This window comes from Mobula birostris, chromosome 3, assembly GCF_030028105.1.
Source record: "Mobula birostris isolate sMobBir1 chromosome 3, sMobBir1.hap1, whole genome shotgun sequence".
Lineage (NCBI taxonomy): Eukaryota > Metazoa > Chordata > Chondrichthyes > Myliobatiformes > Myliobatidae > Mobula > Mobula birostris.
In genome coordinates this window covers 59,833,332-59,977,510 of record NC_092372.1, presented here as the reverse complement: position 1 = coordinate 59,977,510, position 144,179 = coordinate 59,833,332, and the positions used below count along the sequence as shown (strand labels likewise).

General features: G+C 41.3%; 1 protein-coding gene across 2 annotated transcripts; it reads left to right on the top strand.

Moving 5' to 3' along the window:
• The first annotated feature begins 56,197 nt into the window (after positions 1 to 56,197).
• kita (KIT proto-oncogene, receptor tyrosine kinase a) lies at positions 56,198 to 134,220 on the top strand. Of its 2 annotated transcripts, XM_072252698.1 has the most exons (21): positions 56,198 to 56,321; positions 90,994 to 91,233; positions 93,573 to 93,863; positions 97,484 to 97,620; positions 100,490 to 100,652; positions 103,496 to 103,682; positions 104,510 to 104,625; positions 108,999 to 109,113; positions 110,455 to 110,642; positions 111,317 to 111,423; positions 111,516 to 111,642; positions 111,947 to 112,051; positions 112,135 to 112,245; positions 113,299 to 113,452; positions 116,560 to 116,648; positions 117,913 to 118,040; positions 118,163 to 118,285; positions 119,854 to 119,965; positions 120,050 to 120,149; positions 125,815 to 125,920; positions 131,506 to 134,220. In XM_072252698.1, the coding sequence occupies exons 1-21, from the start codon at positions 56,276 to 56,278 to the stop codon at positions 131,662 to 131,664; spliced, it is 2,904 nt and encodes a 967-aa protein (XP_072108799.1). In that variant the 5' UTR covers positions 56,198 to 56,275; the 3' UTR covers positions 131,665 to 134,220. The 2 variants fall into 2 exon arrangements, with proteins under 2 accessions (XP_072108799.1, XP_072108800.1); XM_072252699.1 differs by lacking the exons at positions 119,854 to 119,965; positions 131,506 to 134,220 and having other exon boundaries at positions 125,815 to 125,900.
• The last annotated feature ends 9,959 nt before the right edge of the window (positions 134,221 to 144,179 follow it).

Below are 144,179 nucleotides of genomic sequence, written 5' to 3'. Positions count from 1 at the left end.
CTCTACTAGTACACCACTGTGCCATCGTTTTGGGATAAACAACCCCCCCACCCCCCACCACCCCCCCCCCGACCTTCTGCTGACTCTGCTTTGTCACAGTTTTGGATTACTCACTGGTTAAATAGAGATTTCCAATTTAGCCAACTCTTGAGAAGATGAAATCATTGCCTCTGGAAAGCATCATAGGCTGTTTCCTTGCTCTGACTATTTATCTCTCTCATTGCTTCTTGAGAGGCTAAACCAGACTCCAAGACAACTTGAAGTTGTACTTGATGCTAAGATTAACTTCTGACAACATTAAAGATCAAAAGTAATCAGAGCTGCTGCGGACACCCTATTTACCTATTCCTTTTACACTTGACTATTCAAATATTCTCCTGGTCAATTAACCATGTTCCACCCTGCATAAACGAGTTAATCTTCGTGTTGTGGCTTGCATCAAATCCTTTGAATTTTCAATCCTGTACTCACTGATCTGCATTGGCTTCTGATTTGCTAACAAAATTCTCATCCTATCCAGTTATCAATTCTCTCTGTTAGTCTCTGCTGTTGGAGTCGCCTTCAGTCATATAAGCTTCCCAGATATCTACAAAGCTCCATCTTAGTTTGTTAATTTTTATTCATCTAGAATTAATGGTTATTCTCTCACTTTCCTCCCTAACCCACCATTGAATGTAAATCACTACTCTCTTAAAAAAAACCTTTTATCCCTAAGTTTTATGTGGCTAAGTGCCAAATTTCATTTCCTAATACCTCTGTGAAGCAGCTTGAAATAATTTACTACACTAAAAGTGCCAGCAAGGCTTTTTACAAATAGTAGAATATTGGTGTTCAAGTTCAAAGTTCAAAATAAATTTATTATCAAAGTACTTATATGGTAATACAAGGGAACACAAACCTATCCTCATACAGCGATCAGAAATGGAGATAGTGAGCAACTTCAAGTTCCTGGATGTCAATATCTCTGAGGACCCAACCTGGATGCAACATATTGATGCAGCTATAAAAAAGGCATGACAGTGGCTATATTTCATTAGAAGTTTGAGGAGATTTAGTTTGTCAGCCAAAACACTTGAAAACTTCTACAAATGTACTGTGGAGAGCATTCTGATTGGCTGCATCACCATCTGGTAAGGGTGGGTGAGGAGCTACTGTACAAGATCGAGGTAAGTTGAAGAAACTTGTAAAATTAGTCAGCTCCATCATGGGTACTAGCCTCCATAGTATCCAAGACATCATCAAGGAGCAGTGATTTAGAAAGGTGGCATCCATCATTAAGGACCCTCATCACCCAGGGCATGTCCTCTTCTCATTGTTACCAACGGGAAGGAGGGAAGGAGGTACAGAAGCCTGAAGGCACACACTCAGCAATTCAGGAACAGCTTTTTCCCTCTGCCACCTGATTTCTAAAAGGACAATGAATCCATGAACACCACCTCACTACTTTTTATTATTCCTGTTTTTTCCCACTACTTATTTTTAATATAACTATTTAGTAGATAGATATAGATACTTATTGTAATTCGGTAATTTTTTTCGCTATATTTATTTATCAAGTATTTCATTGTACCACTGCTGTAAAGTTAACCAATTTCACGACCAGTGCCGGTGATATTAAACCTGATTCTATTCCGATGTCACCATCTGCAACTTGGAGATTCATTTTCTTGCAGGCGTACTCAAGATATGCAGAATAAAATAATAACCCTTATAGAACCAAAGACTGCACCACTTGGGCGTTCAACCAGGGTGCAAAAGACAATAAACTGTGTAAATACAAAAAAATAAATAAAAATAATAAATAAAGAGTTCGAAGTTCAAAGTAAAATTTATTACCAGAGTACATATATGTCACCACATACAACTCTGAGATTCTTTATCTGCGGGTATGCTTAGCAAATTTATAGTGCAGCAACTGTAAACAATGGACAACAAACTGTGCAAATGTAGATATAAATAAATAGCAATAAATAATGAGCATGAAATAACAAGATAAAATAGTCCTTAAATGAATGTAGTTATCCCCTTTTGTTCAAGAGCCTGATGGTTGAGGGGCAGTAACTGTTCTTGAACCTGGTGGTGTGAGTTCTGAGGCTCTTGTACCTTCTACCTGATGGCAGCAGCGAGAAACGGCCAAAGCCTGGGTGGTGAGGATCTCTGATGATGGTTGCTGCTTCTCTACGGCAACGTTTTATGTACATGTGCTCAATGTACTGGGCCGAATCCACAATCTTTTGTAGGATTTTCCACTCAAAGCCATTGGTGTTCCCACACCAGGCCGTAATGCAGCCAGTCAGCACACTTTCCACCACACATCTAGAGAAGTTTGCCAAAGTTTTTGCTGACCTGCTGAATCTCCGCAGACACCTGAAGAAGTAGAGACGCTGTCGTGCTTTCTTTCTGATTATATTTATATGATGGGTCCAGGACAGGTCCTCTGAGATAGTGACATCCAGGACTTTAGAGTTACTGACCCTCTCTACCTATGATCCTCCGATGATTACTGGCTCATGGACCTCTGGTTTCCCTCTCCTGAAATCTACATCAGTTCCTTGGTCTTATTAACATTGAGAGAGAGGTTGTTGTTATTACACCACTCAACCAAATTTTCAATCTCCCTCCTGTATGCTCATTCACCAGCCCGCAACAAGATCATGAAGTGAAGAGTTTGAAAGCACGTCCATAGGTTGCAGGAACACTTCAATGATGGGGCAAATGAAGTTGTGTGAAGTTATCCTTTGAACCTGGTGGTATGAGTCCTAAGGCTCCTGTATCTTCTTCCTGATGGCAGTAGTGAAAAGAGAATGGAACTTGGGTGGTGAGGTTTGCTGTGATAATGCTCTGTATAGATGTGCTCATTGGTGGGGAGGGCTTTACCCATGATGGACTGAGCTGTATCCATTGCTTTTTGTCAAATTTTTCCATACCAGGCTGTGATGCTCTCCAATACACATCTGTACAAGTGTGTCAGTTTTTGATGTCATGCTGAATTTTATGGTTTGTAACCCCAGAAATTAATTGAATGAAAAACATAGGAGCCCAGGAAAACATGTCTACTTAGTTGTACTTCCCTTTTCTTGCTCACATACAACGTGGAGATGTAATGACATATGCCATTTATGTAATTCTTACATATAAGCCTTAATGAATTATGTAAACAAGGAATAGTTAATCAATTATTTTACAATATTGCTGGAATATTAAATACAGGACAGTCCTCCCTACCTGGCTATTAACTTCAACTTAATATAGAATGCATCTCAACTCAAATATGTATTGCATTGCTCACTAGTCATCTTAAATATACCACAAGACCATAAGGCATAGAAGCAGAATTAGGCCACTTGGCCCATCGAGTCTGCTCCGCCATTTCATCATGGCTGATCCATTTTTCCTCTCAGCCCCAATCTCCGCCTTCTCCCCATATCCCTTCATCTCCTGACCAAGCAAGAATCAATCAACCTCTGCCTTAGATATAAATACAGACTTGGCCTCCACAGCTGCCTGTGGCAATGAATTTCACAGAATCACCATTCTCTGGCTAGAGAAATTCCTTCTCATCTCTATTCTAAAAAGACGCCCCTCAATTCTGAGGCTGTGTCCTCCGGTCTCAGATTCTCCTACCATAAGAAACATTCTCTCCACATCCACACTATCAAGGCCTTTTGGTATTTGATAGATTTCAATGAGGCTACCCCTCATTCTTCTGAATTCCAGTGAATACAGGCCCAGAGCCGACAAACACTCTTCATATGACAAGCCATTCAATCATGGAATCATTTTCATGAACCTCCTTTGAACCCTCTCCAGTTTCAGCACATCCTTTCTTAGATAAGGGGCCCAAAACTGCTATAAAATTCCAAGGGAGGCCTCACCAGAGCTTTATAAATCCGCAACATTACACCCTTGCTTTTATATTCTAGTCCTCTTGAAATGAATACTAACATTGCATTTGCCTTCCCCACTACAGACTCACCTTGCAAATTAACCTTTAGGAAATCTTGCACAAGGACTCCCTAGTCCCTTTGCGCTCCAGATTTTTAAATTTTCTCTCCATTTAGAAAATAGCCTATGCTATTATTTCTTCCACCAAAGTGCATGACCGTATTCTTCCCAACACTACATTTCATCTGCCACTTCTTTGTCATTTTCTGAATCTGTCTACGTCTTTCTGTAGCTTCTCTACATGCTCAGAACTACCTGCCTGTCCAACTACCTTTGTATCATCTGCAAAATTAGCAACAAAGTCATCAATTCCATCATCCATACCATTGACATATAATGTAAACAGAATCGATCCCAACACAGACCCCTGTGAAACACTACTGCTTACCAGCAGCGTAGCAGAAAAGGCTCCCTTTATTCCCAGTCTTTGCCTCCTGCCTGTCAGCCACTGCTTTTATCCATGCTAGAATCTTCTCTGAAATATGATGGGCTCATAGCTTATTAAACAGCCTCATGTGTGGCACCTTGTCAAAGGCCTTCTGAAAATCCAAATACACAACATCAACCAATTCTCCTTTGTCTATCCTGCTTGTTATTTCTTCAAAGAATTCCAACAGATTTGTCTGGCAAGATTTTTCCTTAAGGAAACTTCGCTCTCTACAGCTTATTTTATCATGTGCCTCCCTGTACCATGAAACCATATACTAAACAATTAACTCAAACATCTTCCTAACTACTGAGGTCAGACTAACTGGCCTATAATTTCCTTTCTTCTGCCTTTCTCCTCTCTTGAAGAGTGGGGTGACATTAGCAATTTTCCAATCTTTTGGAATCATTCCAGAATCTAGTGATTCTTGAAAGATCAGTATTAGTTCCTCCACAATCTCTTCAGCCACCTCTTTCAGATTCTTGGGGTGTACACCATCTGGTCCTGCTTCAGACCATTCAGATTCCCAAGAACCTTCTCTCTAGTTATCGTAACTTCACACACTTCATGACCCCTGACAACTGGAACTTACATCATACTGCTAGTGTCTTCCACAGTGAAGACTGATGCAAAATACTTATTCAGTTTTCCCGCCACTTCCTTGATTTCATTACTACCTCTCCAGCATAATTTCCCAGCTGTCCAATATCCACTCATGCCTCGCTTTTACACTTTATGTATCTGGAGAATTTTTTAATCGTATTGGCTAGCTTACTTTCGTATTCCATCTTTACTTTTTTAATGTGCTTTTTAGTTACCTTCTGTTGCTAATTGAACATTTCCCAATCCTCTAACTTCCCATTAATCTTTGCTCTATTATATGCCCTCCCTTTGGCTTTTATGTTGACTTTGACTTCTCTTGTTAGCCAAGGCTGCGTCATCTTGTTATTAGGATACTTCTAATCAGCTCTGGCCACCTCCTCTCTCATGACTCTGTAATTCCCCTTTTTCCACTGTAATATTGATACGTCCGACTTTAGTTTCTCCTTCTGAAAATTCAGGGTGAATTAGATCATATTATGGTCACTTTCCCCTCAGCATTCTTTTACCTTAGGCTCTCTAATCAATTCCGGTTCATTGCACAACACCCAGTCCAGCATAGCTGATCCCTAGTGGGCCCAATCATGAGCTGCTCTAAAAAGCCATTTCATAGGCATTTTAAGAAATTCCCCTTTTTGGAATCCAACACCAACCTGATTTTGCCAACCTACCTGCAAACTATTGTAACATTGCCCTTTTGGCATCTATTTTCTATCTTCCATCATAATTTGTAGACCACATCCTTACTGCTGTTTGAGGGGTATGTATACAACTCCCATCAGGGTTTTTTTACCCTTGCAGCTCCTTTGCTCTATCCACAATGATTCAACACCTTCTGAACCTGTGTCACCTCTTTCTAATGATTTGATTTCATCTTTTACCAACAGAGCAACACCACCCCCTCTGCCTTCCTCCCTGTACTTTTGATACAATGTGTATCCTTGGACATTAAGCTCCCAGCTATAATCTTCTTTCAGCCATGATTCAGCGATAACATCATACATGCCAATCCGTTACTATGCCTCAAGTTCATCTACCTTATTCTGTGTACTATGTACATTCAAATATAACACCCTCAATCCTGTATTCATCCTTTTCCATTTTGTCCATCTTTTACATTGCAACTCATTGTGTTGACTGCAATGTTGCCCTGTCAACAGCCTCTCCTTGCTTGGAGTCTCACTATGCATTGCCTTTGTCTGTAAGCCAACTACCTCATCTTTAGCACTAGCACCCCAGTTCCCATCCCCCTGCCAAATTAGTTTAAACCCACCAGAACAACTCTAGAGAACCTGTCCACAAGTATATTAGACCCCCTTGGATTCAGGTCATGTCTTCCCTAGAAGAGATCCCAATGATCCATAAATCTGAACCCCTGCCCCCTGCACCAATTCTTCAGCCATGCATTCACCTGCCAATTCATCCTATACTTACCCTCACTGGCACATGGCACAGGCAGCAATTCAGATATTACTACCCTGGAAGTCCTGTTTCTCAGCTTTCAACCTAGCTCCCTAAAATCTCTGTTCAGGATCTTCTCGCCTTGTCGAACTATGTCATTGGTGCCAGTATGCACCAAGACTTCTGGCTGCTCACACTTGCCCAGGTATCCCAGTACCTGGCACCAGGGAGGCAACATACATTCTGAATGTCTCTATTGCACCCGCAGAACCTTGTCAGAAACTTGGCTCCCCACTGTTAGGTTGTTCCTTCAATAATATCTAAAGATATAGACTTATGTTTGAGGGGAAGGGCCACAGGTGTACTCTGCACTGGCTGTTCATTTCCCCTCCTTCTCCTGACAGTCACCCATTTACCTGTCTCCTGCAGCTTAGGGGTGACTACCTCCCTGTAGCTCCTATGTACCACCTCCTCATTCTCCCATATGAGTCAAAGGTCATCAGGCTGCAGCTCCAGTTCCTCAACACATTCTCTCAGGAGCTGAAATTTGGTGCATCTGGTGCAGTTGTGTTTATCTGGGAGACTGGAGGCCTCCTGTACTTCCCACATCCCACACAGAGTACAAAACACTGTCCCTGGACGCATTCTCACTAACCTACAGTGCCCTAACAGATGCAGAATGAACAAATAAGGACAGAGAGAGAGAGAGAGAGAGAGCAACTTGCAAGGCAATTTACCTCGCCCAAACCTGATCTCACCTAAGCCCGATGAGCCAAAGCCACTCTAAACACTGGCACACTCACAAGAATTGTCACACTGCTTGCACTTGATTTATTCTTAATGGCGCTTTCTAATGAATCCTTCTTGCTGATTGGTCACTCCTCAACTGAGAGCAACTGCCCTTGAAATCTCGATTGCCCTCCTGATTAAAAGGTAGCTCTCTTTATGCAGCCTAACGTGGATTGTCTAATTCAATTACTATCTCGACATCCACAGCATAGTAAATTTAAAAATTGTCCCATTCAGGCTTAAAGGTTTAATCACTGTGGAGTATTTCTTATGCTTTTGAGATAATGTATTTCCTGACAAGAGGGGTGTGGAGGGGAGGGGGGGAGGGGGGGTCACTCTGCTTGGCAGGTGAGACTTGTGGCTGTGGAACAATCTCAGGTTCTGAGGCTTCCTCAGTGGTGCTTGTGGGAGTTGACTCTGGGTCTGCAGGAAGTGGTTCTGACAGCTCTGGACACCTTTCATCTGGATGTGCTGGTATCCCGAACGATGTATGGCAAGCTGCTCAATCTGCTGATTTATTCCATGCCATCAGACGAAACCTCGAGCCAACGCATCATTTTGACTACATCTAGATGACCAGCACGTGGCTCCTCCAACACTTTAGCTCTCAGCTTCGATGATAAAACAACTCTTACTCCCCACATAAGGCAACCCTGGTCAAAGGGAAGTTTATCCAAGCACCTGTAAAACGGGGGAACTGGAGGTTCTACTGCACATTCTAGCTGGTTTGGGTTGCCAAGTAGACCTGAGACAGTGTGCTTTCCCTTTCGATCGCCTTTGCCATAATAGGGAGACCCTTGATTTGCATTAGGGCGAATACATCAGGTCTTCCGTAAATTTTTGAGGTATTTCATTTTCACTTATGAAACACGAGTGTTCTGTATTCAACAATGGTTTCAGTTCCTGCTTTACATTCATGATATCAGCAAGGCTCATTTCAGTAGTTTGGTTGGAACAGACAACCTTCTAAGCAATCTGTATGCTCTACCTTCTATTGCACTCAGTAACACTGGCATTACTTTTCAGTAGCTCTTTCCATAAGACCATAAGATTACAAGACAAAGGAGCAGAATTAGGCCATTCAGCCCATTGAGTCTGCTCCGCCATTCCATCATGGCTGATCCCGGATCCCACTGAACCCCATACACCTGCCTTCTCACCATATCCTTTGATGCCCTGTCTGATTAGGGAACGATCAACTTCCACCTTAAATATACCCACAGTCTTTACCTCCACCTCAGTCTGTGGCAAGGTAGAGCATTCCACAGATCAATCACTCTCTGGCTAAAAAAATTCCTCTTTACCCTTGTCCCAAAGGGTCGCCCCTTAATTTTGATGCTGTGCCATCTAGATCTGGATACCCCCACCATAGGAAATATCCTCTCCACATCCAGCCTATCTGGTCCTTTCAACATTCGGTAGGTTTCAATGAGATCTCCATGCAGTCGCCTAAACTCCAGTGACTACAGGCCCAAAGCTCCGAAATGCTCGTCATATGTTAACCACTTCATTCCTAGAATCATCCTTGTGAACTTCCTCTGGACTCTCTCAAATGACAACACATACTTTCTGAGATATGGGGCCCAATACTGTTGGCCGCACTGCAAGTGCAGCCTGACTAGTGTCTTATAAAGGCTCAGCATTATTTCCTTGTTTTTTGTATATATTCTATTCCCCTTGAAATAAATGCCAACATTACATTTGTCTTCTTTACCACATACTCAACTTGTAAATTAATCTTCTGAGAGTCTCACACAAGGACTCTTAAGTCCCTCTGCACCTCTAATGTTTGAACCTTCTCACCATTTAGATAATAGACCACACTATTGTTTCTTTGACCAAAATGAATTATCACACATTTCCCAACACTCTATTCCTTCTGCCACTTTTTTTTCCATTCTTCCAATTTGTCTCAGTGCTGCTGCAATCACATTGCTTTCTCTGCACTACCTACCCCTCCACCTATCTTCATATCATCCGCAAACCTTGCCACAAAGCCATCAATTCCACTATCTAAATCATTGACAAGCAATGTGAAAAGTAGTGGTCTCAATACTGACCCCTGAGGAACACCACTAGTCACTGATAGCCAACTAAAATAGGCGCCTTTTATTCCCACTTGCTAACTCCTGCCTGAAAGCCATTCCTCCAGCCAAGACAGTATCTTTCCTGTAATGCCATCGGATTTTATCTTGTTAAGCAGCCTCACGTATGACACCTTTTCAAACGTCCTCTGAAAATCCAAGTGAATGATATTCACTGCCCCTCCTTTGTCCACCCTGCTTGTTACTCGAAGAACTTCCTCGAAGAACTCTAACAGATTTAAGACCATAAGATGTAGGAGCAGATTTAGGCCATTCAGCCCATCGAGCTGCTCTGCCATTCCATCACGGCCGATCCTGGATCCCACTCAACCCCATACACCAGTCTTCTCACTATATCTTTAGGTGCCCTTGCAGATCAGGAAACAATCAACTTCCATCTTAAATATACGCATGGACTTGGCCTCCAATGCTGTCTGTTGCAGAGCATTCCACAGATTTGCTACTATCTGGCTAAAAAAATTCCTCCTTACTTCTGTGCTAAAGGGTTGCCCCTCAATTTTGATGCAGTGCCCCCTTGGTCTGGATACCCCTACCATAGAAAACATACTCCACATCCACCTTATCTAGTCCTTTCAACATTTCATAGGTTTCAGTGAGATCCCCATGCATTCTTCTAAATTCCAATGAGTACAGACCCAAAGCTGCGAAATGCTCCTCATACACTAACCCCTTCATTCCCAGAATCATCCTTGTGAACCTCCTCTGGACTCTGTCTAATGACAATACATCCTTTCTATGATATGATGCCCCAAGCTGTTGACAATACTCTAAGTGTGGCCTAACTAGAATCTTATGAAGACTCAGCATGATCTTCTTGCTTTTATATTCTATTCCCCTTGAAATAAATGCCAACATTGTACATCAGGCAAGATTTCCCTTTACAGAAACCATGCTGACTTTGACTTTAAAGAGTGGAGTGATATTTGCAATCTTCCAGTCCTCTGGAACCATGCCAGTTTCAAGTGATTCTTGAAAGATTCATGACTAATGCATCTGTTATCTCTTCAGCAACCTCTCTTAGGACTGGTATGTAGTCCAGATGACTTACCCACCTTAAGACCTTTGAGTTTGCTTAGCACTCTTTCATTAGCTTCAAGATACTGTTCAATTCATTCAGTATACATTATTCAGTTATCTGTTGTGCAATCAAATGCTTTTATATTTCTGATGTAGCCAGCCATTTCTGCTTCTTTTTAAAAAGAATTATTATTACAATTTAGTATGCACTGTTTATGATCCTGTGAATTTTGTTTGTTTTCTGTATTTTTAAAAAAAACTTGACCATCTCTATCCTCTTCTGAAGAAACATGTGCTGTGCTCTTTTTTTTTAAACTCGAATGTCACTCTCCCTTTTCAAAGAAAAAACACCAGAAACCAATTGAAGGAAAAACACAGGAGCTCAGGAAAGTTTGTCTACCTGGTTTTATTTTACTTTCCTTTTAATGAGGCGCCCGTATATGACATAGTGGCATAATGATGAATGCCATTCACACACTTCTTATGAATAATCCATAATGAATTATGTAACAAATAAAGAAAGTGTAATCAAACAATATATTTACAATAGTACTCAAATATTATGGAAATATTAAATGCACTACATTGGGAGATGGATGTGTGCCTGAAGAGTTGATGCAGGGGCAAGGATACAGATTTTTGGATCATTGCAATCTCTTCTGGAGCAGAGTTGATCTGTACAAGATGGATGGGTTGCATCTGGACTGGAGGGGACCAAATCCCTGCTAAGCAGATTTGCTCATGCTACAAGAATGTGTTTCAACTAGGATCCCTAGCATCAGGGAGGCAACAAAAGGATGAAAAGTGATGCAGAAATCACTGACAAGAAGTTCAGTAGGCACCACAGCTAAGAGACTTACAGGGAGCGAGGAAAGCCTATTGGATTGAATTGTATTTATTTCAATGCAAGAGGTCTGGCTGTTCTACCCACATTAATCATCTTTGTCAGCTATTCAAAAACTCAGTCAAGTTTGTAAGGTATGTTCTCTACAGCGCAAAGCTTGCTTATTATACCTAATAAGTCTGTGCTTTTCCAGATGCTAAAAAACACACAAATCTGTGGCTAAAAAGGATGCAAGGTTCGCTGTCAACTCTTTATACATCTCCTATCTTGCTTCTCCCAATAACTTGGGATAGCTTCCAAAAGGCCCTGAGGACTTATCCACCTTAAAGTTTTCCAAGAGAGACCCCTCCTCCTTCATGAAATCAATATGAACTAGAATATTAGCTTGTCCTTCCCTGGTCTCATTATCCTCCATAACTTAGTCCTTGGTGAATACAGATGTAAAGTAAATGTTTACTATCTTCTCATTTCTTCTGGCTCCAGGCATAAATTCCTTCTTTGTCAAGTGATCCTACCTCTCTCTAGCTATCCTTCTTTTTAAAGTATGTATACAATGCTTTGGGACTCTCTTAATCCTACTCTCTCAGACATCTCATGGTCCCACTTAGCTCTTCCGATTTCCTGTCCTTAACCTGGGGTTTGACATTGGACTATGCTTTGAAATGCGATTTGATTTTGGGGCAGATTTTAATCTTTCATTTGGGTTTGATATTGGGGTGGGTATCTTTGATCTGTGGTTGAATGTTGGGATGGATTTTACCCCTTGAACTGGTTCACAGTCAGGAAAGGCTGGGGTTATGAGCTGGCATGATTCACTCCTGATGGAAGAACCTTTTTAGTGGGAGGTCTGAATGGACATGTTGTCAATTTGGAAGGAAGAGATGAAGGATGGGAACAGGGGAAGCACTTCTGCTTTTGCTCACCCAAACAAAGTGTTGGGAAGTCAGTTATAAAACATTGTCTTCCATGAAAACGCCAGGTATATGAAGCCCAGCTGGCAAGAGTTAAACCCAAAGGTATGCCCAGTTTCATTATAATGTTTGTGCTGTCAATGCACTTCCTGGAATGGATGGATGGATCCCTTTCAACCAGAAGTGGGCAGAGATGGTTCAAGTGTAACAGTTTTAAACCGTAAGTATTTGAGGATCAGGTTTACTATTACTGACATATGCCATGAAATTTGTTGTTTGTGTCAGCGGCATAGTGCAAGACCGAGAACGTTACTGTAAATTACAATAAAAAATACACAGTGTGAATGATGAGTACCGATACCAGATCCTAACCCAATTATCGCTGGACGTCAAAGTCAAAACTGAGTTTATTGGCATACATGCATGTACATGTAAGCACAGGTGCATTGAAAAACTTACTCACAGCAGCGTCACACGCAAATAGCATTATATACATGACATTCACAAGAAAAGCATAACAACATTAATTGTACAAGATTACGCTAGGAAGAACACAATTAGAACAAAAAAAAAAGCAAAGTCAGTTGTAGTGCCAAGTGATCAAAGTCTTGCCATACTGAGGTAGTGATTAGAGTTGTATCAGTTGGTTGAATTACCAAATGGTTCGAGGGAAGTTCCCGTTCTTGCACCTGAGGTGTGGGGCTTCAATCTTCTGTACCTCATGCCCAATAGCAGCCCTTTACCTTTTTCACCAATCATCTGCCAGTCTCTTATTTAGTCTCCTGTCCCCCATCCACCCACCTTCTCCTCATCTGGTTTCACCTATCACCTGCCAGCTTGTACTCCTTGCCCCCTCTGCATCTTCTTCTTCCGACTTCTTTCACCTTTCTTTCCAGTCCTGATGAATGGGTCCTGGCCCAAAATGTTGATTGTTTATTCCTCTCCATAGGTGCTACCTGACCTATTGATTTCCTCCAGCATCTTGTGAGTGTTACTCAGGTAGGATGCTAACATTTTAATAATGTAAAACTGGAACACACCCAGATTTAACTATCTGTCCCAACTCCTCTTAATTTTAACCAAGGTCATGTGCTGTGACAGCCAGTCTTACCTGCAGCAGCATCACAGGCACATAGCATCATATACAAAACATTCACAAGGAAAACATAACAACATTAATTATACAAGATTATGCTAAGAAAAACACAATCTATGAACTGTGACCAATCATTCCCAGCACAACAATCACTGTAAACCCATTCCCTTACAGAATAATATGTTTCCGCTGAACAAAAAATTAAACAATTCAAAGTCAAATGCCAAGATACAGAAACAATAGCTTCCCCCAGGGTGTCTTCAGCTGAAGCCCATTAAAAATATCCCATGGCATTAATAGAAGAATACATATTACACTAAGGTACCTGTAAAATGAAATAATATTGATTCTTTGCATCTGTTAGGTTCTAGTTACAAAGACAGTGCAACAAAGATATCTAGTTGTGTGTATGATAGTGTGTTAACAGTATGGGGTCTGGGACTGAATAAAATGTAATCCTATACAATATGAAAAAGGCAAGAGAATAACAAATTGCTGCAAGTAGAATAAACTTACTTGTCTTCAAGAACTGTTACTTCCCATTAGGCTCAGATTGTTTTAAACTCAGAGGAGATAATCGCTTCAAAATGATGACACCTCCAAGGGCCCAAATTTCATTCCTGAGTGAGACTGAAGGAGTTAATACAAGGCCATCTTGTGAATTTACCAACACCAGCAGGATTATTTAAAAATGTTTGGTTCTGGTGTGCGGCAGTAGATTCTTGGTGGTATATATTTTTAAAAAGTAATTGCCAGATTAGATTAAAGAACACTTTCAATGTCAGCAATTGTAAACTTGGACAGCTGCTCCAGATTCTCTTCCAGCTCTTTGTATAGACCATTTGGTCTTAAAAGTTGAGTAGACAATGCTAGAAGTTGGAATCAGTAAGCAAAGATAAGGTAGATTTCATGGAAATAGAAACGGCCTTTGGCTCACCAAGTCCATACTGAGTATTCAACAACCACTTCTTTATACTAGTAATCCTACTCATTCCATTAACCCTACTCATTCCATTAATCCTACTCATTCCATTAATCCTACTCATTCCATTAACTTTCCCAGATTCTACCATCTAACTACACAGGTGACAATTTACAGTGGCCAATAAACTTGTGCAGAATGAAGAATAAGGCAGATGAACTTGTAGCACAGTTACAGATAGGCTTATATGACATTTTGGGTGTTACTGAATCATGGCTGGAAGACGATTATAGCTGGGAACTTAATGTCCAAGGATACACATTGTTTTGAAAGAACAGGCAGGTAAGCAGAGGGGGTGGAGTAGCTCTGTTAGTAAAGATTTGAAATCAAATCATTAGAAAGATGTGACATAGGATTAAAAGGTATAGATTTGTTAAGGGTAGAACTAAGAAAAATGGCAAAGATGTGGTCTACAAATTACAACAAGAGATAAAAAATCACGTCAACAGGGAAATTCTAAGATAGTCATGGAGGATTTCAATATGCAGGTAGATTGGGAAAATCAGGATTGGTACAATTCGGGGAGCAATTGAGAAAGCACAGGATAGACATAACCCAACAGGAGGAACTTGTAGAATGCCGATGAGATGGCTTTTTAGAGCAACTCATGGTAGAGCCCACAAGGGGATCAGCTATTCTGGATTTGGTGTTGTGCAATGAACTGGAATTGATTAGAGAGCTTAAGGTAAAGGAAACCTTAGGGGACAGTGATCACAATATGTTAGAATTCACCCTGCAATTTGAGAAAGAGAAGCTAAAGTCAGATGTAACAGTATTCTTCTCCTTCTTGGGCCCTTAGCTCCCAGTGGAGCATAAGCCATCAACGAGTTCCTGTATCCATCGTCCTCCGTTCTGAGCCACTTTCTCAAGGGTGGACCAGGAGTGTCACCATCATCTAATTTTGGCCTTGACACCTCTCCTCCATGTGTTCTTTGGGCATTTCTTTTCCCTCTTTCCATGGAGACTCCATTTTAATTCCTTTCAGGTGATGTTGTTGGTTGGCTTCCTCAAGGGTGGCCAATCCACCTCCATTTCGGTTTGTGTATTTGTATCTCTATGGATTCCAGGTTGGTGTTTTTCCACAATGGCTGGTTAATTACTTTGTACAAAAGAGTTGTTGGTTCTGCAGGATCCTGATGACATTCCCTGCGCAGCATCACGTGATCACTCAGTGATGAGCCTCTTCCCATAAAGTTGATGGTATGGTTGGAGTTCATCAATGTTTCTGTAATCCATTGTGTCCACTGTATAAGGGATTGGTCTATACAGTACATGTATCAGTATTACAGTAGAGTAAAGGGAATTATAGAGGCCTGAGAGAGGAGTTGGCCAAAATTGATTGAAAAGACACACCAGCAAGGATGATGGCAGAGCAGCAATTGCTGGAGTTTTGGGGAGCAATTGAGAAGGCACAGGATAGATACATCCCAAGGAAGTAGAAGTATTCTAAAGGAAGGATGACCCAATCATGGCTGGCAAGAGAAGTCAAAGCCATGATAAAAGCCAAAGAGAGGGAATATAATAGTGCAAAAAATAGTGGGAAGCTTTTAAAAACCAACAGAAGGCAACTAACAAAGTCATAAAGAAGGAAAAGATGGAATACGAAGGTAAGCTGGCCAATAATATTTAAAAAGGATACCAGAAGTTTCTTCAGATTTATGAAGTGTAAAAGACAGACAAGAATGGATATCAGACAACTGGAAAATGATGCTGAAGAGGTAGTATTGAAGGACAAGGAAATAGTTCATTCACTATGGAAAATATAAGCAGTATGCCAGAAGTTCAAGAGGGTCAAGGGGCAGAAATGAGTGAAATTGCTATTACTAGGGAGAAGATGCTTGGGAAACTGAAAGGTGTGAAGGTAGATGAATCACCTGGACCAGATAATCTACACACCAGATTTCTGAAAGTGGTAACTGAAGAGATTGTGGAGATACTAGTAATGATCTTTGAAGAATTAATGAATTCTGGCATGGTTCTAGAGGACGGGAGAATTGTAAATGTCACTGAACTCTTCAAGAAAGAAGGAAGATAGAAGAAAGAAAATTATAGGCCAGTTAGCCTGAACTCTGTGTTGGAATCGATTATTAACGATGTGGTTTTGGGATTTTTGGAGGCACATGATAAAATAGGCTGTCATCAGTATGGTTTCCTTCAGGAGAAATCTTGTCTGACAAAATTTGTTGGAATTCTTTGAAGAAATTACAAGCAGAATAGACAAAAGAAAATTGGATGATGTTGTGTATTTGGATTTTCAGAAGGCCTTTGACAAGGTGCCATACATGAGGCTGCTTAGCAAATTAAGAGCCCATGGTATTACAGGAAAGGACCTAGCATGGATAGAGTTTTGGCTGATAGGCAAAGAGTGGGAATAAAAGGAGCGTTTCCTAGTTGGCTGCTGGTGACTAGTGATGTTCCACAGGGGTCTGTCAATGATTTGGATGATGGAATTGATGGCTTTGTGGCCAAGTTCGTGGACAATATGAAGATAGGTGTAGGGCAGATAGTTTTGAGGAAACAGAGAGGCTACAGAAAGACTTAGACAGATTTGGAGAATGTGCAAAGAAGTAGCAGATGGAACACAGAGTCGAGAAATATATGGTCATGCACATTGGTAGAAGAAATAATAGCGTAGACTAGTTCCTAAATGGAAAAAAAATTCAAAAACCTGAGGTGCAAACGGACTTGGGAATCGTGCAGGATTCACTAAAGGTTAATTTTCAGGTTGAGTCAGTGGTGAGGAAGGCAAATGCAATGTTAGCATTCAATTCGTGAGGACCAGAATGTAAAAGCAAGGATGTAATGTTGAGGCTTTATAAGGCACTGGTGAAGCCTCACTTTTAGTATTGTCAGCAGATTTAGGCCCCTTGTGCGCAGACCTTGGAGAATGTCCAAAGGTGGTTCATGAAAATGATTCCAGGTTGTAAGGCTTATCATATGAGGGATATTTGATGGCTCTGGATATGTACTTGCTGGATTTTAGAAGAATAAAGGGAGGGATCTCATTGAATCATATTGAGTTGAAAGGCCTGAATGCGGAGAAGATGTTTCTGATAGTGGGACAGTCTAAGACCGGAGCACACAACCTTAGAATAGAGGGATGACCATTTAGAATGGAGGTGAGGAGGAATTCCTTCAGGCAGAGAGCGGTGAATCTGTGGAATTCATTGCTACAGGAGGCTGAAGAGGCCAAGTAATTTGGTGTATTTAAGGAAGAGGTTAACAGATTCTTGATTAGTCAGGGCATGAAGGCATGTGGGGAGACGGAGAAGGCAGATTGGGGCTGAGAAGGAAATGAATGAATCAGGATTAAATGGTGAAGCATACATGATGGGTCAAGTGGCCTAATTCTGCTCCTATACCTTATGGTCTATGGTCTACCAATCAACACGTCTTTGGAACATGGGAGGTAACCTGAAGGATGGGAGAATGTGAAAGCTCTAGAGGGAGAAAGTACAAACTTCACACAAATAGTACTGGAGATGATGATTGAACCCGGATTAGTGAAGCTGTGAGGCAGCAGCTCCACTAACAGTGCCACACTGCTCTCTGAAGATCATACAAATTCTTATATGTGCATCATGCACTGAGAGAATCTTCATTTCATGTTTTCATCTCTATTTGAGATCTTCCTGCTTCCGAGATAAAGTTTGTTTCTTTCTAACTCAAGTGGCGGGGGGGCAGCTATTATTCCGGTGAAGCTCTCTGCTGGACCTATTTTCCATTCAGGTAGATGTCAATGTTATATCTGTTACGGTTTAGTTAGACATTTGGTTATGAGTGCGTGTCTTCAGTACTATACCGAGGATGATCTCTGGCTCCATCAGTTTTCTGTATCCAGTACTGTTGGTTATTTCTTGATATTTGGAGTGCAACTGGTTTCTTTGTTGAATGTGATCTGAGGAGAAAGCTGATAATGAGTTTCACTTGGGACTACTGCCTGAACGTGGTTGAGACTGCTTCAGCCCCATTTTTAATGCCCATTTGCTGCGTCTGAAGATAAGGTTACCCTTGGACTCCCTTCTTCTTGTTAACTGTTTCATTGTGCCCCACCGTTCACAACTTTGTTGATTAGTCCATTGTGTAGCTTTCCCTTGCCATTTTGGATTCAAATACCCCTATATTGACTGGCACCTCATTTTACACCCAACATGCCTTTCTGTGTTCCTCATTGATCCAGGGTTAAACCTTGAGTATGATGTTAGTGACACAGCGGGGAAGACACCAGTCACCACATTATACAATAGATTCTTGTGGTGTGCTGTACATTTCTGCAGTTCTGCAGTCAAAGAACACTGAGGCTGTCTACAAGAAGGGTCAGAGCCGTCTCGATTTCCTGAGGAGACTGAGGTCCTTTAACATCTGCCGGACGATGCTGAGGATGTTCTATGAGTCTGTGGTGGCCAGTGCTATCATGTTTGCTGTTGTGTGCTGGGGCAGCAGGCTGAGGGTAGCAGACACCAACAGAATCAACAAACTCATTCGTAAGGCCAGTGATGTTGTGGGGATGGAACTGGACTCTCTGATGGTGGTGTCTGAAAAGAGGATGCTGTCCAAGTTGCATGTCATCTTGGTCAATGTCTCCCATCCACTACATAATGTACTGGTTGGGCACAGGAGTACATTCAGCCAGAGACTTATTCCACCGAGATGCAACACAGAACGTCATAGGAAGTCATTCCTGCCTGTGGCCATCAAACTTTACAACTCCTCCCTTGGAGGGTCAGACACCCTGAGCCAATAGGCTGGTCCTGGACATTTCACAATTTCCTGGCATAATTTACATATTACTATTTAACTATTTATGGTTTTATTACTATTTATTATTTATGGTGCAACTGTAATGAAAACCAATTTCCCCCAGGATCAATAAAGTATGACTATGACTATGACTACAAAATCATAGTTACAGTTTGAAAGTGTCAGTTCTGTTGAAACTTTTCCCAACTAACACAATTTAGTGATCTCATTTACTAATGATGTCATGGACAGTTGCATTTGAAACAAGTAGGCTATTTCAGATGAACAGTCAACCTTCAGATTAGTTTGATCACAAGGTGCTGCGGACACCCAGCTAGCAGCTAGAGTATGTTCTTCAGGTCTCCACATATTCTGTGAATATTGGTCCCAATGATGACTGACACCAAATACCCCATTTAGAATATGTTTTGGCCCTTGATACTTCCAGTATTTCATCTGTAGATTATTGCAACATAAAGCAGCACTGACTCATAAGCAGAGGGAAGATGGTAGATGGTGATCAGGAAGAGGTGTCCTTGATCACATTTGTCATCATGAGATCTCATGGAGTGTGAGGAAAACTTTACGATGGTGACTGGACTGGGAGCAAAGTTGCTTTATCCAGATTTAGAGCCCAGATTGATGGGTTTTTATCACTTTTTCTGTTTTAGTGTAGCAATTATGATAGCAGTAAGAAGCTTGTTTAGTCGGTGTCGAATTGAACCATTGCAATAAATCATGCCCAGTGGGAATATTTTACTGTGTTAGTTTTAGTTTATTCTGAAATAACTACCACTATGTAATTTTAATAATGTGCTGTTTCAAGGGCTACAGGCTTATTCTGTGACTGCAGATGTTATGCTGTCCAAGAAGGTTCTGAGTTTGATCCTTGGATTTATTTACCCATATTGGGGTGTGTGGTGAAAACCCAGTAAAATTGTCAATGTTGAAAATCTGAAATAAATTCAGAAAATATCAGAAAAACTCAGCTACTCAAAGAAACTTGGATTCACTTTCCCGTGTTACCCGATCTGCTGAGCTTTTACAAAAATTTCTGTTTTTAGTTAAGGTGGCGTCTTGTTGGTCAGGCTGAGACTGACCCTGTTCCTCTGTGTTGGGCAAAATGCAGGAATGTTCCCTGTTAAGATTTAATAGTTGACTTTGGACGGGTTAAATCAGGATTATATTAACAACAATAAATCAGTGAGTCAATATTTACTCTGCAGGTGAATGAATGAAAAATCACCACTTGGAGACTACCTGAGGGCAACAACCATTGTTCATTCATCATCCCGAAAAGGAGAAAATGTGGGAAAATAAAGTTCAATATAAATTGGAATTCTGGCTGCTTAGGGAAGTGTTGTGATAGTTCTACCTTTTCAAAGCTTTAGCCAAATGACAGGAAATTAAAGAAAAGCTTACTTAGGCTTTATTGAGGCCCACAGATTTGTGATTTCTCCATTGCGTAGCTGAGAGGACATCATGCTATCTAGAGTAAGTTTAGGGGGTCCTTTTGTATATAATAACCTCCCTGCATATTAATAATTCTAGACAATTAATCTTTTTGAACTGATATTTATAGACTAATCCTTTTGAAACATGATATCACTACTTTGTTTAAGACAGCCAAGTAAGTTGAACATTTGAATTTATTGCATGAAATCCACAATTGGCTTCTGTGTACTGTGTAGTAAAATGGAAAACAGTATTTTTGAGTAAGTGCGAATTATTTGCATATTTTTTCCGGGAAATGGAAATAACAAGAAACATTATCGATTTAAACATAGACCTTAAAGTTACACAAGCATGCTTCATGCTCATCATTACAGATATGAATTACTTAATTATACGTTTTCATAGTCATAGTCATAGTCATACTTTATTGATCCCGGGGGAAATTGGTTTTCGTTACAGTTGCACCATAAATAATTAAATAGTAATAAAACCATAAATAGTTAAATAGTAATATGTAAATTATGCCAGGAAGTAAGTCCAGGACCAGCCTATTGGCTCAGGGTGTCTGACCCTCCAAGGGAGGAGTTGTAAAATTTGATGGCCACAGGCAGGAATGACTTCCTATGACGTTCTGTGTTGCATCTCAGTGGAATGAGTCTCTGGCTGAATGTACTCCTGTGCCCAACCAGTACATAATGTAGTGGATGAGAGACATTGTCCAAGATGGCATGCAACTTAGACAGCATCCTCTTTTCAGACACCACCGTCAGAGAGTCCAGTTCCATCCCCACAACATCACTGGCCTTACGAATGAGTTTGTTGATTCTGTTGGTGTCTTTGGAGCTATTTCTCTGTTTTTTTTCAGTTGGTGCATTGATGTAACCTTTATTTGCATTATGGTAACATGCTTCCCCCTTTGTTTTGCAAAATATGACATCTCATTCAAAAATATTTTTATTTGCATACAGAAAGCAACTCTGAAGGTGAAAAGCACATAATACCATAAGACCATAAGACAGAGGAGCTGAATTAGGCCATTCAGCCTATCAAGTCTTCTCCGCCATTTGAGCATGGCTGATTTATGTTCATAGAATTAGGATGAAAATTTACCTCAGAAAATCATGGATCAACCTCCCCCCACTCACTCTGCTTTCCACAGGGATCACTCCCTCTGTGATTCCCTTGTCCATTCGTCCCTCCCCACTAATCTCCCTTTCGGCACTTACCCCAGCAAGTGGCCAAAGTGCCACACCAGCCCACTCCCTTTCTCCATCACCTCCGTTCAGGGCCCCTCACAGTCCTTCCAGGTGAGGCAATACTTCACCTGTGAATCTGCTGGGTTTGTCTAATGTGTCCAGTGCTCCCAATGCAGCCTCCTCTACATTGGTGAGACCCACCATACACTGGGGGACCGCTCCGTCGAGCATGTCCACTCTATCCACCAAAAGCTGAACTTCCTGTGGCCAAACAGTTTAATTACAATTCCAATCCCGTTTCAACATGTTGGTCCATGACCGCCTCTTGTGCCAAGATGAGACCACCCTCAGGGTGGAAGATCATCGCCTTATATTCCGCCTAGGTAACTTCCTTCAACCTGATGGCAAAAATATTGATTTCTCCTGCCAGTAAAAAGAATGTTTCTCTCCCCCTTTCCTCTCTTCTATTCCTCATTCTGAACTCTTTCCCTTTCTCACTTGCCTCTCACCTCCCTCTGAGTCCCATCCCCCTTCCCTTTCTCCCATGGTCCATTCGCCACACTATCAGATTCCTTCATCTTCAGCCCTTTACCTTCCTGCCCACCTGGCTTCACCTATCACCTTCTGGCTGTCCTCCTCCCCTGCCCCCCCCCCAGCTCACTTTTAGGCAGCATCTTTCCCCTTCTTTTCTAGTCCTGAAGAAGGGTCTTAGGCCAAAGTGTCGATTGTTTATTCATCTGCATTGATGCTGCCTAATCTGCTAAGTTCATCCAGTAATTTAGTGAGTCAGATATAGTTATTGGCAGAACTGTACTGTGGAACAAAATGCAAACGTTTACTGAAGGTACAGACTCTCAACCCCATTCTCCCTGTAACCTTTGATGCCCTTACTATAATACCCCTCTCTTTCTACTAAACTCCAGAATTACAGGCCCAGAGCCATCAAATATTCCTTCCATGTGAGCAGCAGATGTGATAAAGACTCTACAGAGAGTAAACTCCCATGAGGTGGCCAGGTGAGTTAACTTCCCAGGCCGAGTACTCAGGGAGTGTGCACACCAACGTATGGACATCTTCAACACTTCACTCATCTAGGCTGTTGTCCCCACATGCTTCAAATTAGCCGGCTTCATCCCTGTACTAAAGAACTCTTCACCTTCAGAACCAAATGACTACCGCCCAGTGGCACTGATGCCAATCATTATGAAGTGCTTTGTACGGTTGCCAATGGTACATATTAAAAATTCTATTTCTGCCATATTGGACACTCGCCAATATGCTTACTGCCAGAAATACTCTACGACAGATGGCGTAGCAGCTGTCAGCAGCCCTGACACACCTAGAAATCAAGGGCACTTCTACTGTTTCTTGATTTCGGATTGGCATTCAACACTAAGTGATTACCATCAACAGATCACTTGCAATACCAGAGGAAACAACACACTGGACCACTGCTACACCACCATCAAGAATACCTACCGTGCTATTCCATGCCCTCACTTCGGGAAGTCTGATCACCTGGCTGTACTTCTACTCCCTGAGTATAGGCAGAGACTGGAGACTGCAGCACCAGCAGTGAGGACCAAGAAGGTTTAGACAAAGGAAGCACAGGAGCACCTACAGGACTGCTTTGAATCGGTGGACTGGAATGCACTCAGGGATTCATCTTTGAATTTGGATGAGCATGCTGCATTTGTTACTGACTTCATTAAAACCTGTGTGGATGAGTGTGTGCCTACAAAGACTCACTGTACAATCCCAAACCAAAAGCCGTGGATGAACCAGGAGATACATCATCTGCTGAAGGCTAGATCTGCGGCATTCAAGTCTGGCAACCCAGGCCTGCACCAGAAAACCAGGTATGATTTGAGGAGGACTATTTCACGGGGAAGAGACAATTTTGAATGAGGCTGGAGGCGATATCAGATGCACGGCAACTCTGGCAGGGTCTGCAAGACATTACTTCCTACAAAGTAAAACCCAAAAGCATGAATGGAAGTGATGCTTCACTACCAGATGAACTCAACGCCTTCTATGTACGTTTTGAAAGGGAGAACACAACTACAGCTGTGAAGATCCCTGCTGCACCTGATGACCCTGTGATCTCTGCTTCAGAGGCCGATGTTAGGCTGTCTTTAAAGAGAGTGAACCCTCGCAAGGCAGAAGGTCCCGATGGATTACCTGGTAAGGCTCTGAAAACCTGTGCCGAAAAACTAACCAAGTATTCAAGGACATTTTCAACCTCTCACTGCTATGGGCAGAAGTTCCCACTTGCTTCAAAAAGTCAACAATTATACCAGTGCCAAAGAAGAATAATGTGGGCTGCCTTAATGACTATCACCCGGTAGCACTCACATTGACAGTGATGAAATGCTTTGAGAGGTTGGTAAAGACTAGACTGAACTCCTGCCTCAGCAAGGACCTGGACCCATTGCAATTTGTCGATTGCCACAATAGGTCAACGGCAGATGCAATCTTAATGGCTCTCCACATGGCTTTAGACCACCTAGACAACACAAACACCTACATCAGGATGCTGTTCATTGACTATAGCTCACCATTTAATACCATCATTCCCACAATCCTGATTGAGAAGTTGCAGAACCTGGGCCTCTGTACTTCCTTCTGCAATTGGATCCTTGGCTTTCGAACCCGAAGACCACAATCTGTGCGGATTGGTCATAACATATTCTCCTCCCTGACGATCAACATTGGCGCACCTCAGGGGTGTGTGCTTAGCCCACTGCTCTACTCTCTGTATACACATGACTGTGTGGCTAAGCATAGCTCAAACACCATCGACAAATTTGCTGACGATACAACCACTGTTGGTAGAATCTCAGGTGGTGATGAGAGGGTGTACAGGAGTGAGATATGTCAACTAGTGGAATGGTGCCACAGCCAACAACCTGGCATTCAACGTCAGTAAGATGAAAGAGCTGGTTGTGGACTTCAGGAAGGGTAAGATGAAGGAGAACATACCAATCCTCATAGGGGGATCAGAAGTGGAGAGAGTGAGTAGCTTCAAGTTCCTGGGTGTAAAGACCTCTGAGGATCTAACCTGGTCCCAACATATCGACGTAGTCATAAAGAAGGCAAGACAGTGGCTATACTTTATTAGGAGTTTGAAGAGATTTGGCATGTCAACAAATACACTCAAAAACTTCTATAGTTGTACTGTGGAGAGCATTCTGACAGGCTGCATCACTGTCTGGTATGGAGGGGCTACTGCACAGGACCGAAAGAAGCTGCAGAAAGTTGTAAATCTACTCAGCTCCATCTTGGGCACTAGCCTACAAAGCACCCAGGACATCTTCAGAGAGCGGTGTCTCAGAAAGGCAACACCCAGGGCATGCCCTTTTCTCACTGTTACCATCAGGTAGGAGATACAGAAGCCTGAAGGCACACACTCAGCGATTCAGGAACAGCTTCTTCCTCTCTGCTATCCGATTCCTAAATGGACTTTGAAGTTTTGGACACTATCTCACTTTTTTTAATATATAGTATTTCTGTTTTTGCACATTTTAAAAATCCATTCAATATACAGTACATAGATTTACTTGTTTAATTATTATGTTTTATTTTATTATTTTTGTTATTATTTTTCTGTCTCTACTAGATTATGTATTGCATTGAACTGCTGCTGCTATGTTAACAAATTTCATGTCACATGCCGGTGATAATAAACCTGATTCTGATTCTATTGTCCCACAGACCTTGATCAACAAACTCCTACTCCTTGATTTAAATACAACATTGTGCAACTAGGTATTGGACTTCCTAACCAACAGACTTCAAATAGTCAGGATAGACAACCACTCCTCCCTCCCCATCACCCACAACGTGGATGAGCCCAGGGCTATGTGAGTGCATGGCCAAACACCCCTGTGATCACATGGTCAAGTTCCCAAATGGCACAACAGTGGTGGGGCTCATCACCAGCAACAATGAGATGGCCTAGAGAGGAGGCCGAAGAGCTCAGGCCTGGTGCCCAGCAAATAACCTCTTCCTCAATGTCAACAAGACAAAGGAGATGGTTATTGACTTCAGGAGAACTTTTACCACTCACACCTCTCTTTACATTGGCGGCACAGCAGTGGAAACTGTGAGCAGCTTCAAGCTCCTGGGAGTGCACATCTCCAATAAACTCTCATGGTCCCAGAACACATTTTGCACAATCAGGAAAGCTCACCAATGCCTCTACTTTCTGAGGAGGCTGAAGAGAGCTGGAGTCTGCACATCAATACTCACATCGTTCTACAGGTGCGCAGTAGCGAGCATCCTGACAAACTGCATCAGTGCATGGTATGGAAGCTGCACTGTGCCAGATAGGAAGGCTCTACAATGGGAAGTCTAAACTGCCAAACACATCACCAGCACTAGCATACCTGCCAGCAAAGAGATAATGTCTATATAGACAGGTGCCAGAAAAGGGCCAGTAACATCATGAAGGATCCCACGTATGCTGCTCATGGGCAGTTTGTCCCACTCCCATTAGGGAGGAGGCTAAATAGCATTCATGCCAGGGCCACCAGGCTCAGAAACAGTTGCTTTCCTGAAGCAGTAAGACTGATCAATGCCTCCAGCCACTAACCTCTGCTCTGCAACCCCAACCACACCCACTTTGTCATTTTCTGACAGTCACCTTATGTACAAGCACTCCTGTGCCAAGAGTCACTTTGTGAACATTCAGTCAATCTTTGTAAATAAGCTATCTTATGTATTTATATTTATTGTGTTTTTATTATTATTGTGTTCTTTACCTTATTGTGTTTTCTTCATGCTGTGCTGGAGTCAGAGTAACACTTTATTTCGTTCTCCTTTACACTTGTGCACAAGGAATGACATTAAACAATCTTGAATCTTGAATCCTGAGAAATGATGTGTCGACAGAAATTGGTGAGGGCAAAGGGGACTTGTCAAATTTCTTTAGTCTCCTGAGGAAGGCAAAGTACTGGTGAGCTTTCTTGGCTTTTTCACATTTGTATCTTTATGAGAGGAGAATTGCTCTCAGTTTCAAATCTTTCTTGGGCCACATTAAGCAACACTTTTGATTCTGCTTTACAGTCCAAATCAAATGTGGAAGATAATGAGCCAAGATAAAAAGCTAACTATTAATTTCTCCCAACACACATCAAAGTTGCTGGTGAACGCAGCAGGCCAAGCAGCATCTCTAGGAAGAGGTACAGTCGACATTTCAGGCCGAGACCCTTCGTCAGGACTAACTGAAGGAAGAGTGACTAAGGGATTTGAAAGTGGGAGGGGGAGGGCGAGATCCAAAATGATAGGAGAAGACAGGAGGGGGAGGGATGGAGCCAAGAGCTGGACAGGTGATTGGCAAAAGGAATATGAGAGGATCATGGGACAGGAGACCCAGGGAGAAGGAAAAGGGGGAGGGGGGAACCCAGAGGATGGGCAAGGGGTATAGTCAGAGGGACAGAGGGAGAAAAAGGAGAGTGAGAGAAAGAATGTATGTATATAAATAAACAACGGATGGGGTACGAGCGGGAGGTGGAGCATTAGCGGAAGTTAGAGAAGTCAATGTTCATGCCATCAGGTTGGAGGCTACCCAGATGGAATATAAGGTGTTGTTCCTCCAACCTGAGTGTGGCTTCATCTTTACAGTAGAGGAGGCCGTGGATAGACATGTCAGAATGGGAATGGGATGTGGAATTAAAATGTGTGGCCACTGGGAGATCCTGCTTTCTCTGGCGGACAGAGCGTAGGTGTTCAGCAAATTGGTCTCCCAGTCTGTTTAATTTCTCCCACCTTCCAATGCATGAAAATATATTTGCTACTTCTTGCTTTCTGCTGGCTAGTTGTTACTTTTGTAAATGTAATATTTTCTTTTTCTATGGACAAAGATAAAAGGACTCCAAAAACAAAGGGCTGAAAGGGGAATTAATTTGAAATGCAAAATAATATTACTTTTGAATACTGGCTTACTTAACGTTCAACTTGAAATGATGGTGTCATAATTTTGGCTAGTGTTATGATTTAAGGAATAAAGGACTTAAGTAAGTAGATATAGTGAATTTGTGCACTTTTGGCACAGAGATCGATGTACCTGCATGATGTTCCTTTTATTAAAATTACTGAATGGAAATATGTCCCTGAGTCAGAATCGGATCTGTTATCACTGACTTAGGTAATAAAGTAGTTCATGGATTCATGCCTCATTCAATAATCTGATGGCAGCAGGGAAGAAATTGTTTCTGAATCACTGATTGTAGGTCTTCGACTCCAGTACCTCCTCCTTAATGGAAGTAATGAGAAAAGGACATGTCCCAGATGGATGCTATTTTCTTAAGGCACCGTCCTTTGAAGATACTCCAGCAGTGAGGAGCGTTGTGCTCGTGATAGAGCTGACCGATTCTGCCGCCCTCTGCAGCCTCTTGTGATCCTGTGCATTGGATCATCTGTATCAATTTGTGACGCAAATAGTGAGAAATTTGAAAGCGTCTTTGATGCTATTCCAAATTTCCTCAAAATGCTAAGGAAGCAGAACTTCTTTGCATGCTTCTTTATGACTGCCCAGAATTGATCCTTTGAGAAGCCGAAGCCCAGGAACGTGAAAATGCTCACTTGTTCCACCACCGACACCTCAATGAAGACTGGTGTGAGTTCTTCTGACTTCCCACTTCTGAAATCACAATCATGTCATTGATCCTGCTGGTGATGAGTGCGAGCTTGATGTTATGTCACTTAACCAGCTGATCTTTCTCACTCCTGTACACCTCCTCTTTACCCTCTGAGATTCTATCAACAACAGTAGTGCCATTGATGATCGTACAGATGACATTTGAGCTGAGCTTAGCCACGTAGTCATGAATGTAGAGAGAACAGAGTAGTGGGTCGAGGTGCTTTGGTGTTCATTGTTAATGATGAGGAGATGATGTTACTGATCTGCACTGACTGTGGTCTCTTGATGAGGAAATCAAGAATCCAGCTTCAGGGGGAGGTATTCAAACCCAAGTTTGAATGCTTGTTGATTAGTACTGTGGGGATGACAACGAGCTGAAATCTATAAAATCAATAAACAGCAGCCTCTTATGTTTTACAGATATATAGGTGTGATGAGAGATTTAGGCAAGGATTATTAGGACTCTAGTGCTGGAGCATCCGAGACTGGAATCTGGACACGGTACGGGACTGAAATGAGGACAGGGTTCTAATCTAGATACTAGACAAGAATCCAAATTAGAGCTGACAAGTGAGTACCAAGCCTGATTTCAGGTGCTCTTTAAATATTAAAATCTTGGCTCCAAAACATGGCTGTCAATTAGCAGGTGTGGGGGGGGGGGGGAAGCGAGCATGAATCTCTAAAGGGGCCGTGCCAGCTTTCCATATTCCAGAGAGTCAGCACATCTAAGCTCCAGAGGCCGGCGCAGTTTGGTGCTTATTGTAACAGGACCCCTCCCCTATGGCCCACTCCTGATGGTCCTGGCTGCCAATGATGGTACAATGATAGTAGTCATTGATAAGAGCTGGATCCAAGATGTCCCCTTTCAGAATCCAGCCCTGTTCCTCGCATCCAAATCCTTCCCAGACCACAAGGAACTGCAGAATACCCTGAACAGTTTGTGAATCCAGAATTCTTTTTGTGGTGAAGACTTGTTCCCCATCAGCAAACCTGGGTGGTTCCAGGGCTGATGGTGGTGGGGATAAAGGACTGGTACTTACAGGTTTTAATTTGGAAATATGGGAAGTGGGATTGATCTTCAGGGTCTCGGGGAGCTGCACCATGTAAGCCACTGGGAGAACATTGAAAGGTCCAATGAACTTGGCTGCCAGTTTCCTAGACTCCACGCAGAGAGGCAAGTCCTGAGTAGACAGCCAGACCTGTTGCCCAGGCTGCAAAGCTGGCCTTCATTTCAGCCTTCTGCACAGAGACCAACAAAATTTCCCTTATTCCATATTTCAATATTCCAAAATTTCCATATTTTCTTTCCAGTGTCGTACAGCAGGAACCCTAACCTTGGCCTCCTATTCAGAAAAGAGTGGTGGAGAGTAACTGAATTGGCATTCGAATGGGACATCCCATGCACAGAATGCAGTAAAGTGTTGTGGGCGATCTCTGCCCACATCAAATGGCTGCACCACTCGTCTGTTTTATTCTGAGGCAGGCAACTCCATATACTGGTTCACCCGCTCCATCTGGCCATTGGACAGCTGGTGAAACCCAGAGGAACGACTCACTGTGGCCTTGATCAGCATACAGAATGCCTTCCAAAACACGACCTGAATTGAGGACCACAATCCGATACAATGTCCACTGGAAATCTGTCGATCCTGAAGACGTGGTGCAGGACCACTTCGGCTGTTTCCACTGCTGATGGTAATTTGTCCAATGCAATGAATTTATAGGCTTCTGGGAAGCAATCTATAATTACCATGATGCCAGTCTTCCCCTTGGAAGGTGGAAGATCCGTGACAAAATCCACGGAGATGTGCGCCCATGGTTTGTCCGGAACAAGTAGAGGGAGAAAGAGCCATTGAAATTGGATGAGGGGCTCCATGTTACAGGCACACACCTTGAATGTCCACACATGTTGTCAGACTTCTTTAGCCTTTCTAAGCCATCAGTATCTTCTCTCAATAAACTGAGGTCCCTGGCAACCCTTGGGTTTGTGGACATTCTAGATGTGTGTCTCCATTGAAGTACCTTAGACTTGATAGAACTTGGGATGAACTGATGACCCAGAGGAAAGTTCTTGGGAATCTTTCCTTGCGCCTGGGTCTTGTGAACAATTGCGTTGATTCCCCGATGAGTGGGTGCTATCATCTTGGCTTGGGGGAAAATGGTGGTAGGCTGCGCCTCTCAGGTTCATTGAACTGACGAGTCAAAGCATTTGTTTTTGGATTCTTTGATGCCAGTCAATAGGTCAGAACAAAGTTGAACCGGTTAAAGAGAAGAAACCACCTGGCCTGTCTGGAATTCAGTTTTTTGGTCTCCTGAAAATAAGCCAGGTTTTTGAGGTCTGTCCAGATGATAAAGGGGTTCTTGCACCCTCAAGCATGTGACGCCATTCCACCAATGCCAACTTGCCCGCGAGCAGCTCTCTATTTCCGAAGTCGGAGTTCACCTCTGGCAGGGATACCTGGAGAAGAACACACACAGGTTCAGCTTATTGTCTGAAGGTGTCCGTTGTGACAACACCGCATGCACTCTGACGTCCGAAGCATTCACCTCCACGGTGAAGGGACGGTCCAGGATAGGTGAAACCAAAATGGGAGCTGACATGAAACACTGTCTGAGCTCTGCAAAAGCAGCCTCTGCTTTGGTAGTCCAAAGTAAAGGGCCTATAGATCTCTTAGCTAGTGCTGTCAACGGAGCCACCACTGAGCTGAAGTTCCTGATGAACTTTTGGTAAAAGTTGGCAAATCCCAGGAATAGTTGGGCTTGCTTCACATTGGATGGTTGTAGTGAATTTCTTACTGTCTATGTCTTAGTAGGGTCCATCTTGAGTTTGCCATTAGGGATGCTAAAACCCAAAAATGAAACAGTGATTACATGGTATTCAGATTTCCAGCTTGACATAAAGTCCATGATCTAGAAGCCTCTATAAGATATCGCTATTGTAAGCAATGTGCTCCTCTATGGTCTTCAAGAAAATTAGGATGTCATCCAAATAGACAAAGGCATATTTATGGAGAGCACCCTGGAACACATCATTTATAAAGGCCTGGAAAACTGTTGGTGTGTTCACAAGGCCAAGGAGCATAAACCGGTACTCATAATGCCCTGTCGGTGTGTTGAATGCAGTCCTCCACTTATCACCCTCCTTTATGCGGACCAGGTTGTATGCACTCTGCAAGACTAGCCTCAAGAATACTCTTCCCCCTGGAGATCTCAAAGGCAGTGTTCCTGAGTGGAAGGGGGTAACAATTCTTGGGTATTATGCGATTCTGCCCTCTATACTCAATGCGTGGCCACAGGCTCCCATCATTTCTCTGTACAAAGAAGAAGCCTGAGCCAGCTGGTTAGGCGGAGGGCCAAGTGAATCCCATGCAGGAGCCTCCTTTATGCACTCCTCCATAGCTCTTCTCTCCAAGCCTGATTAATCAATGCTGTGAAGGCCAAGTACGACGGAGCAGATCTATTGCAGAGTTGTAGAGTTGGTGTGATGGAAGAGTTGAGGCTTTACCCTTGTTGAAGACCTCTTCCAACTTCTTGTAGATGGAGGGGATTTCAACCAGCTTGGGTATTGCAACTATCCCCGAACATCCCTCTGAGGATGACTGCTGAGGCTCCTTTGGCAGACCTCAGAGTCTTCTCCAAAGGTTCACTAGATGAAGCAGAGTCCAACTCCTCATCTGCATCATCAGATGGCAATGAGGTGTGACAAATAGTTTTTGCCCTCCTGAGACTAGGCTCTTAGATGAGCCCTGGCATCTGGTTCACTTAGGCTTGGCTGCTAGGGTACCAGAATTTTTGGGCACCTCCTTGTTGGGCTTCTTGGCTTGCTCTTGCTGAAACCTCTAGATACCCTCTCTCTCTCTCTCCCTCGTTCCAGACACCCCTAACTAGACAGAGTCAGGTATTGCACAGTCCTGTTGACTGGAGCTGGCTTGTCTGCCCTTGGAAGCAGGACTGGGTCTTCTGAAAGTTTCAGGTTACCCTGAGCAAAAGTTCACCTCCTTGTCAGCTACTGGTCTTGGCTACATGTGCTGGCTCAACTCTGGCAGAGGGATGTTGAGCTGATGGGCTGCTCACAACTCCATGAAATTAATGGTGTGGAAATATGTCTGTAATTCTAAAGTCTTTATGAATTTGTAACTTCTGTGAAATGTAATGCGACAAAATGGAACTTATGAGATTCCAGGGTGCTTTGTTGTTTTGGATAGGAGGCCCACAATTCTGTGTATGTTTTATGATAAGAAGCTGTATGTGTGGTCTATGACAGGAAAATGTGTTTTGACAACAGAGGTAAACAAGACCCAGCTTCTAAAGAACAAATGTCAGAACAAGATAACAGAGGAATGTTATGGAATGGAGCAAGCTAATCACTGTTATCTATAAACCGTTTAAAAGGACTTCGTTTGAGACGTAAAATCAAAACTATTTTCCAGACACCTGTCTTGAGATAGAACTACCCTTGCAAGTAAAATAATAAATGCACTATAATGTGATCCACTCTGAATTTGTTGTAGTTTGTATCTGAATATTAGAAGACATGACAGAATTTCAAGGTTCCACTGAGATTCACTTGTCTAGGTGCAAAAGGACAGAACTGCCTTGGGGAAACTCCTTAGGAGTAGCAATCACTGAATGAAATGCAAGTTTCTTTCACTTCTGTGAATTTTTTACTCTTGCAGTTAGACTTCAGTTTTCTCTGGCTTTCGCCCTGTACACTGTGATCTTGGTCTTGAGTGGATACGTTTCTCTCATAATGATTCCAATGAATTTGGCATGCCGACAGGAACTTTGAGTAAGAAAAGAAGTGACCACTTTAGGTTGGCTTTACATCAGGGATATGTGAAAGAGGTGTGCACAAATGAATTTGGTGGTTTTGGTGTCGGGGACATTCTGTAGATCGACCTAGCATAGCGGATCTAAGATGTCCACAAACATATGGGATAGCTTTAACATTCTCTACCCTGTTTGGAAGGATATTTCTAAGGATATCAGAATATATGTGCCTGCGATGATTCTAGAGAGTTGTTCCAAGTAATTAGTTACCAGAAAGCAATACACAGCCTCGGTGATAAACAAGGGAAAGGATTGATTATTATATGCTTGCATCTGAATATACACTCTGCTTTGCCAGAAGCACGGCAACATGCTAGAGGGATAAGTGAGGAATTGAAGATTGCGATATTGACTGTTGTGGGTATTAATAGAGGGGCCCAGGTAGATGCAGTATCTAAATGTTACCAGAGGGAAGGAGAACGCCCCACTCTGTTTTTGGATGGTGTTCATCCCAGTGCATAGGATCAACATTAGATCGAGATCTTTTAGAGCCAGAACCCACAAATATATGGTTAAGAACATTAGTGCCTCATAGCACCAAAACATCTAGAAAGATGGTTGAACAGTTTCATTCCAGTGACGCTCTATGTATTGAGGCATGGGTACTTGGGAAAAAGATTAGAGCATGAGAGAAGGAAGTGCGAGAGTTAGATTGTAACATCAGGAATACTTCAGAGGCAGCTAAAGTGCTTTCCCTTTGAGAAAATACACAGGATGTTGTGTGGGGAAATGCAGATCAGGGGAGAAGCCAGCAGAGATTTTGCAGAAAAGAAGTAACAGTGTGCCTTCACCCAATCAGGGAAGCTGTTATTGGGGGCAGTACAGTGCACAAATCTACTGTTTCAGCTGAGATAATGTGGGCCATTAAAGAACACAGAACATAGAAATCTATGGCACATTACAGGTCCTTCGGCCCACAATGTTACGCCGATCATGTAACCTACTCTCTAAACTGCCTAGAATTTCCCTAGTGCATAGCCCTCTATTTTTCTAAGCTCCATGTACCTACCTAAGAGGTTCTTAAAAGATCCTATTGTATCTGCTTCCACCACCGCCGCCAGCGGTGCATTCCACGCACCCACCACTCTCTGTGTGAAAAACTTACCCCCGACATCCTGTCTGCACCTATTTCCAAGCGCCTTAAAACTATGCCTCCTTGTGTTAGCCATTTCAGCCCCGGGAAAAAGCCTCTGGCTATCCACACAATCAATGCCTCTCATCATCTTGTACACCTCTGTCAGGTCACCTCTCATCCTCTGTTGCTCCAAGGAGAAAAGGCCAAGTTCACTCAACCAATTATGACTGGAACTGTACAGCAAACAGCTCATTTAGTCTGTGTCCTAACATAAATCAGAAGGGTCAGAACATGTTGGAATTTTAATTAATGTGGGAATTTCACGCCTTAACCTTGCTGAATGTTGTTTACTTGTACATAATGAATAACTTCCATCATTTCTTTGTTTTAGAGTCTTAGAGTAACACAATTCCTCAAAGTTGTCGAATTGTAACTGGATATTGTAGTATTTGTTTTAACCTTAGGATCAAGAGATTTTCTGAAACATTTTAAAGTGTGAATGATTTGCATGTTTCAAGTGTGTGAAGTGTGGCCCCACTGTGAGCTCATTTGAGAGAGTGTGTGTGTTTTTGCCGTTTCTAAGATGCCATGTCGTTATCTGGCACAATGTGTTAATGTGTTGGGGACCCCCACCCAGCAGTTTTTTTCTCTCTACTTTGGTTCTTTGAAAAATGTGTGAAAGCGTTCATTGTGGGTATTAACTGCCTATTTTGCTTTGCAGTTATTTGCAAGGATGGATTTTTTCGTTTTGACTTGTCTATGTTGTTTGGTTTGTATTTCTTTTTTCTATTGAATTGATTTTAGAGAAACTCAGATTCCACACTGGCCAGTGTAATCTGGGTTGAGGTGGAAACTTGTGCATCTATACTCCAGATATGAGATGCCCACATTTTTAAGGGAAATGGACAGCTGGGGGAAAATGCTTATTGGTAGATAATTAAATCCAGAATTTGAAATGAACAATTTTGGAAAGATTAGAATACTTTCAAGAGCAATTCTGAAAGTTGCTTAACTAATAAGATTGCTTTCTTTTATAGAACATAAAAGGTGTTGCCCAAGACCTTTAACATATTGATTTCAAGTCTGCGATAGTTGCGATGCAATCACTGTTCTGTCATATAAACTGAAAATGGAAGAATGTAAGGAGTTTCCCCAGGGGATCTACTCTTCTGCAGTATGTGGATGACCTCCTGTTGACCTCCCCAAGCAAGGAATCTTGTGAGCAGGATTGCCTCTACCTTTTACATAAACTAGCTAAGAAAGGTCATAAAGTATCAAAAAGAGAAGATACAGTTTGTACAAGCAGAAATTATTTATCTGGGACATACCCTATTGCAGGACACAAGGGCATTGATTAAGACTCAGATTAAAAGAATAGCTAAAGCTACACAACTAAAAACTCATAGGTAAATGAAGCATTTCCTGGGGATGTCTGGGTATTGTAGTCAGTGGATTTTAGATTATGCCGCTATTGTTCGGCCTCTCCAGAAAATATCTCTTCCCAGTCAACCAGATCTGTTATTACCCAGAAACTGAGGAAGCATTCAAACATATAAAAGAGGCAATGACATCCAACTCAGCTTTGGGCCTCCCAAATCATAGTAAGGAGTTTCATTTTTTTGTTCACCATGAATCGTTTTCATCAGATCATTTTGACTCAGAATCATGGGGAAGGACAAAGGGTGATTGTTTATTTCAGTGCTCAGACCCAACAGCCAGAGGCTTATCGGCTTGTCTTCCAGCGCTGGCTGCCTCTTGCCTTGCTGTTCAGCACACATTGATTCACTGGGCCATGTAACACCTTCCCCCTGCTAGGCAAACTAAATACAAGATTGGGTTATAAATAAGCCAAACGCTAGAATTACTTGCCATGCAACTCTTAATATGGCCACTCTTCTCCCCACAGAGGAAAACGGCATCCACATGGCTGTGAAATCGTTACACAAGAAGTAATAAGCCCTCGTGTGGAGCGTATTGCTACCTCTATTATTAATGCTGATTTAATTTTCTTTGTTGACAGTTCAGGTTTATGTAACAATATGGGAAAACCATGCACAGGATATGCAGTTGTTTCCCTCACCGTGCTGTGGAGGCAGCACACTTTCCTTTGGCACAATAAGTGAGCTCTTTGTGCTTACTGGGGCTTGTATGCTTGGTAAAGGACAGATTGCCAATAGTTTTACTAAGTCACACTATGCCTTTGAAGTAGTACATGATTATGGACAGATCTGGAAATTACGGGGAGCTTTTTGACCTTGGAAGGTTCCCCTGTTAGAAATATAGTGCATATGCAAAACTTATTGGCAGTATTACAGGAGCCTATAGCATGGGTTGAAGTATTTCCTTGTAGAAAGGATGATGGATCTACAGTAGAGAAACGTTTGTTAAAGGAAATAATCCTGCAATTTGAGATCCCCTGGAAACTATCCAGTGACATCAGGTCCCATTTCACGGATAACGTAATTAAAGCAGAATGCAAAGCCTTACAGGTGTATCTGTCATGGTCCCTTCTGGCAATCCCCCACTTTGCTACTTACCACAGGAATTGAGCCTCAATCACCTCATTTAATTTCCAATCATTCCCAGGTTCCACTAACTACACACACCTGCTTCCCATCAGAAACTGCAGGATAAAGACCCTGTGACCACAACACTTGTGTATGAGTAACCTTGTTCTATGGTTCTTAGGACTATCAGTTCTAAGTCTAGCATTGTTCCTGAATTCGCTACTAAACCAAGACTCCTGGTAAAGACTCTCTTGGACACCAATTTCACGCTCGCTATGACTGTAACGCCTCCCAACTTGGCCTCCGCGCCTATGTTCAGCACTTGGGTTTGTTCCACCGCCACATCCTTGCAACAGGATTAAAGTTTCGATTCTCAGTCAGAGGGCCTAGTGGAAAGGATGAATGGAACAATTGAAGAATAAACTTAGCAAAATGTGGGAGGACACTGGACTAAAGTAGAAACAGCTGCTGCCTTTGGTCTGATGACTATTCGAGCCACTGCTAATAGAACCATTGGTTTGTCCTACATGAAAACATAATAGGGCAGCAATTGTGCATGCCATTGGATGCTCCACTGGGAGTTAAGCAAATAGATGTACGTAACTTGGACCAGAGAATTCTGAGCTATTGTATTGCCCTAAAACAAAGCATTACCAAATGTTATCAACAGGTGAAGGAAGCCCAGCAAACATCAGCAGATGCTAAGTGCCACAACATTGAGCCTGGACATTACATGGTAGTGTGGATATTTTAAAAAAGAAAGAATTGTTTGGAATCTCCTTTTGAAGGACCATTTCAGGTACTTCTGGTTACTAATACAACCATTAAGGTAAGAGAAAAGCCATTGTGGATTCATGCTTCTCACTGTAAGAAGGTGCCTAATGACATGAGGAAAAAAAACATGTAAAACCACTGAGAGTCCTCATGACAGTAGTTGGATGAGCCCTGACAAATGCAACTGCCATGATCACTTCCTTATGAATGACTTATACATGTGCAAACAGGACCAGTATGATAGACAAAATGCAGCAGGTTAAGGTCCTTGCCCAGGCAGGGGTTAATTTTAACCATAACCAACTACTGGAAGCACTTCTTTGCAGTGGTTGTAGTCGTTGAGGCAGCTCACCCTGTTTTTCTTGATCACTGGAATCATTTCTGCCCCTTTGAGGCAGTGGGAACATCACATCGCAGCAGTGAGGAGTTGAAGATGTCCTTGTACACTCAGCCAGCACAGGTTTTCAGTGCACAGCGGGGACCTGTTATCTTCCTTGCGAGGGCTCACACTCTTAAAGGTTGTTCTGCCATTGGCTTCAGAGACAAAATTCAGCTGCTGTGAGGATTCTCCCTTTCAAAGTATGCTTAAAAGGCATTGTTCATGATGGAGTGAACCTATGTGTGATGTTAGGGTTTGCCTTACAGGAAGTAATAGTATGCAAACCCTGCTACAGCTGCTTTGCATTTGATTTTGTCTCTAGTTTCACACAAAATTGCTTTTTTGCTTTCATGATAGCCTTCAGTTGTGATGGATATTCACTTCATAAGCCTGTTTTTTTCTCACGTTTTTCAGGTCTTGCTTTCTAAACACAGCAGCTGCCACTTGTAGGATCACAAATAATCGTAAACAAACTTCCAACTAGCAGTTGTTTGACTTCTGGTTGTAATGGAAGTCAGTCCCTAGTTCTTAAAATGTAAATGGCAAGCAGTAATCAGCTTGAAATTGAAACAAGTACTGTCTATAGAATAGCTTTGCAAACAAACTCTGTATATAGTAAAGACTTTGTGAGAAGTAAGATGTAGCTCACAGCACTTATTGCTGCTTGAGAGTGCAGTATAAGGCAATGGGTTGTCTAATTTGGCTTGTTTTAAACAGACAAGCTGATTCTAAGTTGCTTAGTCCAAGGAAGTTTACAGACCAGATGGATAATAGCATTTAGTATATCAAATGATTGATGTGTTTATAGTTGGAAGGTTTAAGTTTTCAAGTTAGCATTACAGCATTAACTGTAAGCTGTGAACATTAAGCTGAGATCTATGTCTCCAAAAAGCTGTCTGTTTGTGTGAAAAGGGTATGTGAGGAAATATCATATGTGTGAAATCACCCAAGTGATAGAGAAAGGGTATAAATATAGAGAGCAGTTCCAACTTATAGGGAGTTGTTGAAGAACATCAAGAAAAATAATTGGAAGGCAAGGTGATTCGGATCTATTCCTCTGGCTTTACTTTCTGGGATGGATTTGTTTGCATCGTTAGTATGTGCTTTTAGTTTATAGGAATTTTACCTATGGTTTTGAAATCCTTTGTTTTAGAAATAGTTTGTAATTTGGAAATGTTTTATGGTAGGAAACCTCTGAGTTTTAAATGTGTTTTAAGAACATTGTTTGGATTTAAACATGTATCACAGTTTAAATTGCTTTGTTAGCTGGAAGTATCTTCTTGGTAGGTAGGGGGTCCCACTGCACAAATAGTGGATATTTATAGCTAAAAATTGCTGTGGAGAATAGACAGGGAAATAAACTAGTCTTTGAAGATTATGCAGTTACAGTACAATCTTCCTTTAGTGAGGGTACTCATGGCTATTTAATTCCAATAGGGCTTAGTGTCTTTGTTTGATTTTAGAACTTTGTGGTCAGCAAACTCAATACCATTACTTTTGTTTTATTCTGGATTTATTGTAGGACTCTGGATTGCTGGTCTTGAATGTCACTAATCCAGCCTTCAATGTGAATCTCTCAATTCATCCAGGGTTGTTGGCTCAGGAAAACTTTCTCAAGGACACATGCTTATCCACACAGCTATGGCATATTCATTCAAACCTGAAGATGAACCTTTGAATATGATCCAGTCTACCGATTCAAAGGTGCCATATAAATGTTCCTCCACTTTCCTTGGCCACACCTTCACAGTTCTCACCACTGATGCTAAGGGTCCTCAGTCACTGCTCATAGTAAGAATATTGCCAGGTGATCAGACTTGCCAAAGAGCAGGTATGGGATAGCATAGCAAGCATCTTTGATGGTATGGTAGCAGATGGAGTACCCTGATCTTTGTGCTTTAATTCCTGATATTTCCCTTTACTGCCCAAAGTTTGTGTGGCAATACTAATTTAAGTATTATATTTGACATCCAAGATAAACACCACACACAATTTGCATCTTGTCTACCATATGAAGCAAACAATCCTCTGACTATGGCTGCAGTTTGTACAATGCACAAGTTGACTGGAGTAACTTCTGAAAATTCTTCAACAGTGCCTCCCAAATGCCCAAAAATGATCATGGAGGACAAGGCAGACACGAGGAAATCTGCAGATGCTGGTAATTCAAGCAACACACACAAAAAATGCTGGTGAACGCAACAAGCCAGGCAGCATCTTTAGAAAGAGGTACAGTCGACGTTTTGGGCCGGGACCCTTTGTCAGGACTAACTGAAAGAAGAGATAGTAAGAGATTTGAAAGTGGGAGGGAGAGGGGGAGATCTGAAATGACAGGAGAAGACAGGAGGGGAGGGGTGGATCTAAGAACTGGAAAGTTGATTGGCAAAAGGGGGATACCAGGCTGGAGAAGGGAGAGGATCATGGGATGGGAAGCCTGGGGAGAGAAGGGGGGAGGGGAGCCCGGAGGGTGCACAACAGGCAAGGAGTTATAGTGAGAGGGACAGAGGCAGAAAAAAAGAGGGAAAAAAGGGGGGAAAATAAAAAATATATAAACAAAATATATTAAATAAATAAGGGATGGGGCGTGAAGGGGAGGAGAGGCACTAACGGAAGTTAGAGAAGTCAATATTCATGCCGTCAGGTTGGAGGCTACCCAGACGGAATATAAGATGGTGTTCCTCTAACCTGAGTGTGGCTTCATCTTGACAGTAGAGGAGGTCGTGGATAGGCATATCAGAATGGGAATGGGATGTGGAATTAAAATGTGTGGCCACTGGGAGATCATGCTTTCTCTGGCGGACAGAGTGTAGGTGTTCAGCGAAACGGTCTCCCAGCCTGCATTGAGTCTTGCCAATATATAGAAGATCACATCGGGAGCACCGGACTCAGTATATCACCCCAACCGACTCACAGGTGAAGTGCCGCCTCACCTGGAAGGACTGTCTGGGGCCCTGAATGGTGGTGAGGGAGGAAGTGTAAGGGCATGTGTAGCACTTGTTCCGCTTACAAGGATAAGTGCCAGGAGGGAGATCAGTGGGGAGGGATGGGGGGGACGAATGGACAAGGGAGTTGCGCAGGGAGCAATCCCTGCAGAATGCAGAAAGGGGGTGAGAGAAAGATGTGCTGGGTGGTGGGATCCTGTTGGAGGTGGCAAAAGTTAAGGAGAATTATATGTTGGACCCGGAGGCTGGTGGGATGGTAGGTTAGGACAGGGGGAACCCTATTCTTAGTGGGGTGGCGGGAGGATGGAGTGAGAGCAGATGTGCGTGAAATGGGTGAGATACGTTTGAGAGCAGAGTTGATAGTGGAGGAAGGGAAGTCCCTTTCTTTAAAAAAGGAAGACATCTCCCTCGTCCTGGAATGAAAAGCCTCATCCTGAGAACAGATGCAGCGGAGATGGAGGCATTGTGAGAAGGGATGGCATTTTTGCAAGAGACAGGGTGAGAAGGGGAATAGTCCAGGTAGCTGTGAGAGTCTGTAGGCTTACAGTAGACATCAGTAGATAAGCTGTCTCCAGAGATAGAAACAGAAAGATCAAGAAAGGGGAGGGAGGTGTTGGAAATGGACCAGGTAAAATTGAGGGCAGGGTGAAAGTTGGAGGCAAATTAATAAAGTCAACGAGCTCAGCATGCGTGCGGGAAGCAGCACCAATGCAGTCGTCGATGTAGCGAAGGAAAAGAGGGGGACAGATACCAGTATAGGCTTGGAACATGGATTGTTCCATAAAGCCAATGAAAAGGCAGGCATAGCTGGGACCCATAAGGGTGCCCATGGCTACACCTTTAGTTTGGAGGAAGTGGGAGAAGCCAAAGGAGAAATTATTAAGAGTAAGGACTAATTCCACTAGATAGAAGAGAGCTGTGGTAGAGGGGAACCGGTTAGCTCTGGAATTCAAAAAGAAGTGGAGAGCTTTGAGACCTTCCTGGTGGGGAATGGAGGTGTATAAGGACTGAATATGCATGGTGAAAATAAAGCAGTGGGGCCTGGGAACTTAAAATCATTGGAAAAAAATCAGAACATGTGTCATGAACATAGGTGGGAAGGGATTGAACAAGGAGGGATAAAACAGTGTCGAGGTATGCAGAAATGAGTACGGTGGGGCAGGAGCAAGCTGAGACAATGGGTCTACCTGGACAGGCAGGTTTGTGGATCTTGGGTAGGAGGTAGAAACGGGAAGTGCGGGGTGTGGGAACTATAAGGTTGGTAGCAGTGGATGGGAGATCCCCTGAGCGGATAAAGTCGGTGATGGTGTGGGAGACAATGGCCTGGTGCTCCTTAGTGGGGTCATGATCGAGGGGTAAATAAGAGGAGGTATCCGCGAGTTGTTGCTGTGCCTTGGCAAGGTAGAGGTCAGTACGCCGGACTACAACAGTGCCCCCTTATCGGCGGGTTTAATAGTAAGGTTGGGATTGGTGCAGAAGGAGTGGAGAGCAGAACGTTCGGAAGGAGTGAGGTTGGAATGGGGACAAGGTGCGGTGAAGTCAAGACGGTTGTTGTCCCGTCGGCAGTTATCAATAAAGAGATCCAGAGCAGGCAGAAGACCAGAATGGGGTGTCCATGAAGAGGAGGAGGGTTGAAGACGGGAGAAGAGATCATCGGTGGGGGTGGAAGAGTCCTTGCCGGAGAAGTGGGCTCGAAGATGGAGCCGGCGGAAGAAGAGTTCAGCGTCATAGCGAACACGGAACTCACTGAGGTGTGGGCGAAGGGGGAGAAAGGTGAGGCCCTTACTGAGGACAGAGTGCTCTGCCTCAGACAGTTGATGGTTGGAGGGGATGGTAAAGACCCGGCACGGATGAGAAGTGGGATCAGAAGGGGGAGGGGTGAGGCTGGGGATTTCAGTGGAGAGGGGAGAGTTGGGGTGAGAGGAAGATGGAGCCTCTGAGGGCCCAGGAGCTGACGGTGGGATCTGAGGGAGACGGGGTTGCAGAGCGGTAGTGGGGGAAGGGGAGACGGGAGTCACAATAGCAGCACATAAAGACCCGGCCTGGAGTTCAAGGCTGGAGTCGCAGTTGGTGGTTGTGCAATCACTCTGAACGTGTCCATGGTCGTTGCTGGAGTCCGGGTTTTGAATATGCCCTGAGGTGTTGGAGCCAGCGAGATCGATTTCGTGCCTGCTAGCGTCACAGCCAGCAGGCTCTGGGGCCTGCAGATGTAAGATCTTGCAATCCTTGCCTAACATGACAAAGTCAAAGAAATGGCGATTGCACTTAGATCCGATGGAGGATGAAATAACGGGTAGGACCATTACAAACGGCGAAGAAAGTGCCACTGAGGTGTGGAAGGGTCTGGGATAGGGACGCTGGTGACTGAAAGGGAATGCTAATACTTGCCAATTCTTCTGCAAGTCACATAGCACGCTGACTTGGAAATGTGTTGCCAATTCTCCATTGCCATCGGGACATATTTCTGATAGACAAGTCAGCACCGTGACAATATCTTTACTACATGGATTGTGACAGGTCAGGACAATAATTCATCTTCTCAAAGGCAACTTCAGTGGACTTGGAAAGGAAAAGCATTTTATCAGCTGGCAAAAAAGGCTTACTAGAGATTGCAATCATTTTCAACGCATTTCATAGATAGGTGAGAAGACTGTCCTATTTTCTACTGTCTTAGAGTTTGCACCAATTTGGCATGTCACCTGAAATTTAACGTACTTTTATATATGCGTGTTGTAGAGTACCCTGACGGGTTGTAACATTGTCTTGTATCGATACACCAATGCCCATGAATGGATAAACCTTCAAAAAGTAGTGGATACAACCCAGACCATCCCAAGGAAAGCTTTTCCCACTATTGAGTACAACTACGAGGAGCACTGCCACAAGAAAGCAGCATCCACCTTCAAGGACAACGACCATCCAGGCCATGCTTTCTTCTCGCTGCTGCCATCGGAAAGGAGGTACAGGGTCCTTAGATTCCACATCAACAGATTCATGAGCAGTTAATACCCTTCAACCGTCAGGCTCCTGAACCAGCCTGGTTGACTTCACTCTCCACAAGCTATGGACTCAATTTCAACACATGCTCACAATATTATTTATTTATTTGTTTGTTTATTATTGTTTGTTTTTTGTACTTCCACATTTTGTCGTCTTTTGCACATTGCTTGTGTGTAGTCTTTCATTGATTCTATTGTGCTCAAAATGTGCCTTTGGACTGTTATTTTTATTAATCCATTTTTAAAAGAACTTTGTCAGGCTGCTTGATTCTGATAGCTTTCAGTCCTGTCTTCCCACTATTCCGATCAAAAGCTGTAAGTCTATTAAATAAATCTGATTTCTCTTCTGAGGTACAGCAGTGGTGGTACTGAGGTTAAATAGCTGATTGACAATTTGTATTTAGATGCACACCTTCTCCAGAAATAAAAATGATCAGACTGAATAGCACTGGTGCAAGAGTGATGGAGCACATAAACAAATTGAAACCAATGAGTTACCATTCCAGTTTTCCTGCAGAAGATTCAAATGAGGGATTTATAAAGCACTGTACAGAGAAAAGCCTCCAATGTCCAATTATCAACTTCTTGCTTTGCTTGAACCACAAGCAGAAGACATAATATGTGCAACACACATCAAAGTCGCTGGTGAACGCAGCAGGCCAGGCAACATCTCTAGGAAGAGGTACAGTCGACGTTTCGGGCCGAGACCCTTCATCAGGACTAACTGAAGGAAGAGCAAAGCAATGATTCTCCCACACCCCGGCAAAAAAAGCAATGATTCCCCCACACCCCGGCAAAAAAAGCAATGATTCCCCCACACCCCGGCAAAAAAGCAATGATTCTCCCACACCCCGGCAAAAAAAGCAATGATTCCCCCACACCCCGGCAAAAAAGCAATGATTCCCCCACACCCCGGCAAAAAAAGCAATGATTCCCCCACACCCCGGCAAAAAAAGCAATGATTCTCCCACACCCCGGCAAAAAAGCAATGATTCCCCCACACCCCGGCAAAAAAGCAATGATTCCCCCACACCCCGGCAAAAAAAAAGCATTGGCACCAACCACCGAGCACTCAAGCCTGAGCAAAGCAACAGCAAAGGCAGACTTGCAGTACCCCAAGGACTACCCATTCACCTGGTACTTGACATACCACAGGCTTTCTCTCCCTAAAAAGGGAGAAAGAGATGTCTCTGTTTCACAGCAAGAGGGGAGATATAACAAATAACTTTCTTTCCTTTCTCCCCTAAATCCATGCGATCTATTCTCTTCCATATGTACCCATAACCTTCCCTAAAGAGCTGACATAGCCTCAGAAGATGTAGAATCCTTGTGGGTAGAGTTAAAAAAAACTGCAAGGGCAAAAAAGACCCTGATGGGAGATATATACAGGACTATGAACAGCAGCTAGGATGTAGGATACAAATAACAATGTGAGTTAGAAAAGGCATGTTTAAAAGGCAACGTTATGATCATCATGGGGGATTTCAATTTGCAAATATTTTGTGAAAATCAAGTCTGTGCTGGATCCTAAAGGAGGAGATTTGTAGAACGTCTATAAGCTAGCTTTTTAATGTACCATTTGGTTGAGCCCACTGGGGGAAATGCAATTCTGGATTGGGTGTTCTGTCATGAACCAGATTTGATTAGGGAGCTTAAGGTAAAGGTGCCTTTAGGAAGCAGTGATCCTAATGTGATAGAAGTCACCCTGCAGTTTGAGAGGGAAAACATAGTCAGATGTTTCAATATTACAGTGGACGAAAGGGAATTACCGAAGCATAAAAGTGGAGTGGCCAAAGCTGATTGGAAAGGGAAACTAGCAGGTTGATGGCAGGACAGCAATAGCTGGAGCTTGTGGGATCAATCCCAAAGGCACGGGGCAGATACATCCTAAACATGAATAAGTTTTCTAAAGAAAGGATGAGGCAACTGTGGCTGACAAGGGAAGTCAAAGACAGCATAAAGGGAAAAGAGTGGTCACATAATACAACAAAAATTAGTGGGATGCTAGAGGACTAGGAAGCTTTTAGAAACCTACAGAAGGCAAGAAAAGATAAAATATGAAGGTAACCTAGCCAATGATATGAAAGAGGATACCAAATGTTTTTCTTAGATATATCAAGAGTAAAAGAGAGGTGAGAGTGGATATTGAACTGCTGGTAAATGATGTTGGAGAGATAGTAATGGTGGACGAAGAAACAGCAGATGATCTTAGTATTTGGCATCAATCTTCACTGTGGAAGACACCAGAAATTTATAAGTGTCAGAAGCAGAAGAGAGTGTAGTTGCAATTACTAAGGACAAGATGCTTAGGAAGCTGAAAGGACCAAAGGTAGACAAGTCACCTGAATAGATGGACTACACTCCAGAATTCTGAATGAGGCATTAGTAATGATCTTTCTAGGATCACTAGATTTTGGAATGGTTCTGGAAAACTAGAAAATTGCAAGTGCCACTCCACTCTTTAAGAAGTGAGAGATACAGAAGAAAGGAAATTATAGGCCAGTTAGCCTGACTTCAGTGGTTGGGAAGATGTTGGAGTCCATTATTAAGGATAAGGTTTTGGGGTACTTGGGGGCACATGATAAAACAAACCAAAGTCAGCATGGTTTCCTTAAGGGGATATCTTGGCTGACAAATCTGTGGAAATTTTTTGAGGAAAGATCAGGCAGGATAGACAAAAGGGAGAGTCAGTGGATATTATTTACTAGGATTTTCAGAAGATCTTTGACAAGGTGCCACACAGGTGGTGCTTAACAATATAAGAGCCCATGGTGTTATAGGAAAAATACCAGCAGGGAAAGATGATTGGCTGACTGGCAGGAGGGAAAGAGAGGGAATAAAAGTCCTTTTCTGGCTGGTTGTCAGTGACGACTGGTGTTCCACAATTATTGGTATTGGGACTGCCTCTTTTCCGATTACTGTATATGTAATTGATTTGGATGGTGGAATTGATGGCTTTTGACCAAAGTTGCAGATGATATGAAGATAGGTGGAGGGGAAAGTGGTATTGAGGAAGTACAGAGCCTGCAGAAGCGCTGAGATTGGGAGAACGGGCAAAGATGTGCAGATGGAATATAGCGTAGGGAACTGTATGGTCATGCACTTTGGTAGAGGGAATAAATGCATAAACTATTTTCTAAATGGGAAGGAAGGTCAAAAATCAGGTGTAAAGGGACTTCAGATTCCTTGTGGAAGATTCCCTGAAGGTTAATGAAAGAGATAGCATATGAGGAACATTTGATGGCTCTGGGTCTTTTTCTCACTGGAGTTTAGAAGAATGAAGGGGATCTCATTGAAGCCTATCAAATATTGCAAGGCCTAGATACTGTGAATGAGGAGAGGATGTTTCCTATAGTGGGTGAGTCTAGGACCAGAGGGCACAGCCTCTAAATAGAGTAACGTCCATTTCAAACAGGTGAGGAGGAATATCTTTCACCAGAGGTTGTTGAACCTGTGAATTCTTTACTGCAGATAGCTGCAGAGGCCAGGTTATATTTATAGTGGAGATTGATAGGTTTTTTATTAGTCAGGGCATCAAAGGTTACGGGGAGAAGGCAGGGGAATGAAGTTACAAGGGATAATATATCAGTCACGATGGAATGACGGAGAAGACTTGATAGTCTCAATGGCCTCTTCCTGCTCTTATGCTTATGGTCTAATAACCAGTAATTTTAGGCACTTCATCAGAATACCAACTGAAAGATATAAAGTGTATATTTTAATTTAAAACTGAAATGAATTAAATGAAGCAAAATAGTCTTCCAGTTCCAAAAATTCCTATTTTCGAAATATATGAATCCAATATCTAATCCCTAACCACTGCATGAAAATAATACATTAAGACTCTGTCTTTGGAAATCCCAATGCTTCCATATGTGGTTCACTGGATATGGGCTCTCAGGAACCAAAGCCTCATTTCTTATTGTCCTATTAAACATTTGGGCCGCATTCCCACACTTATGTTGACATGCCAGAGTCACCATTCCCAAATCCCCGTTTCTAACACTGGGGCCCCCTTCCCTACACACTCCTGAAACTCATCTGATTCTGTCCCATGCTCCTTTGAAATTTATGGCTTTTATTCTGGACTCCCTTAAAACTTACTGTGTTTGTTGGAAATCTGTGCAACATTAGAGGAACAAAACAATGAAGTAAAAATGTATTGGCCTGTCCCTTGAAATAACATCCAACAGATTGGAAGTTCTACCAGTATGATACCATTAAAGCCTTATGTATGCAGGATTACTGGAGTTTTACTGTACATTTGGCTTCTGCTGATAATGCATGATGCAGCTGGCATCTGGTAGCCGGGATAATTGCAGGGTGATCATAAAATCAATATATATACTAGCAAAAGAGGTATAAACTGTATTTAGACCACATTGGTTTAAAAGTAGGGGTCAAGAAAGAAGAATAATGTCACACTGTTTTTAAGCAAATAAGCTTTCATAAATATAAGCAGGGAATGTCAGAGAAGTTAGGGTAGAGATGGAAAAACAAATTTAACAATTCAGTTCAAAGATTTTACTTCAAAATCTCAAAGGAAAACAGAAATCAATGTAAAGGTAGAAAAGGAAAACCCTTTTGGAGGAATGTCACAACTTCCAGATGGACATTCATGAAGAAAAATAGGACTGAATCAAATAGCAACTTTATTAAAAAATGTTGCACAACAAATGACCTTTTGAAAAAGTGGTGCTTGAAGAAGGCTGTGTCCACCACTGAGGACCCTCACCATCTGAGACGTACGTTTTTCTCACTACTACTGTCGCGGGAAAGGTACAGGAGCCTGTTGGCTCACATTCAGTGCTTTAAGAACCGCTTTTCCTCCGCCATCAGGTTTCTGAGCAGTGCAAGAACCCGTTAGCTATCTTATTATTCCTTCTTTTTGCACTATGCATTTATTTTTGGAATTTATAGTAACTTTTAGTGTATGCACTGTACTGCTGCAGAAAACAACAAATTTCATGTCATATAGGTCAATGATAATACATCTGATTCTAAACTTCATTCTGTTTCAAAAATTTGTCATGAGCACTCTTTGAAGGGGTTTGATTCCAGCGTTACAAGAAAACACAAATCTGGTGCGTTTAGTACATTGATTTCAATTGCATTATCTCAAAGCTTCAGTGAAGTAACAAATATTAGGATCAGTGAGTGAAAAATGATATAGAATCTCTAAACACATGTGTTAGTTAAAGTCAAATTCTTCTCTTTCAGCTGCACATTTTGCTTGGCAACTGAATTTGCATCCACTGGTCTTTTTTCTTTCATAAGGTAACCAAGTACAGTCAGGTGTTTTCCTGGAAGATACGTTTGTCCATATTACTTTAGAAACGTATAAGGCAGTGGGTGGATGTTTAAATTGTCATTACTAGAAATAAAGGCCTAAGCATTAATTTTCAATGTTAATCTTTATATGGTAAGAAGATAGATTCTGAGAAATTTTACAGAGTGTGTACTCAGTCATGTATTAATGCATCATTAGCAATTTAAGGCTTTGTTTAAAAAAAGGTAAGTGATCAAATTTATGGAAATTCTAGATACATGAGCTGAAGTTAGAGGAAGGTTGCTGGAGTAAATAATTAAAGACCATAAGACCATGAGACCATAAGACAAAGGAGAAGAAGTTGGCCACTCGGCCCATCGAGTCTGCTCCGCCACTTTATCATGAGCTGATCCATTCTCCCATTTAGTCCCACTCCCCCGCCTTCTCACCATAATCTTTGATGACCTGGCTACTTAGATACCTATCAATCTCTGCCTTAAATACACCCAATGACTTGGCCTCCACTGCTGCCCGTGGCAACAAATTCCATAGATTCACCACCCTCTGACTAAAAAAATTTCTTTGCATTTCTGTTCTGAATGGGTGCCCTTCAATCCTTAAGTCATGCCCTCTCGTACTAGACTTACCCATCATGGGAAACAACTTTGCCACATCCACTCTGTCCATGCCTTTCAACATTTGAAATGTTTCTATGAGGTCTCCCCTCATTCTTCTGAACTCCAAGGAATACAGTCCAAGAGCCGACAATCGTTCCTCATATGTTAACCCTCTCATTTCCGGAATCATTCTAGTGAATCTTCTCTGTACCCTCTCCAACGTCAGCACATCCTTTCTTAAATAAGGAGATCAAAACTGCCCACAGTACTCCAAGTGAGGTCTTAACAGCACCTTATAGAGCCTCAACATCATATCCCTGCTCCTATACTCTGTTCCTCTAGAAATGAATGCCAACATTGCATTCGCCTTCTTCACTACTGACTCAACCTGGAGGTGTAAAGGTCTAATTACTGCGTTGATTGGAGAGGGCCCTGCAGACATAATAAACTAGATCATATCTGAACAAAATCTTTTACTTTATTTAGTGAGTGAGACCTCCATCGGTCACGGTCGACCATGGATATTGCATCCAAGCTGTGTAAATACGCAAGCCTGGGGAGTACGAGATGGAGAGCAAGCACATGTGGCAAGCTCCCCCTCTCCATGCATCTGATAAACCCAAAGGAACCGTAGAGACTGATACAGTTTGGTACCAGCAGCATCACAGGAGTTGCCAGTCAGCATTGAACTCCATGTAGGACTGCCTTAAGGGCTTCAGCTCCAGATTTTTCCCCCGGAGTTTACTCCCAAAGCCTTCCCCATGGGTGGATATAGCCAAAAGGGGGTGGAGGTTTGATATCGGAATTTTCCATCTCCTAGACCATGGCTGACAAGCCCCATCTGCCCGAAGTAACTGTTTTTAAGGCACCAGCAACCCACCTATGCCCCTTCTTCTGTCAATAGAAATGGTTAAGCCACAGATGAAGGCCAGGAGCTGGACTTGGTTGTCAGGGGCTATTTGAGGTGCACACCATTGGGAGCATTTAATAGGTATTGGGAGCTTGTTGCCATTACCAATCCCAGCTATAACAACCTTAAGGAACACAAAACGGGTGGCTCCAGCCCAATGAGCCCTGCCAACCAACAACTTACCTATCTAACACTAGCCTCATCAGAGACAAATTTACAATGACCAATTAGTCTACCGACTGGTACATCTTTGGACTGTGGTAGGGAAGAGCACAAAATCTCCTTACAGACAGTGCTGGAATTGAACTCCAAACTCTGATACCCTGACCTGTTACACTAACCGCTATCTTACCATGGCACCCTACACAAGTAGTTGAAAAGGGAATATTTATGAATGTTGGTCACGTGGATTTCTGTGATGTATTGAACATAGGTTTCATATAGGAGACTGTAAACTAAAATTAAATTCCATGGAATTAAAGGCCAATTGTTGAACTGTTAAAAAAGGCTAATTGGGGAATGGATATGACGTGGCATTTTTTTTTCAAAATGAGAAACTTTTAATAAATGTAGATGAAACTTAACTAGCTAATTCACAAAATAGTGTTTTCTGGTTGCATTTATGTTCCAATATTCAGAAAATATTACAGTTTTTGAAATAGTATTACCAAATGAAACTACACTAAAACAATAAAGAATAACACAGCAATTGCGAAACTAATCTTGAAGGCTATTACTTACACCACAGGAGGATTTTATTTTTGGGAGGACAGCATTTGTTTAACTGAAGCATGTGGCTGGTCACCCAGTTCTTTGAACTTAATTCTAACCCTCTTAGGAAGAAGGGTTTGACTGCTCAATTGTTAGAGTAATCTGATATTTAAACATATTTTGGTAGAAAAAATTTAAGATGTATTTGCTTTGTAGTTAGAGAAAATATAATCATCTAAAATTAGAAGTTTCTCCGTAACTTGCAGCAGAAGATCAGGAGGATCTAGTAGACATATCACAGTTCTGGCATGGAAATATTTTCTGCCACTTTGTTTAAGCAAGGGTGGAGCAGGAATTCAAAAGTAAGAAAACAAAAGCAACACACTGGCGCTCTGTGTATTAGGCTTCCGTGTAGGTGTTCAACCATCTTTCATCAGGTCTGGAAAAGGTCAGGGGTTAAAGCAAGATTTAAAAACAGCGCAATTGAGAGGTGGAGAAGGTAAGAAAAAGGAACTGGAAATTGGGGAAGATTAAATGTAAAGGAAGAAAGTTCAAAGCAAAAGGGAATGGCATAGCGATAAATAAAGAATTCAAAGAGAAGGTGGAATTGCAACTCACAGGATCGTTATCTGAAATTGATGAGCTCGGTATTAACTTGGGAAGGATGTAATGCAGCTGCTTCAGTGACTCTCCACCTATAGCCCAGGGGATGAATGTACTTCCATTGGTGCACTGCTGATACCAATATGAGACCCTATTGAAAATGCCATTTAAGTAAATGCACAAGATGCAGGGGTGCAAACATCATAAGACCCTGAAAGCTGCAAGTGAGTCACACAGGAGCAAGCAGATTGAGAGCCACTTGCCTAGTCAAAGTATGAAGCATTCTTCCTTGTTTTTGCAATGAACTTTATCGGAAGTTTATTGGAGGCTAGGGACAGGGAAGGCAGGAAAGAGAATGAAAGTACACAGTGGCCTGGTGGTCAGGGTATTACGCATTGATCACAAGGCAACAGTTCAACCTGCCACGCACACAAAAGTTGCTGGTGAATGCAGCAGTCCAGGCAGCATCTCTACGAAGAGAGATGCTGCCTGGCCTGCTGCATTCACCAGCAACTTTTATGTGTGTTGCTTGAAATTCCAGCATCTGCAGATTTCCTCGTGTTTGAGTTCAACTTGCCATTGTTCTTCCTAGATCCATTGTGAATGTGACCGATTAAGTTGAATGAACTGCACTGATCTTCACCTGGATATTAGTCTTTGGTGTACTGCAGGAAATGCAGGACAGGAAGGTGGAATGAAGAGTCATGACTGTAGGATTGGATCCTAAACACCAGTGGTGTAATGTGCAACAGGTAGGTATACAAACTTAATTACCCTTGAAGTCTGAGTCTGCATGCATAGCACTGGGATTCCACTTCTCCCTCAGTGGTACAGCAAGGTCAGTGATGAACTGCTTGCCTGCAGAAGAAGAAGCTAACAATGGCCTGAATGATGATGTGGTGCATTGCCAGCCCAAGTGGCCCAGCCTCAGGTTGCAGAGTTTTGTCTCGGAAAGCCGTGGTTTGCATGGAGGAGAGTATGTGGTAAGAACACTAGTAGTCTTTTGTGTCCCTGCTTATCACACTCCAGCAGCCCTCTATGGTCTTCAATATCCCCATATCCCTTCTCGCTCCATCTGCCTCATTTTTTTTCTGTCTCTCTCCAAATACCTACCCACTATCTTCTACCTCTCCACAGTCCGCCAGTCACTTCATGCTCTTCCTCACCACTCCCCTTCTCCTCTTTGTATCAGCCCTCTCCACCCTCAGTCCTGACCCCAAAATGGCAACAGTTCCTTTCTTCCCTCATGTTGATTGACCTATTTGCAGGTGAGGTGACACTTCACTTGTCAGTCTGCTGGGGTTACCTATTGTACCCATTGCTCCTGGTGCAGCCTCCTCTATACTGGTGAGACCTGAGGTACTTTGCGGGATCACTTCGTCGGGCACCTTTGCTCTGTTTGCTGAAAAAGGAAGGATATCCTGATGGCTACCCATCTTAATTCAAGTTCTGACATGTCTGTCCATGGCCTCCTCTGCTGCCGTGAGGCCAAGCTCAGGCTGAGGAGAAACGCACCATATTCCATCTGGGTAGCCTCCAAACTGAAGACATGAACACTGATTTCTCTAACATCCAGTTAGGGAACATCCCTCCTTCTCTTTTTCTCCATTCCTCATTCTGGTTACTTCTCACCTCTTCTCCTCACCTGCCCATCATCTCCCTCTGGTTGTCCTCCTCCTTCCATTTCCTCCATGGTACACTGACTTCTCCAAGGCCATTTTTCTTCAGCCCTTTACTTCTTTGATGTATCACTTCCCAGTCCCCCCTCCCGCCCACCCACCCACCTTCTGCCTCACCTTCTGCCTCACCTGCCACCTACTGGCTTCTCCCCCTTCCCCTACCCCAACTTATTCTGCCCCTTCCTTTCCAGCCCTGATGAAGGGGCTCGACCGTTTACTCTCATCCATAGATGCTGACTGACCTGCTGAGTTCCTCCAGCACTTTTGTGTGTTGCTCAAGATTTCCAGCATTTGCAGAACCTCAGGTGTTTGAGTTCCTCCAGCAGATCATTTGTTGCTGCAGTCGGCATGAGTTTTCTGTTGGAGAAATGGATGATTGTTAGTGATGGATTTCTGAAAACAGTCATCCTGAGAGGACGGTCCATTCATAAAACTATTGGCATCCTCCTGGCCAACAATCCAGTTTGATTGCTGAGGGGCGGATTGCTGTACTGCCAGTACCCATAGCATGACATGCAGCACCGCACCGCGACACTCAGACAGTCTTTTCTTTTGCTGCAACTAGAATGGGATACTGACTATCAGGCATTGTGCATGCCTCGTCAATGTGGCATCAGCTTTCTCAATGTAGTCCTGTTTAGCTGCCATGCCAGGCAAACTGGGAATTGTTCGATATCTGGTAGTAGAAGGACTCAAAAGAGTTGATGAGGGACTAGGTAGGAACATCATGCACTAACTGAAATTTAAAACTGTATGAAGGTTGTAGGATGAGAAGGATTCAAGGTGATTAAATATGAACATACAGCCATCTTCAATGATTTATGTTGCCAATGGTCATAGTCACCACAGCCTCTGCAAGAATTATTTCCAGTATTTTCTCCTTCAGGTCTGTGGTGCTGAATGTGTATCAGTACTCTGCACTTGTGTGCCACCTCTTACAAAATAGAGTGGGGTCTTATTAAATCAGCTTGAATGTATATGGGAGATGTATTGAGTCATACAGCACACAGAAAAGGCACTTTGGCCAAACAGAGATCTATGCTAACCAAGATGCCCATCCAAGCTTGTCCTATTCGAACCATAGCTTTCTAAACCTTTCCAATCCATCTTCAATGGTTTCCATATCTTGAAATGTTTAAAGCTATGAGATGAGAGCATGAAACTGTGAGTTATTAATATCTGTCAGGGGGTAGTGGAGCAGATAAATATGAGATTGGAATCTTGATAATAGAAAGCATTCATGCTTCTTCTATTGCACTAAAGATGCTCAGAGGCATTACTGGATCTACAGGTAGGTAGCTTTCCGCCTGTCTAATGAATGCCACTGGAACTTTGCCTTGGAGGTCCATTAATGGGTTCAAACAGCAGCAGCTAACTCCAACATGTTCTATATAAAAAAAACAAAAAGAAAATTAAAAGCAATACTGATGAAACATCACCTAGCTGATAAGTTCATTGGTATGATGCGGGTCATTGCTCTGAAATATTTGCTTCTCTTTCCACAGGTAGTGGCAATCCAAAATGAACAAAAAGTAGACATTGTACAGGTTAAGGTGAGCGTTCGTTGTCAGTTTTTAAATATTCCAGCATCTGCAATTTTCGTTTTTAGCTTCCGTTCCTATGCAGTTGGATTTAATACTTAGACACCAGCCCAGTAAACTGCGGTTAGCGCCGCAGGGCTCTCAACTCAGGGAAATAAAATGAGAACGCAAATTCTGGGTGCACAAGTAGATAATAACATGGGCGCGAGTTTACCGACTATTGTGATCCCAGCCGCCGTTTTTCAGACTCAGTTGACTCACGCCTCCACTCCCCCCTCATTATCAGTTTGGGTCGGGGAAGTCTGAAGTTTCTCTCGCCTTTCATCACGGTTGAGAACGTTAACACTAGGGCGCGCGCTTTGCGTCATCTCAAAGGTTTATATCACTTGGAGATGAAGGTATGATCACACGGAGCACCAAGTAATTTGATCGTGACTTCCCCTGATGCATGCTTATTTTTTACTATACATTTTCTCCTCCAAGTCTGTGGTGCTGAATGTTTACTCATCCGCGCTCTGATTGTTAAACATTTTAAAAAAAGATGTATTAGGTGTATTTTAACTTGTATTTATGCAAGTGGGACATTCCCTCTGTATTTTCTTAGGGGTTGTTGAAATTTTTGTTCCCCCTCCCCATATGGTTGTTGTACATCAGCACTTTTAACCGCCAATTCCAGTTGTCTTTGAGAATATGCGATACCCATTTCCTTCGCTAATCAGAGCAACGATTCAAAGTTTTGAAGCATAGTACGTATCGGCTGCTGCTCAGACATCCGAATATATCGATATGACCCATTGCCTAAAATTAAGATAATAAAAAGGGAAAAAAGCCAAAATGATGGTTATCAGAAAGAAAACTAGCAACTCGTACGCATGTGATGATACACAAAGTGAAAGAGACAAGTTGAAACTAAGTTTCAGCTTTATCTGGATGCTGACTGATGCTTTACATTTTCATCATATTCCTTTTTAATATGTTCAGCCGTGAATGTTTATTTTTTTAAATCCACTTAGGAAACAACTCATTTGCTTTGCGAGTGACGGTTATTCAAATACACGCGCAACAACAAAAGCAATAGTAAAACTTTTGGAGGGTTGGTACAATGCGAGGGCAGACCAATCTTCAGGAGAAAAGGGGAAACGCGTCAGAGACGGCATTCCGTAAAACTGGTGGCAAGAGGACGAAGCGGATCAGAGCTGTGTGAGGCTGGGACATGCGACTTCAGAGCTAAGAGTTTAACTCCGGCAGGTGATTCAATCGAATAAACAGTGTCTACTCTCCAGGCATCATGTGCTGGGCTCCCGCTCTGCTGCTCACGCTGATAGTTCGTCAAGGCAAGGAAGCGACTGTTTCTTTACTCTCGGAATATTGATAATTTGAAATGTGTTACTGTGTTTAATGCTCCCACTGAAAAGCACAGTTTCGCGTTATTTGTCCGTGATTTTGTACACTTTAACTTCTGTCGAACTGTAAAATGTAAATAAAGTATCCGGTTTCCAGAGGAATTCTCCACCAGTGGATCATAGTCCAGTATTGAAAGTTGCCTCACAGTCTGAATGGAAAAATTGAACATTTGGACGTGATGTTTTATTTACTTCTAGATATTGCCCACGAACACGAGATAATTTTGTAGTCCCAGCCTTTATTCGTCGACTCTTTATTCCTTTGCAGAGGGGCTGCCTGACCTGCTGATTTCATTCAGCATTTTGTGTGTATTATTCTGATTGACTCTGCCCGATTCTCTCTCTCTTTTCATCTGTCTCCCTGACCCGTGAACTTGTTAGCTCTTCGTGGCGGCTTTGTCCCGAATGCATATCATAAGACCGAGTATGGAAAAAAAAACTGTATGTTATTGGAGATTCTCTGCTTCCTGCATATTAAAACTCCGGTTAGTCTGGTGTGGCAAGTATGTTATTTGGTTCTGAAGTAACTAGCTGTTGTAATGACGAGGAATTTAAGCATCTAATATGAAAATAGATGCAAACCGAATTAGCTGGTAAGCAGACGCAAGTAACAGAGAGACAGTAGAGTTTACCTCAGTAGTAAGTTTTATCTGTTCAAATTTGCCGTCCTTTGAGAGTATGAAGGAACATTTTGTTCTCAGCGCCGTACTTGCAGACAGCACACCAGAATGCTGGAGGAACGCAGCAGACCAGGCAGGCGTACTTGCGGATTCAGTTGGAAGGTTCTGAGTTGGTCATCCATTTGAAAGCACGTGTGTTTGCATTTAGGTTGAACGGTAAAATTCTTCAGCATACTCGTTGAGGTTGCAAGCATTTTGTGTTTGTGGACATCAAACGTAGCAGGAGGATGAGATTGCTTTTGAAGATCCCGCTGTCAGAACTTACTGTATAGGTTGGAGTAGCCGGTTTTGCCTGGACAGCACCAACGACAGAGAAGGTCGTTTAACTGCAAGGCTCCGTTGTAACCAGAGTTTTCTTGATGCCTGCTCAGGTTTAGGGAAACACATATTCCATCCATTCATTTCCAATTTTGGTACAATGGTTGCTGGAAACGTGAAATAAAATCTAAACAAATAAATACTCAGCAAATCGGGGAGCCTTGTCCAGAGAGAAACATACTTAGCGTTTCAGGTTAATGGCCTTGGTTGTTATCCTCTATTGATTTCTCACTGGCTTTTGGCTTATGAAGTGAATCAAGGGATATGGAGATAGTGCAGCATTAACACTTTAACCCTGCACAATACAAGCAATAAAGACCCAAAGGCCCATCTTTGTTTCTATCCTTAAGTTCCTATACTGAGACATTCCTAATCCTTCAAACCATCCAGTGCATGCTATCTTCTCCTTACTGTATCAGGAAGGAGGTACAGGAGCCTGAGAACGCACACTCAGTGATTCAGAAACAGCTTCTTCTCCTTCACTAACAGATTTTGAATGGTCCATGAACCCACAGACACTATCCTGTCATTCTTCATATTCTGCATTATATTTTTCTTGTACTGCAGCCACAAAGCATCAAATGTCATATAAATCAGTAATAATAAATTTGATTCTGATTCTGGTCCCTTTCTGTGTATTCCTCAAATTTCATCTTGAGTGTGTCTACACAATGCTCCAGTACATTATAAGCAATGACAATTTCTATTATGATATTTCATTTATATTTAATTTATAATCTTTCAGTGGTTTCATATGAATAGAAATAAGCAGACAAATGCATATTCATATTAAAGAATGTGAGAAAAAAGCTGAACATGTTCCTTCAGACTACTTAGTGTCTACAGAAAAAGAAACAAGATTAACATTTTAGAATGATGAAACTCTTGACTTGAATCTGCTCACCTTTGGCAGTGATTCTTTCAAGTGCGTTGACCTGAAACCTGGAATTGCCTCTATCAACCTTCATTCATCCTCTCATTCTCTCAGCCCTTGTCAGGTGCTCCTGAAGATGTTATCTTTCCGAAAAGTCTTTGGTCATTATTCTTGAAATACTTTGGCATGTTTGGTACTTGATGCCATTTCTGTCAAACAGCTTGAAGTGTTTAATTAAAGTAGAAGTTAGTATTTAGAATGGGAAAGTATAATTTCATTTTGCATTCACTGTTAAAATAGTGACGTACACTCAGTGGCCACTTTATTAAGTACAGGAGTGGAACCCGGTGAGGTCTTCTGCTGCTGTAGCCCATCCACTTCAAGGTTCGACATGCTTTGCATAAGAGATGCACTCCGCACGCTACTGTTGTAATGCATGATTATTTGAGTTATTGTTGCCTTCCCGTCAGACTGAACCTGTCTGGCCATTTTCCTCTGACCTCTCTCATGAACAAGGCATTTTTGCTTACAGTACTGCTGCTCACGAGACGTTTTTTTGTTTCTCGGACCATTCTCTGTAAACTTTAGAGACTATTGTGCGTGAAGGTCCCAAGAGATCAGCAGTTTCTGAGAAACTCAAACCGCCCTGTCTGGCACTAATAATCATTCCTGGGTCAAAGACACTTAGATCACATTTTTCCCCATTCTGATATTTGGTCTGAACAACAACCAAACCTTTTGACCATGTCTGCATGTTTTTATGCATTGAGCTGCTGCCACATAATTGGCTGATTAGATATTTGCATGAATGAGCAGGTGTGCAGGTGTACCTAACAAAATAGCTACTGAGTGTGTGTGTATATATATATAGTTATTTTGTTATTTTTATATACTGTATATTAAATGTTGTTATTTCTTTGTTTATTTCAAAGAAAAGATTTTATTTTGTGGTATATATTGGCAAGCCCAGTATTTATTATCCATTCCTACCCATCCCAGAGACTGGCTGCTGGATGTCTTGGGGTTTAGATGTTTCAAAAGGGACAGGGAGAGAGCTAAAAGAGGTGGGGGAGTGGCATTGCTAATCAGGGTAGTACCACGGCTGCAGAAATGGATGATGTCGTGGACAGATTAACTACTATGACAGTGTGGGAGGAAGTCAGGAACAGAAAGGGAGCAATCATGCTATTGAGTGTATTGTATAGACCCACTACCCCCATCTCCAGTAGCAACGGAGACGCTGAGGAACAGATTGGTAGGCAGATCTTGGAAAGGTGCAAAAATAATAGAGTTGTTGTTATAGAAGACTTCAACTTTCCTACTATTGATTAGCACCTCCTTAGTAAAGAGATTTATATGCGGCAGAATTTATCAGGTGTATCCAGGAATGGTTCCTGATACAATATGTAGACAAACAGACAGGATGAAAGGTCATTCTGGATCTAGTACTAGGCAATTAACCTGGACAGATGACAGATCTCTTTAGGATAAGCATTTTGAGACAGTAACCACAACTCCCTGACCTTTGGCATAGCCTTGGTCAAGAATAGCAGTAGACAATGAGAAAGTATTTCATTGGCCTAATTATGATGCTATTAAGCAGAAACTTGGGTGCGTGAATTGGGAACAGGTATTCCCACAGAGCTGAACATTGAAATGTGGAGGGCGTTTGGAGAGCTCTTGCATGGGGTTCTGGATAGGTTTGTCCCATTGAGACAGGGAAAGGATGGTAGGATGAAAGAAACATCGTTGACCAAGAAGTGGAACATTTAGTAAAGAAGAAGAAGGAATTATACTTAAGATTTAGGAAGCAAAAATTAGACAGGACTTTTGAAAGTCACAAAGTAATCAGGAAGGAGTTTAAGGAGGAAATTAGGAGAGCTAGAAGGGGGCATGTGAAGACCTTGGCAAATAGGATTAAGGAAAACTCCAAGGAGTTTTATATGTATGTGAAGAACAGGAGGATGACTAGAGTGAAGGTAGGACCGATCAGGGATAAACGAGGAAACGTATACCTGGAGGAGAGAGGTGGTAAGGGAAGTCCTTTACTACATACTTCAGTATTCACCAGTGAGAGGGACCTTGATGAACGTGAGAATGATGTAGAACAGGTTGATATGCTGGAACAAGTTGATGTTAAGAAAGAGGATGTGCTGGAACTATTGAAAAAACACTTGGATAGGTAAGTCTCTAGGGATGGATGGAATATACCCCAGGTTACTGCTGGAAGAGAGGGAAGAGATGGCTGTGGTGATGATCTTTGCATCCTCACTGACCTTAAGAGTAGTACCAGAAGATGAAAGGGTGGCAGATGTTATTCCTGTGTTCAAGAAAGATAATGGGGTTAGTCCTGGGAATTCTAGACTACTGAGTATTGCATTAGCTTTGGTCAAACTTCTGGAGATGATTCTTAGAGAAAGGATTTATGAACATTTTGATATTCCTTATCATGGTCTGATTAGGTATAGTCAGCATGGCTTTGTGTGGGGCATGCCTTGTCTCATGAGCCTGATTGACTTTTTTTTAAAATAACCAAAAAATTGATGAAGGTGGAGTGGTGGATGTGGTGTAAGGTGTTCAAAATGGCTCCCCATGGTAGGCTCATTCAGAAAGTCAGGCGGCATGGTATCCAGGGAAAGTTGTCTATGTGGATTCGGAATGGCTTGCTCTCAGAAGGCAGAGAATGGCAGTAAATGGACTGTATTCTGCCTGGAGATCCATGATTAGTGGTGCTCTAGAACGATCTGTTCCGCATGGGACCCATGATCTTTGTCAGAGATGGGTATTTTTACACAGAGAGTGGTAAATGCATGCAAAGCACTGCTGGGGTTGGTAGTCAAGGCAGATATATTAGGGGCATTTAAGAGAATCTTAGATAGGCACGTGGATCAAAAAAAAATGGAGGGCTATGTGCCAGGGAAAGGGTAGATTGATCTTGGAGTAGGTTAAGAAAATCTGCACATCACCAGAGGCCGGAGGGCTAGTACTGTGCTACACCAGACATCCCACCCTGCAAAAACTCATTTCAAGGAGGTAACACCATCAATTTGTGGGAGACTCCCGGAATTTCCGGAAGAGATGGGTTGTCTGCAATAGGGTAGCTCCTTAGCAGCTGGCCAGCTAGTTTAAATAACGTTAGCTATGCTAATGAATGAATGACACCTGTTAAACTCATCTCAACATGTGTTTTACAGTTTTAACCCACCATGGGCAATAGAAAGGTCACTGTTGCAAACAGTGCAGCGAGCAACGTTGTCATTATTTTTGACCCCTATTAGGCAGGGGTACACTTTAGGGTAGTCTGGGGTGACGTACGTTTTATATTTTTTTTGGAACACTCTGCCATGGCGCACCCTTGCGCGCTCTCTCTCTCGCGCTCACTCAAAAAAAAATTGATTTCCGGGATATTGTATATAATTTGTGGGCATCAGGGAGCCTCTATTAATATGCGGGAGACTCCCGAAACTTCTGGGAGAGGTGGGATGTCTGGCTATACTGTTCTATGTTTTATGTTCTATTTGCATTGACTAAGCTGAGCCGCTGTCTTGAACTGATTGAGTCCATGTAATCCCACTACGCTGTTCAAGGAAGTTGACTAAGTGATGAATGAAAGAATTATAGCATATTTCCAAGTTAAAGTGTTGCATGATTTGGACAGAAACTTACCTTTAGCAGTGTTTCCTTGTGCTTGCATGTCCTTTTCAACCTGAACAGTAGAGGCAGTAGGCTGGGAATATCCATTGAAGAGTGTGTGTGAGGTTGTTAGTGAACATTTTATAGCGAGTACTCATTGATTCCATTGAGAGCCAATGATAGGAGGAAAGCATGTTGAAGATAGTGGAAAAAAAACTTTAATCAAGTGGATTGTCTTGTATTGGACAGTGTTGAATTTCTTGAGTGTTATTGAACCTATAGTTCCCCAGGTATGCAAGAGATTTTTACTACATAATGAAGTTATGATTTTTAGATGGTAAAACTGCTTAAGTGAATTAGAAAATGAGACACTTGTGACTGAATACTTTTCTCTGACCTGTCCTTGTTGTGGAAGTATTTTCATGATCAATGAGGACTTCTTTCCCACAATTCCACTAAGATATTGCCAACAGGCGATCTGGTGAGGGTTGTGTCATTGAGTGCCAAACAGCTACCTTGGCTTTCTTCCATTGGAGATGGCAATTGTCTGGCACATGTACAGCACAGAGTATAACATGTCATCCCATGCCTGACTGGTGTTTAAGTATTGCTCCATGCAGGTATAAATTGTGTCATGATCTCAAACAACATCTCAAATGAAGGTGAACAGTATAAAATCCTTAGTAAACATCCCTAAGTCAAAGTTCAAAGTACATTTGTTATCAAAATTATACAACCTTGAGATTCGTCTACTTACAGGCAGTCATAAAACAAGAAACCCGAAAGAACCCAGTTTAAAAAAAAACAACACCCAGTGCACAGAGAGAGAGAGAGAAAAAAGCAAATCATGCAAACAATAAAAGCGAGCGACAACGTTCAGAGCAAAAGTGAGTCCATAAACCCGAAGACCAGGGCAGCCAGAGCAGGCCCATCACCTCACCCTCAGTTCATCACACAGCGAGGCAGGTTGTCACGAAGCCCGGAGCAGGACACAGCCTCAGCGAAGTAAACATCATGGGGCAGCTAACAGAACCAGCCCAACCCTCGCATCCGGTCCCAACACCCTGCCTTTTCAGGCAATCTGTCCTGCCACTTAAATTGTCCGAACATCGGGTTGTCCCTGCACTAGGACCTGGGCCCCACCGAATCAATACGCTTTGGGCTGGACCCCGCCACCACATTCCAGCCTGTACTAGACCTTTCCAGATCAGCCTGGCACTTGGATCGACCCAACCTCCGCTCCACTCACCTCAACTCTGTCGCCAAATCCAACTCCGTCTCAAACATGCCTCGACCTCACTCCAACCACTTCCCCTTGACCATGGTTTGACTTTGCATTGCAACAGCACAGCTCAACCCTTGAGGCAATCTCTCCTTCACTCACCTCTTCATTGTATGCGGTGATGGTTTATCACAATTTACCACAGAAAAGTGCTAATAATGAAGTATTTAGTTGTATTTCTTGCTTTACGAACCATCAGTAAGCCATCACTCATCTTCAGAAGTGCCATCTTTAACTGGAAATGGGGAAAGTGTTGGGGATACTCAGCAGTTATGTGGAGAGGGAAATAAAATCAACATGTGATGGAAAGGCAAACAACAGGAATTCTGCAGATGCTGGAAATTCAAGCAACACATATCAAAGTTGCTGGTGAACGCAGCAGGCCAGGCAGCATCTCTAGGAAGAGGTACAGTCGACGTTTCAGGCCGAGACCCTTCGTCAGGACTAACTGAAGGAAGAGTGAGTAAGAGATTGACATACATGAACCAGCTGTGGATGGGTTAGGCTAGATTGCTGCCCAGAAGAAAATGATGCCTTGCAACTGAAGCAATCACACTGCAAACAAAACATCTTTAAAACATTTTTTTAGTCTGGATTGCATTCCATTCAGTAGAAACCTTCCTCTGATTACAACTAAGTTTTACTGGCAGGTCTTGATACCACTCTAGGGAAAAGGCTGCAAGAAATCAAGAATGCTGCCTTGTTGTTAACAATGTTTACTAGCATTTTCTGTTTCACTTCTGGCTTACAACAACCACAATAGTTTGTTGTGCTGGATACAGTGGGTAAGAACATTCCATTGATGGGCTTCAGTTCAATGACATTGTCGGAATATAAACCCAGTTTCGGATTTCTGTAGAGAGATGGAAAAATATTTCATGCCTCAGAATTAGTTAAAGGCATAGGAATTCAAAATTATCAAGGTTAGAACATCACAGGTAATTTTCCACTTGCCAAATGAATGGTAGCAAGTAGACATAAATTTAGGAGTAGAAACGGAAACAGCAGAATGAATGTTTGATGATATTCTTTCAATGGGAAGTTTTTGAATGTGACCATAGAAGGAATATTATTAGCGATATTTTCCAGCAAATCAGATAAACAGTAAATGAATAAGAAAAGAAAGAGTATTGAGTAGCAGTTAGCATAATGGTATTACTGTGCCCATTGCCCAGGTTCATTTCCTGCTGCTCTCTGCAAGGAGGTTGTATATCCCCTGTGACTGCATGGGTTTCCTCCGAGACTCCTGGAGTGTATGGTTAATAGATCACATAAATGTAATTGGGCAGCACGGGCTTGTTACTGAGCCTGTTACAGAGCTGTACCTCTAAATAAATAAATATATTATGGTGGATGGGTCATGCAGGGGTGCAGAATTGGTGGGAACTGGTATTGGGTGAGGACTTACCTTGGATGACTGGCATTCTTCTGCATGAAATGTCTGCAATTTATTGTCATTAACATCCAGCTCTTTAAAAAGCACACATTATTCCTGTCCCCATTAAAAGATGTCCTAACAGATTTTTAGTTTCATAGTCAGAGATATATTCCATTTTGTGGAGGTAAAATTCAAAATCACAAATGCTCTTCTGTGATGGACACATAAGAAAGAAGTTCCTTGAGCAGGCATCTTTAACTTCATTCTTCACCTACTCTAACTTGACTTCTGTCTTCAGGATTGCCTGGGTCAAATTCATTCCCCATAAATAATTTCAATAACATTACGATGGGAGGCATAGTGCTGCAGCTATCAGACTGCTGTCTCACTCCAACCTCTGCTAAACTAATTAAGGGGAATTAGACAATATATATCAAAAGGTAATTGAGTAGGTCTGTTTGAAGGGAAATGAATGAATGGCAAGTGGGAGGCTTTTATGAGTGATAAAGCAATTGTCCAGGAGCAACGTGTACTTGTCGGTGTGAAGGGTAAACCTGGCAGGCTTAGGGACCTTAGCTGATGAGAGATATAGAGGTTCTGGTCAAATAAATAGGCATGCGTTGGGTTTATGACGTTGGGATCAAGTGAATCCCTTGATGACTATAAAAAGATTCAACATACTGGAAATCAGGAAGGCAAAGAGAGGGTATGAGATGGCAGGTAAAGTTAAGAGAAATCCCAAGAGGTATTAAGAAATTAAGAGTAAAAGGGTAGCTAGGGAGAGAGTAGATCCCCTTAAAGATGAGCAAGGTTGCCTATGTTTTGAACTCCTGGAGGTGGGTGAATGTTAATGATTATTTTTCCTTGCTATTTACTGAGGAGAAAATGATGGTTGCTGAAGAAATAAGGTCAAGAACTGGAGGTTTTTTGGAGGAACAAGGAGGAGGTGCTTGAAGACTTACAGGAAATAAATGTGGATAAATCCTTAAGGCCCGACTGAGTGTATTTTCAGACTTTGTGGGAGGCCGCAGTTATTATCAATCAGCCATAAGGCTCTTGAACCAGACGGGATAATTTCATTCTCTGCAACACTGAACCGATTCCACAATCTATGGACTTACTCTTACGGACTCTACAACCCGTGTTCTTGATATTTATTTATTATTGTTGTTATCTTTTTCATTTTTTGTATTTGCAGTTTGTTGTCTTTCGCACATTGGTTGTTTGTTCATCTTTGTTCTGTGTGGTTTTTCATTGATTCTATTGTCTTTCTTTGTACCTACCATGAATGTCTGCAAAAAAATGAATCTCAGTGTAATATATGGTGACATAGATGTACTTTAATAATGCATTTACTTTGAACTTTGAACTTTTTTTAAAGGGGGTTATAGAGGCATGTGGAGATATTTGCTTCATTGTCAGCCACTGAATGGAAGATGATTAATTTTATTCTATTGTTTAAAAAGTGCAGCAAAGACAAACCAAGTATCTACAAGCTGGTCAGCCTGACATCAGTAGTGGAAAGTTACTGGAGGGGATACTGAGGGACAGGATCTGTCAGCATTTGGATAGAATGAGTCTGATTAGGAGGAGACAGCATGCTTTATGTGTGGAACATTGTGCTTGACAAATATTTTAGAGGCTTTTTGTAGAGCTAAGCGAAAGGGGCAATGAGGGCAAGTGGTTGTTGTCTGTTGTCTTTAGGAAAGTCTTCAACAAGATCCCACATAATCCGATGGTCTGAAAGGTTAGGTCCCATGGAATCTGGGGAGAGGTAGTTAAGTGAATTCAAAGTTGCTTTCTGAGGTAGGAAGCAGAGGGTGGTGGATGAAGGCTGTTTTTCAAAATGGAGCTCAATGAATAATGTTGTGATCCAAGGGACAATGTTGGGACCTTTTGTTATTCATTATTTATATAAGTGAGTTGAGTGTGAATGAACAAATTTAGATCAATAAGTTTGCGGATGACACAAAGTTAGGATGTGGTGTTGACATTGACAAAGGTTATCATAGTTCACAGGCTATCTTGATCAGTTGGGATGTGGGCTGAGGAGTGGTAAATGGAGTTCTATACAGATGTGTAAGGTGATACACTTTACAAAGTTAAACCAATGAAAATCTTGTGATGTGAATGGTAGGGCATTAGAGAGTGTAATGGAATAGAGTGATCTAGGAGTACAAGTCCATAGTCCATGACAATTAGACAAGTTGGTGAAAAAGGCATTTAGCATGTTGGATTTCATCACTGAAGCCACTGTGTTTAGGCATTAGGACAAATACTTTGTTGTTGTATAACTCATTTGTGAGGCTGGACTTGGAGTACAGTTATAGAAAAGATGTGATTAAAATGGAGAGAATGCAGAAAACATTTGCAAGGATAGTACCAGGACTAGAGGAGCTGAGTTATAAGTAGAAGTTGGTTTGACTATGCCTTTATGTCTTTATTGTAGGAGAATAAGGGGTGATGTTCTAGCAATGTTTAAAGTTATGAGAGGCATATATAATGTAGATGGTAACAGTCTTTTCCCCAGGGTCTTCATTGTCATTTTATGTGCAGTGTAGTATAACGTAGGTGATCATGGTCTCATGACCATGATTGCTGTTGGCAAACTTTTCTACAGAAGTAGTTTCCCCAGGGTAACAGAGTTCAAAACCAGGGGCATAGATTTAATGTGAGAGGGAAGAGATTTAAAAGGGACCTGAGAGCCACCTTTTTTCACACTGACTGTGGTAAGTACATGGAATGAGCTGCCAGATAGCTAAATTAATATCATTTAAGGAGCATTTGGATAAGTATATGGAGGGATGGAGCTTAGAGAGATTTGGGACCAGCTGGATGGGCACCAGGGTTAGCATGGGATAGGTGGGCTGAAGTCCTGCATCCATGCTGTACTTCTCTATGACTCTGCAATAAAATGGGATCAGTGTAAATGAATTTATGATGGTGAGTGTGGCCCCACTGGTCCTGCTTCCACACCTTATGAGCTATAGCATATATATTCCCATAAATAACAGATGTAATGCAGAAAATATTCTGCGGGTCTACTCCAAGCCTGTGTGTAGCTTTCGAAGAACAGAGACACAGCATGAAAAGGCAGCAGTGGAATTTGTGAAGGCAAGATGAGTAGGTTCAGATTTGTTTTACTAGGTAACCGAGAGCTACTGTAGACCAGCTAGGCCAAGGGAAAACTGACTAACAGAACTTAATACGCACAAGGATGCTGGGGACAGAACTTCGGAGTACATTAAGGGTGGAAATAAAGGGAGAATTGGAGAGGTAGAATCTAGAAGTTTAGAAATTACAGACAATGGTAAAGAAGAGATTGCTTGTCAACAAGATATGGTTGAAACTTGATGTAAACAAATCCAATTGGATATATGGATTATGTTTGAAGATTAGCAGTCTTTAAACATTCACCCAGAATCTAAGTAAGGAGAAAGTGGACAATTAGTTTTGAATGTCACTGATAAATTCAGCCTTCAATCATCTTAATGTCTGATGTAAGAAATTGTGGTTCATTCATGCTTTAGGGTCAAACAGATGGACTGACCATACAAAGGTGCCATGGAAAGATGGAACTTTTGATGACCAGTGAAGGGAAAGTGCGGCAAATATTGTCAGATTGAACTACCCATTCAGTGAGACAATAGTTTTATCATAACCTTCGATTTATCAGAAGGACAGGATTATCTAGAGAAATTCTTTGTAATTATATATTCCCTGGCAGTTCAGTGGTTAAGGATTTGGTGTCTTTGCTGATGGAGGATGATCGCATACAGAATATAATTTCAATAAAAACTGGGCAAATGCTTTCATTTGCTGAGGTACTTTGCATTCCTGTGTCTGGAACTTCCTGGTGTGCACTTGAATTTAATGATAGCCATCTCTAGTGAAAAGCCTTTTCTCAAGCAGAAGTTGGTTGATGCATGAAGCATCAAATAATTTCTGTACTTGGCAGATATTGCACATAATTTCTGAGTATTCTGCTGCTGAGGCATTGAGCGAGTAGTTACGTTGAAGCATCTCCTCCTGGGTGCACACATGAAATTATTTTTTTCCCATATATAACTCAAAGATAGTGTGTAAAAAAAATTTTTAGCTAATGCAATGTACAAGTTTAGAGTAAAAGTGTGCTGAAGGAGAGCTGTGCTAAGGAATTCTATTTTCATGCCAGAATGTTTTCTAATATCAAGATTGAGAGAACTGAAGGGAAATCAAGGATATTGTTTAGTTTCTGAGCAGAAATAAATTACATAGTAATTATGTGAAGTTAAGAAACATCTATCACAACACAACTCATCTATTTTAATTTTCTGGTTTATTCCTGAACAAATACCAGAGTTGAATTTACTTTCTGTGCTTTGCAATGTTCTTAAACATTCTTGTTATGGGATAGCCTATTTTGAAATTCAACGTGATTAGATTATTAGATTAGATTAGATTATGAGGACACGCAGTTCTCTTTTATTGTCAATTGTCAATGCATGCACATGAATTACATGTGAACTAACTCCCCAGTGCCATGTACAGGAGGAACAGCCTCTTACCCAGCCTTTTGGTGTATTGGCAGCTACTGTATTTGTTTATGTAACCTGCTAAACTATCAGCATCATAATATCCAACGATTATGTGTCGATACTTAAAGTGAGTTTTTGAATTACTCTCCACAATTTTAACTTCAGAGTTAATTAGATGGGAATTTTATAGAAACACGTATAAAGGCAGATTAGATTAGATTATGATGACACGCAGTCCTCTTTTATTGTCATTTAGTAATGCATGCATTAAGAAATGATACAATGTTTTTCCAGAATGATCACAGAAACACATGACAAACCAACTTAAAAACTAACAAAATCCACATAATTATAATATATAGTTACAACAGTGCAAAGCAATACCGTAATTTGATAAGAACAGACCATGGCACGGTAATAGTCTCAAAGTCTCTCGAAAATCCTATCATCTCACGCAGACGGTGTACCTCCAGCACCGCCAATTGCCGATGCAGCATACTGGAAGCATCCGACCACAGTCCGACTCCGAGCCTCCGACCAGCTCTCCGACACTGAGCACCAGGCACCATCTCTGCCGAGTGCTTCGACCACAGCCCCGGCAATAGGCAAAGCCGAGGATTTGGGGCCTTCCCCTCTGGAGATTCTTGATTGCACAGTAGCAGCGGCAGCGAAGCAGGCATTTCAGAAATTACTCCAGGTGTTCCTCCATGCTTCTCATGGCTGTCTCCATCAAATCCGGATTGTGCACAGCCACCTAGTTACACATATGATATTTATTCGGAACGGCCGCGCGCGCTGCGTTGTGCTGCCATCTTCTCCTCCCTCCTACATGCATAAACAGACTGTTCTACCTAATCAATTCACAAGTGTGTGTAATAAGACCAGATCGCTGTAATTACATTTGCTAATGTCCCTTTAATTATTTTCCTTTTTTCCACATATCTAATCATAAAAACTCATGCATTTTTCAACTTGAATCCTGATCTTGAAAACAAATACCACACCCTTATAACTCTGTGATAGAAATTTCTTTCCTTCAGTTTTTAAATATCTTTTATCAGTCTTGTATTCATGATACTTCATTCTTTGTCATTGAGCTGTGTGGAATAGTCAGCTTCTACCCACCTGTTTCAATATTTTCTTATTATGACTATTGTGATATTTTGTTGAGAATCAGGTTGTTTTCATAGAAGGACAAAACATTTCAGTTCCTTTTATTATTACTACTTCAGACAATATGGAATCCAAGTTAATCTGTGTTGTACTTAAAATTTTTCAGAAGTCGTTAAGACCTACTAGTTTTATTTTAGTGCTACTATTCAGATAGTATCTATCAGAAAAGTTTAAAAATAGCAGTTTTTTTCCAAATTGAAAATAGGTGGCATTCAGCAGAATCAGGTATTTCAGCCAAAAAAAAATATAGTCCAGTGCCAGATCCTAGATCTAGCATAAGAAAAGAAAGTAGATTTTTTTTCTTTGATGAGATAAGAAGTGACATAGTATTCCTGAGCAGTTGGCTCTCTGCACAACATTTAGTATGTTGTGAAATTATTTTCTTGTGGCAGCAGTACAGTACAATTCATAAAAAAAGCTGTAAATGAAAAATTAAAAATAAATTTTAAAAATCAAATAAAGAAGTATTGGGAAAAAAAGAGCAAAATTAGTGAGATGGTGTTCATGGGTTAGTTCATTGTCTATTCAGATATCTGATGGCAGAGTGGAAGAAGCTGTTCCTAAAACATTGAGTGTATGACTATAGGCTCCTGTACCTCCTCACTGATGGTAGCAACAAGAAGGGAGTATGTCCTGGGTGATGGAGGTCCTTAATGTTGGATGCAGCCTTTTTGAGGATTTGCCTTTTGAAGATGTCCTTAATGCTGGGGAAGTTAGTGCCCATGATGGGGGCTGGCTGAGTTTACAACTTTCTGCAGCTTTTTCTGATCCTGTGTAGTGGCCCCTCCATACCAGACAGTGATGCAATATGTTATCTGAGAATTGAATATAATGACTCGAGATTAAATCTTTGGCCTACAGTGAATGTTTCTGCTTCAATTACACTTAAGGTTTGTTGTATTGCTTCCTGAACTTCTTATCATTTTTGAATTGTCAGCTATGATTAGATCCATCAATAACAATACAGCTTTTAGGTTATAGTTTGGATTGTGCTGGTGTTAATTAGGTTTATCTCAGGACTTTAATTTGGTCTGTAGGACTTGGAAAAAGTAATGTAACTGAACATTCATCTATATTGTTTGTTACAGATTCATGATCATGCTGCCTTTTAGTTAAATCAGGCTTTCACATGCCTTATCTTTACATTTATGCATATATCAAATAGATGAAAAAATGTTCTTGTTATTTGACTTGATAAATAATATACCAGACTATAATGAGCCATGGATCATAGGCTAGTGTCAAAATGGAACCTATGAACTAATTATCCCTAAAAATATTACAAAGCATTGTTTGCCAACCTCTGACTATATGTTTAAAAAAGGAATAAAACATTATACTGGCTGGTCTCATTATCACAAACATGTCAATGGAACAGATCTACTTCCTTGCTGCAAATCTGTATTATCTAGTTACTTTATTTTATGATTTAATACAGCTGCAGAAATTGGAGAGCTCAACATCTGAACATATGAGTTCGGAGAAAGACTAGACATTTGGACGCGCAAGTCATTCTGATATTCTGTATGATAACAGCTGGTCTGATTGTAACGTTAATTCCCCATTCCCACCTAGATAATCTTCCACTCCTTTGTTTTGCAAGAACTTGTTAACAAATATGTCCACTTTACTCCTATGTCAAACCTGAAGCAAAGTGTTCCAAAGACTCACTCTGAGAGAAAAAAGTCCTCATTTCTGTTTTAAATGGTAAGCTATTTTAAACACTGAATCTAGATCTTTATAAATACAAGAGTTTCTTCAGATGCTGGAAATCTTGAGCAACGCACACATAATCCTGGAGGAACTCAGCAAGTCAGGCAACATCTATGAAGGAGAATAAAGAGTTGACATTTTGGGATGAAACTCTTCATTAGGACTTGCTGAGTTTCTCCAGCAAGTATCTAGTTACAGAAGCAACAATCTGCATACCAATGGTCTTTACTCATTAGTCACAATGGTTCTATGGTTCTCTTTGTAGCAGTAATGAAGAAAGTCAAAGTGAGACATAACTGTACGGCTGGGGTGATATACTGCGTCTGGTGCTCCCGATGTGGTCTTCTATATATTGGTGAGACCTGACGCAGACTGGGAGATTGTTTCGCTGAACACCTATGCTCTGTCTGCCAGAGAAAGCAGGATCTCCCAGTGGCCACATATTTTAATTCCACGTCCCATTCCCATTCTGGTATGTCTATCCACGGCCTCCTCTACTGTAAAGATGAAGCCACACTCAGGTTGAAGGAACACCTTATATTCCGTCTGGGTAGCCTCCGACCTGATGGCATGTACATTAACTTCTCTAACTTCCGTTAATGCCCCACCTCCCCTTTGTACCCCATCCGTTATTTATTTATATACACACTTTCTTTTTCTCCCTCTGTCCCTCTCACTATAACTCCTTTCCCATCCTCTGGCTCCCCCCACCTTTCTTTCTCCCTAGGCCTCCTGTCCCATGATCCTCTCATATCCCTTCTGTCAATCAACTGTCCAGCTCTTGGCTCCATCCCTCCCCCTCCTGTCTTCTCCTATCATTTCGGATCTCCCCCTCCCCCTCCGACTTTCAAATCTCTTACTAGCTCTTCTTTCAGTTAGTCCTGACGAAGGGTCTTGGCCCGAAATGTCGACTGTACCTCTTCCTAGAGATGCTGCCTGGCCTGCTGCGTTCACCAGCAACTTTGATGTGTGTTACATACCTGTACAAAGTCCGTTTCTTGCAATATTAGTTTCTGACTCTTTTGAGATCTTTATCAACATCAAAGGAACTGGTCAGTCTGATACATCAGTACCTGTTTCTTGTTTCTCTTTGCTGCTTCACTTAAAATAATACATTTTGTTACTTAGGCAAGGTGCTTACAATAGCAATGCATAGGACTCCAAATGCCCAATGGATCATTTAGATCTGTAAAGAAAAAAAGCACAAATTAAGTTAAAGCTCAATAGTTTTGCTTTTTCAGCCATTGGCATCAGCTTCAGACTTTCACATTCTTCCCAACATTATCAGTACACCTTGTCAATTGGATGATTGCAACAACTAAATGCATATCTGATCTCAATGCACGTGCTTTGTCTGAAAACTGGTCTTTAGCTCAAATAGAAAATATTTTCTTGTATATTTCATGCAAAATCCACCTCAACCCTTCAGCATTAAAATAACCAGAATTACCAGATATCTTCATTGTACCATTAGTAATGAATCAGTTAATATTTTCCTTTTATAAAACCAGTACAATTTCATGCTTAATGACAAGTTGCAGATTTGATCTTTTCAGATATTCTATCCAAAGTCAGAAAACTACAGGCAATACTTTTCATTTTGTAGTAGTCCATTCAAAGTAGAAGACGCCCTTTCAGAACATTGAAGACAACTCATTCTCAGAGTGGATCAGCTCAATTCCCACTTCTGCCATCATCAACAATTAGGGGAAAGAATTTTAGCTCACTATATCAAACTTTATGAAATTGATTACCCCACTCAGAGACAAGGGGAAACAAAATAAAGTAGGAGTGTAGTAAGAGCGTTTATTAGGCAGTGGGGAAGATACAACAGTCATTCACAGTAAACATATGGAAAATTAAGTTTTCAAGGTTATGCCAGAGCTAATGAATTAAACCACCATTATGCTACACTTTGAAGAGCAGTATCAAAAAGCTGTTTCAAGTCAGCTAGATCTCTGCATATTTTTTAAAGGTAAGCATTTGTCATTACTTGGGTCTTGTTGACAGAGTCAAATATGGGTCTTGAAAGATGTGGTGAGTTGCCTTGTTAAACTGCTGCTGATATCAGGCGAAAGTATTCCTGGCAATGATTGGGTCCTGAATCAAAGGGCTAAATTGACTTTGTATTTAGGCACAGTGTAAAGATAAAGGCTGAAATAAAAAGGCTGGCACTTCTAGCACCACCCCATCGTTGTTCTTTAAGAAGGTTTGTCTTAATTTAATTGATTTATGCAGGTCTGACATTATAAATAGATGAATTATTTTTATTTTTTTCTCAATTTGATTCAACTTTTTAAGCTGTATAAATATTTTCAACTGTTTCGAGCTGATGGATCAGATGAGAAGTTGTTGCAGAAGGGTCACTCTCCTTCATGAATTGAGCACAACAGCAAAACTGGCAGGATATACAGTCCTGAGCATTTTGTAAGAAACACGCATGAGACTTGGGAGAGGTTTGAGAGACATCCAGCAATTTTATCAGATATGCTCAGACCATTGTGTCTGATCAGATCAGCCTTGCACATGCAAACCAGCTCAGAGTTCTGGTAGGTTATAGATCATGATGGGGGGGCAGGGCGGGAAGATGGGCTTCAGAGTCAACGAAAAACAGGGGAACAGGCGATATTAGGAAAGGAACATCAGTGAGAAAAACTGCTGGAAGTACTGAGTGGGCCTGGCAGCATCGTGGGAGAAAGAGACAGAATTTTGAGATGAAGACTTTTTGTCAGAACTGTGAACAGTGGGATAAAGACATTTGTTTTAAATTGCAGGGAAGGGAAAGTTGTGGAGAGTACTAAAGCTATATCTCTGTTGAAGTGGAATCCCAGTGACATAGAAGCTGGTGGTGTCACTAAGAGAGGGTGATGGAGGCTGTTATTCATAATTGATGGCAACAAGTGTAAATGGAAGGGAGATGAAGGAGGACAGAAGAGAAAAGGAAAGCAATGGAGGAATGTAAAATCTCTAACTTAGGGCTGTGCTGTTGCAGAGAGAAGCTAAGAGCATGCAAGTGCCAACACGTGCCATTAAGCATGGATCTGATGGTGCACTGAGAACTATGAGTCAAAAATTCTGAGTTGCTTAAACTTGCCTGTAAATACAGATGGATCCAAGATAAGAAGGTGGAATTTCATTTGGAATGCATCTTGAATAAGTTTGCTTAGGAGAGAAATGCAATTATGAATATGAGTTTAATGCAAAAACTTATTGAAGTCCAGTAAAAGAACAAATCATTTTGATGAACAAGGTGGAAAAAAAATTAATTTCTGTTGGAAAGAGAAGCTAAGCTTCTCCAAGGTATGTCTTCCTGAAAGATAGTAAATTCGACATAACTGAAGGAAAAATGAGATAAAAAGTACAAAATTCTGCAGGTCAGACAGCTTTTGTGGTGAGTTAATGTTTCAAATCAATGACCAGAAGTGATGGGAAAATAATCTTTTGTTCTATTTGCTATTTTTCACTTTCCTGCACCTCTAATTCAGTTCTTCAAGGTTGTCACGGCTGGTTGTGGGGATAAGCTCCCATTACCTATTAAATGCTCCCAATGTCATGCTCCCAATGCCTCCAGAAGAAACTGTACATCATTAAAGACTCCTCACACCCTCTCCATGAACTGTTTGTTCTTCTGCCATCAGGCAAACGTTACAGGAGCATCAAAACTAAAACCACAAGGCTACTAAACAGCTTCCTCCCATAGGCAGTCAGACTGCTAAATAGCTGCTCTACCTGACTGTGCTTTGGACACTTTTAACTTGCACTGGACACTATAACTTGATTCTAACAGACATGTGGCTGTTGTGTTTTACTATGTATTGTTATATTTATTATTTAGTGTTGTGTTTGTTATGCTATGATTGCACTGTTCCTGGGAAACGCTGTTTCATTCTGCCCTGCAGAGCTGATGTATGGTTGGAATGACAATAAAGTTTTTTGAATCTTGAGTCTTCAGATAGCCTCTGACAACCAAGCCTAGCTCCTGGCCTTCATGTGTGGCTTAGATATTAAGCCCAGTGAAACCGTTCCTACTGACAGGAGAAGGGGCAAAGGTGGGTTACTGGTGCCTTAAAACCATTCGTTTTGGGCAGCTGGAGCTCATCAGCTGTGGTTGGCAGCTCGTCCAGGAGAAGGAAAGCTCTGATCGCAAACCTCCGCAGGCTTGCAGCTATACCCACTAGTGGGGAAGGCTTTTTATGGGAAAGCACTAAACCCTGAGGAAAAATCCACAGCTGAAGTCCCTAAGGCAGTCGGACGTTGGCAACTCTTGCAACGCTGCTGGTGCCGAGTTGTATCAGCTTCTGCTGTTTCTTTGAGTTCATCAGCTGCGTGGAGAGGGGGAGCTTGCTGTATGGGCGACAGCTCGCTCTGCATATCCTACTGCCCTGGCTTGCGTACTGACTTGACAGCTAGGATGTCACATCTATGTTCGACCTTGACCAATGGAGGGGTTCACCCACGCACTTTAAAGCGTACTTGTTTACTCACTCTTCCCAGTTTTGATGCAATGTCATTGACCTGAAATGTTATCTCTTTATCTATCTCTCTCTCTCTCTCTCTCTACAGATGCTGCCTGATCTGCTGAGTATCCCAACATTTTCTGTTTTTGTCATATTTTTATCATATCCAGTTTTGTTGCTTTAAACAGGCTCATCAGGGCTTGATGATAAGGTTATCAGAATGAAGAATGACTGGATTTGAAGCGGGTAGTGGTAGGAGAGAGAAGTGACATTAGACATCAGGAGTGTGAAATGAATGAGGGAGGGGTGGCTTTGTGCAAACACGAAGTAAGATTCTGAAGAGTCTTAGCTACAAAAAGATAAGACATAACTAATACTGACTTTGATATCTTCCTTTGATGTAAAAATGATTTTGTACTATTCACATCAAAATGTGTGCAGTAGTGCTTGCCCGTTTCTGCGACCTCCAGAAACAGAATCAGAACAGAGTTTATTATCACTGACATATAGAGTCATACAGTCATAGAACACTACATCACAGAGACAAGCCCTTCAGCCCATCTCATCCATACTGAACTATTAAGCTGCCTTGCCCCATCGACCTGTACCTGGACCATTGAAAGCTTCCAAACCCTCTAATTTCCCACTAAGTTTTGCTATATTAAATGCCCTCTCTTTTTGCTTTTATGCTGTCTTTGTCTTCCTCATCAGTCACAGTTGCCTCCTCCTCCCTGTAGAATACTATATCAAATCTCTCTTTATTCTTCAATGCTCTAAGGAATAAAGTCTTAACCTATTCAACTTTTCCCAATAACCCAGGTCCTCAAGTCCTGGCAACATCCTTGTAAATTTTTTCTGCACTCTTTCAATCTTATTGACATATTTCCTGCAGGTAGGTGACCAAGACTGCACACAATACTCCAAATTTGGCCTCACCAACATCTTCCACAACCCCAGCATAACATCCCAACTCCTGTACTCAGCACTTTGATTTGTAAAGGTCAAAGTGCCGAAAGCTTTCTTTATGATCCGATATATCTGTGATGCCGCTTTCAAGGAATTATGGATCTGTATTCTACTGCACTCCTCAGTGCTCTACCCCTCACAGTGTAAGATCTACTCTGGTTGGTCCTACCAAAATGCAACACCTCACACTTGTATGCATTAAATTCCATCTGCCAATTTTCATTCCATTTTTTCAGCTCATCTTGATCCCATTGTAAACTTTGATAGTCTTCATCACTGTCCACTACACCCCCAATCTTGGAGTCATATGTGAAATTAGTTGTTTTGTGACAACAGTACTCTGCAAGACTTAGTTACAACAATAAATGAATAATATAAAAGCAGAATGACAAGGTGGTGTTCATGGGTTCACGGGTCTTTCAGAAATCTAATGGTGAAAGGAGAGAAGATGTTCCTAAAACTTTGAGTGTGGTTTTAGGACTCCTGTACCTCCTTCCCAATGGGAGCATGCTTACATGGGTCATACATATAGTAAGACAATAGATTTTCTAGAACAGTAAATTGTCCACAAAGTATTCAGTTACACTTGGCAATCAGATTATTTCGAAATAATCAAATTAACAAAATTGTGATACTTTGCAAATGAATCTATGCCTGAGTAGCTATAGTAACAGGATTAAAGGCATTAGAGGTAAGTATAACAAATATTGACACAGTGTATTGAGTGGTGATTCTGCTTTAATAATACAGAATTGTCATGTCAAAACGCTCCCACCATGACCATCACTCGTGACGGACTTGCAACTTGCATGCATTTCTTAGATATTCTCCTTGAATGCTTTCTGTTTTTGGGAAAGACCAGACTATTATTTTTTATTTTCTTGGATATCATTCATATTCTAATTGCGCACAGTAAGCAAACATCCTACCAATGTCTTTTACAATGCGGTGTACAGTCTAACAACAAGTGATCATCTTAATTGCTTTTCTTGTGAGCATAAGATGCTGCTGGACATTGTTAGAGTGGAATTCTGTAAGCTTGACTCACTGATCTATTGCCAGATGGCGGGGGAGCTGCATGGCTTCAGTCATAGCTAGGACTAGGCCTCAAACTGCAGTGTCACCTGTTTACAGCAACCCAGGAAAGAAGCATCAGAGTCAGTGCCCTCCACTGGAGGTAGTGTGGCATGGCTTCCAAGGTGGAGTCAGTGTTGCCCCCCCAGTTTTCACTCAGCAGAAGACAAGCTGTATTGTGTTTGACTGCAGACTGCTGTAAAATTCATACACTCAGGGTCTTGGACTAGGTATTTTCTGTGTGTCTGTATTTTACTGATATCTTCTATGTGCTATATGTGCTTTGTGCTGTGTGTGGCTATTGGTACTGCAAATTGCACCTTGGCCCTGGAGTAATGCTGTCTCATTTGGCTTTATTCATGGGCATTCACGTATGGTTGAATGGCAATTAAACCTGAGCTTGTAATGTAGTGATACCAGTGTGAATTGAAGAGTGAAGGTGTTTGGGATTTACCTTCGGAGTTTTGGAACTACTTATATCAAATTTTTCTCCAGTAAATTGAGTACTTACATTCAGGTTTATGTTAGATTGCATTTCAATTTATTTATGGATTAACGAATAGCAAGTCACCATCTTTATTCTACTGTGTTGCTAATGTCCAATTCATTTTTATTAGCAATATTGAAAGTGGAATGCACTTTAATTGAGGGAACTTAGAATTAGTACAATATCTGTTACTGGGTAGGGACAATATAAAACCTGTGTCATCACCACAACATTAATAAACTGAAGATGAAAATCAACACAGAAAAATCACATTCATAGCTACTTATAAGTGTCTACGTTTGCAAGAGATCAGCAACTGAATAGTCAGAAGAAACTGGTGATTGGTTCTGCAGTCTGTCCACCTTCTGATCAGAAGCAAATTTAAATGGGAACATGAGGGGCTTTTCAACCCACTGAGTTTCTCTAACAGATTGTGTGTTGCTCCGGAAAGGAAGGGGGAAGAAGCCAGAATAAGAAGGTGGAGGAAGGGAGAAGAGTGCAAGCTGGCAAATGATAAGTGAGACCAAGCGAGGAGTTGACTGTTTATTCCCCTCCATGGAGGCTGCCTGACCTGCTGAGTTCCTCCAGCATTTAGTGTGTGTTGTTCAAGATCTCCAGCATCTGCACAATCTCGTTTCTAAGAAACAACACATTTAATTTACAAATTCAAATTCCAGGTAAACTCAGCCAAAATATCAATGCAAATCTTTATGACTGTGCCCCAGTGTAATAACCTGGAAGTGGGCGTGACTGTGGTGAAACCTGACCTGAGTAACTGTGAAACCTTTATTAACACTTCTAGTTTCACTACGGAAACTATCCCTATATTTCCTATTTTCCAAGTTCCTTCCTGGGCTCTCAATTAAAAGAGCACAAGATCATAAGAAGTAGGAGCAGAATTAGGCCGTTCAGCCCATCAAGTCAGCTCTGTCTTTCCATCATGCCTGATTTATTAACCCTCTCAACCCATTCTCCTACATTCTCCCTGTAACCTTTGACACCCGTACTAATCAAGACTCTATCAATCTTCACAATCTTCACTTGGTCTCCACAGCTGTCCCGGCCAATCATATGGAATTGTGAATTATCATGTGGAATACTGAGGCTTGAATGATTTTTCTCTGCTCCATGCTTACTGCTGCCAACAGCAGTCTGTGGTTCCCTGCAGTTTATTGGGAGGAGGAGAAGATGCAGTAACACAGCGTGCGCGGCCTCCGGTGAAAATAATATTGTATTTGTTAAATAGCGGCTGTGCACAACCCTGATTTGTTGGAGACAGACGTGAGAAGCACGGAGGAACACCTGGAGAAACTTCTAAAATGCCCGGTTGGCTGCCACTGCTACTGTGTGATCTGAAATCGCGAATCTCCAGAGAGAAGGCCCCAAATCCTCAGCTTTGCCCGTTGCTGGCAGCTGGGGCTAGGGTCAAAGTGCACGGCAGAAATGGTGCTCGGTGTCGGAGGGCTGGTCGGAGGCTTGAAGTTTTCGGATGGACTGAGAGTCGGACTGTGGTTGGGTGCTTCCAGGATGCTGCATCGGCAAGTTTGCGGCGCTGGAAGCTCATGGCAGGGAGAGTTTTCTTCCTTCTACCGTCTGCGTGAGATGTTGGGACTTTTGAGAGACTTTGAGGTTTTTTTTACCGTGCCCATGGTCTGTTCTTCTATCAAAGTACAGTATTGCTTGCACTGTTGTAACTATATGTTATAATTATGTGGTTTTTGTCAGTTTTTCAGTCTTGGTCTGTCTTGTGTTTCTGTGATATCACATTGGAGGAATATCGTATCATTTCTTGGTATAGTCATACTTTAATGATCCCAGGGGAAATTGGTTTTCCTTACAGTTGCACCATAAATAATAGTAAAAACCATAAATAGTAATATGTAAATTCTTAATGCATGCATTACTAAATGACAATAAAAGAGGGCTGCGTGTCCTCATAATCTAATCTACTCGAAGTATAGTGTAACACGTTAACATTTCTGTAAAGTTTCCTGTTTACTCATCCGGAAAAGGTACTTTTTAAGGGTTGGTGGAGCTTGGACTGAGAGCCACCTATTGATAGAGAGGACTGGAGATCGCATGATCTCAGCAGTGTTATAAGGAATATGTCAATGACAATTGGGTAGTCAGAAGTTAAGTGATTCTGTGAGTGATGAGCAATTCTGCGATCTGACCCATAAACAAAGTTAAGCTGATAACTTGGCCTCGAGTTAAACCAATAACTTTTGGTCATTGCATTGTCTTTTTCAGGACCACTGGTTCTGAAACTCCAGAACTAAGATCACGCACAACATGTTTGCCAATCAACTTTAGGTTTAAATCTGTGGCTGCTGTACTGAGCATGAGCACTGGTGTAAACAAGTGGAAGCTATTGCTCTGAAGGTATACTAGGATGATCGTGATTTTCAGTAAAATACCAAACATAAAAGAGAATTTGCCGACAGTTGTACATGGCGATCTATCGATTCTGTTGATTTTAATTGGCTAGAGCATAACGTATTAAGGGAACCAAGCAATATGTGATCTGTACAGGAATGTGGCAGTGAACTGGAAAATCAGGAGCTGAATGGTGTCTTCCTGCTTCCATTTCATACTTTCATGAGTTCTAAAATGATGTGTCGCTTCATGATTAGCCCCCTTCAGTATTATGTTATCAACCCACAGTAAGGCTGGCTGTTTATTCCCCTCCATCGATGCTGCCTGTCTTGCTGAGCTCTCCAGTATTTTGTGTGTGTTGTGCAGATAAATCCCAGTTCTCAAATATTCATGCAAGTTGAAATCAATCCTAGCAAAGTTAGCAGACATCCCACCTCTCCCGGAACTTCCGGGAGTCTCCCGCATATTAATAGTGGCTCCCTGATGCCCGCAAATTATATACAATATCACGGAAATCAATTTTTTTGAGAGCGAGCGAGAGAAAAGCAAGAGAGAGCGCGAGAGTGACCACGAGAGAGAGCGATCGAGAGAGAGTGAGCGAGAAAGCAAGCGAGAGCGCTTGAGAGCATGTGAACGACCACGAGAGAGAGAGAGAGAGAGAGCGCACCATGGCAGAGTGTTCCAAAAAAATATAAAAAGTACATCACCCCAGACTACACTAAAGTTTACCCCTGCCTAATAGGGGTCAAAAATAATGACAATGTTCTCACTGCACTGTTTGCAACAGTGACTTTTCTGTTGCCCATGGTGGGTTAAGACTGTAAAAGACATGTTGAGGTGAGTTTAACAGGTGTCATTTGTTCATTAGTATAGCTAACATTATTTAAACTAGCTGGTTAGCTGCTAAGGAGCTACTCTATTGCAGACATCCCACCTCTCCTGGAAGTCTCCCGCAAATTGATGGTGCTACCTCCCTGAAATGAGTTTTTGCAGGGTGGGATGTCTGAGTTAGCGTGATTTAGGCCATGGAAACAAATTAATCAGAGGCACACTCCTAATACAGAAAATTTTGTTTGGATTAAACGTTGTTGGATCTTTGACTGCAAAACTGCTAATCAGTATTTCAGCTCTGATTACTGTCAACAGAATGGAAAAGCACACAGGCCCCCAAGACATGCACTGTAGCAGTAATATTTTTATCTCGTCTCTCGTAGAGTATTATGTTGCTGTAAGTTAATTTACCTAGTTGGGAAACCAGGGATGTTTATTGTAGGTGGATTATCAATTGACAGACAGGTTTAACATTAAACTCAGATCTTTTCGACTGAATGACTGCAGGGGTTTGTCTAATCAAGAAAGAGCCATGGTAAGTGTGGAAATACCTGCATAAACATTTAGAGACCAAATTAGGTCTTAATTAAATTTTTGTGTCATAGGTGTCATGTATAACCTTTACTAAAATAGGAATGAGAACCCACATAAAATATCTATATATTCATCATTCCGCAATTGGGCAAATACGCACTCCTCTTGAATCAAACAGACAAATTTTTAATTCTGCCCCGATACTCATTTGGAGGGAATGGTGTGAATGATGGGGCAGAGGTAAACTGGTTGGGAGTTAACCTTGCAATCCCACACCCCACTATTTTCACTCCATCTTCATCACAGAGGAGAGTAAATGCATTTGCAATGTTGACGATTTACAGTGGTGTTACTGGGCCATGTGTTGTGACTGACTGAACTGTGCCACATGGAACCTGTAACTAGGAGATATAAAGGCATTCAACACAGCAGATCTTTTGGGAGGAATTTAGTTCTCCTCTCCTCACACAATGTTTTATACTTTTTAAACACAAAGTCAATAATAAATGATTAACTGCGGTTTTAATTATTATAAACACCTATTTAATTTTAACATTTTGAATACCATCAGGTCAGCTTTGAAGAATTACATATTTAAAATGGGAGCGCTTCATAATTAGCAGAACCTTTAGAATATTCTAGTAGCTTGTCTAAGAACCTCAAAGCACAAACTCTAGACACCAAAACTATACTCTGTTGACTGAGTATTGAAGAATAGCTTGCTAACTATGCAACTAGACAGAACACTAAGTTACAAAACAGACCTGTCATGGACTGTGAATTAACTGGCAGGGATATACCTTAATATAGGACTTGGCTACCTGATGCCTTCCCGATTCCATCCTGGATTTTCCAGTGGCCTCCAATGAGCATGAACATTAACCCATTGTCTTTTGTTGCATAGTTTCAATGCTACACTATCAGAATATTCCACCCCTAATAATTGGTTCAATAGCCTTATCAGTTGAAATTAAATTGTGAGCAGGATCTATTTCTTCAAAACTGGTTGTCTCTTTAATTAATATTTATTTATCTATTTTATTTATGTAGAGATATAGTATAGAATGGGCCTTTCTGGCCCTTTGAGCCACGCAACCCAGCATCCCCTGACAAACCCTAACCTAATCACAGCACAATTTACAATGACCAATTAACTTACTCATACTATGGGAGATAACCGGAGGACCCAGTGGAAACCCATGCATTCGACAAGGAGGACGTACACAGACTCCTTGCAGAGGATGCTGGGATTGAACTATGACACTATAATAGCATAGCACTAACCGCTATGCTGCTGTGGCACCTATCTGTATCCATAATTTTATAACTCTATAAAAATCATTGACACCATGCATGTCACATTGACTGTAGGCCTGAACAGCGGCCCTCTCCCCATAATTTTTGTCAGATTTAGAAACATAGAAAACCTACAGCACTATACAGACCCTCCGGTCCACAAAACTGTGCCGAACAAGTCCTTACCTTAGAAATTACCTAGGGGCTACCCATAGCCCTCTATTTTTCTGAGCTCTATGTACCTGTCCTGGAGTCTCTTAAAAGACCCTATTGTATCCCTCTCCACCACCATCTCTGCATAAAAAACTTACCCCTGACAGCTCCTCTGTACCTGCTACCAAACCCCCTCGTGCTAGCCATTTCAGCCCCGGGAAAAAAACCTCTGACTATCCACACGATCAATGCCTCTCATCATCTTATACACCTCTGCCAGGTCACCTCTCATCCTCCGTCGCTCCAAGGAGAAAAGGCTGAGTTCACTCAGCCTATTCTCATAAGGCATGCTCCCCAATCCAGGCAACATCCTTATAAATCTCCTCTGCACCCTTCCTATGGTTTCCACATCCTTCCTGTAGTGAGGTGACCAGAAGTGAGCACAGTACTCCAAGTGGGGTCTGACCATGGTCCTATATAGCTGCAACATTGCCTCTCGGCTCGTTAATTCAATCCCATGATTTATGAAGGCCAATACACCATATGCCTTCTTAACCACAGAGTCAACCTGTGCAGCTGCTTTGAGCGTCCTATGAACTCGGACCCCTAGATCCCTCTGATCCTCCACACTCCCAAGAGTCTTACCATTAATACTATATTCTGCCATCATATTTGACCAACTGAAATGAACTACTTCACACTTATCTGGGTTGAACTCCATCTGCCACTTCTCAGCCCAGTTTTGCATCCTATCAGTCCTGCTGTAACCTCTGACAGCCCTCCACACTATCCAAAACACCCCCAACCTTTGTGTCATCAGCAAATTTACTAAACCATCCCTCCAATTCCTCATCCAGTCATTTATAAAAATCACGACGAGTGGGGGTCCCAGAACAGATCCCTGAGGCACACCCACTGGTGACTGACTTCCATGCAGAATATGATCTGTCTACAACCACCCTTTGCCTTCTGTGGGCAAGCCAATTCTGGATCCTCAAGCAATGTCCCCTCAGATCCCATGCCTCCTTACTTTCTCAATAAGCCTTGCATGGGGTACGTTGTTAAATGCCTTGCTGAAATCCATATACACTACATTTTTGTGGCAAAAAAAACAATTACTTTCAGTACGCTAGATGAACTCAGCAGGTCGGGCAGCATCAGTTAGAAATGATGAGTCGACGTTTCGGGCCGGAACCCTTCGTCAGGACTGAAGAATGAAAGATGGGGAAGGATTTGAAGAATGCTTGTAGCTTCAGTTGAAAGACCAGTAATTTGAAAGACAAAGGGGTGGGGTGGGGAAGCATTGGAGTTTTTGTTTGCTGTGTCCTTGGCTGACAAGATCAGGTGTGCTGCAGCTGCCACCAGAATGACTCCTTGGGACTCCCCTGCACCAGACTGTGTAGACACACATCTCCCCACCGCCCTTTGTCCGTCACCTTCCCTCCCAACCTTTACTAATCTTGCTAAGCCCATTTTCCACCAGTACAGACACCTGATCTTGCACCAGTTTTGAAGGATATACTCTGGCATTGACATCAATTCTGCTGCCTTTGGACAGGCGTGAAGGTCAAGGTGCACAAAAGAGACTTGGAATTTGAAGAGTTTACCACTCTGATTACTAATTTAGTCGTCCCCCTTTCATCATAGCAATCAGAATAGAATGGTTGCTAACTTTGAGCTATTTCTAAACTTGCTGCCAATTACATGATGCGCAAAATACCCACGGGAACTTTTAGGCTAAAACAGGCTTTGAAATTGTTGTGAAAAAGCTTTTATAATAAATTGTATGTTATGTTTATATAAACCAATCGAAAAGCAAGGGGCGATCCTAAATTCTGCATCATGATGCCAAAAAAACTTGTGGTAATGAAACATAAAGTAAATATTATATGGAATAAGAGAGTATTTATCTGTACCATTTGTTTAATGTTGAGTCCAACCATTTATTGCCCAGCAAAATAAGATAATGTTTCTAGAAATTGTACATGAGGTCAAATCCAAATATAGTCTTTTATGGAAAGAAGAGATTACTATAAATGTCTACAAACATTGCTATATCTAACTTCTAAATCAGAATCAGGTTTGAAATCACTGGCATATATTGTGAAACTTGTTGTTTTGCAGCAACAGCAGTACATTGCGATAATTTAAAATAAATATAAATTACAATAAGAAGTATAGGTTAAAAATGAAATTAAATATGTAGTACAAAAAGAAAGCAAAAAAATAGTGAGGTAGTATTCATGGGTTCATTGCCCATTCAGAAATCTGATGGTGGAGGGGAAGAAGCTGTTCCTGAAGCGTTACATGCTTGTCTTCAGGCTCCTGTACTTTGTCCTTGATGGTATCAATGAGAAGAGAGCATGCCCTGGGTGATGAGGGTCCGTAATGATGGATGCTGTCTTCATGAGGCATTGCCTTTTGAAGGTGTCCTTGATGCTGGCGAGGCAAGTGCCCAAGATAAGATGGAGCAGGCTGTATTTATAACTTTATGCAGCCTTTTCCATTTCTGTGCAGTGGCCCCTCCATATCAGGTGTTGACGCACACTGTTCCCTCTCAGCTGCGCACGTGTTTGGCGTTTGTTACCGCACAGATGGAATTGTATGCAGCTAAAAAAGAGTTTGCAAAATGTGAAAAATTTTCTTTGTTGTACTGTATTTTATTATGCCCTTCAATTAATAAATAAAAACAGAAGCATGTGACTTTTCAATTTTCATTCTAACTGCTCATTGTATCTATATTACAAAAAGAACATTAAAAGTGCCTTGTAGTTTTCAGGACATGTAAGAATTTCCTGCTCCGAGCAATGGTTGGTCCACACAACTGTAAAAAAAAAGAGGGAACATTGGTGATGAAACCAGTTAGAATGCTCTCCACGTTACACCTGTTGCAATTTCAATAATCTGGTGACATACCATGTCTCCTCAAACTCCTAATGAAATATAGCCTCTGTTGTAAAAAACAAATTCTGACTGAGGTTAGAGACAGAATGAAACACACGTCAGCTCTGGCAGGGTTTGCAATCTGCACCTTTCTACAAGGCGATATTTAATATGCATTGGTGCGATGCATTAGTCCTAGATGAGCTCAACGCATTTTATACACGCTTTGAAAGGAAGGACGAAACTACACCTGTACAAATCCCTGCAGCACCTCACGGCCATGTGATATCTGCCTCAGAGGCCAATGTCAGAACCTCTTTCAAATGACTGAACCCTCGCAGGACATCAGGCACTGATGGTGTACCTGGTAGGGCTCTGAATACTTGTGCCAGCCAACTGGCGGGAGTATTTCAGGACATTTTCAATCTCTCATTTCTATAATCGGGGGTTCCCACCTGCTTCCAGGGGGCAACAATCATACCAGTGCCCAAGAAGAGTAGGCAGAGCTACCTCAGTGACTATTGCCCAGTTGCACACAGATCTACTGTGATGAAGTGCTTTGAGAGGTTGCTCAAGACTAGAATCAACTCCTGCCGAAGCAAGGACATGGACTTGTTGCAATTTGCTTATTGCCACAATAGGTCTACAGCGTATGCAACCTCACTGGCTCTGCACTCAACCTGGGATATAGTGATAACTATGACAGGCTGATATTTATTGACTACAGCTCAGCGTAACTCAGTTCTAATGAACAAGCTCCAAAACCTGGCCTCTGTACCTCCATCTGCAACTGGATCCTTGACTTCCTCAACAGGAGACCACTCTGTGTGGTTCAGAAATAACATGTCCACCCTCTCTGATAATCAACACTGGTTTACTTCAGGGATGTGTGCTTAGCCCACTGCTCTACTCTCTCTATACCCACGACTGCATCACTAGGCACAGCTCAAATGCCATCTATAAATTTGCTGACAACACAACTATCGTTGGCAGAATTTCAGATGGTGGTGAGAAGGTGTACAGGAGCGAGGGCTGGTTGAGTGGAGTTGCAGCAGTAGCTTTGCACTCAACAGCAGTAAAGCCAAGGAATCAATTGTGAACTTCAGGAAGGGGAAGTTCAGGGATCACACATCAGTCCTCGTCAAGGGATAAGCAGTGGAAAGGATGAGTAGTTTCAAGTTCCTGTGTACGAGCATCTCTGAGGATCAATTCTGGGCCCAGCATAGTGGTGTAATTACAAAGAAGGAATTACAGTGCTATATTTCATTTGGAGCTTGATGAGAATTGGCATGACAACAAAGACACTTCAGATTTCTACAGATGTCCTGTAGAGAGCATTCTAACTGGTTCTGTCATTGTCTGGTATGAAGGAGCCACTGCACAGGATTGGGAAAAACTGCAGAAATTTGCAAACACTGTCAGCTCCATCATGGGTAACCATCATGGCCTCCCCAGCATCAAAGTCACCTTCAAAAGTCGATGCCTGTGAAGGATGGCATCCTTCACCAAGGGCCCCCATTACCCAGGATGAGCTGACTTCTCATTGCTACAATCAAGGAGGAGGCACAGGAGACTGAAGACACACTCAACGTTTCAGTAACAGCTTCCTCGCCTCTGCCATCAGATTTCTGAATGGACAATGAACCCATGAACACTACATCAGTATTTTTTCCCACAACACACACAAAATGCTGGTGGAACGCAGCAGGCCAGATAGCATCCATAGGGAGAAGCACAGTCGACGTTTCGGGCCGAGACTCTTCGTCAGGACTAACTGAAAGAAGAGATAGTAAGAGATTTGAAATCGGGAGGGGGAAGGGGAGATCCAAAATGATAGGAGATGACAGGAGGGGGAGGGATGGAGCTAAGAGCTGGAAAGTTGATTGGCAAAAGGGGTACAAGGCTGAAGAAGGAAGAAGATCATGGGATGGGAGGCCTAGAGAGAAAGAAAGGGGGAGGGAAGCACCAGAGGAAGATGGAGAGAAGGCAAGGAGTTAGTGTGAGAGGGAGAGAGAGAGAAAAAAAGAGAGCGAGAGAAAAAAAAGGAAAAAATAATAAATAAATAAATAAGGGATGGGGTAAGAAGAGGAGGAGGGGCATTAACAGAAGTTAGAGGAGTCAATGTTCATGCCATCAGGTTGGAGGCTACCCAGACGGAATATAAGGTGTTGTTCCTCCAACCTGAGTGTGGCTTTATCTTGGTAGTAGAGGAGGCCATGGATAGACATATCAGAGTGGGAATGGGACGTGGAATTAAAATGTGTGGCCACTGGGAGATCCTGCTTTCTCTGGCAGACAGAGTGTAGGTGTTCAGTGAAACGGTCTCCCAGTCTGCGTTGGGTCTCACCAATATATAGAAGGCCGCACCGGGAGCACCGGACGCGGTATATCGCACCAGCCAACTCACAGGTGAAGTGTCGCCTCATCTGGAAGAACAGTCTGGGCCCCTGAATGGTGGTGAGGGAGGAAGTGTAAGGGCATGTTTAGCACTTGTTCCACTTACAAGGATAAGTGCCGGGAGGGAGATTAGTGGGTAGGGATGGGGGGATAAATGGACAAAGGAGTCACATAGGGAGCGATCCCTGTGGAAAGTAGAAAGAGTGGGGGACGGAAAGATGTGCTTGGTGGTGGGATCCCGTTGGAGGTGGCGGAAGTTATGGAGAATTATATGTTGGACCCGGAGGCTGGTGGGGTGGTAGGTGAGGACGAGGGCACCCTATCCCTAGTGGGGTGGCAGGAGGATGGGGTGAGACCAGATGTGTGTGAAATAGGAGAGATGCGTTTGAGAGCAGAGTTAATGGTGGAGGAAGGGAAGCCCCTTTCTTTAAAAAAGGAGGACACCTCCTTCGTCCTGGAATGACAAGCCTCATCCTGAGAGCAGATGCGGTGAAGACCAGAGGAATTGCAAGAAGGGAAGCTACGGAGAATTTTTTCCTATTGTTTTTGCACTACTAATTACTAATTTTCTTTTTTTATCTATACTGTTTATTGTGATGTATAGTTTTTATTATTTTGTATTCCAATGTACTGCAGCTGCTGCAAAACAACATATTTCACAACATGTGCCAGGGATATTAAATCAGATTTTGATCTTGATTTGTGCTTCCTTTGTAATGGCATCAATGTGTTATCACCAGGATAAATCTTCAGAGATATTGGCACCCAGCAATTTGAAACTGCTCACCCTTTCCAATACTGATCCTCAAAGGCGACTGATATACGTTCCCATGACTTCCCCTTCCTGAGGTCCGCTATCAATTCCTTGATCTAACTTAATTAAACTTTCAGTTTAATTTTTTTCTGTTCATGAGTAAGGAAGTTAGAATACCAAAGTCACTGCCTGGTATGGAAACACCAAGGCTCTTGAATGGAAAATCCTACAAAGTATAGTGAATATGGCCTAGTTCATGATGGGTAAAGCCTTCCCCTCCATGGAGCACATCTACATGAAGTGCTGTCATAGGAAAGCAGCATCCATCATCAGGGACCCTTACCACCCAGATCATGCTTTCTTATCACTGTTGCCATCAGGAAGCAGGTACAGGAGTCTCAGAACTCACACCACCAGGTTCAGGAACAGTTATTACCCCTCAACCATCAAGCTCTTGAACCAGTAGGGATAATTTCATCCAACTTCACTTGTCCCATCATTGAACTGTTCCTAAGACCTATGGACTCACTTTCAATGACACTTCATCTCATGTTCTCAATATTTGTTGCTTATTTATTTATTGTTATTATTTTTATCATTTCTCTTTTGTCTTTTAGTTTGTTGTCTTTTGCCCATTTATTGTTTGTCCGTCCGCTCTGTTGGGTACGGTCTTTCATTTGTTTTATTATGGTTTTTGGATTTACTGAGTATGCCGGCAAGAAAATGAATCTCTGGGTTGTATATGGTGATATGTATGCAGTTTGATAATAAATTTACTTCGCACTTTGAACTTTTGAGGTTAACTATTACTTATGTTTCTTATGCAGGTGTGACTATACCTTTGACTAAACAGAAAAATGACCCATTGATTAAGAAAAGTGGTGATGCCGTTAACCTTGAATGTAAAGACTGGTCCGTAGTACAATGGGTAACTCCACCAATTGCTAAAAAGAGCATTGTTCGCAACAGTGTTAACATCAAATCAGCAGAGCCAAAACATACGGGCCAATACACATGTATTAATCCCAATTCATCTGAGAGCCGGTCTCTTTACTTGTTTGTGGAAGGTAATTTCTGTATTATTCTTCTGATTTCCAAAAACTACAAAACAACTCCAGGTTTCCTTTGGTAGATTTCCATCTCCCAGTGAGATAAATTTATTCCAGTCTCAGACAGATACAGGCACTAATTCTAGTTTTTCTGAGAACTGTTGTCTCTGTTACTTTGTCAAATTATTTGTCTTTATTTGAAAACTCATATTCGACGTGGCTAGGCAATTGGAATAAATGGTCAGTAAGTAACATTTAATGGAGTGGTGACAATTAAAGAAATGGTCACAAGTAAGTTAAAATTTTTGAAAAGCTTTGGAAAGCCTCAAAATGTTTCAGTTTCTTTAGTTATGATGGCTCAATTAAATAGACAGCTAGGCTGCAGAACATTAGCATAAGGTATTTAGCCTAAGAAAATTTACCAACAGGTTCAAGGAGAGCTTCTTTCCACTGTTATCAAGCTCTTGAATGGACCTCTAATACAATAAAGATGAACTCTCCATCTTCCATTCTGCTCTTTCATGCCTCTTGCACCTTGTCTGCCTGCACTGTACTCTCTTAACTGTAACATTTACGTTCTGAAATCTGCTTTTTTTCACGTTGGTACTACCTCATTGTACTTATGTTTGGAATGATCTGTCTGGATGGCACGCAAACTAAGCTTTTCACTTATATCTCAGTGCATATGACAATAATAAATGTATTACTGGTTACCAATAACATAACGGTCAAGTTACTATTAAAAGTCCTGAGTTATAGCTACAGATGTGATGTGTGTGTGTTAGGTGCCTCACACTCACATACACTGAAGATCTTTACTTATTTTTGATGTAGCTGCTGATTTCTCCCTACTGGTCTAACAAGGCATGCATCCCTTGGGCAGATTTCCCAGTAGCAAATTTGCACTACAGGCACAGATATTAGATTTCACATATTAAAAAATGTTTTTGTTTATTTATGGGCAGTACATTTTCTCTTAACTCCAAGTCATGAGAATCCAAAAGAAATTAATTTGTGATACCCTTGCTTAAAGAAGTTGCATTATGATTTTTTAAAAATTTCATTTCCACATGCATTCATGGGCAACAGTAACAAGAAGGATGTGATATAGGCAGAGGGATGGGGGAAATTGGGTGGGGTAATAGCCCCCCCCATACAATGGATCGGATCACATGTTGTTATTACACTGCTACCTCATCAATCGTTGAGCCCAGTGAATTCACAGCTGCAGGTTGCACCAATGCTGACTGCTACCAAGCACTTCTCATAAATCAATGGGGGGAGCTATATGAAAGTGAAATCTACTACCCAGTCATATCCCTTTAATTCAAGTACAGTTCCTGATTTTCCTTATGATGTACTCCTTGTTTCACTATGAAGGAGCAGCAACGTTCAATGGACCTTTCAACTTAAGCAGTAACTGATTTGAGCTGTGCACATTGAGATTGTTTGTTACATGCATGAAATACAATACGGGGTGGGATAGTTTTCTAACGGTTGGACACCTACTGGAAATAGATGCAAATCTGTCAAATCAACACAAAATGCTTTTTATGCCTGATTCACACATTAAAAAGCTTTGAATGATACTCCTTTGTTTGAAATTTGACTAATTTTATGCATCTGTGCACAGACCGTGAAAAGACTTCACATTTGTACTGATTGGTCAGGGATTTGATGTTGGTTGAGAGAATTAACATCTATGCTTGTCATGTTGGCATTCCTGATGCATAATGGCAAAAACCCAAAGATTACACCAGCATCTGCAGATTATTTTGTGCCAAAGATTACACCAATGTGATTATTTTTCTTCAGGTGAACTTTCGAAGGCCAGATTGAATATGAGAGTCCAAATGCTTAAAATGCACTCTTAGAATTCTCCCCTTGGAACAGAAATCTTCCTCGATCTACATCCACCAACGTGTCATGTAATTTGTTGTGAATCTGACTAAAAGGCTTTTTGCTAATTTTTCTCCAGTTCTTTTGTCAATCATCTTAAATCAGTGAATCTCTGCCATATACCTTTTCTGCACAATGTATTCCGAAATGTATTAAATATAAAATACATTTAATTCAAAATGTCCATGAATAAAATGTTCTTTTTTGATAACATCTTGATTCAGCATAACGAAAAATACACACGTGTGCAATTTAGTTATTTTTGCAGCAAAATAATGGATATGTTGTGCAGTTAGCATTTTAACAGAATTTCAAACACTGTACTTCAAATATCACTTCATTTAATGCTTTAGACCAGGCTTCTACGTTCTATATGTGACAAGAAAAGTTTATTAATTGTATACATTTGGATTTGAAACCATTCTTGTTTTAATTTTAGTATTTTCTTTTGTTTTAAGACTCCAAGAATTTGTTTGTGTCTCCATCAATTCGGCAGATGTTCATTAGTGGCTATGAAGGATCTGAGGCAGTTATACCATGTCGAGTAACATCTCCAATCATTGAAGACTTCCGGCTGGAGAGAAGTAAAGGAACCAGCATGCCCAAAAGCCTATCCTATACAGTTGATATCTACAGTGGAATAAGTATTGCAAATCTGAAGCGGAGTTTTGAGGGGTATTATGTGTGCACTGCCAGAAAGAATGGAATACTGAAGAAATCTAAAGATTATAAATTGCAGATAGTACCAGGTAGTTATATCTTTTGAATCATGCTATGGTTTTGTTTTTTAAAAAAGGTTGATCTATCAATATTCATTATAGCACAAGATACCTTATAATTGTCCTCATCGATGTTTCCTCAATACTTCCTTCCACCCTTGACCCTAGTGCCAAAGACTGAATTATATGTGCTACTGTTTAATTGTGGGAGACATTCTGTGATGCCTCAGGCAGGTAGCTATTGTCCATCAAAAACAAGAACACTGCAGATTCTAGAAACCTGAAATAATAACAAAGAGAGCTGAAAATGGTTATCAGGTCAGGCAGCATGTGTGGAGAGGTAAACTATGCTCATGTTTCATGTTAATGACCTTTGTCTAATGAAACCTGCTGAGTATTTGCAGATCAACACACTCAAAATGCGAAAGGAACTCAACAGGTCAGGCAGCATTTACGGAAGTGAATGAACAGTTGAAGTCCTTGGGCTGAGGCAATTCATCAAGACTGCTACCTGACCTGATGAGATCCTCAGCATTTTGTGAATGTTACTCTTGATCTACAACATTTTCAGAACCTCTTGTGTTTATTGAGTATTTGCCACATGCTTTGTATTTACAATAGCTACCTTTCATGCCTAAAGCTAGACAAGCCATTATTATTGTCGCAGTTTTAAAATGCTGACATTCATGTTCAAATATTTTCATTGTTTTAGACCTCCCCAATGCTGTAAACTTTAGCTATTACTCTAAAGGCATCTGGTCTCCTCCAATTCTGACCTATTGGTCATTCCTGAATTTAACTGCTCTCACACTGCCAACTGATTCTGATTCAGAACTTCAATAGTTGAGTCGAGTCAGCAACGCATATTCTTGTCTCCCATAAACTAGATTTGGTTATCAGTTGTGGTTTAAAATTACATATTTTGGCCAAATTCCAATTAGCCACAAAATTCTGTTTTACATTCAGTTAGATAATTAATCACCATTGTCCTTTCAGGCATGTAAACATTAAAACTTGGTATCTTTTATAATATATATTTGCTAGGTCTGTGATTAAAAATGTTTGTAACTAATATATTGATTGTTTTAGATTATGCATCAATTTATGGTTGTTATGGAGTCATAGAAGAATACAGCATAGAAAGGGCCCTCTGCCCCAACTCTGCCCTGCCTAGTTAGCCCTATTTGCCTGTGTATGGCCCATATCCCTCTAAACCATTCCCAACCACTTATATCTACAAATGTATACAAATGCATTTTAAAAGCTGTAGTTGTACCTATCTCTACCATTTCCTCTGGGAACTCATTCTATAAATTCACTACCCTCTGTATGCCCCCCAGGTCCTCTGTGAATCTTTCCCCTCTTACCTTAATCTATGCCCTCTAATTTTAAACTCCCTTACACTGGTAACAAAATTATGACCATTCATCTCATGTATACCCCTCATAACTTCACAGACTTCTCAGCCTCATTCCAGGGCAAACAGTCCAGTCTCTCCTTATAACGCAACACACCTGTGAATCTTTTCTGTACCCTCTCTAGCTTAGTTGCATTCTTGCTATGTCAATACTTCCTTCCTGAAGTGGAGAGATAGAAATAGTAATGTAACTTGCAGAGCCACAAGTCTTCACAGCTCCTGAGACCCAGGTTCAATCTTGACCTCAAATACTGTTGGCGTGGAGTCTGCGCATTCTCCCTGTACACTGGTGTGTTTCCATCGGGGGCTCCAATTTTCTCTCATGTCTCAAAAATGTGTGGGTTGGTAGATTAATTGGTCACTAGTGTGGAGTTGAGTGGTAGAATCTAGAGAGTTGATAAGAATCTGAGAAGAACAAAAAATGGGAGCAATGTAGAACTGGTGTAAAAATGAGGGTTTGTTGTGAGCATAATCTTGGAAATTTGAAGTCCATGTTTCTTCATTTTATCTCTTTATGATTATGTCTCTAAACAATGAAAGGTGATAAACACCTGGCCATCCACAGTTCACAGTCATAGCACACGTGGTCGTGGCTGTTGGAGTGCAACTACAACTTTGCACAACATGGGAAAAAAATCCAGTTTTTATTTGCTTTGCCTTTCTGCTTCTTTTATGCCATTGGATCATTTGAAGGGAAGAGTTTACTATCAATCACACCCTAGTGATCCATCACCATTGTACAAACTTTGTAAATCCATGACATTAAAGTCATTGCCTTTCAATGAATATAATTTGCATTCATTTCAGTTTTTATTTAGTTAGAAATGTAGCAATATTGCCTAAAAGGTTCATGACCCAGATTCTTAATAATGCTGTTTTTGGGTATCCAATCACCTCAAAACAAATGCTAAATACTAATCTCTACGATATACCTTTCTCATATTAAAAGTAAAAATGCAGTATATCTGAAAGTAGTACCTCTACATGTACTATGCTTCACCATTCTTGGAACAGTGTACGAGGGGTGATTGATAAGTTCATGGCCTACAGTAGAAGGAGTCAATTTTAGAAAACCTAGCACATTTATTTTTCAACACAGTCCTCTCCTACATGTACGCACTTAGTCCAGCGGTCGTGGAGCATACAGATCCCTTCTTTGTAGAAGTGGTCCACAGCAGGGGTGATTGATAAGTTTGTGGCCAATGGTAGAATGAGCTGAATTATACAGCTCTTGTTACATGCACATGCAGTTCAACTCGTTGAGTGAAAATGCAGAAAGTTTGAAGTTAATAACTCACCTCCATCTACCTTAGGCCACAAACTTATTAATCACCCCTGCTGTGGACCACTTCTGGAGCTCCAAGACACCGACTTCTACAAAGAAGGGATCCGTATGTTCCATGACCGCTGGACTAAGTGCGTAAATATAGGAAAAATAAATGTGCTAGATTTCCTAAAATTGACTCCTTCTACCTTAGGCCATGAACTTATCAATCACCCCTTGTATTAGCTTAGATGTGCTCAACTCCACACTGAAGGTTCATGACACAACTTTGTGCTTCAATGGACAAGCTGCTGCTTGCAACTAAACTCTCTATACGTTATTCAACATCTATCTTTTTTATTTCTCAAGCATTGTTGATTGTAAATATATTTTAGGGAAGAAACAAATGCAGAAGTACACACATTTACGATTGATCTGTTGGTTCTGATACTGAGACGAGGTTTCTCTGTGCAAAGGAGGAGTTAGTGTTATGTGGTAAGGAAATATAAGGTTGATTGACTTAAAGAACTGAGAGATGGCTCAGCATTTCCTTATGCAAAAGCCTGTAAATCGTTTATATAAATCCTGTCTGAAGGAACCAGTTTATGTCACATTTGAGTGAACAGTGCTAAGGAAGTTTGTTCTCTTGCGAATTTTTCAGCAAATTTGGTAAAAATAATATGCGAACATTCAAGATTTTTGTATTAAATTCTGATGTGTGTGTTATGAGAAAAAAAGACACAAGATGTACTATAAATACGAGCATTTTCTTTTCTAATACCAGCAATTTACTTACTTATATCAGATAAACCTAGTATTTTGCCATTAAGGAATGGCATTAGTTCACAAATTTAACTGCTGTCCAAGATTGCACAATATGATGAGTATTAAGAATCAGAAAGAGGTCGTTGTTGCTAGTAAATGTCATCAATAATAACTCGTAATTAAATTATGCATACAATGTTTCAGTCCCCAAAAGTCCACCAGAAATCAATTTGGAAGTAAATAAAGAGTTGCTGAAGGAAGGAGAGAAGTTTCAGCTATCTTGCATAGTCAAAAATGTAAACCATGAAGTAACTGTGGACTGGAACCATCCACAAAGTACAGTAAGTATGATTCCTATGTTTTCATAGCCAACAGCTTTAACTCTGCCAATAAGAACATAACTATGGGAAGAGTATAGACTATATGACATACTCCTTTAACCAGTGGCAGAACAATTTATTCACTCGTATCAATTCCTTTTAACCTCCTGTGAGAAATAAGTTATTTGATAATTTAGTTTCTCATTGTACATATTGACATGTTGACTGATTACTTTAATGTTTTTATATTGATCTTCAATAATAAACAATAAAAAAGATTTAAAAATGAAATGAGAAATAAGGCCCAAAGCTGGCAACATTCATTGGGGTAATCTGTGGAAGCTTCTGTGTGTGTATTCCAAGTTAAGGTTCTGCATGTCCAATGGGTCTTCTGAGTTGTAAGGGACATAAAGTGGGGAGGAAGCTTCTAAGTATGTTAATTCAGATATTAGAGAAGCTGGTAAGAAAAGGAACACAGATTTAATAGAGGGAGATTGGAAAGAGTACAGTAGTTCAGATCAGAAGGATAGTTCATTTTGAGTACATTGAATACAACCTTCTAGAGCAGGAGGATCCTGAACAAATTGTGGTTGGGACATATTAGATTTGGTAAAGGATAATAAGACGGACAGATAATAATCTAACAGTCAGTTTAAAGAGTGAGTTTAAATGCAGGAGAAAATTGGCCTAAATTTTAGAACTCAGATCTCCAGAGCTAGCATTTGATCTCACTGTTTAACCTAGTGTTAATAGTTGTTCTCAGTGAACTCTACCCGACATCAGTGAGCTCTTTGAGAAAGAACTGAAGGAACAGATAGGGCAAGTCAATGGGTTGAGTGAGTTAGGGCTTTTTTCTTTGGAGTGAAGGAGGATGAGAGGTAACTTGATAGAGGTGTACATGATGATAAGAGGCTTACATAGAGTGGATAGTCAGAGACATTTTCCCAGGATGGAGATGGCTAATATAAGGGGGCATAAGGTGATTGGAGGGAAGTATAGAGGATGCATAGAATGCGCTGCCAGGGTTGGTGGGACAGATTAATAAGGGACATGAGATTCTGAGATAGACACATGAATGATAGAAAAATGGAGAGAATGGAGAGAGGGAACAGTTAGATTGACCTTAGATAAAGTTAACAAATTGGCACAACATTGTGCTCTCCTTTCTTCCTCAATTCCAGTGATTCTGTGATTGCCGGCTCTTCTTCACTTAAACACTAACAAATAGCTCTTGCAGAGGGATCTCAAGGTCTCCTGCCTGACCGCCATGCACCACCCCCTCCCCCCCACCCAGCTCTCCACCAGGCTCCTACTACCATCTCTACCAGTTCCAGAAGGGAAGTTTTGGTGTTGTTTGTTTGACTATAAAATTGGGTCAAGCCTCTCCATGGAACCTTTAGGTTGGCAATATGATCACCCAGACCATTGGCCCCCAGTGTGTACTTTATATTAGTATCTATGCGTCTTCAGTGGGACGATAGCTAATATGTTCAAATGATAATACTTTATGGATTTAGTAATGGAATTAATCCAAAAAATGACCCATTGAAACAGTCACTTCATTTTTGTTAACATAAAAGAAAATGCTGGAAATATTTGGCAGGTCAACCAAAGATCCTGGACTAATCAATTAGTTTCCATCAATTTTGAAATGTTTGCTCATAAGTTCTTATAAGGTTAACTATACAGCAAGAGCTTCAGTTGATTGTGCAAATTGACATAATAACTGTTGGGTATCATTCTGGACTTACAGGACAGAAACCACATGCACACACACCACACACATATATCTACCAATTCAGCTCTCTGCTGTCTTCTTAAATACTTTATGATCCTGTGGTTGTTGGCCTCAACAGATCTAAGGATGGGTGCTACTCTTAAAACTACTCACCCCCTTGGACTCTAAGGTAGCCTGCCACGTAATGGGTCATGAATGTATCCCAGACAAGCCCCGAAATGATGTGACTGTGAACTGAGCCACACAGAATTTGGAACTGGGAGATATGTGTTTTTATTCAACACAGCAGATCTTCTGAAGTGAATCTAAACAATTAACAATCGTTTCAGTGACTAAAATCATTTTGACATTTTGAAGGCAGTCAGGTTAATTTAGCAGAATTATGAGGGTAGAACATCCCAATTAAAAGAACCCCTATGAATATTCATATACTAGTAGCTGTATGATGCAAGAGCTTCAAAACGCAAACTCCAGACACCCAAAATATATTTCATTTGGTGCAATGTTGAGGAGCGGCCACTGAATCTACAACTAGCCAGATAATTAAGTGACAACTCGGAACAGTCCTAAATTGTGGAATATGTGGCAGGGATAAGCCTTCATCGTTAGGTTAATTCAGGAAAAGGCCACAATCATCCCTTCCCTGATCTCATCCTGAAACTTTCAATGGCCACCAATTAACAGAAACCTTCACTTATTGTTTTCCCCTGCATAATTTCAATAGTAGAGAATTGGATTGACCCTATCAAATGTTTGGCCTTAAAGTATCAGTTGAAGTTAAACTGTAAACAGGTTATATTTTCTGAAAATTCACTCTTTTTAATTAATAGCCACAATCCATCATTTCATAATTCCAGAATAATCCCTAATAATTATCAATGATAAAAAAGTTCTGTATTAGATCTTGAGATTACAACTTTGTGTTTGAGGATGCTAACAACTTTAGTTATTGTTGGGTGGAATTATGTGATTTATCACAGGGAAGATCTGCTGGATTTATGAAAATCAACTATAAATTCAAGCAATAAATTTACCAGAATTGTAATGCTGAGAATAAGCTTTGTGAAGAGTTTTGTCTTTCCTAGACAAGCTAGAGTAGAGCATAATTAATAGCACAAAATAAGATTGTTTTCTCTTACATATTACTTCCAGGCAACCACAAAGACGAAGTTATCCAACAACTTTCCTAACCACTATAAGGCCACAGAGAGATTGACCATTGATTCAGTGAAAGTGAATGACACTGGACATTTCACCTGTTTTGCCAAGAATCGGTTTGGCATGTCAAATGCTACAGTGTTCCTACAAGTTGTAGGTAAAATACTTTGTTCAACAGAAGACGATACCATTTGAATCCCTAGGATACACTGTATTTCAAATACACTGAAATAAGGACCTTATTCAAAGTTCTAAGATTTTTTTTCATTAACACAGTTTTTTGCAAGTTATTTAGGTATGCAATCAACCAAAGCTCATTTGAGAAATTAATTTTTCTAATTTTATCTCAGATAAGTTCAGGCTCTCAACTTAACCTTGCATGTCTGACTGAGGACATGATTTTGTTTTGTACAAGTTAATCCAGATTGAACATTTATACGATTGTTATATTATCCAATTGCACTTTTGAAAAATGCCACTTCCACTTTCTAGTTTTTGGTTTTGTTGATACTCCTCATGAGTTGCCCTCCAGATGTCTATATTAACACCCTCTCTTCCCCTTTGTGTGCCTTTCCATCTTCCATTCAACTGGATATCTTCCTGTAGATGTTAAAAGTTTAGCATGAAATGTGTTAAACAAATTTTAACTATTTAAAGTTTATGCTTCTTTCTGGAATATGTTAGAAGCATAAATGACTCAATAATGATTTTAACATCAGAGAATGAGAAAATTGATTTCAGTCTATTAAATGTCTGTATCACATTCAGTCTTTCAGTAATTTTTATCTGGTGTTTCATACTAACTTCTGAAATGACATTTTTTGAATCATTGCTACTAGATTATTTTTATGCAGCAGAATTTATTCTTAAGATTATCTTCTAACTGAGGGAGGATGGCCTGCAAATCACTAGAAATCCTAAACTGTGATTTTACTCCCATTTTGGCAGGAATAGCTGTTAAGATAGGAACTGAGAGTTAACTCCCGACATGTTATAGCCAGTGCCATACACAAAGATGAATTGTGTCTGCATCAGAAAACTTCTGGTAGGTTGAGTTCAAACAATTAGACTTTGAAAATATTTGTCAGTAGCCATTGTGATTACAACCTCTCTATTCTGGGCTACATGCAGCAAGTATTACTATAATAATAGTTATTAACTATTAATTATTTATTATTATTATTTGTTAACTATTTATTATACAATCACAATCAATTTTCACCTTTGTGTATGGTTACCATAGTAACGTACCGGGACTTATCTCTGAGCTTTCACGATAGCGGTCACTCCTGTCAAAACAGTTTTGATCTTACAGTGAAAAAAACATTTTCAACATACAAACGTAAATATAAGGTGTACTTTGACAATGAAATTTAGAGAAAAGGTGATGGCTGTCTTTCTGCTGCAAAGTACATCTCCAATTTGAATCTATTGTTAAGATATCAAGAGGTTATAGGTGGAAATCAGACTGGTTTACCAAACCTGAATAATCAGTTAAGTCTGATTGTCTCTAGAAATCAGGGTTCATCAGTGCATAGGAATGTAAAGATAATTACCTAGAAGTTTGATTGCATAGCAGAGGTATTTGACTGCTTATGTCCTGTACTGAGTTATTCATTTGAACATCATGAGATTTCTCTATCAAGGTGGGCAGAATTATCTTTTGGTATCATTCCTAGAAACTTAGATAGATTTTGCCTCTGGGATCTTGCATTGGGCCTTAAAACACAGAAACAGATTGGAATGTTTTCATGTTCATAAAATTGTTATACAAGTCCTTTCCTCATGCCTCATATTCTCACACTAAAATAATCACTTCAGCAATCCAAACCACTCCCTTATCTCACATCATATCTCTAGCCTAACATCCAACCTGCTGATTTGTATCCATACAACCTAATAACCAATGCCACTATTTCTGTCAATGATTCAATTCCTAAACTCCATTTCTATATCGTGGTCCTGTCCAATTACCCTACCATAATGTGGCAGCATCTTTGATCTCCCTCTTCTCCCAAATGACATTGACGTCACCCAATGGACTAATTAGCTCACTTATTCCAGAATGCCAGAGTGAACATTCAAAACTGCAGATCACAAGCACGGGGCTTGGACGGGTTGGGGGGGTGGTGTTCAGGGCAACACTCAGAGACCATTTTATTAGGTACACCCATACACCTGCTCGTTAATGCAAATATCTAGTCAGCCACTCATTTGGCAGCAACACGGTGAGTGGATGGGCTACAGCAGCAGAAGAGCATGAATATATGCTTGGAAGCCACTTTATTAGGCACAGGAGATACCTAATAAAGTGACCATTGAGTGTAGATCAGCTACCTCACAGCTCCACAATCCTGCCCTTCGGTTCGGCCTGAGATGAGTTTGCACATTCTTTCTGTGAATTTACAGATTTTCTTCGACAGCTCCAGTTTCCTTCTGCTGCGCGAAGACATTGAATTAGTAAGTTAAATGTAAATTGTCCCAAGTGCGTAGGTGAGAGAGAGAACCTGTGGGAAACTGATGAAAGCATGGGGCAAGTAAAGTGTGTTTAGTGTAGAATTAATGAAAATGGGTAGCTGATAGTTAGCATTGACTCAGTGGGCTGAAAGACCTCTTACTGGGTTGCAAGACTCCATTACAAACAATATGATTCAGGAATCAAAATATTAAGTGCTCTGTTCAAAGAAATAGTGCAGCAAAAAGTTTACTATGTTTCACTATAAGTCTTGAGTTCCTTATCATCTTGGAAACCTTTGACAACAATTTGAGTTGCGTTAGGCATACTAATTAAATAGAAACAGAAAATAAACTAATATCACTGCAGAATCATTAGCTAATATTCTATAAAACAATAGACATGCACTGTATTTTTTTCATGTTAATAATTTAAAATAGCATTTATTTATTTCCCACAATGTTTGCAAAAGGATTTTCAGGAGATACTTTCAAGATTCTTAAATGTCTGACACTAATTTTTCTCTTTACTTTCTCTTTAACTAGCTGAAGGATATGTGAAGTTTTCAACTCCAGAGAACAATACTTTTCATGTAGATATTGGAAAAAATCTTGTGTTAAAAGTGGAGTTTGATGCCTACCCTGCTCCTGATCAACAGTACTGGACTCACATGAAAGAGAGATTACTTAACACATCGGACCACTACATAAAATCTGCTAAAAATGGGAACAGGTACATCATATCCAAATTAGACTTAGCACCTTAAGTAAGATGCACAGAGAATAGCTGTTCCATCTTTATGCCAGTCCTATCACTTAAATTTATCAGCATGGACTTTTTGGTCAGCTGCACATGCAGTTTGTTAAATTTGTAGATGCCACAGACATCAACACAGAAATTTCTTCTGATCTGCTGTGCAGTGCATTTTGAAGATCCATTTGAAGAATCCCAATGAGTAGTAAACATCGGGTCCTGAAACAGGGCATGTGTGCTGCACTATTTAATCAATCTCAAAGCAGGTACAGAATGTCAAAATAAAAACAATAGAAAAGACAATCATTTCTAGCAAATAAATATTTTCTACAAATAGTTAAAACCTGGTAGCAGTTTGAAATTTTGTGAAGGATTTTAGTGGCAGAGGGGTGGCTTATCACAGCATCATTAAAAGGAAAATTTGCATCTGAATGTAAAAAAAGGTTAACTTTTTGATATCTAATTTTTATCCATACGATTTTACAGAATTGCTAGTATTTCAATAGTGAATTTCCTGCCAAGATTCCATTATCGGGCATCTTTTGTTGGGGCATGGTGTTTTATACAACAAGTTCCTGATTCCTGCATTACCCTGTCCATGAATGCCTGCTGAAATTCCTACTTGATTCACTTTTGAAAAGTAGTGATTGCCGATAAGCTCAATTGCAACATCCATCCTAATACCCTACAAATATCATTGAGGTTATTGAGGGAATTTTCTAAAATACCTGTTATAAAGTTGATGCTTTCTTCAAGATTTGATTTAATAGTCATTGTTTTATAATCACCATATATTTTATTCATAGATACATGAGTGAACTTCATCTAGTCCGAGTAAAGGGAGCAGAAGGTGGAATTTATACATTTTTTGCTTCAAATTCTGATTCCAGATCATCAGTTGCATTTGATGTATACATAAATAGTAAGTTGAACAAGCACCCTATATCAAAGTACAAAATCATGTGTTGGTTTGTTGGAAAGCACTGGTTCATTTAACCTTCAGCTCTAAATAATTATTTTGCTCTTGTCATATGCGTACTGTATTATGCAGATCAGTGGATGTAATCTGCTCTTTAATTTAAATCTAAATAGACTCTCATAAACAAATCGTACTGAAAGATTATGGAGATTAGTACATCAAATTCCCCCTTATTGATTATAATCTGTGTAGGACATAAATGGAGTTCGAAGGTGTATTTTCACCAGACCGCAGTTTAATATGCTTTGTATGATTTTATTCCTTTTGTATAGCTTAGTTCTTCCTATTCATTCTGAATTGCACTTAATTAAAAATGTTGACATTTATTCGGCTTTTTTTCCAGTTCTTTGGTGAATTCAACAATTTCTTTGTAATATGTTAAAGAAATCATATGTTTGATTTGTCTCTTGCATTTCCTTTGTGTTTTGTTGATGAGGTTGAATGGATAAGACAGACAAACAGAAAATTTTCAGGTGATTGAGTCAAATCTGTTTAAGAAAAATACAGAATTATATTATTTACTTTATACAGTGACCGTAGTGGTCTCCTTCCAATCCATTACCAAATTATCTGATTCTAGTTGGGTATTGAATAATAACAAAGAGAGCATTTGAAATGCTTTAATCATATCCACTTTCAAACTACAAATGTTTGTTTCAAAGTTGCAAATGTTGTTTAACATCACTCTTTAATTTCTGTTCTTGCTATACATTCCTATGTGGCACTAAATATTTAGTGGCATGTCTTTAAGTGACCTTTTCTAATGCTGTTTCCTCAACTTCTTCTTTTGGTGGTTTAAAAAAACTTATAACCTGACTGCTCTGGTTTCCTCGGGCTCCACCACCACTGTTGGTGATAAATAGCTTAATTTCTATCTCCAGTTCTGTTTGAGATCCTTAAAGAATACCCAATTTTTACCCTTTATATTATTGAGAAATTCTTTTCACAATCTTTCTATGCATCCTATCAGTAAATGCATCTCAGTCTGATTTCTCAGTAGTTCTTTCTATTCTATTAACTTCTCTGCATTTTCATTATTTTGTACATTTTTCTTCTCCGCATAATATCTCTCAAGATTTTATATATAGTTAAATGTAATGCATGGTGCATGATATATCATTAGATAATAGATATTATGTTATTATCATAACTCCCAAATTTTGCGTTATGATTATCGAGTTTGTTACAGAACTTAAAAAAGAAGCTGATCATATGAAGCATTCATGACTCATGCTGCTCTATTAGTAACTCAGCTGTAGATGCAAGATAAATCTACAGATGCTAGAAATCTGTAATAAAACAGAAAATGCTAGAAAAAAATAATTTCAGCGATGTTGGCAATCATTTCGAGAGGACTAGAATATAAAAACAAGGATGGCCTCACATGGAGATTTGTAAGCAATTTTGGGTCCCCTATCTAATAAAAGATGTGCTGACATTGGGGAAGAGTTCAAAGGAGGTTCTGCAAAATGAAAGGCTTATGGTATGAGGAGTGTTTGATGGGTCTGGGCCTGTACTCGCTGGAATTTAGAAGAATGTGGGGGGTACCTCATTGAAACCTATTGAATGTTGAACAGCCTAGATAGAATGGATGTGGAGAGGATGTTTCCTATAGTGGGAGAGTCTAGGACCAGAGAGCAAAGCTTCAGAACAGAGGGACATCCGTTTAAAACAGAGATGAGGAGCAATTTCCTTAGCCAGCGGGTGGTGAATCTGTGGAATTCGTTGCCACAAGTGGTTGTAGAGGCCAAGTCATTGAGTGTATTCAAAGCAGAAGTTGATAGATTCTTGATAAGTCAGGTCATAAAAGGCTATGGGGAGAAGACAGGAGAATGAGGTTGAGAGGGAAATGGATCAGCCATGATCAAATGGTGGAGCAGACTCGATGGGCCAAGTTACCTAATTCTGCTCCAATATCTTTTTGGATTATCATCAGGCACCATCTATGGAAAGCAACCCAATTCATTGGTATGCCCAGAGCTAGGACTCTTCATGAGAAGCAACACACATAAAAGTTGCTGGTGAACACAGCAGGCCAGGCAGCATCTCTAGGAAGAGGTACAGTTGACGTTTTGGGCCGAGCCCCTTCGTCAGGACTAACTGAAAGAAGAGCTAGTAAGAGGTTTGAAAGTGGGAGGGGGAGGGGGAGATCTGAAATGATAGGAGAAGACAGGAGGGGGAGGGATGGAGCCAAGAGCTGGAAAGTTGATTGGCAAGAGGGATATGAGAGGATCATGGGACAGGAGGCCAAGGGAGAAAGAAAAGGGGGAGGGGGGGAAGCCCAGAGGATGGGCAAGGGGTATAGTCAGAGGGACTGAGGGAGAAAAAGGAGAGAGAGAGAACGAATGTGTGTATATAAATAAATAACGGATGGGGTATAGGGGGAGGTGGGGCATTAGCAGAAGTTTGAGAAGTCAATGTTCATACCATCAGGTTGGAGGCTACCCAGATGGAATATATGGTGTTGTTCCTCCAACCTGAGTGTGGCTTCATCTTTACAGTAGAGGAGGCCATGGATAGACATATCAGAAAGGGAATGGGATGTGGAATTAAAATGTGTGGCCACTGGGAGATCCTGCTTTCTCTGGCAGACAGAGTGTAGGTGTACAGCAAAATGATTTCCCAGTCTGCGTTGGGTCTTGCCAATATATAAAAGGCCACATCAGGAACAACGGACGCAGTATATCACCTCAGCCGACTCACAGGTGAAGTGTCGCCTCACCTGGAAGAACTGTCTGGGGCCCTGAATGGTGGTGAGGGAGGAAGTGTAAAGGCATGTGTAGCACTTGTTCCGCTTACAAGGATAAGTGCCAGGAGGGAGATCAGTGGGGAGGGATGGGGGGGGAATGAATGGACAAGGGAGTCGCGCAGGGAGCGATCCCTGCAGAAAGCAGGAAGAGCAGGGGAGGGAAAGGTGTGCTTGGTGGTGGGATCCCGTTGGAGGTGGCGGATGTTATGGAGAATTATATGTTGGACCCGGAGGCTGGTGGGGTGGTAGGTGAGGACCAGGGGAACCCTATTCCTAGTGGAGTGGCGGGAGGATGGAGTGAGAGCAGATGTGCGTGAAATGGGGGAGGTGCGTTTGAAAGCAGAGTTGATGGTGGAGGAAGGGAAGCCACTTTCTTTAAAAAAAGAGGACACCTCCTTCATCCTGGAATGAAAAGCCTCATCCTGAAAGCAGATGTGGCGGAGACGGATGAATTGCGAGAAGGGGATGGCATTTTTGCAAGAGACAGGGTGAGAAAAGGAATAGTCCAGATAGCTGTGAGAGTCATTAGGCTTATAGTAGACATCAGTAGATAAGCTGTCTCCAGAGATAGAGACAGAAAGATCTAGAAAGGGGACGGAGGTGTCGGGAATGGACCAGGTAAACTTGAGGGCAGGGTGAAAGTTGGAGGCAAAGTTAATGAAGTCAACAAGCTCAGCATGCGTGCAGGAAGCAGCGCCAATGCAGTTGTCGATGTAGCGAAGGAAAAGTGGGGGACAGATACCAGAATAGGTTTGGAACATAGATTGTTCCACAAAGCCAACAATAAGGCAGGCATAGCTAGGACCCATACCGGTGCCCATAGCTACACCTTTAGTTTGTAGGAAGTGGGAAGAGGCAAAAGAGAAATTATTAAGAGTGAGGACTAATTCCACTAGACGAAGCAGAGTGAGGGGAACTGGTCAGGTCTGGAATCCAAAAAGAAGCAGAGAGCTTTGAGACCTTCCTGATGGGGGATGGAAGTATATAGGGACTGGTCATCTATGGTGAAAATAAAGCGGTGGGGGCCAGGGAACTTAAAATCATCGAAAAGTTTAAGGGTGTGAGAAGTGTCACGAACATAGGTAGGAAGGGATTGAACAAGGGGTGGATAAAACAGTGTCGAGGTATGCAGAAATGGGTTCGTTGGGCAGGAGCAAGCTGAGACAGTGGGTCTACCTGGACAGGCAGGTTTGTGGATCTTGGGTAGGAGGTAGAAACGGGAAGTGCAGGTTGTGGGAACTATAAGGTTGGTAGCAGTGGATGGGAGATTCCCTGAGCGGATAATGTCGGTGATGGTGTGGAGACAATGGCCTGGTGCTTCATTAGAACTTAGCTCTGTTTTGAAGAAGGGTTTCAGACCTCAAACATTAACTATTTCTCTCTCCACAGATGATGTCCGACCTGACTTTTTCCAGTACTTTCTATGAATATTTTCTATCATTACAATTATTTATGAAATGGTTCAGTGAACATAAAGTATAAATTAACGTAATTAACAACATACGTTCTGAAATGTTTGAAGTGCTGTAAAGGGCAATATGATCATACTTCCATTTTTACATTGCAGGCCAACCAGAGATTCTCATTCTTGAAGAATATAGGCCAGGTAAAATTCGATGTGTAGCTACAGCGTACCCAGAACCAAATATAAAATGGATTCACTGCCCTGGACAACAGAAACGGTGAGAAAATGAGCTGTGATTTGCCTTACATAAAGTTCAGAATTTAAAAAAGTATTTATAATAAGGATTCAGAGATCAGGTGAGAATTTAAGATATTTGTGTACTTAGAAAGTTCTGAAAGCATTCTCCTTTATCCCTTAAGTTGTGAATGTATAATTGTCAAATGTTTAGTTAATTACTATCTCAAAAGTCCAGGCCAATACTTTGCTTAAAAAGACACAAACAAATGTGCATGGCATACAAGAGGATATTAATCATATTTTCCTGCTGCAGTTTCATGTTGGAAGAAATATAAACTATTTTGAAAGCTGATTCATTACTTCCTGGTGGTAAACTGACATAGGACTGTAGATAACAATTCAATAGATCACTTAGTCAGAGAAATCTGCTTAATTATTCAGATAAACATTTGATTGTAACCTTGTAAATTGTCCTAAGAGATAGATGCTGCAGTCTGGGGATATATTTCTGTGACATCTTTGGCTTTTTCTATCTCCTAAGACACTTGAGCTTGATCTCAAAGGTAAGCTTCTTGTTCCTCATGAGAGTGACAATGCCTTTATTTTCTCAAATCCTTCAATTTTGAAATAAAGAAGAATTAACCATTTGCATCACATCTTTCTCTCATCAACAAAACGCATCAGTGTATCACAACATCAAATCCTAATTAAAGGTTTTATTATTAAGAAAATATTGTATGATGGAGAAAAAAATAAAATATTTATAGGAAAATGGTATATAATTATTTATGGTAAATATCTTCTTCTTCCTCTTGGAAAACAAAATGATAAATGACCCAATCTCTTTCCAGCAGTTATCATAGTCTCACCAGTTAGGCAATTTAACTGGTCTAACCTCTTACACTGAACATTCTGCATTCAGTGATTTCAATAGTGTACGCTTGCAAACATCATCCCAATAGTTAAACTTCAGGATTTCTAACAGTTAAATGAAAAAAAACACATATGCAAATCATGCATAGAATCATATTTTAAGATTTGATTTGAGGTGCCCTTGATTTTGCCCTCCAGTTTGGCAGCTTTGAATGCACCTGAACACATTTTCATTGCATTTGTCTCTGATGGTGGGCCTTATTTTGATTGCTACTTGAATTTCTTCAGGTGTCATTCTATAGCAGGCGATTGGTAGAATCCCTGTAGAAAAAGCAGAAAAGACTGATTTCGCTATTGTTCAATGTCTTTTCACCGATCTTACCTTCAGATTAGAAGAGGGTGTGAAGATTGTGTAAACGATACAAAATTTCCTCTTTTATGACTATTAACATGCTGGAAGCAGATGACAGTACTTCCTAGTTCATTGTGTGTGGCTATTTGCTTTCAGATGCTCAGAGGCAGCCATAACACCAGCTGAAGGCCATTGGACAAACAGGATAATACGTCAGCCCCGTTTTGGACGGGTTGAGGTGGAAAGCATTCTTAACACCAATGAACTGAAGAATAACATTACTGTAGAATGTCTGGCATACAACAGTGTTGGCAAAGGTCAAACAATCTATCAGATAAAAGGAGGTAAACTTCTGCTGTTCAATAACAATAAATTAAATGTTTTTTCTTGCTGAAGCTAAAATGTATGATATTATCAACAAAGTGAAGGATAAAATCTTTCAGTGTAATAAATTACATAATGTAATTTGGCAAATATTCAGCAGCTGCCTGAATAATATTAATGCCTTACATTCCCCTAGTTCAGTCTGTTATGTGTGTACTTGCCACCCCGTATCAGCAGCACAGCCTGCTGGATTTTTCTCATTCCAATGGCCACCCGTGAACACCTTGGTTAACATAGACAGCTCATCCTTTTAATAATTGGGTTTCTGGGCTGCTGAAGTGTATTTATTTATTTACTGAGATACCACAATAGGACCTCCCAGTCCTTCAAGCTACATGGCTCAGCAATCCCCTAATTTAGTCCTGGCCTAATCACAAGACGATTTACAATGACCAATTAACCGGTGCACCCGGAGAAGACGCCCGTGGTCACGGGGTAGAATGTACAAACTCCTTGCAGGTAGCGGCAGGAATTGATCCCAGGCTGCCCGTACTGTAAAGTGTTGTGCTAACCACTACATACCGTGCCCCTCGTAGTCCAATAGTTTAATACTGGACTCTTACTTGAGATGAATTTGACTGTAGATATCAACTCATGTTCATATCCAATAACATTATTTTATTTCTTCTTACAGAAATAATGAAGACTCATCAACTCTTTACTCCACTCTTGTCCCTGTTTGCTGCAGCAGCAGGCATACTGTGTGTAATTTTAGCAATTCTGTTTTACAAATATCAACAGGTAAAGTGCGGTTAAGTTTATGGCTTTTTTTAACTCTCTTAGTTGCTTTATATTATATGAATGAGTATTAATGAAAATATGATTGTTTTTAGAAACCCAGGTACCAGATTCAGTGGAAAGTAGTTGAAGGAATACATGGGAATAACTACACCTACATCGACCCAACACAGTTACCTTATGATGATAAGTGGGAGTTTCCCAGAGACAAGCTGCGTTTTGGTTGGTTGATATTTTGCCTGGCCCATTTTAATTGTAATGAATTTAGCTAATATGAATTGTCTTTGCAACACATTTTTTGTAATGGAATATCTTAAATGTGGGAATGAGACCCAATGGGTATTTACTAATATATTTTGATAGCTTTTGATGTTTAGTTTCTGATTAATAAATTTAGTACTTTATTGCCATTATATCCTCTTCTTTTGTAGTTAATATAAATAATGTATTGCAGTTTATGCATTACAGTGTTGGTTAATTCTCACACTGTGAATTCAATTATGAAGAGTATGTTACTTATTCTAAGGTAAAACCCTTGGTGCCGGAGCCTTTGGGAAGGTTGTGGAGGCTGCGGCTTATGGATTGACTAAGGCTGACTCCATTATGACTGTTGCAGTAAAGATGCTTAAACGTAAGTGTGTTTGTTAAATGTTCTGTGTATTGTAGATTAATATACTACGATGTAAACTAACAACTGTAAATCTGGCCTTACAGCAAGTGCTCACTCCACAGAGAAGGAAGCTCTGATGTCTGAACTGAAAGTATTGAGTCACCTGGGGCAGCATATCAACATTGTCAACCTGTTGGGAGCATGCACTGTGGGAGGTCAGTTCAACAACTTAAGCCTAAGCCTTATTTTGCACATTTTAACTGAGTACAGTTAACCTTCACGTGGAGAAGTAGTCAGTGATGGCCCTGCTGACACTGAATCAGGAGTCTGCAGATTCAAGTTTGACTCCAAGATTTGCGCTCATAATCATAAGTGATATTTCACTGCTGCGCCAAGGAAATGCTGCACCTTATGAAGTGTGGTCTATCACATGAGGCCTTAAACTAAGGCCTTGTTTGTCCATTTATTTGGAAAGAAATTAGTCCATGGTATTATTCAAGAAGACCAAGAAGATTTCCCTGCTGTCTTGATCAATATTTGGCTTGATAGTAAGAAAAGACTGCCTAGAATGATCATCTTTGTCGAAGTATGACTGTGCAGTGCTGATATAGTCTGCCTTACTTCCCAAGGTCCAAGGTCCTAGGTGGAAACTTTCAGCGTGACAGCAGCGTCTAAGACCTGGCGTCCCTTGCTTGAATCAGTCACTGGAAATGGTCATCCACTGTTCTGAACAATAACAATGTGAACTATCAGTTATTGCTGGTATTATTTGTAACATTAATGATCAAACTGAGCTGGACATATTTTGGTGTTCAATAGTCCAGGTTATCTGATATTTCAAATGTGTACCATCTACAGAGTACACTCAGCAACTACCAAACCCATGACATGACTTCTACCTGCTAGAAGGACGAGGGCAGTGAAAGCACCATGGCTTGGAATATGCCTTCCAACCATACACCATCCAGATTGGTAACACAGTATATAGATTTTCTTTCACTGTCTGTGAATTTTATGAATTGGCTGTTGTTTCCAGGTCTATTTGTGGTCATCAGTGAATACTGTTAATGGATGTTTGATGAGCCTAGATTTGGTAGACCTAAGGACCTGTTTCTGTGCTGTACCTCCATGACTTATTTTCACATCAGATGAACCATTACTTTAAACCCTGATTTTGAAAAAAAAAATGATGTTACACAAATTCCAAGAATGTCAGCTGTTCCTGAAAGTTGCCTGTGAATTTCAATGAATTGACTGTTGTGTTCCAGGTCCAGTTCTGGTAATCACTGAATACTGTTGCTTTGGTGACCTTCTAAACTTTCTGAGAAGGAAACGAGACTCATTCATTTGGCCAGAAACTAAAGAGCAGGATCTGCAGAAAACGGAATATAAGAATATCATGAATCTGAGGGATCCAGAGAAGTAAGAAAAACAATGGAATTTTTTTTATTAGCAAGTTAAATTTTGCTCGTAGCAACTGAGGTTAAAAATCATCCTATAATCAAGTGTGTTCATCATAAGATGTTTTTCCAAGGTTTTCTACATGTGCCTTTTCACATGCTTTAGTCTCAACATTTTGTACTCTGCACTTCAGATTCATTCTGATGATTTAAATGGACTGAATTTCAGAGATTGGGTACAATATACAACATTATGTGCTTTCAGCCACAATATTATGAATGGACATTGAACCCATTAACACTACCTCACTACTTGTTTTATTTCTATTTTGCACTACTTATTTATCTATCGTAGATTTATATACTTATTGTAATTCACAATAATATTTCTCTATTATTATGTATTGCATTGACCTGCTGCTGCAAAGACAACAAATTTCATGACATATTTCATGACAATGATAATAAACCTGATTCTGATGAATTTCTCAGTACGTGAATTTGCATATTTAGATATAAGTGTTTGTAGATCAATCTGCAGCAGAGGTGCAGTATAGCAGTTAATTAAAACAAAACCTTTACACCATCTTAAAATCCCCCCCCCCCCCGGCCAGGCAGTTAATCTGATCAATCTTTCTAGTTAGCCCTCCCCCTCCATAATCGCTCAGTCACTGGACTGCAGCGTGAACACTTTAAGCCACTTTTTATAGTCATAGTCATAGCCATAGTCATACTTTATTGATCCCGGGGGAAACTGGTTTTCGTTACAGTTGCAACACAAATAATTAAATAATAATAAAACCATAAATAGTTAAATAGTAATATATAAATTATGCCAGGAAATAAGTCCAGGACCAGCCTATTGGCTCAGGGTGTCTGACCCTCCAAGGGAGAAGTTGTAAAGTTTGATGGCCACAGGCAGGAATGACTTCCTATGATGCTCTGTGTTGCATCTCAGTGGAATGAGTCTCTGGCTGAATGTACTCCTGTGCCCAACCAGTACATAATGTAGTGGATGGGAGACATTTTCCAAGATGGCATGCAACTTGGACAGCATCCTCTTTTTAGACACCACCGTCAGAGAGTCCAGTTCCATTCCCACAACATCACTGGCCTTACGAATGAGTTTGTTGATTCTGTTGGTGTCTGCTACCCTCAGCCTGCTGCCCAGCACGCAACAGCAGACATGATTGCACTGGCCACCACAGACTGGTAGAACATCCTCAGCATCGTCCGGCAGATGTTAAAGGACCTCAGTCTCCCCAGGAAATAGAGACGGCTCTGACTCTTCTTGTAGACAGCCTCAGTGTTCTTTGACCAGTCCAGTTTATAATGCTACACACATCAAATTTGCTGGTGAATGCAACAGGCCAGGCAGCATCTCTAGGAAGAGGTACCGTCAACGTTTCGGGCTGAGACCCTTCGTCAGGACTAACTGAAGGAAGAGCTAGTAAGAGATTTGAAAGTGGGAGGGGGAGTGGGAGATCCAAAATGATAGGAGAAGACAGGAGGAGGAGGGATGGAGCCAAGAGCTGGACAGGTGATTGGCAAAAGAGATATGAGAGGATCATGGGACAGGAGGCCCAGGGAAAAGGAAAAGGGGGAGGGGGAGAGAAACCCAGAGGATGGGCAAGGGGTATAGTCAGAGGGACAGAGGAAGCAAAAGGAGAGAGAGAGAGAAAGAATGTGTGTATATAAATAAATAACGGATGGGGTACAAAGGGACGGTGGGGCATTAGTGGAAGTTAGAGAAGTCAATGTTGATGCTATCAGGTTGGAGGCTACCCAGACGGAATATAAGGTGTTGTTCCTCCAATCTGAGTGTGGCTTCATCTTTACAGTAGAGGAGGCCATAAAGGTTGGAGGAACAACACCTTATATTCCGTCTGGGTAGCCTCCAACCTGATGGCATGAACATTGACTTCTCTAACTTCTGCTAATGCCCCACCTCCCCCTCCTACCCCATCCGTTATTTATTTATATACACACATTCTTTCTCTCTCTCTCCTTTTTCTCCTTCTGTCCTTCTGACTATACCCCTTGCCCATCCTCTAGGTTCCCCCCTCCCCCTTTCCTTTCTCCTGGGCCTCCTGTCCCATGATCCTCTCATATCCCCTTTGCCAATCACCTGTCCAACTCTTGGCTCCATCCCTCCCCCTCCTGTCTTCTCCTATCATTTTGGATCTCCCCCTTCCCCCTCCCATTTTCAAATGTATTACCAGCTCTTCCTTCAGTTAGCCCTGACGAAGGGTCTCGGCCCGAAACGTCAACTGTACCTCTTCCTAGAGATGCTGCCTGGCCTGCTGCGTTCATCAGCAACTTTGATGTGTGTTGCTTGAATTTCCAGCATCTGCAGAATTCCTCGTGTTTACAGTTTATAATGCTGTTTGCATTGTAAATACATGCTGGTATTTATGCACATTTTATTCCATGTCTGTACTTCTAACTTTATTTGTATATTTTTTTTATTCTTTACCATTGTTGAATTTTTTTGCTGCATGTCATGCCAATGCATCACAGAAAATTCCTAATATATGGCAAGTAAAGCTGATCCTTGAAGTGGCAAATAGAATTATTTATACAGCACGCCAAGTAAATTTCCATGCTACATGGAGTGTGCCCATCCTATGGGTATTCCATGGAGTGGAGATTTCCAGCCTTGGGAATGCTGAATGGTAAATATGAATAGTACCTGATTGCGTAGGTAGAGGGTGCCTCAGAATCAGGAGATTTCCTCCTTGCACTCTGTTCCCTAGCCTCTTCCATCTCCCAAAACTGTTTCATGGCAATGGGAGCCCTCTTGCAAAGTGCACCTTCCAAATATCTTAAATCAAAACCATGTTATATTGACAGCTATAAAAATGCATTTTGACACTACTTTAATAAGCATTTTGAAATAATTCTTTACTTTATCAAATTATGCATTCTAATGTCCTAGAATTACTGCTCACAATTTGTGATGCTGTTTACAGACTTTGTAGTTTGGTTTGTGTTCACATTTAGATCTAAGACAAATTGTTTGGAAGAGGTGCCAAAAGATTAAAAATTCCATTTACGTGATGGTATACTGTTATTTTATTTTTAAATCCTAATACAATATTGATTTAATGTATCTCTTACATACTACAGCAATAATTCTGGGTCATATATGGAAATGAAGCCAAGCAGAACAACATCTCCTCAAACTATCCAGGACAAAATCAGATTGCCAAGCAAGGGTAAGATACCTATGGTAATCCAGATAGAACTGTAATCATCTTTTTGTTGAAATGAATTACAAATGTTTGCGGTTTACTTTATCTGAACAGTGGGGTGGTGGGGTGGCAGGTGTATGTCATACAGCCATGCAACTTAAGGAAGAACACAGTAGTGTAGCTAGTGGATCACCTGCTTCACAACTGCAGTGACAGGGGTTTGATTCTGACTTTTGGTGCCATTTGTATGGAATTTGCACATTCTTCCTCTGACCATGTGGGGTTCCTCCAAGTGCTTTGATTTCTTCTCACATCCCCTGAAACGTGCTGATCTGTAGATTAATTAAGAATCTGTAAATTGTCCCTCCCAAACAAGAGAAAGTCTGCAGATGCTGGAAATCAAAACAACACGCAGTAAGTCCTGGAGGAACTCACCAGGTCAGGCAGTATCCGTGGAAAAGAACCCTAATGAAGGGTCTCGGCCTGAAACATCGACTGTTTACTCATTTCCATAGGTGCTGCCTGGCCTGCTGAGTTCCTCCAGCATTTTGTGTGTGCTTCTTTAAATTGCCCTTAGTGTGTAGTGATAGAATCTGGGGAGGGGGGATGTGGGGGAGTTGACAGGGATGTGAGGAGAATAAAATTAATTACAGTGGGATTAGACTGTATACATCAGTACTATGTACTAGTGTATTTGGTGTGTTTAAGCAGGAGGAGGGTATAGAGGAATTAGGAGAGGCAAGAAGGGAAGAGTTAGGGAGAGATGCTTCTGGAATATAAATGACAGCATTGTACAAAATTGTTTTATGACACGAATTCTGCGAAGTAGTCACAGTTCAAGGAATAAAATAAATATTTTACATGTCATAAACACAAACATTTCTGCAAGTACTGGAAATTTTGAGAGCAATGCATAGAAAGTGCTGGAGGAATTCAGCAGATCAGGTCAATAATTTACATGTGCTGTTTGCTTCTTTAGTATGTAAATTTCATAGCTTGTTTAGAAATCATGGTTGGAGCTGGATTTGTAGACAGTGCTGTCTCTATCGCATTGTTCATGGTTGGGAGCTGGATTTGTAGGCGGTGCCGTCTCTATCGCATTGTTCTCAGTTTATCTGAAAAACTGGCTCAGTAGAGACAACCTTTGTTAAAGATAAACAGACTTTGCATTCTGCAAGTATTTCCTACTATCTTGCTCTATGATCCAAATCTGAGTCATAGATAACATTACGAACGGGAGAAAATACTAGATAGTGCCTGTTTAAACACCAGATACTTTATTGTTTAGAATCCTATGGTGATAAGGAAAACAACAGTGAGGACACTGAAGACTATAGCCTGGCTCTGGAATTTGAAGACCTTCTCATCTTTTCCTATCAGGTGGCAAAAGGAATGAGCTTCCTCTCATCTAAGAACGTAAGCATGAACTGCTTGTAAATTACCATTTCAGACATTATTGTTGATAATATTGTAACTCAATTATAAACTTGATTGCGTTTATTATATATTGTTTACAATGTGTACCTCACTTATTGCAGTGCATTCACAGAGATCTGGCAGCAAGAAACATTCTTCTAACAAATGGACGGATCGCAAAGATTTGTGACTTTGGGCTGGCTAGAGACATTAGGAATGATTCCAACTATGTGGTAAAAGGCAATGTAAGTGATGCAGGACCGTTTACTCTTGTTGTCCATCCTCTTCCACGGGTCTGGTTCCTGTACTAGCTTCTATTTAAATGGTTCCCGAAATCAGGGCGGTGGAATGGAATCCATCTGCAATGGGCAAGTGTTAAAATAACAATGATCTACTAAAGACAATATTTTGTATGTTTTTGCATCAAACATTAATTAGCAGTTGCTAGGTATATATTGTGAGCTATGCAAGTCAACAGCCATAGACATTAAACCTACAGTAAATGCACAGCTAACAATTACTGACAAACAAATATATGATCCCTGAAACAGAGGAGTTAGGGATGCCAAGCAACTTCACATATCAGTACTGAATCACCAGAGTTGCAAATGCAAAGCAAAATTTGACTATTCTAGATTTAAATTCAGATCAAGTCCTGACCAGCAAAGGATTATTTGTGTACTAGATCATCAAGGACTCGGATGCAAGTTACTATTTTTCTCTACAAAGGCAACCAAAGAGTATTTTTATTGTACTTTGTTATTTTATTTTTTTACCATATGTTAAAAGCTGTATGCAAATAATCACAGTCAAATTATCTTCCCATCCTTTCCACTACATAAGTCCCTACCTTATTCCAGAGACAATCTCATTTAAACATTAAGATGATAAGAGAAAGGAGCAAAATTAGGCCATTCAGCCCTTTGAGTCTGCTCTGCTATTCCATCATGGCTGATCTTGGATCCCACTCTACCCCATACACCTGCCTTCTCACCATAATCTTTGGTCTCCCAACCAATAAGAAAACTAAAAGTTTTCACTTTAAATATACCATGGTTTTGGCTTCCTCAGTGGTTCACTTCTCTCCACCAAAAAAAATTCTTCCTTAGCACTGTTTTGAAAGGTCTCCCCTCAAATTTGAGGCTGTGCCCTTTAGAACCACCACCATAGGAAACATCCTCTTTACATCCATCTTACCTAGTCCTTCCAGCTTTTAGTAAATTTCAATGAGATCCACCCCTCCCCCCCCACCCTTGCATTCTTCTAAATTCCAGTGATTACATGCCCAAAGCTGCTAAACGCTTCTCATATGTTAACTCCTGTGACAACACATCCTTTCTGAGATATGGGGCCCAGAACTGTTGACAATTCTCCAATTGTGGCCTGAGCAGGGTATTATAAAACCTCAGCTGTATCTCCTTGTTTTTGTGTTCTATTCCCCTTGAAATAAATGCCAACATTTCATTTGCCTTCTTTACCACAGACTCAACCTGTAAATTAACCTTTTGGGAGTCTTGCACGAGGACTCCTAAGTACCTCTGCACCTCTGATATTTGAGTTTTCTTGCTACCTGCTGAGTTCCTCCACCATTTTTTGTGTGTGTTGTGTGATAATAGTCTACAATGGAATTAGCATGTCCAGAGTTCTCTAGGAATAATTACGTGAACACACACACACACACACACACACACACACACCACATATACATTTGACAGTGTACTAAAGATGGATGATTTGAAACATTGTTTAATTACATATTCTACAAATAATCTTGAAAAACAATGATTCAATACTCAGATTATTTTAACCCTAGGCTCGTCTTCCTGTGAAATGGATGGCGCCAGAGAGTATTTTTGACTGTGTCTACACATTTGAGAGTGACGTCTGGTCTTATGGTATTTTGTTGTGGGAAATTTTCTCACTAGGTAATAGTTCTACCTTTTTAAACTGATGTTGATTGTCTCAATTAGATATATGTCTGTACAAGATTTAATACTATTTCATTTTAGGGAGCAGCCCTTACCCTGGCATTCCTGTGGACAACAAGTTCTACAAGATGATTAAGGAAGGGTACAGGATGCTAAATCCTGAACTTGCATCTGCTGAGCTGTAAGTATGATTCCTGATTTTTTTCTAAAATTGTTACAATGCAAACGGGCTGTTTTTGTTCATATCCTCTTTTATGTGTGTATTGAGTTACTCAGCTAATTGTTTAGACATTGTGAACATGCAACAGTAACTATTATCCACTCTTGTAAAAAAGCCAAATTAAGGACATCTGTGATATGCAATTATTCATTGTCAAGGATTTGTGCTTTTGTTTGGGGAAAGGGAAGTAATGGGATTACGCATGATTTTTCACAAGTGGGGAGGATGTTTGTGATTACTTTCTTTGTGCCAAACAGCAGAGACTCTTCTCTAATTACTGCTGTTGGACGTCTCTTTCCTTGAGGATAGTCACAATAATGGCTGCTTTACATGTTCTGCTTTTCCCAGATGAGGGAGAAGTGAGCCTAAAGTCACGTCAGATAGACTTCACCACAATGGTTTAGTACTTCAAAAGGACCACTCAGACACATAGGAACCTACCTTGTAATGAGGCAAGCACAGACAGAGCTCATCAAGGGCAGTTTAAATACATCGCAAAAGGTTCATGACTTAAAAATATGAGGTTTTGAATCAATTATATAGGATGTTTCTGAGGTCTTATCTTGAAAACTTTGTATGGTTTTGACCACTTACCTGAACTAAAAGTTACAGCAACACTGGAGACAGTCCAAACGAGATTAGTCAGGCTAATTTCAGGGATGGGAGTTGTAAAACCAAGTGAAACTAAATAGCTTGGACCTGTATTCCTTGGAGTTTAGAAGAAAGAGGGATGGCCTTATTCAGTGCTGGGACCCCAGTTGTTTACAATATATATTAATGACTTGGATGAGGGAATTAAATGCAGCATCTCCAAGTTTGCGGATGACACGAAGCTGGGTGGCAGTGTTAGCTGTGAGGAGGATGCTAAGAGGATGCAGGGTGACTTGGATAGGTTGGGTGAGTGGGCAAATTCATGGCAGATGCAATTTAATGTGGATAAATGTGAAGTTATCCACTTTGGTGGCAAAAATAGGAAAACAGATTATTATCTGAATGGTGGCCGATTAGGAAAAGGGGAGGTGCAACGAGACCTGGGTGTCATTATACACCAGTCATTGAAAGTGGGCATGCAGGTACAGCAGGCGGTGAAAAAGGCGAATGGTATGCTGGCATTCATAGCAAGAGGATTCGAGTACAGGAGCAGGGAGGTACTACTGCAGTTGTACAAGTCCTTGGTGAGACCACACCTGGGGTATTGTGTGCAGTTTTGGTCCCCTAATCTGAGGAAAGACATCCTTGCCATAGAGGGAATACAAAGAAGGTTCACCAGATTGATTCCTGGGTTGGCAGGACTTTCATATGAAGAAAGACTGGATGAACTGGGCTTGTACTCGTTGGAATTTAGAAGATTGAGGGGGGATCTGATTGAAACGTATAAAATCCTAAAGGGATTGGACAGGCTAGACGCAGGAAGATTGTTCCCGATGTTGGGGAAGTCCAGAACAAGGGGTCACAGTTTGAGGATAAAGGGGAAGCCTTTTAGGACCGAGATTAGGAAAAACTTCTTCACACAGAGAGTGGTGAATCTGTGGAATTCTCTGCCACAGGAAACAGTTGAGGCCAGTTCATTGGCTATATTTAAGAGGCAGTTAGATATGGCCCTTGTGGCTACGGGGATCAGGGGGTATGAAGGGAAGGCTGGGGCGGGGTTCTGAGTTGGATGATCAGCCATGATCATAATAAATGGTGGTGCAGGCTCAAAGGGCCGAATGGCCTACTCCTGCACCTATTTTCTATGTTTCTATGTTTCTATAATGCCAAAGCTAAGAGGGATTGACAGTGTAGAGATTGGGGTGTTTTCACTGTGGGACAGTCCTGAATAAGGAACATAACTTAAAGATAAGGAGGGATCGATCATTTTAATTAAACTGAGGTAAATAGAAATCTCTCTTAACAAAGAATTGTGAATCTCTAGAATTCTCTGCCTATTGGATTATTAGAAGTATTTTAAGTAGATGTGGATAAATATTTGGCAGATTGAAGAATAGAGGGGAATGGCAAAATCAGACAGAGGAGAAACTGAAGATACCATAAATCAACCATGATCATATTAAATGGTGGGGCAAGTTCAGGGAGCCTGATGCCCATTCCTATTCCTGTTTTCTGCTGTTCTCTTGTGTTCGCCTGGTTATCAGTTGATGGATAAACTTTTGCCAGATTAGGGTGGTGCCAAGATTGTAATAGAAAGCGTGCTGTGAGATGGAGCTGGGCTACTCATGGCAAAGACCAAGTCCTTTCTGAGGAGATCATTCAGTCAACATCCATTGGGGTGCTAACTGCTTCACTGTTGTTGATGAACTCTCTCATTTATTGGGTCTCAGTAGGATGGACTCTTGGCTGCTTGGGTCAAAGATGATCTGGAGAGTACATGTTGTTGGAGTCTCTCCAGCAACATCCATTCTTTAGGTCACAATTTATTTGTTGTAATTCTGCCTTTAGATGCTTATAGATTTGTTCATTTTCTCCCTTAAATTCTGTTGGTGCTTCCAATTTAAGAAATCCTTCTCTTTATAGTATTTTGTATTAGTACTTGGAACTCCTAGTCATTCTTATGAAAATGACTTGGTAGTTTTTGGTGGACAAACCAAGAATTTTTTCCATTTTCTAATCATTTGAGCTTCTGGTGGGAAGTTTGAATGTTATATCTGAGTGATTATCAGGATTGTTGGTAGGCAGGTGATCATAGTGTCATGGTCCGGTTTGTGAAGTCCGCGTTCCGGTTCACGGTCCGGTCCGTGGACTCCGGACTCCGGGTCTTCCAGCTATCCCTTGTTTCGGTTGGGTTAGTCATAGGCACCTGATTCCTAGCTTGGGGCTTGGAACATAAGTAGCCTTGAGGTTGAGTGCGGGCGGCTGGATTGTCTTGTCAAGATTCCCTGGGAGCACCCTGCTGGTGGAAGGCTAGACCGGCCACTTGCCATCTTTAGGCCACGTTGGAGAACCATCACTTCATGGAGCCTTGCTGTCACTAGTTGGAGCTGCCTTTGCGGTATGGATTTGGCTGTTTCCCGGGCCAGCTGAGTGGCCGTCAGCCACTCTGAGCTAGGTAGGGATCCGGCTGTTTCCGTAGCCATCTGAGGTTGCTAGCCATAACTGCGGCTCGGAGCAACCCCAATGCAGAGGTGGAACTGTCTGTCGTTCTTTGGTGTTTGTCTCGTCTTGTCCTCACCTCCATGGGGTAAGTCAGGCTGTTCTGCTGTTGCCCTGCGGGGGAACCTGTCTTGTGTTGTCTTTGCCTCTGTTGGGTAAATCCTGCCGTTCTGCCGTTACCTGACGGTTGGACCTATCCCACCTTGGTGTGGAGATAAAGATGAGTCCTGGCTTTTCGAAGGATAAGTTCCGGCTCTACGTTGATGTTCAGTTCCCAGTCTGTCTCTGAGCTCCAGCCTCCGAGTTATCAGCCTCTGCATTTCAAGACCCCAGCATCTGGCCTCAAGCCTCAAGACTCAAGACCCCAGCCTCAAGACTCAAGACCCCAGCCTCAAGCCTCAAGACTCAAGACCCCAGCCTCAAGACTCAAGACTCAAGACCCCAGCCTCAAGACCCAAGATCCAAGACCCCAGACCCCAGCCTTAAGCCTCATCCTGTCCTGTAGCCATGTCATGTCCTTGCCTAGTTCTGGGGTCCGAGCCCGAGGCAAGACCCAGGTTCTGAGTCTTTGTCCAGTCTCTGACTCCGAGTCCAAGCACAGGCTCCTAGTTCATGGTTCCTAGTCCTGGTCCCACTTTCCCAAGCCCAGCCTCCTAGTTCATAGTTCGTTGTCCGGGTTCCCTGTCTAGTTCATGTCCTAGCCCAAGTCTGTGTTCTTGACCCTGCTCCTTGTCTGTATCCTGTCACGTGCCTACTTTAGTCAAGTCCTGTTTCTAGTACTTTGGTGCCTGTCTTGCATTTGGGTCTGTTCCCAATGCCCCCTTTTATGACACATTGGGCCATAGAGTTAGACATTATAGAAATACAGTAGGTCCTTCAGCCCAACTCATCCATGACTATCAAGATTTCTCCCGAAGCTAGTCCCTACTGGCTGTATTTACCCTCCTAAATGTTTTCTATCCCGAAGGCGAGAATCAGAATCAGGTTTATTACCACGTCTTATATGATGTGGTTTGTTGTTTCTGGCAGTAGTACAGTGCAAGGACATAAAGTAACAATAAATTAAATAAATAAACAAACAAACAAACAAATAAATAAATAAATAGTGCAACAAAAAAAGGAAATAACAAGGTTGTGTCCATGGGTTCATGGACCATTTAGAAATCTGACGATTCAGCTGTTCCTGTAATGTTGAGGGTAGGGCTTCAGGCTTCTGAACGTCCTCTCTGATGGTAGTCATAGGAAGAGCTACGTCCTGAATGGTGCGGGTCTTTAATGATGGATGCCACTTTCTTCAGGCACTGATGGTGGGAGGGTTGTACCCATGATGGTGCTGGCTAAGTCTAGAGGCCTTGCAGCCTCTTGCGATCCTGTGCATTGGAGCCTTCATACCAAGCTATGATGCTCTCCACTGTACATCTATAGAAATTTGCCAGATTCTTTCGTGACATGCCTAGTCTCCTCAAACTCCTAATGTGTAGAGCTGCTACCGTGCCTACTTCATGATTGCATCAATGTGTTGGACTAAGTCTCTGAAGTGGACAAGAAGATCTGCAGATCCTGGAAATCTTGAGCCACACACAAGTGAAAATTTGGAGGAACTCAGCAGGTCAACTGTTTATTTCCCTCCATAGATGCCGCCTGACCTGCTGAAGCTCCTTCAGCATTTTGTGTGTGTTCCTCCTAAATGCTGACATCCAGAAACTTAAGTGTTTTAAATGCTGTAATTATACCAACCTCTATTACCTCCTCTGGCAGTTGCATACAGCCACCACCTCTGTGTGAAAAACCTGTTCCTTTAAACTCTTTCTCCTTTCATTTTAAATGCATGCCCTCGAGGATGTGTAACACTGAATAGTGCATGAGAGTTGATGTGCATTTAGTGAGGGGTGGGGTTTGAAGGAGTCTTTGCTGACGTTCTGTGCTTGTTAGTTTCATTGCAGCACCAAAGATATTAACTTCTCATGTTCATATCTGTTAGCGTCTACTACTGCTGCTTTGCTGTGTTCCTGGACAGCTGCCACTCTCTATGGGCAGATTACTTCTTTCTTTCTCACCGCTCCTTATAACTAAGTATTCAGAAAGAAAGCCGTTGCTTTCTGCCCTTGTTTCTTTATGCCTTTTAGCAAGCTGTAAATAATTGTTGCGTTACTCGCACCACCACCACGCTTCCTGAAGAGGTGCAGACTATCTTTAAGGTGAATTAGCCAAGCTATTCATGAAATTGAACCCTCAGTTAAGGTTGCTGGTTGCTGAAATCATGTTAATAACGTCAAAACTCAATTTTTTTTCTTTCCAGCTCTGCAAGGTGGGGCCATCCCAACCCTCATTTTCCTTACCAATGTGGACCCCTGTAGCTTTTGCATTTTTTTTTGAACAATGCATCCTTTCATTATCTGTTTCAAAATCTGTTATAGAATGCAAGGGACTAAACTTGAGTGAAAAACTATTCTGCCTAAACAGTTATGTTGGTTAAAATTCCTGTCTTTTATGATTGCTTTCTTTTCCATGTTGTTAACTGAGTAATATCTCATAGGTATGAAGTCATGAAATCTTGCTGGGACTCTGATGCTTTAAGAAGACCTACGTTTGAACAAATAGTGGAGATGATTGAAGAGCAACTCTCAGACACCTCTAAACATGTAAGCGGCTGAGTGAGTAGCCACAGGGGGTTGTGGCTACAACATGTGTGGGCAGATATGACCCAGGGTGGTTGGTTGTTTCCTGAATGCGGTAGCTGCTGGAATTCTTATACCTGCTCACAGCCGGTGTGTGGATATATGCCATAAGCAGTAAATTAAAGTTACAATTTTAAATTACTGAACCAAAAGCACCGATGCAAAAGGGAATTTAAAAAACAAACTAGTGAACATTGATAATCAGCAAGCAACTCCATATTGCTACCTTGTAAAAAATGGGTCTGTGAATTCAAACCTCTGACAATAATAATCACCTCTTTTTGAACACAGATTCATGCAACTTATATTTTTTAAAAAAACTGTTCACTCTAAGCACAGTGTAGTGTCTAACATCCACAAAAGTGCACGTGACTAGTTAGAAACAGTTCGGCAACAACCTCCTTTCCCAATTAAGCGACGTAGTGCCCCAATGAACAAAGGGAATCCTGCCTATTTGCTCAATTAGTTTTTGTTCTTTAAGAGTTGTCTCAAATAAGTGATTGTCCCAGTTAACTAATGAGCTGGAATCCTCTGTACTAAAATGTGTCTTGCTTTCAGTCATGTAAATATTGATCCTGTAAGAAATCGTGGCACTTGAAACAAGGCCCAATCTGAAGCAGAAGGTAGCTTCTGAAGGGTGCGAATGTGTAGCCTTGACCTCAAATGAATGTTCATTTTCCAGGTCCACTTCAGCAATCATATCTAAATTGGAGCAGTTAAGTTTGGCTTTTCTGGTTTTTCACCTGGAACCTACCAGCCTTCTCCTTCCCACCCTCCCCCCACCTCCTTTATAGGGCCTCTGCCCCTTCCCCCTGCAGTCCTGACGACGGGTTCCGGCCCGAAACGTCGACTGTTCTTTTCCATGGATGCTGTCCGACCTACCGAGTTCATCCCGCGTGTTGTGAGTGTTGCTTTGACCCTAGCATTTGCAGATTATTTTGTGATTACGATTCGCTACTCCGCTACAAAGTGTCTTCGAGGTACGCCTACCCTGAAGAAGTTTAAATCTTCTCTTCGACCCGACCCTGACTCAGACCTGCTACCACAGCCACGTCTCCTTCCTGGGAATGTGTCTCCGCCGCCATCTTGTACCGCAGGGATTCCAGCTCCGGTTCCAGGTCTCCCAGTTCGGGCCCAGCGAGGATCCCAGGTACCTCAGTTTCATTGACTGCTACTCCCGCCAGATCCTCTGCGCCACGCTCACTGCTATGTGGAGATACCTTCCGGCCCTGTCCCTCTCTCTGCCACCAGTCCAGGCCTCGCTCTCCACCGTCTGCCATGGACCTCTCCTATACTTCATTCTCCGCCGGATTCACGCCTCCAACTGCCTTTTCTTCTCCTTCCGCACATCGAAGAAGGACCACAAGCTCGCCTGCCTGGAGCCCACAATGATGACCACCTCCAGCCCGGACCCCGGCCCCTTGGACCTCAACTTCTCAGGCCTTTGGCAGGCCGAAGACTCATACGCCTCTGGTTCTGACCCTGACTGGAACCACGACCTCTCGGACATGGGCACCAGCCCCCGGTGAGCCATAGACTCACTTGTTTCCGACTCCGACCTCAGCTCTGGGGCCCTGCAGGCTTCAGGCTCTGCCACCCCCAGCTCCGGATCCAGCTCGGACTGAGGTCCCGACACTCTCCGGACTGGGACTGCTCTTACTGCTGCTGGGTCCTACCACTCGTCTTATTCCCCCACTACCCTCTTTCCTCCCCGCGACTCCCAACCTTCCCTCTACCCCTCATCACCCCTCCATTCCTCTGATCCCTCATCCACCCCTAACCCCGCTCTCTCTGAACTCTCCAAACCCCCCTCCTGAGACCTCCCACTCTTTACCCTCCTCTGACCCCAGCCCCAACCCTTGCCGTGTCTTCACCATCCCCTCTGACCTTCCCCTCTCTGAGGCAGAAGGTTCTGTCCTTAGCAAGGGCCTCACTTTTGTCCCCCTCCGTCCACACCTCAGTGAGTTCCGTGCCCGCCATGACGCTGAACTCTTCTTCCGTTGCCTACGTCTCCGAGCCTACTTCTTTGGCAAGGATTCCCCCCCCATACAGATGACCCCTTCTCCTGTCTCCAACACTCCTCCTCCTCCTGGACACCCCGCCCGAGCCTTCTACCTGCACTTGATCTTTTCATCTCCAACTGTTGCCGAGACATCAATTGTCTCAACTTCACCACTCCTCTCTCCTGTTCCAACCTCACTCCCTCTGAACACACTGCCCTCCACTCTCTCCGCACTAATCCCAACCTCACCATCAAACCCGCGGACAAAGGTAGTGCCGTAGTAGTGTGGCGGACGGACCTCTACCTCACTGAGGCCGAACGGCAGCTCTCTGACACCTCCTCTCACTTACCCCTGGAACAGGACCCCACCAAAAAATATCAAACCATTGTCTCCCGTACCATCACTGCCCTTATCAACTCCGGAGACCTTCCATCCTCAGCCACTAAACTCATAATTCCCACACCGCGCATTGCTCGGTTTTACCTCCTCCCCAAGATCCACAAGCCTGACTGTCCCGGCAGACCCATAGTTTCTCCCTGCTCCTGTCCCACCGAACTTGTATCTGCCTACCTGGACTCCATTTTGTCACCCATAGTTCAGTCTCTCCCCACCTACATCTGGGATACATCCCATGCCCTCAGTGCTTTTCCCTCCCCTTCAGCTATAAGAAGCACTCCACTCCATTTCATCACATTCTCACTTATGTACCCACTTTTAGTAAGTATAGCTATTCTTACCAAATGTAATGAATGTACCTCCTGGTCTCCTTGAGTAAATGGACAACCTCTACTGTCCAAAGGCCCTATTTTCACTCAGTCATGAGTCTGCATGTCAACTCTTGGAGGAATAGAGACCAAAACGCATAACGAGATGGCAAGGAGCTGGCGTACAACAAGGATCCACCCAACAGACACAGAGGATGAAACTCTGGAGAAAAGAGGACATATCTTGGTCTTGGGTCCCACATTACCAGGTTCAGGAACAGTTATTACCATTCAACCGTCAAGTTCCTGGCCCAGCATGGATAGCTCCACTGACCTCAACACTGAACTGATTCCACAACCTATGGGCTACAACCAACCTTCCCTCTAAGCTGCACGAACATGCAGTAACTGAAATGCTCCCACACGCATAGCTTTGTTGCTGCGCAGCTGGAATTTTCAAAAGATGTTAATATACTTTTAAAATTATGCTAGTATAATTTTGAAATCTATGTTAATATAATTGCAAAATCCCTGTAATTAATTATGTGTTAATGAATATAATCCATAATTTTTTTAAAATAATAAATGCACTACAATCTTTACTTTGAAACATTTTAGAGCTTCAACATATTTACATTGTCATTGTTACAAATTGTAACAATGACCACAGAATGGAAGTTGGTAGCTCATTGTTAATAAGCTGCCGGCTTGTTGAACACTGACACCGTCAGATGAGAAAAAGTTTACAAAAATCTTTAAGAAAGATTATACCCTTCAAATAATAAATAAAATCAAAAGTATGTGATTTTTTCAATCTTCATTCTAAATATTCATATCCACAACATATTACAAAATACATTTAAAGTGTCACACAGTTTTCAGGCAGGGTTAAAATTTCCTGCTTAGAGCAATGGTTAGTTGGTACAACTAAAAATATTTGAGGGAACTTTGTCTACAACTCATGTTTACAGTATTATTTACTTATTAATATCATTATTTTTTGTACTTGCACTGTTTTTCTATTACACATTAGTTGTTCACTTTGTTTATGTGTAGTTTTTCATTGATTCTATTGTATTCCTTTTTTCTACTGTGAAAGCCCACAAGAAAATAACTCTCAGGGTAATACAAACGTTTGTAAATGGTGACATATATGTATTTTGATAATAAAGTTATTTTGAACATTTCAACTTTGCACTCCCGGTCATAGGTGAAAAGATGAAGCTACTGACAATATTATTAATATCTATGTCACTGATTCCCTTATTTTATTTCTCAAATGACTGAACTATGAGTTTTATTTTCCTTCAGAGACCGCAGCCTAGTAGGGCAAATACCTAGACTTTGATGAGTTCATGATCACTTAAGAAAGTATAATTTGATGTTCCTAATCTCAGAAGTGAGCCAAGCAGATAGTGATAATCAGGAACGGGAGAGGAGAGTTCAAGTTGAAAGCCAAATAGGTCTAGGGTGGTGCACAAATATTTCTAGGCTCTGTTCAAATGACCACTGATGATGGATACTGGGGACTGTTTTTGAGATTAAGATGGTAGAGAAATATTAGTAACCTAACAACTACAACTGTTATACCATGTGCAATGTCCTCTGAAACAGAGCGGTGAGAAAATCCAATTCAAGTGCTGATGGATTGGTCATTGGGAACTGTGGAGAAATGCCACTTCAAAGAGGTATCAAGACTGTAGCGGCCTTAACTGAACCTGTAGAGTATTCTGCTTCTGTAAGTAGGAAGGCTGATATCTCACTTAGCCTGTCATTGCATCACTCATCGTAGGTTTGAATTGAGTGCTGGGAGTGCAATGACAATTGTGCAGGAGAACGTAACAGTAAAAGGGGGAGACTCCGTTCACAGTATTCCCACTTCTGAACCAGTGCACAGCATGCAATCTCCTCACCCAATGTCAAAGTGCAGGTGGACTGGTAGTTTAAACTGAGTTCATTGCTGTTCAGAAATCCTCTGGGTGAAGACTGAAATGACTTTAGGACAGGAATGATTTTAGGTCTCTACCTGAGCTGTGATCTCGCAGGATGCACAATGATAGAAGTTCCTGTGTATCACAGGCTGCTGTAGAGATGCTACTGGAGGAAGGGGGGAAGGAGGAAGCTGAGAGGGGAACAATTCTTGTTCACGTTAATATCAGTACTGTGGATCAGTGAAGATAAAATAAATTATGTCCTAGTAGTGACTTTTAAAACCATCCTACTGTACGAAAGGGACAAGTGATTTATTAAAATTAATTTGTTTAATTGTACATTAACAAGGAGGAGTAGTTAGTTAGTATAAAAATGAAATAACACTAGCCTCAGGATGGAATTGTGACACAACATGTTCAGCAGAAGCTGTCACACATGTTTGGAATCAGAATTTTTTTTGTGAAAAATTTGTATAAAAAGGTACATGTGCTTTTTTTTCCCAATCCAATTTCTAGAAGAGATATCTGTGCTGAGCATTATATGTAAACCTTTCATTATATTTAGCTGTTTTTATTCATGGAGATATAACATTTTATTGCTTTGTGATGCTGTTCAAGAAGGACATATAATTTATTGGGGAATTAAATTCAGTACCTGTAATGGATATAGGAAAAAACAGGTCAATGAAAATATCAGCTCTGTAGTTCTCTTCCAATGCTTTTGATGTAGACTTGAAGGGTGGTTGTCCCTGCCATCTCTACTATTATTCCTACAGTCAAAGCAACAAGATTTGAAGAAAACATGACAATCACGATTACTGATGTTTCAAAATGTTAAAAAAAGTCACATGTAGAAGTTATATGAATAAACTCTTTAGGCCATTGATCCATTTCCATCCTTATTTTTACAGAAGTATTCCAACTTGGAGTCAAATTTCACCACTGGGCTTAAGTTCTCCAGCCATTCCTCACGCCTTAATTCAGCTGGCAGCAGCAATGCATCGGACCAGCCACTGCTCGTGAATGATGACGTCTTCTTTGAAGAGGAAAACAAGCGAATGGGAATTTGACGTTAGGCAAAGACCAAATTACACAAGCCCTGCTGAGACTAATATACAGAAAAAAATGACTGAATGTATATTTTATTAACGTTCATATATATTCTGATTTCGGACACAAAAATCTACTTGGAAACTACTATACTGTAGTCCTCGAAGCAAAGTTACATGCATCAGAGGGATTGCTCACTGCAAGACTGATTGCAGAGAGATTTACAGTCATGTTCTGCAGCCTGATGTTTTAAAAAAATACAAATTGTTCTATGATTTGAACTATATGCAGTTATGTTTATTTTGCTGCAACAAGTATGTCAGATCAAGATTCTCCTGAACTAGCTAATTTACCCAACAAATAAAAAAAACAGACTGAAATTATAAGAATCGTGAAAGGACCCTCTTGCTCTTTAAGGGAGATCTGCACCAGCGATGGAATAGAACCCTGTCTCTTCCAGCCTTTCTTTCTGCGGAGCTGATTCTGGGTGCAATAGTAGCATCGTTAAGCATTCAAATTAACCACGTCTGGAAAAAAAACGTGCCAAACTTCAGAAGAGACTTTTAATCAATATAATCTTCAGAGGTATTCTTTATTAGCATTTTCTTCTACAGATGCAACCATTCATCTTTTAAATTCATTGGTAATGTGGCAAGCAGATTAAGCAAATTGAAAACTAAGTACATTAGATATTCTCCTGCCACTTTACAGTCTTGCCTAGATAAGTACAAATTAGCATCAATGATATCCCACACCATCAAAAGTGCAAAATAAGCATGTCTGCAGAGCTCTACAAAGAGTATTTGAACAGCAGAAATTGCATTCTAAAGCACCTTTTATAAACTTTTCTGAAACTAATATTGCTATGTTGACTGTCTTCCATTATGTTTTCATTGGTTAGTGAAGTTAGTTTGAATTCTTGTTAGCCAAGCTTTTGTTTGGGATCAGTTTTAAATAGTTAATTGACTTGATTTTTTTCTCTCTCATAAGTTCTGTAGCAATAAAACTGTAGCCAAACTTCAATAAGCTAAACTAAATGGCTATAATAGCTCATCAGAAATTAATCAAAATACTTGCAAGTAATGAAAAACATATTGAAAATTCTAATGTCATTGTATTGTTTGTGTTTGTTTAATACATTACTAAGTTCTAAAAAGTGCATTTTATTTACCCATTGAGGTATGTTGCACTATAGAGTTGTTAACATAAGTCACATGAAAGGTCATTGCACTGATACCTGACATACTTGAGTGTCATACTTCTATTTTTGGAAGCAGATAACAGTTAACCGACAACCTGAAAAAATGAGATGTTATCCAAAATAATAGAAAAGGGTGTAATCACTTTTATTTCATGCTATTTAAATAAGTGGAACTAAATGGATCCTGTAGAATTTTCTATCTATGTCCAAAGTACCAGTAAGAGTTCTTGGATTAGAAATGGTCAGTATTTGGCATCCTTATTCCTTTGTACTAATTTAAGATGCAAGAAAAAAATTAATTGTATACTAGGATTTAACTACTTCCTAGGAAACTGACCTGAAAAATCTAATTTTATGGAAATAGATGCTCTGGTTTCATTAAGGAGTCTGTTTATTGTTTAAAATGCAAACTAAAAATGCTTAGAATGCTGAGTTCCTCAGCGGGTCAGGCAGCATCTACGGAAAGGAATAAATGCCAACTGTCAAGCATCTGCAGAATCTTGTGTTTATAACTAAAAGTGCTTCCTGGTGTCTTTGTGAAATTGCTTAATGCCATTTGCTGCCCAGCCAGCTTGTAGACATCACTGGGCACCAGCATATGTTGGGAAATGGGAACTAGGTTTTACTGAGGAATCATTTTCCTGCTCATCTGGGTGTCCAAACATTTTGTTGCTGACTCCAAATTCTTTATCTTTATTGTTAGCTGATTCAGAAGCTTTATTCTAAGCTTGATTCTAATTCTAAATAAGAACACTTCTGGATAAAACATGTATAATGTTTATCTTTACTGTTCTTTGGACCTTTTTCAAGTATAAGTGGTGGTTACTGACTTAAAAGATATAAGACCACATGACAATGTTTGGAAAGCTATTTTTTTGCTCAGTTTGTAGACTTATTGTAAGTTGCATTTGCTGCAAGTATGCAAGTTGTCAGTGTAAACAAAGAATAGCATACTAGTCCCTGAAAGTTCTCAGAAATATAAACTATGAAGCCACCCTTTTATGGTCCTCAGGCCTCAATTCATCATAGCCAGCTTTATGCCAGTGGTTACCAGGTTAAGTTCTATCATACATTGATCAGTGCGTATTTCATCATTATGTGACTGGAATATAGAAATGTTATATGTACAAGTTTTATTTTATTTTTCTTTACAATGCCACATTACTTGGGTGGTGTGACAATGTTTTAGTTTTCATATAGCCTATGCTTCCAGAACACAGTAATAATCCTTCTGTTTTGGAACTTGTATCCCCAGATCTGTCCCTTTGGAGTGGTGTATTGTGTTAGTGAAACCTCAATATATTGTAAGTCCAGGAATTGTTTGTGAAGCAATGATTATTATTCTTTTTACTTACACTTGAAAATAAACTATTTTGCAGGACCTTGCTGTTGTGAAGTTTTTCATTTCAAATCAAATCAAGTTTAATTATCTTTCAGACCATACATGGATACAATCGAATGAGACTGTGTTCCTCTGGATGTTTTAAAATCTCATCCGATAATTCCCTACATTGTTAAAGGATCCTGATTATTTTTTTCTATATTAGTGTATGTGATAGTGATTACTTTATTGCAGCCCGTTGGAAAATGCTGAGTTCCTGGGTAATCTTTAAAGTTTTGCTGTATAAAGTTTAAATATAAATATCTTATTAAGTTTACAGTCTAATTTTTCTTATTCATCAATTTGCATAAGAAAGATTAGCTCCCACTGTAACAATGAATCTTAAGTAATAGGCAGATGACTGTACTAATTGGTTGTTGTGCTAAATTGCATAGTCCTTTATATGAATTCTATGAGGATATTGGGATTGACATCATGGGAAAGTTTGCCTGAGGTGAATGATTTTACTACACATTTTGAAATCTGGCTTAAACACTAATGCAAAACAGGCAACAGGGAATTATTTGACAATCAAAAATCTAAATACTGCTGACACTAAGAATACTGGAAGCACTCAGTGGGTCGGGCAGCATCTGAGGAAACAGAAACAAATTTTCAGACCAAGGATGCTTCATTATAACTAGGAGAGAGAGAACAAATTAGCTTTAAATTGCAGAGAATGTGAGAAAGGAGTGTATAAGGCAACGGCATAGCTCTGAAAGGGTAAGGTGAGGTCGTGATCAATAGAAAATATTGGAATCATCCACTATATTTGTCAATGAGACTAATTAGAAAGAGAACATTGAGGGCAATTAGAAAGAGAAAACACAAATAGAGAAATGTGAAAAGTTGGAAAGTACGGACTGTAGGACATGTCCACCAGGTCAATCTGTGCCATTCGAGGGAAAATCTGAGTCAATATCACGGACTGATGAGTTACGAAAGAGATGGCAGACTCATGTAGGGAAAGCAAGTTGTAGATTTTGATACTGAATCTAAGAGGGTCCAACATACCCAGATGGAAGACGAAGTGCCGTTACTCATAGCAAGCTGCAGTCCATACAACATACTCCATCATTATCTACTCTATTGCACTCCACTGATTTCCTAGAAAGTGCAGGACAAACTGCTGATTGAACATGCCTAAAGAGCTTTCACAATTTGTGTGTTCTGTAATCTGATGACCGTGTTACTGAACATTCTTGCATGGCTGCTTGGGTTATCTTATAATGCTCTACAATAGTAAGGGATCCTGTGTGGCTGCTTAGGTGATCATACCGTGCTCTAGAACAGTAAAAAGTCCTGATTATTTTGTGCAATTTTTGCAGAGCCAGTGTAATAGACTTCTAATTAGCAGTTTTGGCTGAAAGTAGAGTGCCCAAAATGAATATTGTCTTGAGTGTTATGATATTCAATATCCAGATGTTTTCTGGTCATTGCCCACATAGAAATATCATTTTTTCCTGTTTTATTATTTATTGCTGATTGACATAGGTATTGACCTGCTGAGCATCTATGGTGCCTATTGAAATGGAATGATGTTCACATGTTTATGTTCATAATAAACAAAGGCATGAAGGAAAATTGCAGAGAGAAGATCTAAACCTCCACTTCCAGAATTAGTGCCCCATTACAAGTGTGCTGCCAACAAATTTATTTATTTATTGAGATACAGTGTGGAATAAGCACTTCCAGCCCTTCGAGCCACACTACCCAGCAACCCCCTGATTTAGCCCTCGCCTGATTACAGGGCAATTTATAACGCCCAATTAACCTACTAACTGGTATGTCTTTGGACTGTGGGAGGAAACCAGAACACTCAGAAGAAACCCACGCAGTTATAGGGACAGTGTGCAAATTCCTTACAGACAACGGTGTGAATTGAACCTGGTTCACTGGTACTATAAAGCGTTGTGCAAACCACTATGTTACTGTGCCGAGCCCATGCCAGCCAGCACTTTCTCTGTAAACAACAGGAATTCTGCAGATGCTGGAAATTCAAGCAACACACATCAAAGTTGCTGGTGAACGCAGCAGGCCAGGCAGCATCTCTAGGAAGAGGTGCAGTCGACGTTTCAGGCCGAGACCCTTCGTCAGGACTAACTGAAGGAAGAGTGAGTAAGGGATTTGAAAGTTGGAGGGGGAGGGGGAGATCCAAAATGATAGGAGAAGACAGGAGGGGGAGGGATGGAGCCAAGAGCTGGACAGGTGATAGGCAAAAGGGATACGAGAGGATCATGGGACAGGAGGTCCGGGAAGAAAGACAAGGGGGGGCGGGAACCCAGAGGATGGGCAAGAGGTATATTCAGAGGGACAGAGGGAGAAAAAGGAGAGTGAGAGAAAGAATGTGTGCATAAAAATAAGTAACAGATAGGGTACGAGGGGGAGGTGGGGCCTTAGCGGAAGTTAGAGAAGTCGATGTTCATACCATCAGGTTGGAGGCTACCCAGACGGAATATAAGGTGTTGTTCCTCCAACCTGAGTGTGGCTTCATCTTTACAGTAGAGGAGGCCGTGGATAGACATGTCAGAATGGGAATGGGATGTGGAATTAAAATGTGTGGCCACTGGGAGATCCTGCTTTCTCTGGCGGACAGAGCGTAGATGTTCAGCAAAGCGGTCTCCCAGTCTGCGTCGGGTCTCACCAATATATAAAAGGCCACATCGGGAGCACCGGACGCAGTATATCACCCCAGTCGACTCACAGGTGAAGTGTTGCCTCACCTGGAAGGACTGTTTGGGGCCCTGAATGGTGGTAAGGGAGGAAGTGTAAGGGCATGTGTAGCACTTGTTCCGCTTACATGGATAAGTGCCAGGAGGGAGATCAGTGGGGAGGGATGGGGGGGGAACGAATGGACAAGGGAGTTGCGTAGGGAGCAATCCCTGCGGAATGCAGAGGGGGGGGAGGGAAAGATGTGCTTAGTGGTGGGATCCCGTTGGAGGTGGCGGAAGTTACGGAGAATAATATGTTGGACCCGGAGGCTGGTGGGGTGGTAGGTGAGGACCAGGGGAACCCTATTCCTAGTGGAGTGGCGGGAGGATGGAGTGAGAGCAGATGTACGTGAAATGGGGGAGATGCATTTAAGAGCAGAGTTGATAGTGGAAGAAGGAAAGCCCCTTTATTTAAAAAAGGAAGACATCTCCCTCGTCCTAGAATGAAAAGCCTCATCCTGAGAGCAGATGCGGCAGAGACGGAGGAATTGGGAGAAGGGGATGGCGTTTTTGCAAGAGACAGGGTGAGAAGAGGAATAGTCCAGATAGTTGTGAGAGTCAGTAGGCTTATAGTAGACATCAGTGGATAAGCTGTCTCCAGAGACAGAGACAGAAAGATCTAGAAAGGGGAGGGAGGTGTCGGAAATGGACCAGGTAAACTTGAGGGCAGGGTGAAAGTTGGAGGCAAAGTTAATAAAGTCAACGAGTTCAGTATGCATGCAGGAAGCAGCGCCAATGCAGTCGTCAATGTAGCGAAGGAAAAGTGGGGGACAGATACCAGAATAGGCACGTAAGGAAAAGTGGGGACAGATACCAGAGAAGGAAAAGTGGGACTCTGTTCTCGAGCCCAAATAGCAGCTTTAGACTAGAGGATTTAGAGGCCGGAGTAACCCCTATGAGAACTTCCTCTATTGCTGCCTTTCGTTGGACAATCTTGACCCAGATGGTGCTTGGTTAAATGGAGTTTCTGGTTGCTTGGTTACTGCCAGTCATAAGCCATGGCTAATCAACACACATTGTGCCTTGTTAATGCTAGTCCCTGTTAACAGAAATAAAAGTATGCCTGATTCTAGGAAATGGAAATATTTGCTTCTAGTGGATAGCTTGACCTTTGTTTATACCGTATGTTGTTATATTGCATTTTTAAAATTTATACTTCTGCTGCACATTTCCACACAATTTAACATGGTGCAATGCTTTCACAGAAATGTTTAAATAAAGAATTGTGTTGCTGTGACATAAGTATGTTGTGTTCATTTAGCAAGCAGCTTTTGTTGGACTGGTACGCCACAGCTCTATTGCTATCACGGCATCCAGTGTTATTCCATTCAGGTGTAGAAGCTGAAATCTGCATAGCTGGCCCTCTGAATCCTTGGCAAGGTCCCCATAATCCGCAGCCACTGCGGAATAAACAGATGTCCTGTGTATTGACCAGTGGCTTATTTGCAGCTGCCAATCTCTGTGATAATCACATGAGTTTGGGCCGCTTCGCCCCCGTAATTAACTGTGTCCATTCAGAACTGTTTAAAAGAAAATTCCTGTTCCATCATTGCTTACCACAGAGACGACGTGTATTCTAGTCCATGATTTTGCTGAGACTGCTATTGAACATGATGCTGGCAGGCATACAAAAGTAATCATTTTCCCATTTGTCCTATTTATCCCAGGGCATTGGTGATTAGCCACTGCTTGCTGAGTTCATTCGATAACTCTATAGAAGACCTAGAACTTGCCATGAGCAAACTACTCGTTGGAAGGCACTTTCTGCATCTTTTGAAGAGCTGAGCTTTCTTTTATTCTGAATTGTGTAAGTCCTTCAGAGAAGGATATAAAATGTCATGGGAAATATGAATAATTTCTTGTCAGCGGAACTTCATTTTCCAGTGCTGACTATACATTTGGATTTAATATACACCTCAGTGTGAGCATTTGTGATGTTCAGCAAACCTGAAGAAATCAGAGTCAAATTCACCTCAGGTTGTTTGGTATCATAGCAGGAGACTTCAATCATTCATTCTTTGGTAAAAACAGATGGTAGTGAGTTTTTTTCCCATTGATGTCAATCTGTTAGATCATTCCAGATTAAAGCATCAAGCATAGTTGGGCCCATGGTTCAATGGTTAATTTATTATCAAAGTATACAACTTGAAATTCTTCTTCTCCAGGTAGCTATTAACTAAGAAAGAAAAGAAAGGCAGCAGGAATATCAACCCCCAAAAGATAATCCCTCCTTGCACAAAAAAAAAACAAATAAAAATGGAACAGGCTCATCAACAATGGAACAGTGGTTGGTAAGTTGATGGAGAAGATCCTGAGAGGCAAGACTTATGAACATTTGGAGAGGCATAATATGATTAGGAATAGCCAGCATAGCTTTGTCAAAGGCAGGTCGTGCCTTATGAATCTGATTGAATTTTTTGAGGATGTGACTAAATACGTTGCTGAAGGTAGAGCAGTAGATGTATTGTATATGGATTTCAGCAAGGCATTTCATAAAGTACCCCATGCAAGGGTTTTTGAGAAAGTAAGGAGGCATGGGATCCAAGGGAGCATTGCTTGTGGATCCAGAACTGGCTTGCTCACAGAAGGCAATGAGTGGTTGTAGATGGGTCATATTCTGCATGGAGGTCAGTGACCAGTGGTGTGCCTCAGGGATCTGTTCTGGGACCCTTACTCTTTGTGATTTTTATAAACGATCTGGATGAGGAAGTGGAGGGATGGGTTAGTAAATTTGCTGATGACACAAAGGTGGGAGGTGTTGTGGATAGTGTAGAGGGTTGTCAGACGTTACAGCGGGACATTGATAGGATGCAAAACCGAGCTGAGAAGTGGCAGATGGAGTTCAACCCAGATAAGTGTGAGGTGGTTCATTTTGGTAGGTCAGAATATAGTATTAATGGTAAGACTCTTGGCAGTGTGGGGGATCAGAGGGATCTTGGGATCCAAGTCCATAGGACACTCAAAGTTGCTGCACAGGTTGACTCTATGGTTAAGAAAGCACACGGTGCATTGGCCTTCATCGATTTAGGAGCCGAGAGGTAATGTTGCAGCTATATAGGACCCTGGTCAGACCCCACTTGTAGTACTGTACTCAGTTCTGGTCGCCTCACTATAGGAAGGATGTGGAAATCATAGAAAGGGTGCAGAGGAGATTTACAAGGATGATGCCTGGATTGGGGAGCATTCTTTATGGGAATAGTTTGAGTGAGCTCAGCTTCTTTTCCTTGGAAGATGGAGGATGAGAAGTGACCTGATAGAGATGTATAAGATATTGAGAGGCATTAATTGTGTGGATAGTCAGAGGCTTTTTCCCGGTGCTGAAATGGCTAGCACGAGAGGACACAGTTTTAAGGTGCTTGGAAGTAGGTACAGAGGAGATGTCAGGGGTAAGTTTTTTCCACAGAGGGTGGTGAGTGTGTGGAATGGACTGCCGGCGATGGTGGTGAAGGTGGATACGATAGGGTCTTTTAAGAGACTCCTGGACAGGTATATGGAGTTCAGCAAATAGCTCAGCAGCTATGGGTAACCCTAGGTAATTTCTAAGGTAAGGACATGTTCAGCACAATTTTGTGGGCCGAAGGGCTTGTGTTGTGCTGTAGGTTTTCTATATTTCTAACCCCTAAATCCCTTGACTCACAAAAAAACGAAGAAAGATGGAGCACACACATCGACCTCCATCTCCTCACACAAAGAACAAGATTTTGCAAAAAATACAGAACATTCAAAAAACTATAAGACTAAAAAAAATCTGTAGTGTGATGTTAATGTGATATTTAAAGTTAATGTAGTGTAACATGGAATGCAATATTTAAGAAGACCCACCAACATAAAAGGCATTAAGAAATAGCAATAAATGTTAGATTTAGTCATGCTGATCCAGTAGGAATGAAGGACTTCCATGCAATCAAATTCTCCACTGGTTAGTCACCATTCCCATCATGCCTGGTTAACTAAGAAAAAGCATGAAATTGTCTGACTGCACCATTCCTTGAGAATCCCTCTTTCCCACCCAGAACACTGGGTAACAATCTGGCTGCTATGTCATAAGACTTATTGCTAAGCAGTCCCACCAGGAAGTGAGGGCAGATAGCTGCATGGGCATCCAACAAATATTCTCATCGATTAACTTAGTCAGGAATATACGTTTAGGGCATTAAATCCATGGAATTGGAGATGGACTTGGAACACAGTCTCTATTGAAAACTGCTCTAAATGAATTTCTATCCTATGGAGTTCATCATTAAGAAGGTAACTCACATTTTCCAGAACTTTCAATAACACCCTTAACTTCATTGTCAAGAGCAAGTATTTCATCTTTCATTTGAGTTTTACTACCCTGCTCCATCAAAGTGACTAGGTTTAACAAATCAATCTTCTTCCCACTTCGCAAAACTACTCTGCATTACCCATAGTTTAATATCAAATGTGCACCGAATTCATTTCTCACTTGGTTAAAAACTCCAAGTTAAATAGCTAACTTAAAGAAGAAAAAACAAGCCTCAATTCATATCTGTGCCAGCACAACCTGAACTGCACCCAACTCTTTTAATTCAACCTTGCTTTGTATTATTCAGCAATGCAGGTTGGAACTTGCCCTTTTGTGCTTTTGTTACAACCAAAAGGAAACATTGAAAAACCTCAAAGTTTGAAGAATTGATTTAGTGGCGTAAAGTAACGCATTTCACTTGTTGATGGTTAAGAAAGAGACCAAGACACTTTAGAAGACTTGATACTAAATAATATCAATCAATATAGAAAATTAAGCAACGTAGCTATTGATGAAATAAATAGTGAAGATTGTGGAAAAAGCTTCGAAAGGTCATGATCAAACCTTACAGTGATCTAACTAGAAAACAACTTGTGTATGCTGTTGAATTCTGACTACAGACGGCACTTTAAATTATGTGTCAATGAAACCATGGCCCTAAATCCAAATCCAAATCTAAATGAGCAGCATGGTAGTGTAGTGGTTAGCATAATTGGTTTACAGCGCCAGTGACCAATTGCAGCCGTTGTCTAAAAGGAGTTTACGCGGTATGTTCTCCCTGTGACTCTCACATTCCAGGCATACCATTTAGATTAGGATTAATAAATTGTGGGGATCTTATGTTGGAATCGGAAGTGTGGCAATGCTCAACCATCCTCATGGATTGGATTTGACCCAAAGGATGCACTTTGCTGTATGTTTCAATCTTTCAATGTACATGTGACAAATAAAGCTAATTGTTAAAATTTTCAAATCAAACTTTGTCTTTGTGGGTCCCAAAGAATATTCTGAGCACTGCTGCCCCAGGACCCAGTGCCTTCCTTGAGCAGTGTCCCTCTGGATTATAGCCAGCCAGCTTAGTACCTGTTCCAGCTTGGTTTCTTCCTCCTGCTGACCAGCCAGAAGCATATAGCACGTAGCTCATTCAGGGATGAGTTACTCACAGCGAGCTCAGTCAGTTGGCTCAATGAGTTGATAAACAGAGTCCTCTTGTTTAAGACAGGTGTGCATTCTCTATTACAATGACTCTTCCCGTCGGTTGTACCCATTATTATTGCAAATGCATCACCATGCTTTATTATTTCAAAACTAAGTTGGAGTTTCATTCATGCCAGAAGGCACCACTTCGTGTATTTAAAAGAAGCTTCCTGTGTTGTGAGGCATGGCACACGCAGCTTACAATCAGGAGAATAATTATTAATCAAGGTTGCAACTTGCAAGCCACACATGCTCCATGAGGTGTTACTTTGTCTTTTCCAGTAGAATATTGACACAAGTTTTTTTTTGTTAATGGCAGATGCTCCTGATGTATGCAACACTTGATGGAGAAATATGCCCCCTTTCCTTGGGATTACGTGTCTTGGTTCTAACTGTGACATAAAAACTGTAGCCCACAATTAGGAAACCAAAATATTTCAACAAATCTGACTACCAATCTGACCACTCCACACCAAAAACTACTTAATAAAATGAAAGCTAAATGATGTTATACAACTTTTAGGAATAACAGTAAGGATGTTATTCTTAAACATTAAACTTAAACTTAACAAAACCAAATGGCCAAGGGATCTGAGCCATGATATTCAAGGTCATGGAGTAGCCAAAATGTTATGGTCCCGACCGTTAATTCCCCATATTTTCTTAATTCCCTTTGATTACGGCACACCTGATTCTCATCAAAACCTGCAGCATAAATATCCTGGCTTTGCATTCACTCATCGCCAGATCGTTGTTTTAGCCAACGTGGTAATTCACGTTCCCGGCTGCTTAGGATTGTGTATTCTAAGTTTTACTTCAGTACCGAGGTTTACCTATGTAACTCTGTCTCTCCTTATTAAGATAAGTAATACCTTTCCATTTGCCGTTCAGCTTAGCAACGCTCCGTGTCAAGGTAAGTATTGTCTGTTGCTTGCCTTTCCTGTTTGCCGGTTAGCTCCAACAACGCTCCGTGTCAAGATAAGAATTGCCTGCCGCCTGTCTCCTGTTTGCTGTTCAGCTCCAGCAACACCCTGTTTCAAGTTAAGTTTTGCCTACCTCCTGCTTTTCCGTTCACCCTCCTGTTTGCCGTTCAGCTCCAGCCACGCTCACGTCCTCGTCTGCATCCTAACCCTATCTCTGTGCCAGTGTCCTGCATTTGTGTTCGCCCGTTCTTTGCAACACAAAAGCCCAGATTTCAATCTCCCACAGCCAACAAATTGGAAAATTGGTTTATTATTACTGAGGTACAATGAAAAAATTTGTTTTGCATGCCATCCATAATGATCATTGCTTTACCTCATTGTATTAAGCTAGTATAAGAGAAAACAATTAAAGAATGCAGAATGAAGTCTTATAGGTGCAGGGAAAGTGCAGTGAATACACAGAATAAGATGCAAGGCCATGGTGAGGTCAATAGTCCACTGATCATACTAGTGGACTATCCAATAAGAGTGGGATAGAAGATGCCTTTAAGCTCAGTGTTGCATGCTTTCAGACTTTTGTACCCTCTGCCTGATAGGAGGTGGAGAAGAGTGAATGTCTAGAATGGGAGGGTCTTCGATTATGTTGACTGTGAGGAGAGGCTGCTTTCCATGCTGTGCTGAGCTGTTTCCATATCTGTCTGCAGTGTCTTACGGTAAGAGACAGAGCTATTGGCATGTCAAATCAAGATGCATCTGTGGTGCATTGATAAAAATTGGCAAGGGTCAAAGGGGACATGCCAATTTCCTTAGCCTCCTGAAGATGTGGAGGTGTTGACCGAATAATTTAACCACTGG

Excerpts from the sequence above, each read along its gene's own strand:
- kita (XM_072252698.1), top strand. The coding sequence starts at position 56,276 with ATGTGCTGGGCTCCCGCTCTGCTGCTCACGCTGATAGTTCGTCAAG. Across the intron at positions 111,643-111,946 it reads CAGAGACAAGCTGCGTTTTG|GTAAAACCCTTGGTGCCGGA; the intron begins GTTGGTTGATAT and ends ACTTATTCTAAG. Across the intron at positions 120,150-125,814 it reads GAACTTGCATCTGCTGAGCT|GTATGAAGTCATGAAATCTT; the intron begins GTAAGTATGATT and ends AATATCTCATAG.